Raw genomic sequence first — 106822 nt, 5'->3', positions numbered from 1 at the left:
AATACCAATACATACACAATACGTCACCAAAGTCAATATTGCTATAATTAATAATATGGAATATTCATTCCTATAAAATCATTTTATTTTAAATTTAAACAAAAATTAACTTGATTTTCAAAATATTATATAATATTAAGGCTCGGATTTAAATGCCCTATAAAAATATCAAAAAAATTGCCCTTTACAAAAATGTATTTATGACCTAAAAACTCAACAGAAAAATAGCCCCAAAAATGAATTTAAACATAAATTTACATTAAATAATTTTATTATATAAAAAAATTGTGTATTCATAAAATAAATAAATATAAAATTCAGCAAAAATAAATTATGTAATTACCTACGTTTATAAATATAAAAATGAGTAAAAACTTAAATTTGACAAAAATTACATTTTTATTTCACTATATGTATTACACATTTGTACTGCAAATAAATATAAATAAGTTATATAAATGTAATGTATTTTATTTCATTTAGCGTTATGATTGTATATTGTTATTTGTTATGGTCATTGGTCACTATTCAGGTTGACAATTTAAACACTTCACGGCATTGTAGAAGAAATGCCGCTAGGCACTAATTATTTTGTTCTTTTGATTTTGAAAATTTAAAAATGCATGTTATCATAAATTGTAATCGAGGTAATTAATATTTTTATTTTTTTTTTAGCTTTTTTATTTATACTTTATAATTTTTAATACTTTTTTTTTAAAAATAATTTTACTATTTAAAATATAATTTGTTTCATTAAAAACTCATATGGATATATTATATAATTAAATATTAATAAATAAATCATATTAGTAAAATACATATTTTAAATTTGTTTGCACATATTTATATTTTATATACATATTTTGGTTTCATAAATACATATAAATCCGAGCCCTAATTATAAGAAATTGATTGTAAGAAACGTCCTCAGTTATCATTCATCATGTCATAAGCAAAATTATTTAATAAATATAATATTACAGTTCATAAGTCAGTATATTTCTAATGCCATTTAAAAATGAAAATTCTTTAACATTTTTATTGACTCAACTTTCGATGTATCTCATATAGCTAGAAATAAATTAACGTCTTTAAGTGCAATCAAAATTATTTTTGCTTTTTCACCCATGCATTATTTGGCTTTATTTATTTATTTATTTTTTGTGTTTAATTATCAATTTATTATAATAGTTTTACACTAAGGCGGATGTATAGAGGTGTAAACACTTTGATTATAAATTGATTGAAAAAATATGTATACCAATTACCAGTTGTGATTTTCACTGGGAGCGCGGCCTAACCGATGAAGGCTCATAGTGTTCATATTCTTATATGAAAATACGATGCACAATCCTTGCAAAGCCATACAAATATAACATATCAATTAAAATTAAATAATGAATAACTTAATTAATAACTTAATTTTGATTAACATAAATCTATCTTTAATAATACAATTGTTGATAATTACCTACATTTTTTGGGTGAATAGTGATTTGTTTGTGGAGCAAACATAGACATGCTAATGCTATCTATTTGTATTATGATTATAAATTACAATTTATTGTAACCATTATCATATTATTAAATATTAATTAAAGTAATGGTTAATTTGTTATTTCTTTGATTTGCAGATTTGCTATCTCTGTTTGTTATGAATTTTTGTAAATACATAATATTTAAAATAGGTACTATTACTATGTACTATTTTCTCTATGGAAATATCTATCAAATGTATGTGTACAATAACAGTATTTACATCATGTTATCCTAGTGTACCAAATTTTTGCAGTATTGTTATTCATTCAAGTTCTTATACAACATACTATTTTTGTACAAATGTGGTTTGAAATTTTTTTTTTTTACTTATTTAGTATGCCTTTTAAGTGTTTTGTGTCTGGGTGTAATTCTGGGTTACCCAAACAAAATAAAATAAATAAACAGCAGGGAATAAAACTGCAGAAGACGTATGCTTAAAGTAAGAATAAATGCTAAAATGCATTATGTACCATACAAACTTTAGTATGTTTGAGCCTTCATCGGGTAGTCAGCACTCTCAGTGGTGTTACAAGTGGTATACTTTTTTCGGCCCGCTATCACAATGATACAACTGATACAAGATAGAAAGTGTTTACACCTCTATATATCCACCTTGTTTTATACATATTTAAGGTATCAATTGATAATATATTGTGTCATTGTCAATGTTATGTTTAAAGTTATTTTAAATGGATTTGGATATACTTTATTGTCACTACAAGATGTATCAATTAAATATTCCATAAAGTTAATCCATCCTTTATCAAAGTAGCTATAGAAAAGAATGTGTAAATTTAAGGTTTATTTTCATATTTCAAGTACTTTTTATTATTATTTACATTTATTACTTTAAAATTCAAACGCTAGTAATTATAGTAATTACTAAAACTTATTTTTTTTAAATGGATAAATATTTTGTCATTTCATAACCTTCTAGGATACCTATATACTCCAATGGCAATAAATCTTGTTTTTATTTTTTTAACCTACATTCTATGATAGATTTTTTAAATGATAAAATTGATTTAATTTTTTAAGAAATTCATTGTATGAATACATTGAAATTAATTATTTCTAAACTATTACATTATATAAAACAATAAAAAATGTATGAACGATTTTAAAAATGGAAATTATTCATAGTAATTAGAAAAATTGAATGTGCAATATTCATCCGGTTTGAGTGCCAATCAATTGCTCATCAATTTTTTTGCAGAATCTACTTTGCGTTTTTCAATTATGCAAAGGGAAGTTTTTAAACCATGTTATAATGCGCAATGCAAGTTGATTTTCATTGGAGAATACAAGACCATTTTTATTCTGTTAAACTGATTCATTTAGCTGAAACAAAAAAAAAAACATTTCTTAAAATCCTAAAAAAAAAATTGGTTACATTTATTGCAGAAAAGCTATAATTCTCTGTCAATGAAATATTTATTACCATTTAAAATTACATGCATAAACTGGTAAACCAATAAGTACTGTACATATGACCACTTGCATGGATAATCTTAAACTGCTCGAGGGAGTAAGTAAAAACCGACTGAAATTATTCAGAAAATATATTATACAATACAAAAAATAATTTATCTTAAAGTAATAATCCTTCAACTTTACCTAAAAAAAGTGGATATCCATTATTCTCAAGCCAAGGTGTAATAATTGAATTTTTTTTCCACTTCAATTTGAAAATCATATACTGATAGTGACATTTTAATGGGCCTTGCTAACCTCGCCCAGTGACAACAAATGAGTTTTGGATAAATACTATCATTTTCATCATATTCTAAAACATTTAATGTACATTAATATATTGCAATGACCTAATTATCTTTTAAGCTAAAATATTAAGATTTAAACACACACGTATAACAAAATATTCCACAATAATCATCCAGAACCACTTTTATAGATAGCAAAATAAATAAATTTATAATTGTTAAGAAAAACAATGGATTAAACTTAAACATAGTGATACGTTCAATTGATTATAAAAGGTCAGTGATATATGTAGATAATAGTGTGTATACTTTGAGGAGCTTTCAATAGAATTGAAAAATCTTCATCTGCAGGGTTCCAGCTAGTACTGGACACAAGAAGACTAGTTCGGTCAGATTCTAATAGCTCAGTAAAATTGTTTAAATAATTTTTATCTAGTAAACAATATTTTCTTGTTAATTTTATTGTTTTAAACTGTGGTCCTGGACAATCATATAAAGTAGCTCTGAAATAGGTACACAACATAAATAATTTGTTAACAAATTTAAAAATAAAAATACTGTAACTGATAAAAAAAACTTACTCAATAATCCATTTTTTACATAAGTCTTTATTCATTGCTTTGGTAACAGTGTAACACCATACATTACAATCAGCTAGTCTGCCAAAAATAGTCTGTAGAATAAGAAAAGTTTACCAGAGGTACATTAAAACTTAACCAAGGCAAGTATTGAGTATGTTTAATCATATTAGTCGATTTGCATTGATAAGTAGACACAATAAAACCAACAAACAGCAAATGTTGAAATACTGGTTTATTTTTAACTAGAACTATATCAGATTTGTGTTCTCTCAATAATAGTGTCAGCATTTGCAATACAACTTTGAACAGGAATTCTATCATCTGTGGAATACAAATAAAACTTATAGTAATATCATCTTAATCAAATACAGCCCACACGGCACACAAAAAATTACTATATGTATGACCAATGACCACTAGGGAGGTGGAAACAATGAAGGAGGTAAAATAAATCAATTGTTTGTAAGAAAAGTTATCAACTGAAATCTTATAAAAAATTGGGATATTTACAATAGTAATAGCCAACAAGCAGACATCACACAACATAGGTAAGGTAGATAATACTCACATTTGTTGAATGGAAACTGTTTTCGGACACTGATAATCGTAGCGTTCTCCTTCAGAGTTCAGGTAGTCCATTAAGGGGCTAAGTTAAGTATCTAACGATGTCAATATCAAAATTTAGGCGGATCAAGGATTGCGTGTTATAGTGCATCCTTAGGCTTCGGGCTATGTCTCCCAAGACTACCACGCAGATGTTCTTCTTTCTCATTTTCAATGTATTCAGCAACATTTTTAATGGTTATGACGGTCGCATGTGCGCGAACCCGACGGATATTCGAAAGGATTTCGAGACACCTGGAACCTTACTTCTTGAAATCGTGATCGTTGATAAATTTTGAGCCGAGAATTTGAACTTCAGCAGTGATCATGCGATCGCCAATCAGTTCGATCTTCGGTTATCACTTATCATTTCGTATCCACGCACGGAAACGATGTCGAAGTTATCGGCTGCATACTAGTTGCGGTCATGACGATTTTTGAGATAAACAGATATAAAAGTTGCGGTCACGCTAATTTAGGTAATATCTTAGTTGCGGTCATAGCTTATCATAGCTATATATAATGCACACGGCGTATATATGTGGGAACACCACTACTTATTTGTAAAGTTTATAAATAAAATAGATTAAATTGTATACTCCGATAGTTTCGAATATTGCTTTAATTGTGCCTACGTCTTTTGATACGGTAAAACATAAAAATGAATTCAAAAAATATGTTGAGTGAAAAATTAAAACCATTACGGGTCGTTAATAATTATAAATTTCGATTTTATCGTAAATTAGCGAATGACGTACAACGGTGGGTATGTTGTAAAAAACTCATAAAAGCTCATACATACCATTGTTTTTTTCGTTGTTGCCTAGTAAATGTCATAATACGTACAAGACTGTATTAGATCATCTCAAAAATAATTTTTGTGACTATATCCCAAATAGAGTTTTCAGTGACTTCGAACAGGCTATCCACACAGCAATTAAAGATGTATGGCCCACTACAAATTTGAAAGCATGCCGTTTTCACCTAGGGCAAGCATGGTTTCGCAAAATGCAGTCATTAGGTCTAGCAAAACCATATATGAAACCCGGTGAAATGTCCGAATATTTGAAACTTTTTTTCGGACTTCCGTTTCTACGACCAGATGAAGTTGACGATTGTTTTGTCACAGATATTATGGCTCTTCTTCCACCTAATAATTCAAAATTAACTGCATTTACAGACTATATTTTAGAAGTGTATGTAAGGGAAGATTCGAGATATCCACCGTCATTATGGGCTGAATGTTCGTCTTCCATAACACGAACAACCAATGCATGTGAAAGTTTTCATTCAAAGCTCTGCAATAGCATGTTTTACCACTCTCACCCTAATATTTTTATATTTATTGACGCTTTAAATGAAATTCAAACGAATGGCTATTTAAAAATGAATTGTACAAAAACCAGTCGTGTTAATAAAATTTCAATAGAAAAAGAGCATTTTTTAGCGCAACAAATACAATATTATAAAGAAGGTGAAATAAATCGGCTTGAATATCTAAAGTCGATTTCCTTTAAATTTATACCTACAAAATTTTAAAATTTTAAATTATTATTATTATTATACTATTATATATTATATTTTGATACAAGTTTACTACTATATACTATATTTTGACACAAGTTTACTACTATATACTATATTTTGACACAAGTTTAACTACGTAATTTAAACATAAGTATCAACATTTTTAACCATACCTACACAAAAAATAATAGTGTAGACAGTCCTAAGTCTGTTATCTTTTCAATATAAATGGGAAGGAAAATGTTGATAACATTTTTCTAATTAAATAATATTATATTATTTACTATACTTAGTTATTATTATTTGAGTGACCGCAACTAGTATGTAACCTTTTTCAGAGGTGACCGCAACTAGTATGTAACCTTTTTGAGGGGTGACCGCAACTAGTATGTAATTTTTGATTATGACCGCAACTAGTACACACCGAAGTTATCTCATGTTGTTATCACGAAAATTTACAGTTTATCATAGGTAATATATGTATAGGTACCTATAGCGTTTTAGAGAGTAGAGACCAACCACGACGCCTCATACTGACATACTGTCATACTTTAAGATCATATCATTGAGTAATGCGTACATATATTATATATTAATAATATTATACTAATATACTATGCACAAATAAATAATAATCAATGATAATTTACATTCTATATTATTATCTAAAGTTTCGGATTGTAAAAAGGAAAGTGAAGACAATAAATACAAATACGGGTGCAGCATCCTCTTATTCTCTTAACAGTCTTAACTTTTAACTTTTAAATACCTACACGGCTACATGGCTCCACCGTAAAATGATGGTTCATTACTCCGCAGATCTAAACTTTAAATAATATACTTATATAAGATATAGGGTATAAATTTAAAATTTTATTTTTATAAATCGAAATACATACTTCGAAAAATATTCAACAACGAAATTGAAAATATAAGTTGTTATTCAAAAGAGTAAAAGCTTAAAAAATGTTTGTTCATTGAAAATGAACCTAACAATAAAAATAGGAAAGATGTATTACATCATTTTTTTTCCAAAAATGTTGTATAGTCACAACTTACTTTTTTTATGAACATGGAATCAAAAATATATTCTACTAAATAATTAGAATGTTCACCACTAAAGAATCTATAAAAAAGCTGAAATGTTCAAAAATTCAATGACTACCTATCCAAAATACTATACTATTACTATAGGTACTTATAATAATATATTTTTGAGTGAAAAATTAAAAACTAATCAATAATATTATAAATGGGTAATAAGGAATAACTAATATTATACATCATATAGTTTTTGGCAATTGTATACGTTTCCAAAATCCCATCCTAACCCATATAATCTTTCTAAATTTTAAATATTTAGTATGGATTTATAGTAAAATAATTTAAGGAGACCATAGAAACGTTTCTTGTTTTTTCAGCCCTAAAAATTGGGTGATACTTATTATAGACATATAATGATAAATGAAAAATTTATAAGGAACCTCGTGTTACATTTTCAAGTATTTTTAACCAGCAATCATTTTCTTTTATATAGGCATTTATAGCAAAAAAACCTAATTTTTTTTTCAAATTTAGAACGTCTATAAATGGCTCAAAGCAATACAAAATATTTTGAAAATTATATCATGTATAGGAAATGTAGGAAATCATAATATAAATTATAAATACTTAGTGGAAATTTAAAGTTTCTACGATTACCTATTCGTTTTTGAGTTATATATATATAAAATAAACAAAATCGAATTTGTCGAATATTAATGTTACACAAGAATTCCCGTTTTTCAATTCGTTTTTGAAAATTTAATGTTTTCGGGAAAAAGTAATTCAACATACCGTAATATTAATAGTAAAATTAATTACTTTAACATACATTTGAATATATCATAAAATATGCGCTTAGATACTTAGTAATATAGACCGTCTTCGCTCAGAATCGTTTTTGTATGCAATGATGATTTATTATTATATTCAAATTTAACATTCACATTAGAGTGACTTACTCAATAACAAACAGAGCGGTTACCTACTTTCATTCTTTTTAATTTTAACTTTTGACGGGTTACTAGGTATAAATAGTCAATTGAAAAAGAACTAAGTTATTTCAACAGTCAATTAAACTAGTTAAGTGTTTCAGTTAATTAGAAAATATAAAGTTAATAGTTCAGTTAAAAGTTTTTTAAAAAAATTAACTTTTCAACAAGTTCGTGTTCCCAACCTTTACACTCTATACTGCTGCAGGTACCGCGGTAACCAATTACTCACCAAACAGGAGAGAATTATTATTCGTTTCCATGAAAACATATACTTACTGATATTATTGTTGTCATATTTCGAACACTTCACAGATTTCGAACAATCACTATATATGCTCGAAGTGAAAAGTTTTGTCGAATAATAAAATAGGTACATTAATATATTACTTAAAGGCGCACGCACATACACCTACTACTATATATACACATAGTATACCGAATATAGTTTATTTTAACTTTTCAGTTTTCCCTTTATATATATAATATTGTGTACCAGTATATGTCATTATATTACAATATTTAATTCTACAGGAAAACTTGTATAATTTCAAAGGGTTAGGAGGTGAGTATATACTTTTAGAATAAATTATTTGTTCATGACGCAAAAGTTTCACGTCATCGCGTCTATATCAGGTAGAAAAGGGTAGGTATAGGTACTTAATTTAGTTATTTAGTCATTATATATACAAACATTATAAAGTTTATTAAAGTATAAATACAACGATGTGACGCGGCGGTGAAGTAATTATTATTTCCGTTATTTCCGTTTGGTGTTTTACCGAAATCCGTTGCGTTTAATGGAGTCATAGATGGAACAATTCAGGAATATCCGTTGTCAATTCTTCCGTCGAATTTATATTAAATTCGATTTCGATGAGCCACGTGCGTGACTGGTAGGTACCTAGTATAATATAGGTACCGTATTTTATTATAATATATATTCTATACAAACAAATAATAATATCTATATACCTACTATACATTATTACAATCATATAATGTACCTATATTATATAATTGTTGGCTGGTAGACTATACGTATGGTTTATACATTATATGTGTATAATATAGATAGTAGATAATTATGATTCCAATTTCCCTAATGTATATATATACGAGTACATTAGAGTTTACAGGGAGAGGATAGTTGGATGAGTCGGTGGTTAGGTTTGTATCTGTTGTTATACTTAATAAAGTTTAATTATTTTTAAAACATGTGATAAAAAAATGAATAATAAAATCGTTTTGTTTTATAATTTATGTAAGTTACCTACCATACAACATTTTACATCAAGAGGACGTAACACTGCCACACTGGTATTTGTTGTCACCGTCTTACAAGCGCGTAACAAAGTAAATTTACGCTCAACAGATCACTTGTAACTTCGTTAGTTTAAAAATTGGAGTAAATTGGAGTGACCTATTATGAATCTTGGTGTTAACTGTTAAGAATATTATCTGTGTTTGTATGTGGGTTTTTTTACAATAGTTCAATTTTTTAGCAAGTTATTTATAATATATAATATAGTGTACATTAAAAACGAACACAGCTAATATTCTTACCACCAAGTATCATAATATATCGATTCACTCTAAATTTTAAATTAACGAAGCTCTATATAAGTGATCTGTTAAGCGAACATTTGCCATATTACGCGCTTGCAAGGAGACAACAAATGCCAATGTTACGTACTCTTAATGTGTACAAACTTTTCTTCTTTTATTAATTTCACTCATAACTTCTGGCGTCCAATACATTTTAAATAGGGAATAAAACACGTAGATAAGTATCATTTAATAAATTAAAATAATTTGAGTCTTTTCTGTAGTTTGTTCCATTAAAAAAAAAATTATATAAGAAATATACAAGATTATGATTTTTTAATTGTTCAAGTCGAATATTCAAACAAATTAAAATGGTTATAAATTGACTGCAAAAACAGATTTTTTTGAAATTTAATTGTTAAAAAAAAGTAATTTTGTTAACTTTTAGTTACTAATTATACACATTTTAACAATTATTTTTTAAACATTTCTTCAAAATGAAGTAAGTAAATATAAATTAAAATTACTTAAGTAATTTAATTACTGCGACTGAAACCTAACTTGTGGGTTAGGTATATAATATTTTATATTATCAAATTGAACAAATGTGAATGACACATTTCTATTGTTTTTAGCTAGGTGTTTTTCTTGGAATAAAGGTCGTTTGAAAGCAACTAAAAATTAGTATTAAAGAAAATTATCATAAAAAACAAACTTTATGAAATTCACAATAAATTAAGATGAGAACAATATTTTTATCATTTAAAAATTCATCTTCGTGAAAATTATGATTTTTGTAATGTTGCGATAGTCAAAATATATATAATTTCTAATATACTTTATTTATTGGTTTAAATTTTGACAGAAACATGAGATGGCATCTGTTATGACGTCAATAATAATATTATTACGCATGTGCGCATATAAACTTATAACTTTTACGAATTTTATTTTTACAAAATCATTTTTACCCGTATGCCCTTAATTTATTTAGCATTATTCCATGCAATATAAATTTGAATATGGTTTAGGTAAAAACCTTTAGGTAAGACCCCTACTGCAATGTCTTATTATTAGGATCGGTCTATAAAATATAATGATTAGTAGGATCAACTAAGAATAATTATATTTATATAAGTTAATAGGTGTTTTAATCGTTGAGATAGTGTATAGGTATAGGGTAAAAGAAAATAATAATTTTGCATTATTAAAAAAAATTATGAATCTTTTATAATTATGGATAATATACTTAATAAAAGAGAAATTATGGTATATATAACAGTTAACAATATTAATTTGTGAATACATTTTATGGTTAACAATTCGTAGAATATCTTCGTCCCGAACATTTTAACTAATCGCCAATATATAATATATAAAAAAAAGACATATTCTCTATGACAAATGTTAAAAAATCTTAAAATGACTAACAATTTATAAAATTCTGATCTAGTTATTTGCTTATTTTCTTGATTAAAAGTTAATCTACACAATAGTATAATACAATAAATAAATTGAATATTATTCATAATAATATTGTTTTGTTGTTATTTAATTTAATATGTTCTATTATATTGTACAGGTAAGCAGTGGCGGCTCGTGCCCCACTTAAAAAATTGAGAAGAAAGAAGAAAAATTTATATTAAATTGTTAAAATTAAAATTGAATAGGTATTTCTTAAATCATAGTATAGTTGGTATATTATCGAATATTATCAAAAAATTTTTTTTATCAAATACGGGTGCCCCTAGATACAATAAGTGCATACTATATTATACGCATTGGGCGGCGGGCACAACGGAGTTGTGCCCCGATGTCCCGATCAACAGTACTAGATATCCCCCACTTTTCGACACGAATTAATACGGCATTGCTGGCACAATCGGATTGCGCCCGAATTCTATTTTTATTACGATTTACAAGATTTTGTCGGTCGATTTGGAATTCAAAAATATAACTACTGCATAATATTATATTATAACTTATAATTATATTGTACTACATATTATAACGGCATAATAATTATATTTAATATTTATTTTTAAACCATAATTTTTTTTAATTATTTGTTGTGCAAGATACTTTATAAGCGAATATGTTTTAGTATCAAAATATCTTTGATACTAAAACATATTCGCTTGTTGATACCAACAAACTTATTTTATTTTATTTAAAAAATCATCAGGAATTGATGATAAATTCAATGTTGTCATAGTGGAAAAAGAAGGAAATATTTGTGCCCCACCTTCAATGAACCACACGAGCCGCCACTGCAGGTAAGTTTCATTCTTAGAGTATCTTAGGTTATAATTTATTAATACCTATTATAAATGTAACTCTAATAACTTCGGTGATATTGAATTGAGTCCATGCTGCTTTTATGTGTTTCAATTGAGTCCAGCTTATTATCTTAATATCTTTGAATTGAGTCCGTATAGATAAAATGTCATAACTACCTACACAGTAAAATTCACTTAAAATTAAATGTTTTTTTTTTCATTCGGGACATTCAAATATTTTTATTCTTGTGAGATATTCTTCTGGGAATACAGTTTGATATATATATATATAATTAAGAAGCAAAGCAAAAAGACCACGTAAAGAAACATTAGAAAAAGGAAAATTTTTATGGTAGCAGACAAACAAATATATAAATAAGCAAATTTGGAGATTTGTCATTTTAAAATCTGTATCATTTAAATTTTTACCAGTCACTATTTAATTATTAACATTGTTATATTACACATAACAATAATAATTATTAAAAACAATGTAAGCAATTAATATATATCAATAATAGGCTGAAGTGACTTAACTCAAACCATCTAACAATATTGGTCGGACTCAACTCCGATAACCCAAAAGTATTTGCGGGACTCAATTCAATGTCAGCCAATAATTTATATCACCAACACAAGTATTGTGCTTAATGGGGGAGATATTAATTGCAATTATTCGATTTCATAGCATGTGTATTATATTATTTTAATTATTAGGTATTACAATAACAATACTAAAATAAAAATATAGATAGTCACAGTTTTATTTTATAAACCTTTAAATCTTAAATTTTGACAAAATGACTTGAAGTAGATCATTGACTTTATGTCTACTAACTGTTAAGTACTTAAAAATGATGTATTATAGATGGAATTCAGAAAATTGGCTTCGCAAACGAATTTTTAGTATTTGGAGTGACCCAGACAAGTCAGATTCTGTAGGATCTGGTTAACTCCATCCTGCATCATGCCAAAGCCTAAAGCTCACCCACCAAAGAAACAAGGCAATTCTGCAGTATTTTATAATACAGTGAAACTTCCATATAACGAACTTCTATTTAACGAAATATTTTTAAGAACCTTTTTATGACCTACATTGTAATGATTACGTAATTCTATTTAACGAATTCCTCCATATTACGATTTTTTTGTTGTTGTTTATTTGACTTCGTTATAAATGTTATAATATATGGACGTTTCACTGTATATCTAAATATTATTTAAATACAAGTTTCAAACAAAAAAAAGGGTCCCCCGAAATTTTTTCGTGTTATATTATGTGGTTGTAAAATAACCTATATAACCATATAATATAATAAAATTAGAACACAATTTTTAGCTTAAAACCCCTCCTGAAATTAATTTCCAGTTACGGCCTTGGTTAGATATAAGTAGGAAGTCGGTATGGAATGTAATATTATCTCTTTTTACATATTATAGAGAAAAAAATAGAACCATTATAGAATATAAGGTATAATATATATATTATATATTTTTTATTGCAAACTTATACATAAAAAAACAGATTGACATACATTATTTGTAAATTAAATAATTATAATAATGAAAATATATACACACAAGACTCACGTAAAAATTAATCTATATAAGTGTATGTTCGCGGTGTCATGTATGGGCACACATCATTAAATGTTCAAGGTGGTCACCCATCCGGAATTTCTAGTTGAATATTGTTGGGTATATGTACATAAAGTACTATGCACGCATGGTAGCATATTATATTAAATGGGTATAATATATATTATCGAGTATACATGTTACACATACTCGTATTATATTGACGTATACGGTATACGCAAATATTAGTTCAATATTTTCAATACAATTTATTATTTAATAATAAAAATAATAAAACATTTAAAAAATATATACATATTAGATTATAACTTATATTTGCACTTTTCCAAAAAAACTTAAATGATAAGTGATTTGTAGTTTGTACAATGAAAAATAGTTTCCTTAATAATATAAACTATATCATTTCTACCGCAGTATTTTTAAATCAAAATAAATGTCTTTAATAAACTTAAAAAATGTAAAAACCCAAAAGTTAAAAATAATAACAACTACCTATAATATCAAAACTTATAAATTATTTAAATTTAAGTCCATTAAGATGAGTGTAAATTAAAAAAAAAATGTATCCTATTAAGGATTCGTATAAACATATAGGTATAGAATTATATTATGTTATTGGTTTAAACTATATAATACATATTATAACGATGCACGTATATTGTACAATATACATTAATTTATTTATTTGCAGTCTTGAAAATGTTTATTTTACACATAGACTCGTTAATAAGTATTTCTATATTAAAGGAATTTGTTTCTTACCAATATTTTACTCTTTTCTTTCATTTCATTAAATTAGGTTAAGTTGAAATACACCATCAACATTGACAACATTCGATCCTTCATAATATCATATCAATGATTTCTGCTGTGACAATCTTCTTTTTAGTGTACGATGTACGTATCTATATGGTCATATATTAAATTATATTACACGCTACAATAGTCCATAGTTATATAAATTTGATTTGTTGAAATACAAAGATAAAATGGCGTAATATAATGCAAATGATTATGAAATATTATTTTGTTTTCATTCAAAAGAGTAAAAAGCTTAGAAATTATAACGATAAAAATATTGAAAGATAAATTTTTTTCAAAAAATATTACTTTCTAATGACTTAAAATTATGTAAAAGAAATATTTTCAAAAATGTTTGTGTTTTCTGAAATAATGAATGTCTTATATTAAAAATATCAACACGTAAACAGTAATAAACACCTCCAATATCGTTAGGAGAATAATTGAGAATAATAAAAAAATACATTTACATTTACATTTTGGGTAAATAGTAATGTTTAGGTAATTTATTTTTTATTTACGCGAGTCAGAGAAAGTTCATGCGAGCGTTAAGAGGACGTCGCACCTGCATGTGTTGTCTCCGTCTTCACACATACGACATAGATAAAACGCGTTACAAAGTCTGAGTAGAACTCGCTCAATTTTGGTTCTAGAGTAAATATATCTATTATAAAATTAAAAGATAACAATATTTTGGAGGGCAATATGCTGAGTTTTTCCATTATTACCAATATAACGTTCATTATAATCGTTTAGAATTGGTGAAAATTTCGAAATGTTTAAATAACCTTTAACTTTTCAAAATTTTAATTTTTTTTTTTTAAACTCAGGACTACAATATTGTAATGATAATAATATCAGATCTGAATCTATACAATTATCCTAATAAATTAATAATGTATGGTACCTATACCTAAGAATAGTTAAAATAATAATAAGGATAATTTATTAGACGAAAAAAGTAACAGCCAAAACACTATTTATATCATATTAAAAAAGGTTTTAATATTTAGTTATTCTTTTTACCATATTTAATTTTGCTCGCTGACCGTGGGTTGCTGGCAGGGATTTGTAGTACTATTCCCTCATGATGAAAGTTGGACATACGATTAAATTTAAAAAAATCTTTTTTTGCATGCAGCAAATAAAATAAAAACCAACGGCTATTGTAAAAGTTGGCTATTGCCGTCTTTTGGTATATTATTATATTATATTATGTCTCTACTCTTTACATATTACACAACGTATTTTACATTGTTAATATATATATAAATATAAATATATTATATATAAGGAATTATTTAATAGTTGGTGATATATATCGTTACATTACAACCTTTTATACAATAATAATTTACGTTCACTACAATCGTTATTACGATATAAATTTTTAATATATCCTTAAAAAAACAATATTGTTTTATTAGTTATTTATATTTAAAGAAAAACAATTAAAATCTGTGTAAAATATGCTAAAATATGAATATGCCCTAAAAAATAAAATGTTAAATTTTTCAAAATAAAATTAAAATAATTCGTATAGTCCTGTAGATATCACTCAAAAGACGTAATTTTGCATATAAGAAAAAGCGTCCTAAGACACCAGAAAAAAGTAACTAAAAATCTTAACCATTAAGTATTATAATATAAATAGCTGTTAATTTTTTAGCTATGGTTTAAATTAAAATATTGTGGGTGGTGATGGTAGTAACCAGCAATAGTAGTCATAGTAAAGGGATATAATGCCATAAAGGTATCTAAATACCAACATATAAACAAGTCATTCTAGTTGATTAAAAGGGTATCCATAAATTCTGGGTGATGAGAAAACACGGCCAAACTAATTTTTCCAATTCACTCAGAACTTATACTGAGCATAGATATTATACTTTCTAGTTTCTTGCTAACCTCTACAAGTTTCATCTACTGGTTTTAGTCTTACAGGACGATTAGAGGTCTTTGCATTTGTATAATATTGTGATTATTTGAAATAAATGATGAAAACAGTATACCACCTCCAGTCTTTGATTTTTATAAAGCAAAACAAAAGTTACTCTTATATGCTTAACTAAAGGGATAACGGTATTCAGGTAGTTATATATATATATATCTATCTAATCGTGATTATTATTTATATTCATAGACTTTTATAATACGCATTGTATTATTAAATATTAATATTTATATATTAGAAAAATGATAAAAGTGCAATTAAATTCATTGAAATGATATTTCAATATATTATATATAAGTATATAACATAACCTGCTCTATTGTATTACAATTATAGGTGTCGAGTTTACCTCATCATTGAATTGATCACTGTATTGGAAAAGTTACATCTGAATTCAATGATAAGTCATTGAGCGCATACGAAAAATGATTCTTATATTGAGGATAACCTACATACAGTGTTTCTCTGCTTAAATCGTGTATTTTTCTTAGTATCTCAGATATCTGTATATCTAACAATTTAAATGTCGTTTTATTCACAACAATTTGTAAGAAAATTCTAATTGAGTGGCATAAGTTTCAATTTTTTTTCTTCAAAAATTCACATATTTAATACAATAGTTTGATTTTAAACTATTTTAAAATAAAAATATTAAAATTTAACGAAAATGGACTAAATTACATAAGACCTATATAATTATTTTTAATTTCTAATTTTGAATAATAATTTAAAAATGTTAGTAAGATGATGAAATTAATAACTAATTTATTTTTTTAATTTAAAATTGTTAAAACTTAGCTATTATTGATTGAAATACTCTTACCAAAAGTTACAAAAAAAAAAAAATCATAAGTATATTTTAAATAAATATATTTGTCATGGAGATACTTAGGGTAATACAGGTCTTCTGTGACATACTGTATATTTATGTTACTATTATAAACTTATAAATAATTATCTTGCTATTAGTAATGCTGCAGCAAATGTAAATAATATTGGAGTATAAATAATAAGCAAAGCTTGATATGAATATACAAAAACTGACAATACTCGTAGTAGGTGTATAATAATAATGCTCATCACATTTCTAATAATTGAGCATTTCTATTGTTTTTCACTTTTATTGATGTACCAATAATGCGTTAATGCGTATAAAGGATAAACAACTGAATATTAACCTACTTTACTGAAACTTTTAGTTTCAGTGTTTGTATTTGTAAAATAAACATGAATCGAATTACCAATTAATTATAATATGTATTTGACGTGAGTATAAACTTTTATAACACCTCATGAAAATATGAAAGTTGTTTTATGTTTGTTATTAATGTTTCCATCACATCGTAATATCAAACGGTTTAATTACAAATTTGTTCTGTAAAATGTAAATAGGTATTATCATCGGTGAGCACATCCCGTGGGCTGTGATGCTCAATTCATGGCAGTAAACTTGTCAAAATGGTTGTGGCAGTGCGATGATAAACTGAGTTCCGATTACAATGATTCATTATAACGATTTAGTACTATGGCCACCATGGCAGTCATTTTTCAAAATTGTTATTTGTTTCTTTTCTTTCAAATATTTGCATAATAATAATAATATAATCTCTGTATTAGATTAGACAAATACGTATCAATAAATAACAAATGTATATAATATTATTCAACAGTGTCTACACTATTGGGTAGGTAGATGTATTGATGCATATATTATTATTAGTACAATAATCGCAGTAAAAACACGAAAATAAATACCATTATCTTTACAGGTTGCGATATATATGATATGTAAACAAAATTTAAATTGTATATAAAGTCTGCGATATAAGAAGGACTACTTAAAAGATATGTATTGCCATTTGCCATTTATTTAATAATATGTATGATTGTACGGCTTGTACGGCTTGTACGAATTTCTAAGCTCCGGCAATGTTGCTTTGCATAGAAAACAAAGTATTAATTCCCACCAATCTACTGACTAAGATGCAATATATATGCAACAAGTATAAGGGTAACGCTTTGTTAATAAAAATAATTTGTTATTAATAAAGTGTTTCTACTAATGACTCGACAATGATAGAAGAAGTTGGTTCGAAAATTAAATTAAATTTATATTAAATCAAATTGTAGTTCCCTACCAGGTTCAATAAAACAAGGTTCAATAAAACAAATGGAATGGTTAAAAATAGGTCTAATGGTTTAAAATATATATAATATTTAGACTACTGTTTATTTTATTCAAACAATTTTTTTAAATTATAAAATATAAATAGGTATAATAATATAATTATTATTAATTTTCAAATAATCAACAAAATCTGGGGGTATGAGGGGGGATGATTTCTAATATCTTTTAAGTCTATTTATTATCAAGGACTACAGTATCCTTAGTAGATATTATTCAGTTAAATTACTTAGAAAATACTCGTTTAAATTTCGATTACAAATACATAAACATTTTCAAAAGGCATCATATTCTTAATAATTTCAATAATAAAGGGCGGATCTCATTAAAAAAAAAAACTTTGTATTAGGTTGCTCCTTAAATTGCATAAAAAATCTAAATATATTAAAATATGGTTCGTGGGCATACTTAAAAATTCCAAAAATCAGAATATTTTATTACATTTATTATTAAATGGGCAAATGAGCAATAAGCATGCTTAGTTATTATTTTTTTTATTATATAGTGAGTGTGTGTACAAGACTCGAAATTCTCGATTTTCTGTGTTCAGCGTCTTATTGCCAACGGCTTGTGGTGGTGGAGGGAGAGAGGGTTAATTTGACTTGCAAAGTTACAATAGAGACAACGGGATAAAGTTTTCCAGCCACCGGCGACCTTAAACTGTCCGGACGAGAATATATTTTGCACCCTGCTGTAACACATTCAATTGTGTTCGATTCCTTAGATTGGAGATATGGGTACCTTTAAATTATAATACACGTTGATCGATTTGATTGTGTGTATAGTGATTGGTAGATATATATTATATACATACAAATAATACTTTTTGTTTGTTTGCGCGATCGAATATACACATTTCCAGGCGACGCTATTATTATTATACGTTCGACTGATGCAGTAACAAAGGGCACGGGAAATCTTATAAAAGTTAAAAATAAACGAAAAGAATTTCCCAGAAAAATGCTTCATAACAATTATTTACCGTTTTTAAGCAGATTGTAAACATTGTTCGTTTTTCTTTATAGTTTTGCAACCCCACTATACACGCTTTCATTCGATGGTAAACAAAATTCTTTGAATCTTCGTAGAGAGATAAATTCACCACATTGACAGTCGACGCAGTAAATTGTTATTCGATTTGTCTGAAAATAATCATCACATAATATTCTCAAAACAAACATAATTTTATCACAATAAGGTCAACGTCAAACATTGCATTATTAATCTGTACGAATTTGCTATTTTATTTTCAATTAAATAAGCCCTTCTTTTAAACAAACAATATTATAAAGATTTAATTTTAAAGAGAAAATATTTATGTATTTTTTTCTTAGATAAAAGTTTTAATTAAATAACACAGCCAAATGTCTTCTTAATACAAATATACATAGAATTTACTTTGAACGATTTATTTAATAGCGTTCAGAACAAAATAAGTTGACGATTTCGTCTATTATCCAGACTATATATTGTTATATATGAAGTCAAATAGAAGTATAGAACTATAATATAAAATAAGGTAAAAAAAAAACTGATTATAATATTATATATAAATATATACATTTTTTTCTTTTAATGATTATAATAAAAAATAATAATAATTTTTTTAGTGACAACTATTTTCTTGCCAAGAAAGTTTTGCTACTTTATAGGAATTGTTGCAAATCAGATTAACAATGTTATTTTATTATTGTAATACTTTATAATACTATTATAATATACATTGGGTATAGTATTATTCGTGAATTAAGTTTCATTAAATATAACTATTTTAAACGATTAATGAATAGGTACTAAAACTAAAAACATATATTGTAAAAAATATTTAAAATAAGAATCCGCATATAGACAAGATGTGTAACTATCCAAATATAATTAAGGCGTTGAGGCTATATTTTGTAGTTTCGCTACAAATCTACAATACTATTTGTTTAAAAATAATTGTTGCCTTTCATATTTTTAAATTTTAATTGAGCTTGTATCTAAATTTCAATAATTAACGTTTAAATTTGAACTTCAACAAGTAAATTCAAATTTCATATATTTATCAACATATTTTAAATCTATCGACTCAAACCAACATACCATATATTTTTTATGTTGATACAAATACAGTTTTATGATAAACAAATATAGTAAATATAATATAATTATGAAACTATGTTCAGTAGGTATTGATATAAATTATACGTTTTAAAAATAAATTATAAAATTGAATATACCCTTATCTATGTACATAATATATACGAGATGCGTACGTTTAAATATGTTTATTATTAATAATCAAAAAATACAGACACAATTTAAGATGAAAAACTCACTAACTAATAAAAATGTATTATTTGTATAATAAATTATATTAATTTTAAAAGATAAAAGTTAGAATTATAAAAATTAATTTTATTTGAATTTGTTGCCTAATGAATTTTTAGAAAAATAGATTACATTTTTGTAACAAAAAATATAAATTTACAATTCAGCTCCGAATATTTTTTTAAAATATGATGCGAATTCTCTATATTCACATTAAGCAATTTAATACTATAATACTACATATATTATAATAATATTACACCAACTTGAAATGTCAATTAAAATAACAGTGGTTATTTATTGTTCTAAATGCAGAAAATTTTACATGTAAACTTGTAAGTTGTAAGCAGTTTTTCATCAACCTATGATGAGCACTGATTTATATTGGTGATAATAAACAAACCATTTTAGTATCATTATTATTCGTCACGCATTAATAATTTTCTTGGGAAAAATAGAAAATATTAAATATGTATTATTATAAGTTATAACATTTTGAGTTTTAGATTACAATTTAAAAAACTTATATAATTTATAGTTTATTCAGTAAATAATAATAATAAGAATACATCTCAATGATTGACATTCTATAGGTATCAATAGAACACTCACATATCATTACTATTTTAATATTATCTATACCCTGGTATGTGGTGAAAAAAATAGATAGGTACCAGATAATATATATTGATATCTGGTATATACCACATAATAATATCATATTGTGTAAGTAATAAATATATTGTTAAGTATATCAGGGGCGATAAAATGGTAGTGAGATGGATGGATATTTCGCGTGAACTTTTTTTCAATAAACATTATTGTAAAATTTATAAAATTATAATATCTTATTGATATTTTTGTAAAGAAAATAATGTGAATAATAATATATTTTTTTATAATCTGATAAATTATTAATATTTACTGACTGTGGTATAGTCATATAGATAAATACTGAACTTATTAAATGTGCTTTGGGCTAAGAAAAATATTTGTTTAAATAAAGTAAATATCAAATAAGTATTTCAAACATAAAATATTTGTATCATAAAGTACACAATATAACTTTTAGGTTTTTTTCTTTCTTTTACAGCTAAATTAAAAATGTACTTAGAAATTAGAATGTTTATTTATGTCTTTATTAATAGATATTCTAGAGTTATCTCAATGACTCAATGGCTTCAATTCATCATTATTAATTTCGGTAGATAGTCACTAAATACAAATGTTGCGTATATTAAATCATTTTAATTTTATGTTATTAATAATTGTATTAGTTGATCTATAATCCTTAAATAATTATGTTTTTTATGATTATAGTGTATGTTAAAAAATTAGCGTAGTTCCAACCAATGGCCAATGACAAATTCATTTGAACGTCACTGATCTATATTATTATTATTATGTATGATTATGAGCACGCGTGAATTACCTATATTATTTTCAAATAATTTTGTATGAACCGCGCACACGACAGGTTAGTTTGAAAGAGGAAAAAAAAATATCACAACACTACAACGCCTGTCTGTATGTACACAGTGTTCGCCTACCCTATCCTCCCCACCACCGCCACCACCCCCACTCACTAATAAGCACGGCGTTATCGCGGATGCGATGATCTATTTTTACACTCGCCTAAACTCCGTCCGTCCCTGCTGACGACGAGTCGTCCGTGTCCGCTCAGTCTCGCGCATTCGCTTTTCTTCGACTGTTACAACTGTTCCGTACCGACCACACAGTGGAGTAGGTACGGCGGTCATAGTTGGTTATTGTTAATTTTTTTTTTCATCAAATATTTTAATAATATTTTTTTCATTAACGCCGAGACAAAAATCCCGTTTTTTGGATTTTTTTTTTCCATCGAATAATAAATAATCCATTTCTAGCAAGAGATGGCTCATTTCCGAAAAACCAAAAAAGATCACAACAAAGCGTTCATCATTCTCAGAAAGGTAAGTGCGTTTTAATTAACTTGTGTTTGATACGATTTTTGTGCAATTATTTTTTCCTATTTCGATTAAACTACCCTAGGTACTGGCTAGGTATACCTACCGTAGTATTTTTTATATAACTCATAGAGTCAAAGTGTATTATTATTAATTAACGTGTATTATAGTCCGTATCGTTTATAAATTGTAATTTCTTCCATCGTCGGATAATAAAATCATAGTCTTGATTTCCGCTAGTATTGGCTTTTAAACTATTATCAACCAAGCTGTGCGAAGAATTCCAAGTTTATACAAGTTGAATGCATTTTTTCATATGTAAACACATAGGTATCCAATAAATTGTTTTCACTTTTTTTTTTAACAGAAACAATATTATATAATAATTAATATTATAGTACCTTTAATATAAATTAATATAGAATAATCTAAAAAACTATGAATATTGACAATATTATGTATTATTTTGATAATAATTTAATGTAACAATGTGTCAACTTAAATTTCTATTCAAAATAAAATATACCTATATTGGCTATATTACTATCAATTATTATAATTTTTAATATAATACAATTTACTAAGATTTAAAGTAAAAAAATATGAATGTCTAGTATACTATATGTATTTGTATAAATATTATATGGTATAATAAATTAATAAATATTAGTGAAAAATAATAGAAAATTCATGAAAAATATAAAGAAAATGCGTCTAGCGATTTTATTCTACAAAATAAATTAAAATTTACTACACTAATATTTAATTCTGAATCACTTTTATTATAATAGGTAAATATGTTAACATATTTTTTTCATTATTAATTATTAATCATTTCATTATCAATTATCATTTAGGTTATAAACGTATACATTATTATGATTCGGTATTTGGGTTATATTTAGAGTTATATAATGTGGATTTTTATTTTTTTGACGTTCCCTATAGCTGTTATTGGCTATGTATTTTGACAATACATAAAATATACTTAATATATACAGAAAATTTAACGTAAAAAATATGTATAAAAACAACTTTGTTTTTGTATCTTTATATGGAAGTATAAAATAAGTCACTTTTTCTAAAACCAAGGGAAAATGGGTATTTCAAATTATATTTTATAAATTTATAATTTTTATACCTAGAGTTTTATAACGTAAACTGATACTGTTCTATGTATATTAGTAATAAATGTGGCGTTTTCCTGACAAATTAACCATATTTTCACAGAATGTTAAAAATTCAAATTTTGATGCAATCAATCCTACATCTCCAAAAAAATCAGTCAAACCTTAAAAATATAATGAACTTACTTATATTTCTTAAAAAATCTGAACTTTATAATTTGATACAAATTTAATGAAATAATTATAAATGTACTATATACTATAATGGCCTAGCCGCTGATGTATCTAAGATCAATAAGAAAAAAAATATATATTTCTTAACAAAAATACCACCGTATGTAGTCTTCTCAGTCCTTTCACATCAATACAAAACCTATTCTGCACAACCATGAAATGCATTTAAATTATGTTACATTGTATACAAGTACGATATATATACACACTTATATCACAAAAAAATGACGTCTAGATGACTTTCATGAATCTAAATGATTATATGTCTTAGGTACTTTATTATTTTACTTCCCAACAACGGATGATTAAAGCCAATTTTATAATAAATGTTAAGACCCCTTGCAACCTCTATAATTGAATGTTTTCGTTATTGTATTTTTTCATCCTATGTTTCGTAGCTTTCGATCAAATTTAATGGTACACTTAGGTTAATAATAATATATAAATATAAAACATGTCTGAAAGTATGAAAAAAACTAACAGAAAAGTGTATTCCCATCAATAAACTTAAATACATTATTTCATAATCTATCTTAATACATTATTCTATCAAAAGCCATTCAAATATTAAAGTAATTATGATTACCTGTCAACCGAAAAGACATACCTAATTTTATGTATACTCTCCTTGAAATATTTTAAAATTTAATATCTTGAAAACTTCGGCCATAAATTATTATAAATAATAATGAACAATCATATAAAATCTAGATCGATGATATTATTTAAATTGAATATATATATTATATACATATAATTTCCAATATATTTTTTAGCGTAAAGAAATTTTAATTCTATAAAATATTTTCCATTGCCATTTTCCAACAAACTTTAATAAACGCTAAAGAATTGTGCATGTATTTTGGCAGTATTCTATGCCTTGTAATTACATAATACCTAATTATATTATATTGTAGACTGTGATTGTTGATGCTTGTAAACATTTACCTTTAAATAAACTACAAAGTTCGAAGTATGAAAAAATGCACTTTTAACATTTTTACAATAAATAATAGTAAAGCCGAACTATTTATCTGAGTTCAAAAAAAAAGAATTTATTTTTATCAAGAATATTTTTGTGTGAATTTAACGGAAAATATTTCTAAAAAGAATGAACGTTTATTCTTCAATATAATTTAAAAACGACTTCAGCGCCACTGGCAAATTGGTATACATAACAAAAAAAAAAACCAATTTTTACAAAATGTTATTTACCTTTAGGCTTTAATAACTTTTATCATTTTTTCCTTGATAAATGCGTATAATGATAAAATAATAAAATACCAATAAAAAAAAACTTAATTATTTAAAACAAATTTAGTCACAAATCATTTTTAAACAGATAGTAAATTTTAAAACCTCAATAAATTTTCTTAATTCAATATCTTCAAGTTTGTGTTAACATTTAGTAATATATATATATATATATATATTAGCAAATTTTAATAGATTATAAATTTCAAAAAAAAAAAAAATCAATTTTTTGTTTATTAGTACCTAATAATTGTAATAATATATATTTTATGTTACCCTTTGTATTAATTATCCTTTAGAACATTGAAAAGTAAGTAAAAATTGCATTTGTTAATAATATAATGACATCGATATACTTGCATTATAAAAGCATTAAATATAATATTTTCCAATATGTAGATTGTGCACATGGAAACATAATAGGTACGTGGGTGATGACTTTTTTTTATAAAAAACTTCTCTTTTTATCTAATACTATTACATTTCTGGAACATTCTTTGGAATATGTTTTTCTTTGGATTGCTTATAAAACGTATTATATTGCCTATAATAATGTATATTATAATATACTTAAAATGCTGGGGTTTCGATGCACTAAAAAGTAAAAAGCAATAAAAGAATATTCTAAATAAATTCCAATAAAAATATTATAGTCTATTAAAGATACAGAGTTCAAAATTAAACTCTAACTTTATGTGCTATCTAATAGAATATCTGATATTCGATTATGAATTATGATCAAAATTAAAATTTTAGAAACTGTATTACGTAGATCTATAAATAAAAAAGTATTATATACAATAGTATATTATATATTATATATAAGTCATCAATCATGCGGATGTAGTTCAATATAACATTTAAGAATAGGTTTTATGTCCAAATTAACGAAATATATTATTTTAATACCATACGAGTACATTCGAACAATTTATTAACTATTAATCTATTGTTAGTATTAAATTATACTAACAAATTAGTCTTACAATTGTAACTGATATTTATATATTTTTTTTAAATTATAATAAAAAGAGCTAAGACTTTTAAATTTTCACCTCCTAAAAATACAAACTAAATTCAATTTTCTATAAAAAAAAACCTTTATCGAAGTTAATAATGATCAGAGAATTTTTTTCTTTAAGTACTTTACCACAAAAATAAAAAATAAAAATGCCACAAATACAACCAGTATTGCAATCAATTCCACTTATTCGAACAAATCTGTAAATCACTTGGACTAAACCCACAGGATATATAAAACTTAATTTTATTCTTAAAAAAAAAACAGAACTGTATAATTTAATTTAAAAAAAATATATAAATAAAACCTAGCCTTACACAAAATCTTTATACTCGTACAGTCGTACTAATGGCCTAGATGTCAATGTATTTAATGATCAACAAAAAATAAAATAAAATATAAATTGTAAAATTTATACATTCATTGTTTACTCAAAATCTAAAAATACATATAATTTTAGTATAATTGTATACACATTTCTGTCTTATAAATTATATTTATACTAATACTAATTACTAAATAATATATTAATATGTACTACATAATATTCATGTCATTAATTCGTATTTGTACATTATGTTTTTAATTGTGTAGCGTGATTTACTCCAAAAATGTCTATTAAATATATTTTCTTCTCGATTTTCCATATAATTATTGCTATGTTACATTTTATAATTTTCAATCATAAACTGTATTAATTGTATTCGTCAACTATAATACTACTTACTTATTTTTATTCTAAACATTTGTACTCCGTGAGATCCGGCTTATTTATTTCCCTTTTGAACCATATAAAATGTTCTACATTATTTTTCTTAAATTTGTTGTTCTAGTCTACTACAAATATTTTATTGTGCTTTAACGTTATTTTTTTTCGTTTCCAATAGTAGCAACACTATTACATCCAGTTTAATCATGATATAGTGTATTATTACTGTTATACGTGCATCATATAATGATGTTTACATAGTATATGACGTATAATATTTTGTAATATCGAGAGTTATATTACTATTCTAACACACGGATGTATTAAATGTATTAAATATAACATATATTTACTATTTAGTTCTGCAGGTAGTAAATACGTTAATATTACTTTATATAGTTTACTTACTTGTCTACTGTACTCGCAATTACTTAAACCTAATTTTTTTGAGTGATTTATTTTTAATAAACATTATGCTTGGTTCCGTGTTTGATATTACATCACTTTACGATTTAAAATTTGTTAAAATGTAAATGCAACATCAATAACAACACATACAAGTACAATTTACTGAATATTAAATAATAACTAACAGTAGGTATAACATAATATAAATATACGTATTATATGCACCTATGTAAGTATAAAATATAATAATTGTAGTGATGTTTAAGTATTATACTTTTAATTTATTACTGACAACAGGTATCTACATAATCGATATATACGCTTTATGTGTTGAGTACACAGACAATGCACATTGTATAATATTTAATTTATTTTCACGCTAAATAATGTTCGTTAAATTAACTATATAAAGCTTAAATATTCTCACGTTCCTTCTTAGTTTATTTTTTAATAGGTACAACAAGTTGTCAGCGTCTTGTTAGTAATGTTAAGACTTTAAACGTAACTAATAACAGTATAATATTATATTATTATAATAATATGAGGTATTTTGTTCGCAATTCTTCGTGAATTCTCTGCATATTTCAAAATCAAAGTCTGTCTGTGTTGTAAGAATTTCCTTTCTCAGTCATTTTTAATTTTCATTATTTTAACTATCTTTATATTTAACTTTTCAAAGGTCTTCAGTTGTATTTAATAGTAAATATATAATATATAAAAGACTATTTTTAGTATTTTTGTTTGTTCAAATTTGAATTAATTGACTTTCTTACATAATCGAGAATATCATGTTTTAATGAAAAAATCAGTTTCAAAATTACAAAATTTATTCTTTTGATCTCTGAATGATAGAATACAAATACAAACTATATAGTACATTAATATTTAATACATACATATTATTTAATAATGATAAAAATATTTTATTTTTGATGAATTGTCTAAAAAAACATAACTTAATATTAAATTGCTTGATTTTATAATTCCCAATTAGATAGAAACACATCGCATACTATTAAGAATAGATACTAGATAGCTTATAATATTTTACGTAACATAGTTTTTTTTATTTACAAAAGTACTATATCTATTCACTGAGTAGTTTATTCTATAGAAAAATATACCCCATAAAAAGTTTGGTATATCTAAAGAAAATATTTGATTTTTTTTAGAAAGTTTTTTATTTTTACCACACATATCATTTTATGAAGACATAATTTTTGTGACGTTTCTGATAGAGACAATGATTGATTTGATAACTTGTTTGACACAATATATAGTAGGTGATTAAACTTTATAATGTTGTACACACAGAGTAATTCAAAATAAATAAAAATATAACTTTCCATTTGTAAGTCAAACGTCGATAATGTATTAAGACACTAAGGGAAACAAATATGTGAATTTCAACCAAATCATCAACATTATATAGAGGAAGTTATAAAATCAATAAATTAAAAAGTGGTATGTAGTATAACATAAAATATATTAAAATATTATGTTACGTATCTATAGGTTCCTACGCGTATAAATGTTTAATTCTTAGTTCTTACACTTTGATGTGTTCATGGTAGGTATAAATAGTAAAATGTTAAATAGTTATATACACATAAGTACATAACTTACAAGTTAATGACTCGTCGTGAATCCTTAGAGATAAAAAATAATATACTAATACTATCACAAAGGGTGCACCGTAAAAAGTATTTGGTTAAAATTTACACAGAATTTTATATAAACATGATTCACTTGTGTGTAAAATACAATATATAAATACTGAGAGTGTATGAACATTGAAATATATTTTTTTTATACGTTTTGTATTATTATTACCTAATTAGCTATACTTTCAAAAATCCCATATGTTTTTGGTATTAACGAATCATTAATAATTAAAACAATTATTAGTTAACTGAAAAAGTGAAAAATGTTTCGAATCTTTTTGTTAAATTTGTTCATGTCTTCATGACGTAATATTAATATTATATAGCATTTTAAATTTATCATAAACATACTAGAATCTGGGCGTAGATTAATCGAACACCGCGCCCATGTAGTACGTTATTATATATATATCCATCGTAAATATATGAACAAAAAATAAATCATTGTGAAGTATATATGTCTCAATAATTTGTTGTCATCGATATATCCATTACATATTTATTACTACTTAATAATTAATTACAACATTAACAAATCGGAACTTCAAGCTATATATAATAGTCATCGTGCGTAACTTGATATTTCATCCTCTTGTTCCATTAACTTTTTTATTATTAGCCGTTTTTACTTTTTAATTTTTATAATGGCAAGTGTTACCGTCACATGTCGAAACCTAGACAGGGGCGAACTTAACCCATCTTTAAAAAAGGAGACGACGAGATCTTTACTGAAATTCTTAGCCTATATATACACCTGCTAGTCTAAGCTCAAATTATAGAACTAAACAGTGTTGACAGGTAAAAATTAAAATTGTATAAAATGTCCCTACTTTAAAAAGTTCCATATTTAAATAAATACATTTTGTAACAGTCTAAATTTAGTGTTGTCTTCTAGTATTTTACCAATGAAATAACTTCTCAAAAACCAATATTTGAATTGTTGTGGCGTCTACAACTGGTTCACTCGAGTAACTTGTCTCTATAGGTGAAATTATTTTAGTTAGAAAATATTTTTTTTTTTAAAAGAGTTGTTTTCTTTTAAAAACGCCATTATTATTTTTTTAATACAATTAAAAAACGTGACAATTTTATATCATTATATTGTTAATATCATATTTTCCGTGATCATTCAACGACAAACAAGTTACACAAAAGACATCATGATTCAAATATAAATCATTTACACCAACCGTGATAATAACTCGATTTTTTTTTTAATATTGATATTTTTTTTGCAATATTAACATTTATTATATAACCATCCCCCTTTGCACAAATGTTATGTTATTTTTTTACATTATTGTTAAAAATAGCAAAAACAGTGTATATATGAATAAATATCCTGTAAGTGATAGCAGTCAATAATAATAATATAATGATTATAATGGATTTAATAATGTGTAGGTAAGCGACTCACATGCAGAGCTTTAATTTTGTTAAAAAATAAACAGTAATTAATTTTGTTTATTATACTAATAATTCTTACATAGTGGTAATTCTATATAAATATGATAGATAATGATATAAGCTTTTATATATTGCTTAATTATAACAGTTTACAAAACAAAGGTATTTATTATTTAACGAATTAAATGGTAATAATTGCCTTATTTAAACTTAAATATCCCATACGTTTGATACATCAACAATCATGTATTATAATGTAATAAGTATAGTATAATACTATTTAATAAGTATATGCCACAGCATTACTTGTTTGTTTGCTTACGTATTAAATTCCCACTTGTTGTCTATTTCGACTAAGTTAGGCGAATTTAAGTTATTTCGTTACGTCTTACGTATATTTTGATTCTAAGCACTCTTACAATGGTTATTGAACCTATACAATAAGTTGGTATTGTACCCGTGCACTGTGTTTTTCGTTGAACAAAATTACGTTTCTAATAGGATGTATATGGTAATAATATAATGTAATAATGTTATACATATTTGAAAACCTCCAGTTCCAATAACTGTACAATTTTATTGCTATAATTATTGCATTTAATAGTATTTTGGCACGTGTGAAATAATTAAAACGATGGTTGTAATTATGCATTGCATTTCTCACCCCTACGTAGTATAATTTAATAATTAAACATGCCACAAATATTTATCAGAACCTAGCGAATAATTGTTCATTTTCGCCACTGTAGTGATTGTTGTGCATTTGTGTTTATAAATAATTTATTATATATTATGTAAATCGATTCAGGACGTACAAACATTTATATGTATTGAAATTAGCAAATGTATCGCATAAACACAATTGGTGTAGTTTTCCATAGTAGTTAAGTTTTTTTCAAAATTCCCTTTTGAAATTAAAATACTTTCACTATTATACATCAAAAACAATAACTCACTAATAGATTTAAAAACAACTATTCGTCAATGATAAATTAGGTATAATAAGCTAGGTAAACATTTCAATAACATATATAAGTGTATCAATATCAAATATGATTAACAATTAATTTAATTACACTTATTGGTGTTTCATTCGTAAAAAAAACCGTTTACCCGACAACAACAGTGACGTTTATGATAGACCATTCATAAAAGTGGCATTTACAGAAGAAATCTGTAGCCTTGGAAATCTTAAATATACTTATTATATATTATTCAAAATTGTAAATCAAATTATTTTATTGAAATGATGGACTATCGTTTATCCTGTGACCAGTTCATACCATATGTATAATATTATTAGGATATTTGAAAATATTGAGTGCCTACTCAAATGCTATAATTAAACTATAGTAATTTATATCAATAAATTAACTTTTTCATATTTCTACCATATCAATTTATTTTACTACGATTAAGCAATAACTTAAATTCATTTTTGCTGTAATCATCGAACTTATTATAATAATATATTCAAGAATTTAAAATGAGCATAAATACCTTAAATTTAGTCGAAATAAATTTAATACAAGATTCCATTAAATTTCATTGAACATATAAAATTATAATTTATGTAATAGTGAAACGTTTCAATTTTCTACGAATAATACTTAATAATAAAACAACAAAATTAAAATCGTTATTTTGCGCGTCAACATCCAATTTCATCCAAGCTTAAACTTCAGACATTCATAAAAAATATTTGTGGAATTACGCTCTTATTTTTTTTTTTTTATTATTCCAGTATTAACGACCTATGAGGAATCTTGAATTAAATTTTCAAGCTTTTTTACTGTGCATCCATTTTTTTACTAACATTTATAGAAAAATCAATAATGTCAAATGTCTATATATACATATATAGCTATTTATAAATAGCTCGAAAATATATTTTGAAAATTATACCTTGTATGTATGATGGAAATACAAAATAAGTGTTTGTAATTCAAAGATATTTTGTTGAGAATTTAAAGTATTTACGGGTTTTTAATTTTGATTTAGGTATTATACAAAATAAAAAATCGATTAGGTATGATAAAGACAAGAATAAAAAGTTACTTAATGTAAAAAATCCTGTTTATCACATATTTTATTTTTTTATTTTTGACGTTTGAGTTGTTTAATTAAGAACTATGTAAATGTAGTATTTTTTTGTATTGATTTTACCTTGTCAGAAGTAAAATGTATTATTTTAAGTCTAGCTTTTTCAATTCATTAATACACTTTATTTAGTACATAGATACTGCAATTATGTATGTAAGATACTTCCAAGCGGAACAATAATAAAGTAATGGTTTTACAATATTAGGGTTTTATCTGTGACAGAAACAATGATTCAATCTTTATACTACTATACATCAAAAAACCTTTTCCAAAATTAATTTTTTGGATTTATATAATGTACTGATACGCTATTTTTAAATAATAAAAAAAAAAATTTCAAAATTCGATGTTCTATCTACGATTTTAGTAAAGTAAGATAACAATTAAAACAAATCTTTTACTAAAATGTATTATATTAATATAAGAGGCTAGGTACCTATGTTATATTTTAACACTATTATAACTAAACTTGAAAATATAATATATTAACAAAGAAAAAAGCGCTCACAAAATGTTACAGGATGAGTGGAAGGGGGGCAAAGGGATCTTTTAAGAAAAAATGAAAGGTATATAGGACATAAAGGTATTACCTATTAGGTTCACTGCTATACAGTTGTATATTGTGTCGAATACTCAAGTGTTTCTCGTTATTTTATTATGTTAAATCTGAATTCAGTATAAATCATTATATACGAAAAACAACTCTGAGCAATGACGGTCTGTCAGCTTAAATTAGACACTACGTATAAAACTATAAAAATTATAGGAGATTTAATTAAAAAATAAAGAACTAAGAGATGAACTACCTATATACAAAAATATGTAGGTATAATATTGACGTGCTCAAGAATTTGGTATGGGGTGTACAATGAAGAAAATGGCCACTTTGTCTTAAATAGGCATTAATAAATCTAATCTGACACTTTCACAATAAAAAAATTACAAGATATTAATGCAAAACATAAGTTTCTTAAAACTCATATTGGTTTGTATCTATCTTTATACTTACCGGTGTTTCATAAAAATATTTTCAACAAATAGATTATTATTAAAAAAGTATAGGTATATATTTTATTATATTTTCGTAGATATATTTTAATAATAAATTATAATGCACCTACATTAGAATATTAAATAAAATCATTACATAACTCACCTTAAAATCAAATTTTTAATAACAAATAGTTATTTTGGAAAGAAGTGATTTTCAGTTTTTAGGAGGACTGAGGAAATGCCGAGTTTTGAAAATACGTTTTTCGATGGGAAGGGATTTTCCAAGAATTTCGCAAGTGGTCGTACAAATGCGTACAAATTCCGTTCTAAATATTCGCGCAAAAAAATGTTGATAAAAATTAGTTTTTTATGGGAGGACTGTAGAAGCGTTTCTACAGCCCCCACACTATTTTAGCTATTCCTTTGAAAATAAATCCCTACAAATTCTGATTTTCATCGTAAAAATTCCATACTTAATATTATGGGGAAGGGGGGAGATGGAGAAACATACGTTACTGAGCCCTACGGTAAGAATACTGCAGCAGTCAGCTACAATGCTTATATAATACCCAAGCTATAAAACACATTGGTATAAACGTATATAATATGTGACATCACAGCCACATTTAAACTCTATATAATTGATGAAGAATTCGAGAATGTATTATCTTATACACTGCAGCTGCAGGCTTCTCGAATGAACACTTTATTAAGCACATACCTACCTGCCCATATATATATATATATATACATAAATACAGTATATTAATACCTAATCCTATTATACGGAGGGCTTCTAAACTTTATAAACACATAGAATACATAATGTACTTTAACACCGACGGATCATTACCCATCATACTATATAATACTATACATTAAATATACGTACTATATATACTATGCGTATGTTGTTCGAGTATCGTCATATTTATATGACACCTATATAGCTCTATAATATTATCGTTTCTACCATAGTATCATGATTCGTTCTTCGACAGTTTGACACGATTTAATTAATTAATAATAAATTACACACTTAATAGACATCGGTACATTATTATACTATTATGTTATCTCCGACTTCATATTTTAGCTATTAACCCTATGAGTTATTTTTATAACCATATACCGTCCCGATTATCGATGACATTTTTCTGTTACTATATGGTTTATTTATGAATATGAAAAAAAAATCAGAAAAAAAATGTATAAACACAGTTTTTCTTAAAGATATTTTAAGTTAAAATTTCGACGAAATTATATATTTAAATGATGAATAATGGTTTTAGTTATTATATTGTAATTTGAAAATATTATTCGTGTAGAATACTTGTAACTTTGTACATTATTATTATTTATTCACACAATGACATTTTCAAATGCAATGTTTTCATCAAAAATTAATTCAAACTTCCATATTATTACTTAATAAAATAAATCATTTTAATAACAATACAAATATCATATAATGTTTTGATCTTTTGTAAATTATAATAATAATATTTTTTATTCACAAATATGTAGTAGATATTATGTTTACTTTTTTAATTTTAATATATCATTTAAAATAAAGCTAACAGTTAACATCAGACATAATAGCAGATCATACTATAATTTTTATAATATAAATTAAATTTTTAAGCAATTACACTTCTAATTATAGTACAATCATTATTTTATATAATGTACCTATAGGTACATTTTTCCGAATATCTAATATCCCTAATATCCTTAATATAATATTATATTCAATATTATAAAATATTTAACCTACCACGTATATTTGAAAAATACAAAATTAAAAAAAATTTTTTGTATTAAATGGATTAACAATTTATTTTACAAACTATTTAAAAGATATTATAGGTATTTTACTAGATACATTCATGTTTACCTCTGAATATAATAGTTACAAGATACGATTGTAAGGCGTATTGTATAGGCAATAAAAAGATTTCTTATGTGCAGTAATGTAGTTATAGATGGGACACGTCTTCCACTTGCACGCACACATCAACGATTTGATAATATGTTACATATTTCTTTGCTAAATTGATCAATTTTCATTCCATTTTTCCAATTTATCCGATGATATAATTTTTATAATTTTACAAGTTAAATTTTGATTTATTTATGTCCCAGTTTGTTTAAAAATCATTAGTAGAATCTAATATCTATCTAAGGAAGACAAAACAATAATCCAAGCATTTTTTTTTCAAAATCCATATTATCGCTTAATTTGATTGATCAGTTTATTAGAATAAGAATTGGTATTTTTTAACATGAAAAACGGTCCGATTCAAATCCTTAATCCTTATCTATTATAGCTAGTGGTAAAACAGTTACACAATTACATAATAATGTTATAATAAACTGTACTGCAGCGCGTGATAAATATAAATCGAATAGAAAATAGAAATACCTACACGCGGCACTCGTCTATTGTACGTTACGTCTGAGACGGTCTAGCGTGGCATCGTGGAGAAGGCCGCATAGCGTTATTTATATTTAAATGGGCTCGCGGAATTTTATTCTAAAGCGGCGTTCAGATGCAGAAAAGTGAAGGTACAGATCTTATGGCTGTGCGATGTGAGATTCATTGACAGCTTTATGGATATTAACTCACATATAGACAAATATTCATGTACAAAGTTAGTACTATCCAGATCGAATAAGCAAAAGTTTAGGTATACCCATAAATATATAAATATTTTAACGACATAATAGTAAAACCCACACAGCAAAATAATATTCAAGCTTAAGAATAATGATTTTAAAAATAAAAATAAATTGTTGTTTATTCAATGAATTAGAAACTTTATTAAAAAGCTTTAAAACATCGGGTCAAAACGATATCTATGCCTTTCACTCAGGCTACTGTCCCTTTTCCTCGCCCTTCCAGATTATTGCTATGGATCCATTGGTCCCTCTTAAAAATATACCCAATATATATTATTTATATTTGTCTTACACAAATAATATAGTTAAGCAAATCAAATTAAATTTGAATATTTGCAATGTAATAACAATCTTTAGTTTTGCAGTTCGTTTTATTTATTTTACAGTCCATTCTACATTTGATTTTTTTTTTTGGCTAAGTCTGAATTTTTTCTGGTTGTTGTATAATATAGGCGTTTGCCTGTTTTGCCTACCGTTTAATTCCACCCCCCCCCCCAAGTTATTCGCTCGAACGTTGGTTGTTATATACATTATATTATATTTATATACGTATATAGGTACCTATATTACATATTATACTAAATGGGGAGGGTAAACGTTCGACCGCGTTTTTGGTTATATAATAATAATAATAATGTTAGGTACACGCGATGTTTGTACACACAATAATAATAATAATAATAAAAACACGTCGTCGGCGGAAGAAACGACTGGTGCATGATAATGTAAGCGCGTACAGCGCGGTGGCGGCGGCGACGACTAATAAGCGGAAAAGGCGGACGGGAAAACGTTTTACGCCGACAGGCGGGCGAGGACCGCTGACGTAGAGAGGGGGGGTAGGCTAGCGAACTTACGGCGGTCTCGCGCCGGCGTCGGGTCCGCTCGCGATGACGACGACCGAACACGAAAAGCTCGCGGTGTCGGCGGCGGCCGACGACGCCGACGAGAGCTTTGCCCGGCAGATGGCGTCGCACCGGTCCCGCTCGACGGGCGGGACGGCGACGGGCGCTCTGCCCCAACGGCGGCAGCGACGAGACGACGGCGGTGACGAAGACGCGCGCACCGCGCCCGGCTATTTCTGTTTTATTGATTTAATAGGGTTTCATTAATATATTTTTCAACGGGCCCCCTCGCGCGCGCACTCTCGTCGCACCGGTCGTTTACGTTCGCCGTTTCCACACGCATTTTCGGCACCCCGCGGACCCGTCACGCGCGCGCCCGGCCGTCCGCCGTCCGCCGCCGCCACCACTGACGCCACCGTCGCCCGACGACGACGACGACGCCGCCGCCGCCGCCGCGCGCAATACAATATTCGCGCATATGACTGCCGACGTGATACCGTATATACGATAATAGTATTATACACCGTCGTATCGTATATACGTATACATAGGTGTGTGTGTGTGTGTGTTTTGTATATATTTATTTATAATATATATGCGCGCGTATACATTATTATTGTTTTTATAATATTATTATTATATATAGATTATTATTATTGTTCGTCCGTTAATACAGCGAATACATAATATACGCGTGTACATGTTCGAGTGTATATATATATGGTATACATTCGAGGCGCTCACCAGGCTATCGCCGCTGGATGTATTATTATTGTTATTGCGACCACCGGCATCGCGTAGGTAGTACGGCATCGCGCGCACGTTATCGTCGTCGATTTTAAATGATATAATAATATTATATTCATAATATTATATATTATTATTATTATCGAATCGCAATCGTATTATAATTATAATAATATTATTGTTATAACATCGCGACGCGTCTGCAATTACGATCTACACACACACACACACATAGACACGGATTTCCGGGTATACATTATCACGGTGTCGGTATAGTTATCATCGTCGCCTATCAAAACTGCACGGCAACGAGTCAGAACTGCAGTGCACACGAAGTCAATCCATCCGGCCAGTCAAAGCCTGTGATATTATCGTTATTATTGTTATTGTTATTATTGTTGTCTCATACTAACAAAAAAAAAAACCGTCGAGCTGTTGTACAAAACATACAAGAGTTCTACGTCCGCGCCAATCTGTAGTCAACGCCACCGCCGCCGCCCCATCCGCATCCGTTTCCGGCTTCGAAGAAGCTCATTGCCGACCGACCGCTAAAAGACGCTCGGCCGCGTTGGCGTATGCTCTCGATATAGAAACGGGTACGTCAAGGAAAGTTCCCGATCGCCGCAGCGAGGTAAGTGACCCGCGTATAGCAGTATAGAGAGTTAAACTCGTAGAAGTACTCAGGTACACTAACTATATAGGTAGGTAGGTACACTTTTTGGTCAACAGTTTTGTCATGCCTATAAGTTGTAGGCACAGACATAGTTGTCCGATATATTTTTAAGGCGTTTTACATTTTTAGTGGGTCTGCCTGTATTATGTCGCGGTTATTGTTTTATACGTGAAGAACTTTGTATTAGTAAACGATTTTACCGCACGACAATCGAGTTGGAATATTTCGACTTCACGGTGGTAACCTGCAGTGGTATCGGTTGGTCGATAACACGAATTGACCATCTAGGAAGTATCGTTACACACGGTGATTGAGAACCCCCTCCCCCCTTTACTTTTATCGTGTAAAATATATTATAACTCGGTGTGGCACACCCTGCTGCTACAAAAATGGTATTAAAATACCTACCCACCAAAAAGACGCATTCAAATTTTACGTTTGGACTTGTGTCAGATAGTACTGTGTGATACATCCTGTATATTAATTATATACCGCGGCGGTCAGCGGTCGCGATCGTCTTTGCACTACACGCTCGCTAGCTCTGATTATATTATGCTACACACTGCCCGACATTGTGCGGGGATTTATCCGCAACCTTTCCCGTTGAACTTGGGAGCTTTCCTATAAATATTATTATCGTTTTGTTAAAACTATTCGGTTATTATCAACACGCGACCGAGGTGACGACCTCCCAGCAGCCACCCTCTATATTGCCCCACACTCGCATCCGACATTACTTCCGTTCCAACCCTCATCCTGACTTCCTATGTCAGATTTTTACTTACAACGCTTTTCGTCACAATATAGGTATATGTTAGGTTAAGTTTATTTTTAACTTTTTACATCATAATGTTTTATATTGTTTTGAAATATTTAAATTTAAATATGGAAAATGTCTTACAAATTTAGGTTATTTAAAATAGTAAATACGTTAACGCCAAATCAACGTTAATATATTATCAATATTTTTGTTTTGTTGTTGTTTTTGATTTTCAATAACTCAGGTTAAAAGTATTTAGCCCTCACCCTCCCCCCCACCATAAAAAATCCTGGCTACGCCTCTGAGTACTATAATATACTTACCAGCGCACCACAATCTCAAGTTTGCTGTGTTGCTATTGCGCATTTCTACCCGTTTTCGTATGTATTTTTAATTTATTAAGCCCATATGAAAATAGGTGGTTAGCAATATTTTAGAATTTAATATAAAAATAATAAAACATTGTATATAGGTAATGTCCAGTAAGCACGCCATTGTATATGTCGTGTGTGTATTATATTATAGGCGTAATACGTATGTGTAATGATGATGATATGGTAACATGGTGTCATTGGTATCATATTATCATATTTTATCATAGGTGAGCGAAGTATTGCTGTTACACTCATATTTTTAGATCGCCGTGTATTCGACGATTTTCCAACTATTATTTTGTTCTATTTATTTTTATTTACTTAAGAAAACATAAATACTATATTTATTCATAAATAATATTGTGTTGTTCTTATACGAATGATTTGTTAATGAAACCATTTTTCCCTTGTTTATTTATACAGTTCGATAAATAATAGAATTTAAAAAAATAAATGTGAAAATACGCGTTTTATTTTTATTTTTACAAAGGAATAAGATGGTTTAAAATTTCTTTAGCACTCAGTTGTGCTAAACTATCTTGATTTTTTTTTTTATTATTTTATTTATATGTTTTCTTATAATATTTGTAAATATACAATCGAAAGTGACGTTCAGGGAGTTAAAAAACAATTATTCGAGAATTATTACTTGTATATTTCTTGCAATGGCTAACGTATAAAAAGCCGATTGGTACATTTCTGTGGTTGTTTCAAATTTTTATACAGACATACAATATTATACAACACACAGACACAGACACAGACACACACACACACACACACACACACACACACACACACACACACACACATACATATACACATACAAATATATTATATATTATCTGCTTATTGCGTATATAATATCATGTACGTGCGGTTACTGTGGTATTTAGAATATATAATATACTAGCTGATCTCGCACGGCGTTGCCCGTGACAAATTAAATAATACTATAGTGGATAATTTATACCTACTATATGTTTTAAATTTAAGCTATATATTTAAAACATAGTCGTTTGGGAATTTTGACCAAGTATAAAATATAAGTTTAAAATTATATCCAATTCCAATAACTATTTTATTTTCTGGAATCAATGGCAATCATATACAAACAAATAAATATTCGTTTTTTTGTGAGTTTCTCTTTAAAATGCAAAATTTAAAAATGTTGTTTTAATGTGCACTTCTTCAAACACAGGATTACCACTATATATACTAAATTTCAGAATTTTAGAACCATAAGTGTGAAAGTCTTGGTTGTGGATCATATACATAATATAGACAAACATTAACTTTTATTAGTATACAGATAGATATTATAGTAATGCTCATTTCGCATAACCGTAGGTACATACCTACGTTGTGTATCGTGTGTGTATAGGTGGACATTAAAAAGTTTATTATTTTCTTACATTTTAACTTCACTACCTACAGATATCATATAAACTTAAAATCATGCATGTATGCAGAAATCTATAACCGTAGTTAAGACTTATTAATTATTTTACTAGGTATGTTAAACGCAGTATAATTGGTTTAACTATACAAATAAATATCATACATTGATTTAATAATTTAAATAACACTAACGTGTAATTATTTGCTAAACCACTACAGATAGTTTGTAATATAAAGGAATAGCATAAAATAGTATATGGGATGAATTTTGAACAAAATATTATACGAGTTGACTGCCACAAGCCCGCCGGCGCGGTGACCCAAGTGTTGTGTTCTAACTTTAAGCCACTTGGATCGCCCGCTTCTCAAACGTTTATATTAAATTAATTTTATTTTTTTCACACGGTGCTGTGTAGAGATTATATTTGAAAATTTTTAGTATGGTGTACACTGTGGAGGAGATAAAATACTACGAATTTAAAAAGCTTAAAATCTTAACTAATTGTTTTAACATTATAATTAACGTTGTAGTTTACTAAAATGTATATACAATTATGTACCAACCCATTTTTTTAAAATTCATTAAAAAATTTACTATCTGAAAAGCATAAACTATAATTAAAAATTGTAGACTTATTTCTATATGAATTAAATAAGCTAAATTTTTAATCTTGATTATCCCTACCTTCTCTCGATCATAAGTAACAAAATTTGTCCATATTCCGCCGCCGTGCTTACATTTTATAGTGATGACTTCTGACTTCATATTATATTTTTATATAGTGTAATGATCAACACGATTTTCGGCGTATTGGTATGTTGAAACTTTTCGACTGCAAATTATTAATCAACATCATTTTTATATATCATAATATTATTAAAATTGTATACAGATTATCATCCATTAATAAAATAATAAATATAACGAAACACTATAAAATTATAGGTTTCATATATAATAATAATATTATACGACGTTTTTATGATGCGAAAATTGATTTTTGACTACCTACTTGCTGTATGCACATATATACTATACACATGATATTATTATATAGAAGCTTTATGGACAAAGCAAAATGTGCCCAAACACGTGATTTGAATCAACGCCGCATTATTTTATATAATCTGTCGGTGCCTCGTGACCTTATTATGCGTAATAATATTGTTTTTATCGGCCCCCGGGGGCTTTATATTTTATGGAGAATGGTAAACTCCTACGTAAGTAGGATAATCTCCAACATTGACATAGTGTTAACTCTTACACGATATATTGTTTGCTCCTACGTATTCAAACTTGTATTAAATGAAAGAAAGTTTAAAAACAATACAATTTTTGAAGACAAACATATTATTTTTTTTAATATCTGTCTTATAATAATTATGAAACATATTATTAAAAATTATTTAAAAATCAATTTAGTTATTTATAAATAAATAAAAACTAAATAAATGGGCTAGTATTAGATTAAAGGTGAAATAAATTCCAGTTTTTCCTATTTATTTGTTGAAGAATAAAGCATTTTTACTACTCAAAAGGTGATAATATACGTAAAAAAGTACATCATTGTTAAATCAATACATTTATCGCTCATTTATATACTAATATTTATACTTGGTGAAAATTGCAAGTCGTTGTGGTTATTCGTTTTAAAATTATTTATAAAATCAACGACTCAAATAAATAATTATGTTTACTATTATATTATTTAAAATTTATTAAATTTTTAATGTTTTTAAAATCTCTTCAAAAGTGAATATTATTTAATAAGAGTTATATTTTTATCCATCAAAGGCAGAGAATTTTGAGCCATTCCAAACTTGTGAAAGTCAAGTATAAAAAGGTCTGTGTAGAAGATTAAACCATTATTTTTTGATCAAGTAAAAAGGTCTGTGTGTGAGATTACACTATCTTTTATTTTCAGGTAAAAAGGTTATTCGTGTAAAAGTTTACATTTTGCCTTATTTATGGAGTGTTGGCAAGGCGATGACGACGAGGTACCCTTAATGATATTTTGGTGTCAGTAGTTCTTAATTTTTTATTTATTTATGGCATATTATAGGCATCTATACTGCAGTAGTGTTATTGGAGATAAAGCGTATAATACGCATGTAGTTTTCATTTTCCGTTTAATAAAAAGTTTAATAAAAATACATCGACAACAATAAATCCGCACACATGTCACAAAACGTTATATTATATAATTTGTGTTGTATAATAGCAAAATTTTTCAAGTATAATAAACAGACTGGTATCTGGAGTGACGCGAAATAAAGTTGCATACTCCTTTGTTTAGATATTTGTGCATTCAACTCTAATTTTTAAACTTTAATACGTATATACCGATACAGTCATACACTATTCACAAAGTGTATTATTTTAATATATAAAATAAAATTTGTAGGTTACTATTTTATATGTTAAATAAATTAAGTAACTAAATAAAGTTAAATATTGAGTATATTTATGACTTGCTTTATTAGATACTGGGCATTTATTCGTATGCAATGGTTTATCATTGAACTCCATATTAAACATTCATTATAAGTAATTCATTTGTCTACTCATTGACAACACACACTATAGGTACCTACTATCTATTCTACTTACTACTTATCTATAGGTACTATATAGATCGACTTTTCTAGTTTTTTTTTTTTTTGTGCATAGTCGAACGATCGGCTACTATTGCTGGCGGGCGCACACGCATTATACCATAATGAAATATTTTTTCAATTTCTGTCAAATTGGACTCGCGTCAAATAAAATGATATAGGTCAACATACAATATTTTCATATACTTCAAGCTATATATCGTGTGATTATTATTAGTTAAACAAAATATCGAGATATTTATATTAGTATGGCTGTTTATGAACTGTTCAAGAATGCTTTTGCCGAACAATGAAAATTGCAACTATATATAAATATATGGTAGTACTTGTGTACTGTGCATTAATATTTAACTAATGTGAATTGATGGCATTATATGGCTATAAACTAAAAAAACTATATTAAAAGACAAATCGAATTAATGCGTCATATAGTTATTTTAGCCATCGATCGGTTCCATAAATACGAGTAGTTCAACCGCATTCGAGCGTACGAGGATAAACGGTGTTAATTGGATTATTAGATGTATTGTGACAAGATTAAACTATAAAAACATTGGTACAGAATATAAACCTATAAAGGGCATTTTTTTTTTAACACAAATCGAGCAATTAATCTCGTCCGGATGTAATATAATACAAATTTATTATTTTTTTATTTTTAATTCTTAAGAGGCATCTATGTATTGTACACGTTATTTGATTCATAACAAATAAAAACGCTCTGTGTAATTACCAGTGGTTTAAAGTTATTGTAGTTGGACTATTTGTTATAATATGTCCATTCTATTTTATATTTAATATGAATCAATGAAGCCTGTTTGACCCAAATGGACCGAAACTCAATGTGAAAACAACAAAGTTTAGTTGTAATGATTCACATCTTGTCACATTAAATTTTATCTTATATATAGTAGCAAATCGATGGTTGTCATACTACATATGACAACTGCAGTCTGTAGCTGTTCTGTATATACTATGTCACTATGCGTTATATTATTATGATAATATTCATATGAAATACGTTAATACGTGTATATACGAATATTTCACAATGGTGATAAATGTACTCTCAGCTTCAATAAATTGCATTATAAAAAGAATAACAATAAATTGATAGATTTTTTTTTTGACGGCTATGTTATCATAAATAATATGTCCACGGATATGAGTAAAATCCAGATTTTATATGCACTAAAAAACCTATAAACATGCATTTATGTATCAAAAATTTAAAAATGCATATCAATTTGCTCTTATCTAAAATGTATGCATTAGCCATTCATATACAAATTGTTTTCGGTAATTTCATCTATAAAAATCAAAGAAACTTAATAATAATAAAAAAAAAACGGTTTGGTCTGTTTTATATTAAAATCTATAGTGTATTAATAAATTAGAACCATTGCTACAACATTTAGACATTTTTAACTCGAATCACGAAACTATGTTAACGGTTGGCTGAAATGGCTTATACTGTTATGTACGGCAGGTTACTGGGCGTACAAATATAAGACTAAAAAATGTATAATTAATAAATTACTAGTAATAGAGTAATTATTATATAAAGAAAATCGGTTTAAATTATTGTTATCGGCGATGGCAATGTGAATAATACGATAAACGTTAAAATATGTAGTATAATCGATACGATATTACGGTAATAATAAGTATAAGCTAATTTTGTTGTTATATTTCAAATAGGTTTATGCCAATGACAGTATATATTATGGTCATGTTGAATACACTAGTCCTCGCTTGATCATCGAACTACTGAAGTTAGCAATGTCGGCCGTCGGGCGTAGTTAATATACTTAAATGGGTGACCGCTTAGGAACATTACGTGCCGTTGGCATAGTTTAAAAAAAGTAACTTTACGCGGAACACATATTTCAAATTTTCAAACAGAGAGTGCTTTTAATACATATATGAATAACAGTAAACCACGGTTATTTTAATACAATTTTTCATGTACATAAAAATAATATTATAACCGAAAATAAATAAACGCCACTTAAAATGTTATTCGTACCTATGGGCGGGCACTACGTTTTCAGTCGTCGAAAATAATAAGCCACTTTAACGAGAAAATACGTTTCATATATAAATTGTTATACGTCAAGCTAAGTGTCTTGCAAAGTAAATAATAACAAATACGGTTTCAGTATATTATTATCATTTTTCGTGATGTTTTTCTCTGCGCACAATATTATAACAATGATATAGTATATGCCTATTATATAATATTATGTATAGAATGTCACCCATTTTCATTTTTTCTACCGAAAAGTGCGTAGAGTGCAGGTCAAATAATAAATGGCTGGCATAGATAATATTATAAATTATAAGCGTATGCTAACAAATGATATCAAGAATCGTATATTATATACATAATATTATTTAATAATAGTATAGGCACTCTGTATATCGTGATTCGTGACCCACAGGGTGAATATTTTATTGTAAAACATGTGGTATCTATTATATATAGTACGAAGAACAGTTTATATTTTTTTTAAATTTTAAAACTATGGAAAAATCTATAAAATAATGCGTTCTCAAATGTTATTTTCGCGTATTTCTCGAAGTATTTGTCTGCCGGTTGCCGATATAAAACTATCACTTTGTTTACACTGCGCACCATCTACGGGCCACGATATTTTAGGATGTGTCCTTTTATTGATATTTTTTTTTTCTTTCGGATCAATACTCGAAAAAGAATAATACAACACCATTACAGGCGTATTGCGTATATATTATTTTAGATTGTAAATTTAACGCGAATTGTTCATGTCGGAATGGTAGCTCATTTTTAACATTTCTTTGTGGTTTTTGAGAAAATCTAGCCCACATCCATCTACAAACATTATTTTATTTTTTAACCTTGACTATTTTTGCAAAAAGGTAAGGTAAAAGTAATGTGTTAAATTCTAAAAAATATCAGTTTTACATTCTAGTATGCAATAATTTAAGACTTGACAATTATAGCACAAAGAATTTTAGTTTTTTGTTGTAATTCAAAAAGTATAATACTTGAAAATCTCTACCGTTAATTAAATATTTTGTTCTCTATACATACACTCAGTAACATTTTCAATAAATTTATACCAATTATAAACCATTGCATAATACTTGTTCTACGATAATTTGGTATTGATTCAGTTACCTAATAATATTTTATATATGATATAAATACTTAATAATAAATTGATAAAGTAATAAATAATGATTAATTTAACATGCCGTATCACTTAATAATAATAATAATAAAATATGTTACTTTAATAGCAATAGAAATATTTAATAAAATAGTATACTTAGTATAATATGGCCTAAGTCCGACGGCCTCTGCTTAAAGAATCGGATTAATTTGTATCTATCACTGAATCCAAATTTGATTACAGTAGTCTACAATAATTATAATGAATTCATATTGGACACATGCTGTACAGCAGAGGATTCTTATTTGCTTATTTTTTTATTTTTATTTTATTATCTTTTCGGGGACGATTATTTTATTTATTCATAATCGTTTTTGATTCTATTGTATTGGCAATATAAACATCTATAAGATGTACATAGTATATTCAAGTCGGTCCTTTTAAATTTTTAAATATAAACATTAATTTTCTCGAAAGTATTATTAAAATTTTTGGAAATATTTTTTATCGTTACTTTGTTAAAGTTTTTTTCTACTTTTATAATGACAGTATACATTTTATATTTTAAAGAATATTTTTCCGAGAATATAAATGTATAAAAAATTTAATTTTAAACTTTAAAGGAGCAGTTAATACTTATAAGTTATTTATTTATAAGTTAGAAGATATAATTAACTACTCGTTAACTTCGATTTTTATCTATTAAATATTCTGCTTCGAAATCTGATATAAAAACTGTCAACCTTACTGTCATCCAAAAAAGTTTAAGACTTTAAAAATTATGATGACAAAAAAACTCTTCAAAAATATTACTTTGTAATGACTTTAGTTTATGTAAAAATAAATATTTTTAAAAAGCTAATACTTTTTGAGAAAATGCATGAAAATACCTTTAAAAGAATCACTTATCACCTTGTACTATATGTATATATATTTAATACGACATATAATATAATAACAATTAATAAACTCAAGGAGGATGTGTGCCACTATAAATACGTTTTCCGGTCATAGTTTTGACACGCCGTACGGCTCCGTCCAGCACTGAGCCTTGGATCGTCACAAATATTTCAATTATAACGTTATAATAGTAAAAAAAAAAATGTCCAGTATTTAGTTTATAAATCACAGATATAAAAAAAAAACATGAATTTCATCGAAATTCGAAATTTAAACGTTTGTACAATAATATTATGAGTAGTTATGACTATGTATTTTTGGTACTTTTTTTAATTGATAAATTTAAAATTTATGATAGGTATACCTTATATTTTGTTATCATGTATTTTGATCCAGCCCGAAGTTTTTTTTATCGACATTTATAAAAAGAAAACCTATAAAGAAAAATTGAATATTACACTATACGTATGTATAAAATATTTAGTGAACATTTCGAATATCTACTGCAGTTATTCGTTTTTGAGTTACATTAAATCGATTTTATCAAAAACTATTCTTGCTTAAAATTTCCCGTTTCCCTTGATTTTTTATTTGTTTTTTCAAATTTTTGTGGAAAACACAGGAAATTTTGACCTCTGAAAAGTATCAACTAGATCTAATTTGAGATCACCCTCAATTCAGAAATCACCTTCAAAGTTGAAGATCAAAGCATTTTCAACTACTTATCGTGTAATACAGACACTAAAAAATAAAAAAAAATAATAAAAATTCTAAAATCAATATTATATTCATCGCTTCGCTCAGAATCTAAAATACATCATCCGTATATAGGTTTTTTGTTCGACACGACGGCGCCGTCAAAAGCACACAATATACGAAATCCAATACGACTGAATACACATGCGAAACATTTTCAATTGGTTTCTCGGCCACTAACAATATATTATTATTATTATTATTGCGAGAGAGAAGGGACACCGAGAGCGTGTTCGGATCGTATTTCGGGTCGGATAAATCAACTGTATAGTCGTCGTTTGTATAATATATAATATCACAAAGTAAATCGTGGCGGGCGTGGCGCCTGCAATTATAAAAACCAATTCGGCAGCGTATTATAGCCGCGTTGTTATTATAATGTTATTATTTATTATTTTATAATATTGTTTCCGACATTTCCCGACAAAAGGCCTGCTGCGGCGCGTGGCTCCCGCCACTCTTTATAATTGTATTATGTCGCTCAATGACATTATTGGCAAACACACACATACACACATACACACAAAGGATGTACAGGGTGATTATTTTATTGTAAATACGCAATCAATATCTTAGGAAATACAAAGGATTCGATTTATTTTTTTTAAATTGAATAACAAACACTGATAATTAAGGCTGGGAAGTTCATCATTTTTTTTTTTTAGAATGTACAGCCTTTTCTGACTAAAAATATATTTCAATAACAAATCAAGTTAAATAACTAATTTTTATTTTGCATTTTTCAACATTTCTTGTAATTTCAGTTCGTTTTATATTATTTTCCGATAACCAAGGGAAAAATTACGAATTTGTAAACCTCTGATTAATAAGTATTATTATACTTCCACGTGGAACTATAGTTAAAAATATTTCTTTATTTAAACCCCACTCAGGTATATAATAGTACTGCAATAATAATTTAAGTTATGGTACCTATAATACACATATCAAATTTCAATCAAATAGTATGTAGGTATTTAAAAGTCACATCAAAACAATTTTTCCTTAGTATGTATACTGAGTGATTCATTTATCAAATAACACTCATTATTTTAAAATCCACTAATGTTTTTGAAAAAATAGCATACAATTTTTAATTTCATGTTATATGAAGTAAAATGTTTTTCGGAGTATACATGATATTATGATAATTTAAATTCGGACGAATATTTTATAAGTATTTAAAATTTTAGTATTTATATTATAAAACCAACTAGGTTTCCAATTATATATTACAAAATTACAGGCAAAATTATAAAACTGAATAATGTGTTAAATTATATTTTTATTTCATACTTATCACTGATTTTAACAATGTAATTTATATACATCTGGGAATATTACATATTTATTTATTTTAAATGGATAAAATAATAATTTGAATAATAAATATAATACTATTATACTATTATTTAGTTCAAATATCGTGTGCCCAAGAGATTCATATCTTTAACTTTTCCACTATAGTTGCACCACTGTAACCATCCAATTTAACATTTGCACAACTATTTGACCATTAATACAATTTAATGAAAATTAACAACGTGAATTTTTAAATGATTAAAAGCTATTTATTCTTTATATATACATATATACCTCTGATTTTTTCATATTATAAGCGCTGTGAAACCAAAACTTTTATTTTGAGTTTAGGTCAACCGCAAAAATATTTGATATTATAAACATATTTAATGATAAAGTTCTTGAATTAATACGTAATAAATTTAAAAAAAATATTTATCGATGAAAAAAAAGATAATATTTTTATGTACCTTTAGTAAATATATTACATATTCAATATTTAATATTACGTTAAAAACATAATATTTTTTTCCAGTAACAGTTCTCCAAATAGGTAATGGATTAATTTCCATAATATTGAGTTCTATACAACTAACTTTGGCAGACTTTAGAAGTTCAGACATAATATTCTAATTTTTAAAAAAAGTTCTATAATATTATATTCTACTACTATATTATGATTTTATTAAAAATTAAAAAAGTTTTATAAAATCAAAAAATTATAATTTTATTTAGATATTTATAAGTTTATTACATGAGATACTTTTTTAAGCTATAGACAAATTAAATATTAAATTTTCTTTAGTTTTTTTTTTTATAATAGTCATTAAAAAATTTATGAATAGGTTAAAATGCTTGAAAATATATCAAAATTATAAATATATAAAAATAATTTACAGAAAAGCCAAATCAATTTTTATAATAGATACTTGAATTTTTTTCAAAATATTTATATATTTTTTCATTATATGTTAAAATTTTCAAAATTATTTAACTTTTTTTGAGCTATTTATAAGCATGTCATTTTTATTTTTATAAATGTCATAAAATGTATTTGCTGGATCAAGATTTTTAAAAATTTAATATAAGTTATCTTCGTATATGTATAAAAATATTAAAAATAAATAGGAACTTATATTTTTTATGTGCATTCGAATTTAGAAATTAGAATTTTTACGAATTCGTCAAAAAATCAAAAATAACTACTATACTTTGTAGTTAAAAATTTGCATAAACTTTTGTTTTTATGTATCTATTTTGAAAATTGAATAGAAGATTCCTTATAAGTATTTCATACTGAAACCATAAAATCTAATAAATATACATATACGAATATACAGGCAATTATTTTTTATAGATATTTTATATTTGGACGACATTACTTAATAAAAAATAAATAATAATGTTAATTACTTTGTTATAATTTAAATATATTATTCGTGGAAACGTATAATGCTTACGTATATTATATTACTATGAATTGTATTATACCTATGCGATTACATTTTTAATTTATTTTAAAATGTTATCTATTTATACGAGTAATATGAATTTATTTTTTGCTTTTATACGGTATTTACAGAAAGATAAAATTAAATTCCGAATTATAAAATGTTTTACAATATAGTATACAATTATATATTATTATAATAGTTAATTAATAATATTATCCAAGAAAAAAATTATATCAACCTACCGGAATTCTAAAAGTAAAATAAATTGCTTTATTAGCTACATCGAAACAAAACATATCACAACATAATAATTACACTAACAGTGATATTTAGGCTGATAGACCGTTTCCGCTGAGAATCTTTTTTTTTCTATATATCCAGTGATGTTATATATCATCATTGTATATATAATATCGTTGAATTCAAATTTAACAAACCCACTCGATACCTATTGAAAACAGAGAGTGATACTTACCTACCTTTTTAGTTTTAATTTATAAAATGGTTTTTCTTTAGAACTATGTTTTATTGAACATTACATAACTATTAGAGAGCTATTATTATAGAACTCAATTACACTATATAGAACCCCCCCACAATTTTCCAAAATGTTATTTGAAATGTAGAAAGAAAGACATCAATAATTTAAAATATATATAAATAAATGTTCAGCACACTATATATATTTTATTTTATGACTTTTATTAACAATTACATGTTTTATATTTTTATGACCATTAAAACATATATCATACATATAAAAAAAAAATGAATAATTTGTCTGTCGTGAGCATTGCGAGTATCGCACGCATACGATTTTAAATTAATTTCCTTCTAGTTCACACGCACAAACACTGCATAAAATACTACATTATGATACACACCTCGAAATGTGCGATTTAAAAAATGTAGATACAATGTTGATCGGTTGTCCAATATAAGTACATAATATCATACGCAGTGTTGTGTATTATTTAGAATTTAGATCATTGTTTTTATGTATAAATAATTATATAATATTATGCAATGGTTTTTCTTTTTTTTTCTCAATTACCTATAGTGTAAATACTGATTTTGCTCGGTTCGGCTGTTAGAAAAATGTTCTATGTGAACTTTTCGTTTAATTTCTACGTGCACAGGTATACAAGGCGGTGTACAAATTATTAAATGCATATTTAATACATATTAATGCGTAAACGTATAAGCGGCGCGTATCTACAAAGTTTGTAAATCTCAAGTCGTTTATAATATGGATGTACCGCACTAAATATATGTATATATAAAGTAAGTGGATATAAGTTTAACGACTTTAATGTTTAATGTTTAATTTTAATATACATATATATTTATATATATATAGTACGTTATTTAGGAGTCGTTATATCCGTGCAACGTGGGGGTACTCATATAGGTTATTGTTCCATTTGATCCTTGTTACTTAGGTATTTAGGATTTCTGAACTTTCTAGACACAACGAAACACACTGTTATATTATTATTATTATATAATGCACGGTGTACAGATTATCGGATCAAACGTATATGCGACGTGGTGCGTGAAACGGCTTTGTGTAATATGCAAAACGGTCCGTTTAGAGCTGGTGAGTACCTATATTGTATTAGAGAGGGTCGACCACGCTTCTTGTGATCGCCGATTATATAATATAGCACGCTTACGGCAAGACCAATTTGTGGTTTGACGGTGCGCGTTCGATACATAATTAATATTGGTATATGAATGCATATTATTATCAATGTTCGGCACTCAAGGTCTTCATTCATCGTTCAATCCAAAAGTAATTGTAATTACCACGTTAAATTGAAAATCAAATGAAATTCCATATTGTATACCTATATTTTATTTGCCAAACAAGAATACGTGGATTTTGATTTGAACTTGAAATAGCCATTATATTATGTAATGCATATTGTAATGGTTTATTAAATTCAAATAGGAGAAAATTAAATTGAAATTAAATTGTTACAACTTTTTACATATAGAATTCATTCGCTATATAATGAAAACCATTAGTATGTTTAAACGATAAATTGTAGTTTTCATTATTTTAACGAATAGGAAAACCATATAGTAATTAATAAAAATAAATATTTTTATATTATTGTTACAAACTTGTCTAAAACTCTTTAATATTATTTTATGAATTATACCAAATTATCTGCTAAGAAAACATAAATATAAATAATAAAATCGTATTTGATTTTGATCTCAAACTCTTAAAATTTTACTTTTGCTACCACAATATTAAAATAATCTCGGAGCTTTGAAACTAAAATTAAACTAAGATTAAAAAAAAATTGGTGGATTCTGGGGCTCCCATACAATATCATAGTATTTTTTAAATACTCGGGCGCCACTGTCTCTAAACTTCAATAGTAAGAATTCAAATCAATTCAAATGTTAAAAAGAAACTTTTATTTATCATACATTTACTGCAAAGTATGACGCATTTCAAGTATCTGCGGAGTACTAACGTAATGTCTAGTAAAATTAAAAATTAAAAATGGATTTATAAATAATTATATTTTAATTGTAAGGTTACCTAACAATAATAATATAAATAAAACGTATTTAAAATATTTTTAATGTGTTTAAACATTTGGCATATATTTTATAACAAAGTTTGTTAACTTACAATATCTGTATGGGTAATACACTAATACAATAGTTTTGTTGCTCGTTTCGGTGATTATGATTTATGTATAAACTACAAATTCTTTACTTTTTAGTATTTTTTTTTCGATGACATTTCTTATGAAGTGTTCTATTTATTTTTTACTCAACAAAACTTTGAATAAGATATTTGACCTTTTCCAAGTTTAGCACTTAGTTTTGGATAGGCAAAATGGTTTTAAATATATATTTGAATACCTACATGTATATGCCTTAAATATTTAGCATTGGATCAATAATGTATTGAATTTATATGACATATAACTAACTATATGTCTATATCCAATAAAGTAAATTCATAGAAACTCATTGTTAACTAAATATCATTATCTAATTAAATGTTTTATACTTATATAATATATTGATACGTCTTATAATTAATAATGATTAATTTTTTTTTTATAATTGTACCTAGTGCAGTTACCATGACACAAGGAAAAATTAAATTTAATAATATTATGAAATCAAAATCTCAACATTTAAATGCGTTTGTAATTATTTTTTAATAGGTAGTTTAAATTACAGAAAATACTTATATTTTAAGTAGGATTTATTAAAAATATAATGTTACATCAAATAATTAGTATAAGTGTATATACCGTTAGCTGTTTATGATATAATTTAACATATCACATAATACAGTTATAGACTTTATATAGACTATTACTCATTTACATAATAAAATCAAAACAACTGACATTTAAAAATTAAACGTGTTTGCAAAAAAATATGTATTTAATGTTACTGTAATTAGAATATGGAAAAATAATAATAAGTTTTTCATAATTTTAGGACACCCACATAATATATTATTATATAAATTACTCTAATTATATGCATTTAAATTGTATATAATATTTTTAATAAATTATTATTAGTTAACTAACGATCTTGTCTTATGTGATTATAGGGATCTGAAGATTCAGACGTTATAACAAATACAGCGGACCTGTCTCTGGGCATTGAAAAAGAAGCGCTGCGGCGCGAAAATGAGCACAGAGCTCGTTCACAACTACTTAACAGTCGTGTAAGTAAAAGTAAAACAAATTAAGTAATTTTTTTTATTTAAACAACATTAATTAATTCATTTTTAGAAATAGTAATACCATTGATACGATCAAATAATATTTTTAAACTGTTTACAAATCTGAAATAAATAAATTTCTTTAAAAATGTCGTTTACTATGATTTAGTTTTAAAATATTACTACCTAAAACTATTAAAAATAATAAGTCATATTTTAGTTATCAACTCTTATACGAGTATTCTAATGGTCTAAAATCCATTTAGACTATATTTTTTTATAAATTGTGATCAGTAGAAATATTTTGATATGTGCATTATAATTAAGAGTCACGTAAAATGATTATTTAAGGTTTCTGGACCCTATACTGTAGATAAGGCCTAACCATATCCCTGATTAGTAATATATGTTAGGTGATTATTCACAATACACACAACTTTATTTTATAATTCGATATTTAAAAATTGTTTATAATAATATGCAAACATTTTTTTTTATTAAAAAATTAATGTAAAATGTTTTACAAATATTTTATTACAATATTATTTTAACAGTATTGAAACGGTTGTGCATGAAATACGGATATATTTCTTATAATTATTTTTACGCGACGGTATTAAAAATATACATTTATAATTTTCAGACAAAACCGGTGGCGTTTGCCGTTCGCACAAATGTCGCATTTGACGGTAAAAAAGACGATGACTCACCGATACAAGGCTGTGCGATCACATTTGATATTAAAGATTTTTTGCATATCAAGGTACAGTAGTGTAGTGTTTAGTGTTTCTAATAAAATAAATATCGTGGTAGTATTTTGTTTCCATTAGTTTTTATATTTATTTTTTGTTTTGTAATTATTATTTTTCTAGATATATAATATAATTAAATTGTTCGCAATACATGTAGTAGTTCACTGTAAAAACATTTTTACAAGATGATAATTCGTAATGCATTTTTATAATTACAACATGTTAGACTGGCAGGAAATTGAAGAAAGTCATATGGACCAGCTAGTCAGCGTGTTTTAAGTTGTCTGTTTTGTTTTTTTATTTAGCTTAGTCCATACATTACTTGGCACGATTTATAGATTTTTTTTATGTAACATCATATTAAATAAGTAGACATTAGTTTTCAAAGTACAATAATCTTTTATTTTTAATACTTGTTTAATGCGTATTGTAGTTCTAGTTTTTTAAGGAGATCCCATATTACCATCACTGCCAATTTTGGAGATAAATAGTCCTACTCGTATTTCAACATACTGACTTGAATTTTAATTCATTAATAATAATAGATTTTATTTTTTTGTTAAATCAGTTTTTAATCCCTCAAGCAATATTTCTAATATTTAATTCTTAAATAGAAAAAATCTCGTGTATTTTTAGAAATTTCAATGGAAAAAAATAGTTTTAAATTTTTTTTTTATGATTTTTGTCTTGAAGAATTCAAAATAAATGCTATAATAAATTAAAATATGTTTTCAAAATTATTATCAAAGTAAAATTAAAATCAGTACGTTGAAACACGCTTTGTATTTTGCTTTATAAAACGGTAGTGTAAATTTGCCTTAACCAAGTTTGTTATCTTAGACATATATAGTTGAATACAAAATTTTGAATTTAGTTAATAATTGTATATATTAAAACCCAAGTTAAGTAGGGTTACAGGCAATATATTTTGTAAGATTAATTACAAAAAGTTAGTTTTAGATTAAAATAAATTATTTAAAATTTTAAATTATCTAAAAAATAAGGTATTGTAATATTGATGTGTACACGGTAGTTATTGTAATATTAGTAATTACTAATTACTTACCTTTTTTCTTATTGAATCATCTATTTTCTTTACATTGATTATACATTGCAATCATAATGTTAAAATTAAAGCATACCTACATATTTTGCTATTTATCTTTTTAAAATTTGAATCAATATATCTGTATTTTCTTATTATATATAACTTAATGGTAGAATTGTTCAAAGTTCAGTTTTTATTTTTTGTTTCGAATTGTATCATATTATATTATACGAAGGCTTTTAAAAGTGTGCAATTAATTACTAGTTAGTTTTGAATAAAGAACAAAATAATCTAAACATCCGATACAATAATTTAAAGCCGCTTAAAACTCAATTTATATCTTAAATGTCTTAAAAAATAACGCAAAATGTTTTATTTTTCAGAAAACTATAATTATGAAAAATGTATATAAACGACCAAAAAGGGATTGTAGACTCTTAGCCTTGTAAAACTACTTTTACACAAAAGGTTTCTTAGCTATCATCCTTAAACAAAAAAACGAAATTCGTCTTTGTGATTTTATGATACTATATAGTCTACACTGTATATATTTATGTCTTGTAAACAAAATTGTATGACGTTTTTGAGTGTCCTCAATATGATTTTCACTACTTGTACATTCACCTTAGAGCACTCTTAAAATGTCCACTTGCAAAAATATTCTGAAACAGCCTACATAATGATATAATCATCCACATATTTTTTTATTTGTTATTGATCCTATGTAAAGGTTTAGAATGAATAGAGACTAAACAACAATACAAATAACACATAATGATATTATAATATTATAGTGGTGCATGGTGCATACTACTTACGCCCCAAATTAATAAAAACAGACAAGTTCCTGTCATATTTATTGACAGGTTATTTATGTAAGTATTATTTATTTTATTTTTCTCGTATATATATACGATATATATAATTCTCGCACAGATAATTTTATAAATTCGTATCATTACCGCTATACCAATATTATTTAACACCTGATATATAAAAATACAGATCAAACAAATCAAAAAAATGTTTCATCAAAAAAATGTAAAAAGTACTGAAAAACAGTTGGTATTAAACAAAACCGAAATATTAATCTATAAAAAAAAATTAAAACTTTTTAATTTCTTATTGAACTAGAAAATTCATGTCTCATAAGAAATTATTCTAAATTAAGTTCTTTTTTGTACCTAAGCTTATTTACATAATATTTATGAAAGACTGAACTATAGTTGAATTTAAAAACTTTGAACTTTATATTTATTAATAAATTATAACATGAAAAAAAAAAATGAATTGATGAATTTCAAAATAGTTTAATGCTAGCTGGATATAATTTAAGTTAACTTTAAAAGTAATTTCAAGTTTTAATTTATAAAATGCCCATTTAATAAAAGATAATAAAAAATTCTATTAAAAGTGCATAAATGATAAAATGTTTTCAAAAATGAATGATCCGTTAAAGAACTTAATTGTATTATACTCACTGTAGAATTTAAAATTTTTTTTGATTAATTCAAAAAATAAATATTATATAGATAATTATAATTGTATGTATAATTTATTTTTCTTATATGTTAAGCCTTTAAAAATGTAATGGCTTATTAAATTAAATTTGTCTACTCTTCTTAATAGTAAAAATAGGTACACTTAAAACCAATAAAATATATTCAACGTTGTGAAATGAGTTTTTATATCAGTGCACAATGTAGTAAATCACATGTTAGTATGTTACTGCACTACGTGTTAAAATATTTAATACTTCTGAAATCGTTGTAACTATATGGTGGACATAAATACAGGACAACAAATAGTTTACAGTTGTTAGTAAAATATAAATATATATTTAAATTTGCATATTATAATATCACAAACAATAGGTCACGGAAGAGTGTACCGTCTTAAAATGTATATAACATTTTTAACCTAAATATTTTAGCCAGCAATTACAGATTTGTAAAAACCATTACAATTTTTAATTGGAAAATTGGCGATTATATTATTGTATTATGATTATTATTATTCGTTTTTTTTTTTAATCTTTACAGGAAAAATATGACAATAACTGGTGGATAGGCCGACTGGTTAAAGAGGGCTCTGATGTGGGTTTTATACCATCCCCCGCCAAACTCGAACTCCTGCGTCAGATGAACCCATCACGAAGCTCAAAAAATCATTCTTCCAAAAACTCGTCATCATCAAACTTAGGTGGTGTAAAATTTATATAATGTTTACCGTTAAGAAGGTCAGAATAGGGTTGATTACAGGGGTCCTCTTCGCAGGATATAATGATGATATCCTGAATTGTTAAAATGACAAATTATCATAATACTTTTGATTTAAATTAAATTTCTTAACATTTGTGTCGTATGTTTTATGTGTAACACAAACAGTCATAATATTATTCAATTATATTTTTCAAAGTGTTTCTACGAAAATATAAGAAAGGAATATTTTAGTGCAGTTAAATAAAAAAAGATTGAGCATAAAATATAGAGAGAATAATTTTAGTTGTACGAAAAACAAATTATCACGCGAACAAGTGATTAATAATTTTGACACATAAAATAATTTAATGTACGTCAATTTATTTTGGTTTAAGATTCTGAGCAGAGCAACAATTATATTGATTTTATAATGGTTTGTGTATATTTTTAACATTTACTTCAATCTTCAACTTTTATGGTGCTAACTGCTAACAAATAGTTGATATTAAGAAAGTTAAAAATAAAAAAACCCTAATGTATTTTCTTATAATTAAGAATGACTAAAATTGTATTATTATTATAATATTTTTTTATTTTTGTTGATAAGTACCTATTTTCTTTTACAATCAAAAAACACCACTAATAATTACAAAGTTCCATATTAGTTGTTTTTACAACCAACTAATAAAGTTAATAATAAGTTTAAAATAAAATATTGAACTAATACAAAATTATTTTTTACAAGAAATTTTTAATTTTATTAAAATTCAATAATATCGTTAACAATTTCTAATAAAAATTCATAAAATCTTGAATTATAATATTTCAGAGTAAAAAAATGTAATGCAAGGTTCTTCATAAATTGTCCTTAAAGTAATATAAAAATATCTAAAATATATAATTCACGTTCTTTCGTGTATATTTAAACGAAAAATAACTATATTTCATGAATCGATTTTAGTTATTTTGTCCGTTGTTCAAAAATATTAATCGTATAAACTTGAAGCATTAAGTTATGCCGTTACATTCGACTCATTCGATTATATTTACGTATATTTATATTATATAATGGTATGTATAATTGTTTCCAATACACAATACAAATTCAAAAATATTTAAATACATTTGAAGTTTTTATACTAAGAAACTATTCATATTATTCCAAGAACGTAGACACAAATTATATGAAATGTTTGTTTAGTAAGTTTGCCACACACCTCCTTCGTCGTTTAAACCAAGTGCCTGTTACCTATATCTAATCCTATCCAGTTAAAGAATAATTGGTTAGCTATTCCCACTACGTGAACCGATATCGAGAACCTGGTTGTTGAACCGATATAAATAAAGTTTTCTAAGTTATACTTTACATAATCCTATTAACTTATGACACGCTTTCATTATAAATTAACGCAATCGAAAATGATATGGAAACACATACAAAAATGTATTTAATATTTAAAACAATATATTAACTAGTACTCTATCACCTGAGTGACCCTGTTCTTTAATTACTATGATTTATCTATAAGGTAGATTATTATACCTATAGTAAAATAAATTAAAATATTATGTTAGAAAATATAGAGATAATTGCAGCTAGTCTTAACTTAGCAATTCAAAACTTAATTTTCGGCTATACGTTACGTATACGTAATATATACACAACTATTGTCTATTTATCATTTCTATGTTATGTTTACCTAAGCAAATGCACTGAATGTTACATAAACGACAAGTTAGTAATCTGAAATTTGATACAGATTCAACGTAACGAGTTAAAAAAAATTCTAATGATAATGTATGATAAACTCTCCTTAGGAATAGATGCTAATATATAAATTTCTGTTTCAGTCAGAATCTTTTTTATTTGTACCTTGAACAGTTTATCATTTAATTTTAATTTGACCCATCCATTACTACAGTACTACAGTGACTACTAAACACTTGAAACTCATTGTCAATACTGTAAAGCAAAAACTAGTTTCCTGTTTTTTATTAATCATAATTGATAAATATTTTTAAAATAATCAATTACAAAATATTTGTCTATATAATACCTATTATATTTACGTAATAATACTTCTTGTGTTAATAAAAAATTATTATAAAAATAAAATAAAAATAATTTCATAAGCCCGATTACCGCGATCATATATCAAGTAACATTAAAAGAAAATCTGTTGTAAATCATTTAAAATCCTTATTAATAATATTTATTCTACTTGCTTTTATTGTAAATAGCAAATGATCAACCTATTACTCTATGTTTTTCGGCCTCAGTCTTAGTCGTTGTAAATTAATAAATGTACTAATAAACTGTGTCAGTTTATCATAGAAAGAAAAAATATTGAATGGTATATTTATAGGAGCGTTTACATTTAATATTTAAGCGACGATTAAGATTCACTAAACTTTATATCTATAATTTAACATACGCAACATGTATAAAAATGAATAACACTTTCGTATTATTTAAATGAGTTAAAAAATTCAAATAAATTCTGGCTTATGAGGAGCTTTAGTACGATGTTTTTTTTTATTTAATGTAAATAGTTTTAAAATAATATACATTTTTGAAACTCGCCAGTCCACAATATTCTTCTATATTCGTATATTAATGTGCATAGATAAATGTTAGTGATAAAGATCACATTGATATTATTTTATTAGGCTAAATCGTAGGTAGACATTACATCATAGAACCAATTTCTTTTTCAACAAATTTATAATTTGTTAAGCGCATATAACAAAATTGAAATACTACGCTGGAATAAATATACTTACTTTATAATGTGTGCTGACTTAAGAATAAAGCTTATATTACGTTTATAAATAAGTGTAAATAGGTAGTATCTACCGTCAAAACTCAAAAGTAAGATAAATATCAAACGCGTTTTACAATGATAATCCCACTTCAGAGTTAGGATACAAAAACCTAAAATCGCCGAAAGCAAATTTCCCTGGAAAGATGGCATACATATATATAATTATCAGTAGGTACTTATAAGCATAAGCGAATAAAATGCGAATTATTCTCGTGTTGCAGATTAGTCGAATTAAATTCCTATTTACTTACTCAGAGTTTAATTAAAATATTAAACTTCAAACTGTTCAATTGATAACCGTCTTATACTATACACCGGATCTGAATGTTAAACGTTTAGTTGAAGTGCCTACTACGTGTTAATAACGTAATTAAACCGTATCCATTACAATGCATTCCGTTGAAAAAAAGTTTAATTTAAAGGAGACACACTCGGAGTACTCGTTACTGCCGTATACATAATAGTTCTGCTGTGTTTCGAGTGTAACTCGTCATTGAGTTACATAGGTCACTTTAATAATGGATATGTTGGATTTAAGTTTAATGATAAATCGTTTATAATGTTTATATATTATGAAAAATTATTCTGAGAGGAGACTGCATGCTTCTATTTCTAAGGAAATATCTTAAATATCCGTAGATACAGTAAATACTACACGCCAGTGTTTAATAAATTAAACTATGTTTTAATTTGTATGAAATACTGACACAATATTAGTACCTATATTACAAATCTTACTTGATTTTTGATCTTTCTATATTTTAGCAGGTATTTCAATTATTTTATTTTTAATTTAAATGCAATTTTTATATTATTGAATAGAATATTAATAATTAACACAATATACGCGTATTGTATTTAGTTGTAACTTATAATGTCATTAATTATATTTTTTAATTTTTATAAAATATTTTCAATTAAGAAACTTAGGGCTAGCATCTGCTGTACAGTGAAAATGGGCAAATGGCGATCTATATGTATCATTTTTATCTGGCTCTTACTACATTTTCAATTTTAGCACTACAAATCTTAAAAATAAAAATGTTCTCATCAACATTTATCTTTTTTATAAATTAGTAATTACGTTGTTTGTAGAATGTACATATTAATTCTTATATGATAATGATCTATACAAAATATCTTAAATTACAAAATATCTGAGTATGAATCACCTATAGTGTATAAGTGTTAGGTAGGTATTTATTTTAATATACCAGCTTTAACGTATCCGTCATGTCGACGTGTCGTGCTATCATAGTGTTATTATTTACGTGTTTTATAGTACTTAAAAATATCCATAAAACATTTTTTTCACTTTTTGTGCACTTGTAAAAAAAATTAATACTTTGAGTATCCTTGCTGTATGGCATAAATTATAAGTTTCGAGGTACCTGGCCATTGGGCAATTTGAATTCAATGATAAATCACGGTTTGAAAAAAAAGATTCTGACAAAAGTTGATCGCCCAATACAAAGATCTTATATTTCCATTATTATTTTCTTAATTTGGTATAGATTGAACTAATTTTTTCCAAAATCATTGTAGATGCTTATAAAATAATGTATATGGATAATGTTGTTGTGATTAATAACTTAAAATTAGTTGAAATAAAAAATAAGTGGAATAAGGTTTTTAAAATGGCACTGTGTGAATAAAACAATAATATTTAAATATACACTATACGACTAACTGATATATAGGTAGTTTAATATTTCTATGATTTTTTTAAATTATAATCAAATAAATTTCAACTATATATTTTTGATATTTTTAACTTATATAAGAATAATGACTATTGATTAATAAGGAATCTTGCGTTATATTACCAAGATTTTTGAACCAGAAACAAATATTTAACCATCATAAATTTAAAGTAACTAAAAAAGTAGTGGATAACATTTTTAACCATGTCAAAAAATTCTATGTGTAAAATATTTGATGAAAGTTTCTTTTAATTTAATGGTTATTTGTTTTTAAATTACAATACAAAATTATTTTTTTCAAAATTTGCAGGTGTCGCATTTAATATTTCTGATTTTTGAAGATATTTTTGTTAGTTTTACTGAACCATGAAGTAGTGCTACAAATTACCAATTAGTGAATTAGATCAAGTTTATTACTTTATTAGTATAATATAACTTTCACCACTATCATTGTAGAATTTAAAAAAAAATTTCTCAGTCCAAAGCGTAACAATAAATACAACCACACACACACACATTTTTTAATTTTTAAAACACAAATCATTATGACACCAATATATACATTAAATTCACTAAAAATCATTTTTAACTTCAAATAACTATTAATTGTTTTTCTGTTAGCTGAATTAGTCTAAATTACTAAAACTATAGTACCTATTTATATAAGTATTATTAATTACTAAAAATATTTTCTATTTAGTGTATAATATCATTATTTTTATATTTATGCGGCCATATGCATAATTTTTAATTGATGAACTAATTTTGCATAGACATTCTTAAAATTTAAGAAAATAATTACAAAAACTTTTATCAATTTTGAAAAACATAATAATGAATAATGATTATGAGGATGTTATTGTTGCATAATATGTTGTCTCCGTCTTACTAACGCATAACATAGCAAATTTTACGTTCTAAGTAATCCATTTTACTTTGTAATTTTTTTATTTCACAGTTAAATAACTTTTAGTTAAATTTTAATTTTAATATATTCAGATTTCTATAAAGTATTTTATTTTAATTTTAAAACAACTTAAAAGCATTTTATAATTATAAATATTTTTAAAATTTAAAATACCCATAACTTTATTCAAAATTAAAATATCAAGAATAACCTCCACGGTGCCCGGTATTATACTAACTAGTTAAATGTATAATAAATTAATTGACCCTATAATATATAAAAAAAACAGAATTAAATCGATTATTCTGAATGTTACTATTTAATATTTACTATGTTGTGAGTTTGTAAGACGGAAACCACACATGTGGTTATAAAATCCTCTTAAAATAATTGAATAGTCATATCACTCATATCTAACACCAACAACATATAATATTAGAGTGTGTGGAATAAAATGATTTATAAACAGATAAATATTTTAGATACACGAGTAGATTCATTAAAAATTATGTTTACCATTATTAAAAGTTAAACTATTAAATGTATCAAATTATTATTATTTTAATTTCTAATAATATTTAGTTAGTATAGATAATGCAATTTAAATTAACTATTGTTTATATCAATATTTCAATTAATAGCTGAAGATGATGATCCTATTGGAAGTGGTCGTATATCTGCCAGAACCACATTAACCGCTCCTACAGCCAAAGACAAACGCAAAATTTTCTTTAAAAAACAGGAGACCACTCCACCTTACGATGTCGTGCCATCAATGAGACCAGTTGTGCTTGTCGGACCATCTCTAAAAGGATATGAGGTGACCGACATGATGCAAAAAGCTCTATTCGACTTTTTAAAACATCGTTTTGAAGGAAGGTACGTTGTTATGGTTTGCTATTATATAGCTAAAGGAAAATATTTAACGAAGTCGGTGTTTTATTGATCCTCTTTCCTGTGTCTCGAAATGGAAAAATCAGTTGATCTCATAGTTGGCTATTTTTTTTCAGAATAATTATTACACGTGTAATGGCCGATATATCTTTGGCTAAACGATCTCTTCTCAATAACCCCTCAAAAAGAACAATCATAGAAAGTAAACCTGGTTCAAACTCAAGAACGAATATAATGGCTGACGTACAACAAGAAATAGAACGGATTTTCGAACTCGCGCGAACATTACAGGTAAAATTTTATTTATTAAAATTACAAATATTTACATAAATGTCTTGAATACTAATTTAATTTATATAGCTTGTCGTTTTGGATTGTGATACTATCAATCATCCATCGCAATTAGCAAAAACTTCTTTGGCGCCAACCATAGTTTACTTAAAAGTCTCGTCACCTAAAGTAAGTGTCTTAAATGTATTTGACTACTTAAACACATAACACGATTAACAAACTATGGATTAACAAAAATAGTCTTAATTTAATAGCTCGATAAATTTTAATAAATTGTGAGTTTATATAATTTTCATAATTCTGTACGATCGTATTTTATTCATAATTATTTTTGATTATTGAGTAAAAATATAGGTACACTATGACTATTAAATCAAAACAATATTTTCACATAATTTCATTATATGTGTCTAACTATGGACAAAAACTGTATAACAAATTTTAAAGGGATAACTTATAAAATATATTATGTATTACTCAAAGTGCTTTTCGTGTATATACCTACCCTAATTAACAAAAGTACCTATTACAAATAAAATTAATAAAATAATTTTCACCAAGCTGTATATAAATAAATCAACTATTAGTAAACACGAATACAAAAAATGTCCACGTGTAAAAATACTAAAAAGTTGTTGAGGTTTGTAAATTAAATAAATAATAATAATATTGTCGTTCTGTACATGGACATTTCAGACCTAATCATAAACTTACTAATATATTTAACAAATTATTAAATTATTAATGTTAAAATTGAAGGTTGAGTATAGATTGATGTCTGATGATACTACTTTATAATTATTATAATTAATACTGTAACATAAAAATAACATAAATATAATATAAAATATGTAACATTGGTACAATTGGGCTGCATCATGGACTAAATACACAGTATGCTTTGTGCCCGAGTGTATTTAGATAAAATGTAAAGCCCTATTTATATGCCATTATTTATGTCATATACACCCATACCTACATACAGCGATGAATTATAGAAAAACGTGTATTATACGCTAAGTCGACATTAACTATCGTTTAAAAGTAATTTTGTTAGCTAGCTTTTAAAGTTAACTAGTTAACCATTCGCTAATGAACTTATAAGACTTAATAACACTACAATTAACCATTGTACTTAATAAGTTTGTTTTCAGTTAATTTAAAAAATAATAAGTACATGTTAAATCAATAATATATTTATACAAAGCTAAAAGTAATCAAATAAATAATTTTTGATACAATAATTCGACAGTAAAATATTAAATTGTGATAAGTCGCGTAAATACGTTACAATGTAAAAATAAAAATCATATTATTCAGAGCACTCGTCAGACCGGGGCCCTTCGTGTCCTTAGCCCGCCTTAGGCTAAAAACGGAATTGAATTTACATTTACCATTGTATACACTGCATGCTACAGGTGCTCCAGCGATTGATCAAGTCCCGAGGCAAGTCTCAGACCCGACACCTAAACGTGCAGATGGTAGCGTCCGAGAAGTTGGCCCAGTGTCCGCCAGAAATGTTTGACGTGATACTGGACGAGAACCAGCTAGATGAAGCGTGCGAACACATATCCGAATACTTGGAAGCGTATTGGCGCGCGACCCACCCGCCCGTCACGCCCGACCCCAACGAACAGCAGCTGTTGACCAGGCCGATCAGGAGCTCGCCGAGCATGGACATGCCCATCATGTCGTCGATGATGAACAACTACCAGCCGTCAGGTGAGTCGCAACTGTCGTACTCGTTGGTGTCGAGCATCAACGTGTTCGCTAGTCCCATCATCCGGCTGCAATGATGTATTATATATTTATATCGATATAAATATATTATTATTTCATTGTTCAATTATATTGTCGAATAATTATTGTCATTTGCGTCTGGGTAATATTACGCGTAGGTAATGACCGGGGTAGATTTTATAGCACTTTAAATCGTATAAATATGATAAAATTTGCAACAAAAAATACCTGCAGAAACTATTTATTAACTACACTCTACAGTGACTAATATTATTTTTTATGTTTTAAATATTATAACTTCTTAATAGTTATTTATTACATAAAAATAGCATAATATTTATTTATAAAAAGCACAAAGTAGAGACACAAATTTCGAACTAGTATATATTAACATAATAAAACGGTGTGCTATAAGTTCGTGATATGCGGAAATTTGTGTATAGGACAACGCACTGACTCAAAATTTTAAAACAAAATATATTTTATTTTTTCTCTATAAGTTAAATTGTGGTTTACAATATGATTTGTTAACATGATTATTTAAACACACGTTGATTATACATTATTAAGTCATAAGATGTAATTATCTTTGATTTAAAAGCTATTCTCAAAAATATCATAAAAATCTAAACATTTTCAAAGAAAATCTTAAATTCCGATTTTTTCTACCATGAAACAAATTTTAAGCTTACTCTGCTATTTTTCAAGCATCTTATAAGAAAATATTCGAAATCGCTATAAAATCTTAACCCTGGTAATGACCATCTCGAACAATACATTATTACGTGAACAGTGTACGTTACGATTAGAAAAAATTGTAAATGTTACATATATTTAAAATGTACCCATATTATTTCGCTTTATTAAATTATATTATCGTATTATTGTATGTATGGTTTGGCTTTATTTTAATGTAAAGGGGAAAATACCACCCGATACGATTCAATAACGACAATATTCAACTACTGCAACGTCGTTAACCCCTAATAGATAAAAAAAAACTAACACCGTGCGTGTATTATTACGCAAGTCTGGGCAGTATAATGAATAAATTTGTTTAGTTGAGTAAAATAAATAAATATTAAATTATAAATTTAATTATAAACATAAATTAATGTACAATTAGGAAGTGGACAACATTCGTATCACTTCCGAGTTGCTGTAGAAATGATAAATATCGTCTATCTCTATCAGACTAGAATGTTATTATATTAAAAATTAACTTCTATTTATCACGTTAAATTTAACTTATAGACTTGTTAATGTCCAGCCTTGTAATATTACGCGTTTGCGTGTACTTACGTACGTTTTATAATGCAGGATATGTAGAGGTTAATTGGTTTAACTTGAGACATTCATTATCTTTTTCGGTTAATCTATATATTTTTATATGGTTTAAAGTATTTCAAGTTACCACATAAATATATGATGATGCGTGCAGTGCACTACTCTTCTCATAATCTCATGTCTGTTGCTAATAAATAAGAAACAATAAGACATTTAATTTTAATATGTGGCTTAAAAAAAAAAAAAAAATACTAAACTAAAAAAACTAAAACTCACTATATGGTTGACTTACTAAAGGAAAAGTCATAAGTTGATACCTATTTAAAAATTAAAATTATATATGTATAAAAAAATGTATTTTAACATACAATTTTCCAAAGTGTAATATTGAATATCTTAAATTAAAAAAAAAATGCATTTTATAATATTTGAATATAATTTGTAATTTCCATGATATGTATATACCTAACATTATTATATTATTATATTATATTACTGCAAGAGTAGCGCTTTTAACGAATAAGGTCATAGCTTTTAAATAATATTAAAATATCTTATATTATTGACTCCTTTTCTCCGTATCTTGTAAAAAAGTCCATCCATCAAACAATCGTTCCGGAAAAATAACGTATAAGAGATATTATCCAGGTTAATATTATAGAGTTAACAAGCTTTTACACAATCTAAGATGACAATGTTTTCGAGATGCTGCACGTTTATCAATTTTGTAAAATATTCGTGACTAATATTCTTTAGAAGTATATTAAGTATAATATTGTGTATAAAAAATTCAAATTATGAAATTATTTCAAAGATATTCTCCTCTTATAATTTGGTAATAGATATTTAAATTCTATAATGCCACGATTTCGATTTTGCATAGTATAATTTTTCTATATTGCTCATTAGATTGCAGTAGACAAGTCCTCATAACCAGTGTTATGATTTTGTGAAGTGTATAATTATTAGGTGAAACTGAGTTGATAGATACAATAATATAGAATAGAGATTAAAAAATAGTATTTAAATATACTCTCTCTATCATATTTATACTCAAATAATATCTACTCGAGTACTTTTTAAAAGTCATTTTTACAACACTCACTGCTCTTAACACAATAAACCAACTACTGCAGCAGATCTCTTCATAAGCATCTAAGTGCATAACCGTGCGTGCTTTTTCGTGTTTTGTTTTACATATTATTATATAATTATTACCATCAAGAGTAACGCGCGTCGCACAATATAATGCAATTTATTGTAAAAAGAAACAAACAACTCTGTAACGAAGATCGTATAATATATTATTACGAAATCATATTTTTACGTTGTCATTAATACGGACGTGTAAACATCATCGTGTTGTGAAGAAGCAAAATGCTATATTATATGACTATATTCGGTATTACGCTATGAGCTATACAATCATTTCAAAGGGGTGTAATCGACAGGTACGTGTTCGATTGAAATGAATCCAAATATTGAATGTTGCAACACGTTCGTACAAAATCCGGACTATTTATACACTATCATGTCAACAACGATAATAATATTAAAAATAATAATTGACTCTTTCAGCATTTTCCTCCAAAACCTTTTCGCTTTATTTAGATCGTTGTCGCTTGTATAGAGTATAATAAGTCTCTTTTTTCCACACTTGTTCTATAATATATACTACTAACAATTTTCTGTTTTATCGTTTTATGTTGATTTTGTTTTTTTTTAACAAAAAAACTTATACTATAATACTTAAACCATTACAACTTTAAAACAATTGTTTTTGATACCTTTTCACTTCTGATGATATATTATAATGTTCGTTATATTTTTCTTAGACTTGCGATTATTTAAAATCTTATAATTTTGTAAAACATTTTATTTTTCTTTAACTTAAACTTTCAATATATTTGTATTGATTTAAAAATGATGGCTAAAATATCGAGACACCTAACTATAGTGTGGAATTTATTTGATACAAATTCAAAGTAGTTACTTGTATATCGTATTTTAGATTCTAAATCTTCAATGATACAAATTGTTAGTTATAAATGTATAACTCATATAGCCGAACTGTGACTAGCGTTTATAATATTGCAACCGAAACATCCCGCGTACTATACACATCTATTGTTGTATAGCATTCGCTAATATTTGGTATTTTAAAAAACCTTACCTTTTTCATTTCAAGCTACTGTACCCGAGCCCAAAGTCGAAGCAAATATTTTGTTCTCAACAAAAGTCCAACTAAGAATATAAAAATCCGAACTCGTCTCCAACAATAATACGTCCGCAACGCGATTCGAGATCATTTAATCGTAAACAAAATACTTGCACGGTTAGAGGTTTTTTCGCATGCTTTTATCTCTGTACTGTTGATGTATCCCTTAATCGTTATGAATCCACTAACGTAGGTATTTTTCATAATACGCTCACACGAGCATTCGGTGAGTGACGGAAAAGTGTGTTCCATTATTGTCATCGTCGCAGCATGCTGGTACAGCGCAGTCGGTCCGCTAACTTGGTGTCTATACTATTTCAACTTATTTTTTTTATTGGACACTGTATGAGGACCGGTTCTCGTGAATGTTTACTTGCACAGTTATTAATATTATACATTATGTTTTTCGAAACCTAAGCCTTCCCGTCCTTGTAAATCCGGACTTGATGATATGATAATAATAATATATGTATCTCTTAATATTCGTTTATTAACAAACGGTTTTCGCCGTGGAATTGTGTTTGCAGACTACCAATCGATGGATCGCATGCCACCGCGTCTCGAGCGCATGCGCACCACCGAGTACGACGACTACGAGCTCAGCGATCACGACAGCATGGTGTACGTACCGCCGGCCATCGGGTACCAGTCGAAACAACCTCAACAGCAACAGCATCACAAGCACCAGCAGCAGCAGCAACAGCAACAGCAGCATCATCATCATCAACAGCAGCAGCAGCAGCAGCATCACCATCAGCAGCAACAGCATCACTATCAGCAGCAACAGCAGCAGCAGCAGCACCACTCGCAGCAGCAGCACCACTCGCAGCAGCACTATCAACAACAGAAACAGCATCAACATCAGCAGCATCAGCAGCATCAGCAACATCAGCAACAGCAGCAGCAGCCGCAACACTATCAACAGCAACAGCAGCAACCGCCCATGCGACGGCAGCACAGCGTGTCGTTCGAACGGGGCCAGTCGCAACGCGGACAGCCGCGCCCGGGCAGTAGCTCGCACAACGTGCACCACCAGCTGTCGTACCAGCTCAGCTCGCAGACCGACATGCTGACGCACAGCCCGCCGGAGAACTCGTCCGACCATCTCATGTCGTACATGTCGCCCACACTCAGATCGTCGTCGTCCACGTGGCGCGGCAACGTAAACATTTAGTACAAACAGACGGAATTTTAATGACAGCGCGCTCGACTTCGTTTTTTAGGTGACCGACTGCGATCGTCAGATGTATAACGATAATAATGTGCAATAACGATATTGTAGTGATAACGGCGGTGCGATTGGATACTCTCTCTCTCTCTCTCTCTCTCTCTGTTGGTTGTGTTTCGTGTTGGAACACGGCGGCGGTGTTGTTGCATTAATAATTATTGTTATATTGTCGTTGCGATCGTCGTTCGTCGCCGCAGACTCGTCGGCGTGACTGTCATTAATATTGCCGTAAACAAAACAAATGTCATGTAAAACACCCCGTTAGGAGGGTATCTTTGCGATATTATATAATATACATACCTGTCTTAGCATTAGTCAACACGTCCCGTAGATGATAAAGGAACGGACGCATATAGGGCCACGAGACACGTGTAAATAATTGGATAGGACGTGTCCACATATATAATATCATCATCGTTAGTATAATCGCGAGAACGGCGGCGATGTCCCGGCAATAATATTATGACGTGTCTCGGACGGAGAAAAAATAGCTTCGTAAGCGTTCGAAACCTGCGAAAATCGGCGGGTCCGTGTCTCATTCGTTAATTCGTTCGTCCGCGTGGATAAGACAAGCCTACGAAACCGTGGGGTCGCCGCCTTTTTCGTGCCAGAGCAGATGAACGGTTCTTGTCTTTTGTATCCAAGACGAGTCCTTTTAAAAACAAGCTCCGTATTTTGTGATAATACCACAAACACGTGACGGTCATGGGGACTGGACCAAAAACCATGAAACGATAGCAAACCGAGGCATACCTTTACTGTTCAATATTTTTCAACTCTCTCGCGAGATCGACCTACCCCTCCCTGCCCCTTACACGTGATGAAGTTTATTCTACGACGATACCTTCCGTTTATTCTGCGCCAAAAGCGACCTCCTCAGTATTGGAAATGTCCTGTTCGCGTGTATTTATATCGTCGTCTTGTGGATACAACCCTAAAAGCTCATCATCATTCAATTCTCGTGTAATAAACACGGATAATAAACAAATTTGTATATTATCCACTGTATACGGGGGCGATGAGCTGTGATCATGTCCTTTATACACTCCTTTATTATTTGCGGGAGACAACACGCTGCGCTGGTATACACCCACGCGTAGACTTATTCGTGACAAATAATCATGTAAAAAATATGTGCAAGTCTATGCGGAGGTGTATACTTTGCACGATATAGTTAATAATAATATGATATATAATATGTGTAAATATATTATTATTATGATTTAGTAAATACGTCATTAATATTATATATATTGAACTTCAATTGCCTTAATTGGACCAACATTATACTGAGTGCTTATTATAATTATTTATAATCGTATTTCGTATATTATTAACTTTATGACGAATAAATCTGGTTATGTTTAACAATTTGAATACCTAGTTATAATAAGTTTAAACGTGTAGCGTATAATTATCAATAGAAATATTATTACTATTATTATTAAATTTAATTGCTATTTTTTATCCGATAAGTTAACGCCCGCCACTGGGCTATAATACTAATGTAGAAAAAATAAAACCCTAATCATCATGAAACTCTCAAAATGTATTGTAAGGTAGCGTTTATTATACTCTTGTAAAACATGACGTTTAATGTTTTCAATAGTTTGTATAGGATTCTTAGTATAGGTATACGGCTAATATACATAACGGGTAATAACTAATATTTAAGGATAATAATAATTGTTTTTCATAATGCTTGCCCTCGTTTAATCAATTAAACGTGATAAAATTATCGACATTTAACCTAATCGCCTTTGTGTGTTTCTCTTTTTGTTTGTGTTTATTTTATTATAATACTGCTTTTTTTAATATACAGTTTTCTTTTAAATTTAGATATTTAATTTAATTGTTTTATTTTTATCGTTGTTAAATTATTTCACTAGATTTATTTATTTGTGTTGTTTTCTTTTTTAAATCCGTACACAGTGTTAAAAAACAACGGTTTTCAGCCTATATTCAAAACTGTTGTTTTTCGAAAATGTTTCCAAAATTATTATAACACACACTGTAAACAGGGTCTTTCCGAATTTCACGTTATAGAAAAACAACGGGTAATGCTTACGTAATAGAGCATTATGCAATCCCCTCAATTTTTGTAACATGAAATTTGGAAATCACTGTGTATAAAGTATAAATATAATTTAATTACTTTTACTGTGAATTAGATTGCTTTTTGTTTTCTATAATATATAATAATTAATTAACGGTCCTATAATTTCCTCTCAACGTTTTAATATCCTATAGAGAGATGGAAATTAAACGTTAATTGTGTATATTATATATATTATATATTATCATCCGGTTTTATTTACTTATATTATTATGAACTATTATATTGTAATAGAAATTTATCTTATTATACCATTTATTTAAATTTTCATTTTTTTTTTCTAATATTTTAATCGGACAATTGGAAGTAATTAATAATGATTTCTATTAAGTCAATTTTAAAATAAAATTAAACAAAAATTAATTATAATAATAAAAAATAGGTATAATAGACATCTACTGTTATTGTAACTCTTGAGAAGACTTCCCGCTTTAAATAGATCAATTTTTTTTCTTTCATTGGTGGTCCACACGTATAATACTTACTTTTAACGCTTATTAATATACATTTATTTTGTTTACCGTATACAAAATATTATTGTCGTGGTCGTTGTGTGTAATTTGTATGGTTTCGTTTGTTATATTAATTTCATCTTCGTTTGACTTCCATGATAATATCTAAACATCATTACTTTTTACATATTATCATAATATCCAAAGTTACTTGTAACTTATTATAGTGATTAATAATTATACCAACTATCGCATACCAATATACCATCGTTTCATCCATATATTATGATTCCGAATGTTGTACCCGATCGACCACAGACACTTTTAAAAATTTTAAAGATATTATTCTTCGTATCTCTAAGAACAGAAGTAACATTTTTTTTTAAAACATTTTCTCAAATACCTATTATAGGACATCGTGATTTGAAGATTAGTAACTCGACTGCAACGTATGCCTACCACTGTGTATGCATTTTTATAATTCGATTTACTATTGCATTTTTAAATAAAAAAAAATAATAAATTTTACTCAATACCCACAAACAATGACTTGTACACGTGACAAAACGCAGATAATACAAATGTAATTTTTTGTATACTTTTTACACAAAATATTAAATAATGTTACTATTTTAAATTTTTCTAAACGCTTTGCTTTTTAATAATATCTATAATATATGAATACAAAATTCGATGACCATACAATGCGTAACGACACATAACTTTTAAACGATTTAATACGCCTACTGACGATTTCACATTTTAATAAATTACAATATGGGATCAAAAGAAGGGACGCCTAGCCATCCTGTAGCTATATATCGTATTGCGACGATATTATAAGCATTCGATCTACTCCGTATCCGGTGCCGAGTGGAACGGATGTTTTTTTACATTATTATATTATTGCCGATTTGGCCGTTCTATACACGTCAAAAATGTTATTATATTAGTCGCATCGACTCATAAATAATTCCGATACGTTTGAAATTAACTATATATATATTGCACCACTCGTAGTTTTATTATAATTGCATATTATTATTATTATTATTACTATTATTATTATTATTATTATTATTATTATTATTATTATTGTAGTGACTAAATTGACACATGCTTGCCTATGTATAATGGTTTTGTTGATACATTGTTGCGCTATGAGAGTTCCTTTCGAGTTTATAATATATTATTATTAATTTTTAAACACCTTTTGTACACGAATAATTATATTATTGTATAAATAATTTATTTATCGATCAACATCAAAGATCATATAATATTATATACGTTAAACAAAAATAAATAATTACGAGGAATATACTCGTGTATAAGTTTACTCGATTCCTTCAATTATTTAACTGTGACTTTTTTTTCGAAATACGTATCGTTTTCTGTATTATTATGTAGTTATTATGTGTTTGATATTTTTCCTTATTATTATTATTATTATTGTTATTTTATGGATCGCGAGTACCGATTGATGAATGTGTCAAAATATGATCGTCGTGATTATTATTATGTGTATGTTTTGTAGTGGCTGACATAATTAATTATATAATATTATGTTCATCGTCGTGTCATTATACTTGTATAACATATTATTATAGTGTTTTAGTGTGTGGATATTGAACTTCGATTGTTCGACATAGTTGGCATAACATTCATGTATCATATAATATGAAGAATACATAAATATATATACGACGCGAGTTCGTTATTCATTTCCTTTTTTTTTGTGCTTTTGTCTTCTATTTCGTTTTCTGTTTTATTTATTTAGTTATTTGTATCCACTGTATGAATCTCGTGCCGAAAACTAGGTAACCTACTTTTTCGATGATAATTATATTATATATTATAGTAAAAAATATAACCACTGCAGATTTATAATCCATAGTATATTAATTAATAATTATAGATAAGGAACTCTGAATAAAACGAATATCTACAAAATAATTATAGATCGTTTGTTATGATACTGATTGAAAAATTGTTTTTAATTTGAAATAATAAACTCAGAGTACCTATTACTTTTTGTGTTTTTGTGTAGACTCTGGTCCTCTGGTACTCAAAAATTGTGTTAAAAGGTTTTGGTTGGGTTCCGATTATTAAAAAATACATGTAACATAATGTCAAATAAGGTTCTCTTTAAAACCGATATTAAACGGTTCCAAAACCGTTTTTATTTTTTAGTTGAACTTAAATTATCTATTTATACGTAAACAAAATAAATAAGTAAATACGATTTCCCTAGGAATAAACGACCAGAGAAAAATTATAACAATATTATTTTTCAAGATACTCTTTTCGTGTTACACCCGAAAAAATTATCACGAAATTAAAAATAACTAACAATTGTTGTACTTACCGATAATTTCCATATAAAAATATTTTAATTCTGTTACTAACTTTCTAAGGATTTTTGGGTCCCTGTAATCCCTGGAAGATAATTATATCTAATTATTATACACAATACCTATATGTTTACATTATATACGTGTCGATTTACCAACTGAGAAAATGGTGACTCAAGATTTATTTTACGACATGAATTCCTATATTGTGTAGTGTAGACCTTCCTATATTTCTGTGTACCGCAGACAATTTGAGTATATATATATATAATATATTTGATTATAACATAATAATATATACAAATAATACATATATTATAATATAACCTACACGTTTCCGTTTCTATTATTATTATTTTTTTTTTTTTTAAAGCATCAACAACTCTAGGGTCATTACTCATTAGCCTATAAAGTTGTACATGGGTTTATGTTATACCTATTGTTTTTCATATAGCTAATAATAAATACGATTTTAAGATTTTAAGAGTAGGTATACGTACATATTCACATTTGAATTATTAATTTACAAAAGGTTTATAAGTCTAATGGAGTTGTGGAGTTGTACAAATTATAAATAGCACCTGTGTTAGTTTCCTCGAACGCTTCCTCCGTGTTGGTTGGGTGGCGTTGATGTCTCGTTCTTTATCGTAACCATATAGGACAGTGATGACTGATGAGGAATTTTGATAACAGATTGGCTGTTTTTCTTGATTGAAAATATGAAAAATCGATTTATAGCTAATTCTATAGCTCTGCGGTGGTAGCAATATCTAATATATGTGGACTGTAACAATCGAGGGTCGCCATTTTTTAACTGTTTTTTTTAAATATTTTTAAATTTATTGTATGTTATGCAATCTCATTGGGATTGCTACTGCTAGGTGGAGATTCTACAGTTTACTATTTTTATAAGCTCTTTGTACGGTAGTGGCTTTATTATTATTATCAATCCGCTTTCGATATTATACGCAAATCACGAATTGTTTCCTGTTTTTTCTTTTATTGGACTTACTTATTTAGTCTTATCGTTTTTTAATTGTACGTGCCGGAGATCATCCATAGGTATTAGGTGGTCTGCGATTGCGTTAGTTTTTCATTGATATAATAACATCGTTATTCATTACCGCGCGTGCCACAATATTTATACGCCCTGCAACTGTTTGTTTTTTATTTGAGATTTTTTTTTAAATATTATATACGATGTTTACGAATGAAGAGTTTTACAGCAAAACATTTTATTTGTGTCTTGTGCATTCTCTATAATATACAAGATCATGCTCAAAACGAAGGTAGATATGGTCTGTAGTAAAAAATAATAATTAATAAAAAAAAATAAAAACATTGTCCGAAACACGTAAACTTTAGTTTTTACTTTTTGTGAGACTTTTGACATTCCTAAAAATACGCTATTAAAGGATATTGTCTGCATATTATATTATATTGATTATAAAAAGGTATTTAATACATTATTATTAGGTATTTGATTATTACCTACTATTGTGTATTTCCACTATTAAAAATTAAAGTCGACTTTATTATTATTTTATTATTATTACTATTATTAATATTAATGACTAATGTAAACGAATGTATGAAATTATGTCATCTTATTTTATTTATTCCAGTAAAAATACACTATATAATTATTTTCCGCGATTTTATTATGTAAAGTCAAGTGTAAAGTTATAATATATACATTATACATAAGATAAGTAATTTGTACAAATGTCTTACGGTCATTTTTTATGTACTTGTCTTGAACATTATATACTTTTTGCTTATGAATGATGGACGAACATATTTTATGTAAAAATGTATGCCAAACTATATCACAACCTGAAAAAAATATCCTTCAACAATAATTTAAATACATATTGTACAATTAGATAAATTGTATGATGTATTGACGTATATTACATTATAACAAATTGGCAAACGATACACAATATTTTAATGTTATGCGAAATTAAATTGAAAAAAAAATCTTTTCGTATATACTATATACGTGAATAAAAATATAGTCTAAAAACGTTTACTTGTTAGTTATTATAGTTATTTATCGGGCCGACTCTTGTTAATCTAAGTATACATACCTACAGTATGCATTATACAATGTCGTACCTAGAGGTGGCATTAGGTGGATTTCCATCCTTCCCTATATATACTGAGAACTTTTTAGTGTAATTAATGTTAAACCTTAAACTTATGATGTGTTCATAATCATATAAAATAGTTTAAAATATTATAATGTAATTATTTATAATTACATTTATTGAAGACAATAAATTATCAGTTACACATTTTTAGATTCTGAACGGAGCGATGATTGTATTGGTTTTACAATGATTTTCGTGTTTTTTCCTTGGCTCTGTCATTACGTTTCAGAATACAAAAATAGTTTTAATCTTTTGAACTATTTAATATTTATAGAGATTTCTAGTTATTTGATTCTAAGTTAAAGTAATACAATATTCCACATAAGCTGTTTAAACCGCAATAATATAAAAAATATCAATAATACATAATCACATTAGGTACTTTTTAAATAAATAGTTTAAGTTCAAACTTCAAAGTATCTCATAACACTTGTAAGTAACAAAAAAATTCATAATATTTTTAATTTAAATATCCAAAGTTTGAAAATGTATTACAAGATTTCTCATAAGTTGTTCTAATATACTGGAATTTTAATTATATTTATTATAATATAATACATACAATTATTTCGGATAAAATTAATTCAACTTATTGAAAAATAAGTTAATTATAATAGCTAATATAAATCAATTATTGAATATTCTATTAAGGACTAACCTACTGCTCCACTAGAAACCATTTTTCGTTAGCAATTATTTTTCATTGAATAAATTATAATAAAACACATTCATTATTTCATTGCAGTGATCTATTTACTTAACGATAAAGTGCATTCCTACCATACAGCAGAGTGACTTTTCCAGTTATGTATTTTTTTCTATTGTATACAATTTATATAAAAATTATATTAATATTATTATTAACGTTTATATTATGTACAAAAAAAGGCAATAGAGTAAAATTACAATATATAATTACTGTATTGTATATTACTATTTTCATATTTAATGGATTTCGAAGCGCGATGTTTGTAAGGAGTTATGTACAGGCAAAAGGCAATAATAAGATTTTTGCGTGGTGAATGTGTATGTGTGTAGTTAATAATTATTTAAAGGCTCGGGATGTGAATGCACTTAAAAGTTACCAAATATGCATTAAAATTTAAGTCATTTAATTTGCTCATTTGCACGAAAAAAAAAAAGATAAATAAATAAAATATATGGTTTAATATCACGAGTTAATTATCTGTAGGTATGTATAGTACCTATTTAGTATTCGTACTAATTTCGTGGTTTGCTGAAGAACGTAAACCATTGATAGTATACAATGCACATCGGATAATAATTTATTTTTCATAATAATATGAGCGCTCGGTACGGGCAGTGCGCTCTACGCGGAGTGTGGACGAACGCTAGCCGACCAATTGTGACTATGGTGCCGTCACCAGAGCGCGGTGTTGAATCTAAAAAGAAGGACTTGCACTCTACCCCGTGATCACTGAGACCAATACGCTATGTATATATACAACCGAACTGTTAGACAATAAATGCGAGAACGCCCGCAGTAGTCGACGTCAGTTCAGCCGCACGGCAGACCTGTTCTTTACAGTGTAAAACCCAACGTATATTGCGCGTGTTTGTATATTAAAATTCTATAATTTCACACAACATAATACATCATTGCTCCATTGTGCGTCGTCTCGGCTTAACACCCCGAGCCCCGACACAGGAGTGAGTAGTTTAGACGTCCTCGACTAATTGCAATCATACCCGGCCTCGCCTCGAAATTTTTATGCCGAATTTCGGTGCATTTTTTTCCACCCCCTTATATGGCCATTTCCGATCGACCGGCAACGGAGTAGTAATAATTATAAATTCAATTATAATCGGTTGTTTCAAATCCGCGAATCGTTCGATACACAATATTACAATTTTTTCCGTGTTCAATAAATGTACGTTTATCGTTTGGTCCCACTGAGGTCATGCGTTTTTAACGGAGGACATTCCAATAATTTAGTTCTAATAATAGTAAATAGAAGATATTGATATGCGGTGAATATCAAGAATATATCGTTGACTCTTACTGTTCTTAGTTTTTTAATTAATAATTTTGCGTATGCTTTAACTAGTAATAATATTATAATAACTGAAATTGTATGTTTAGTTTTTTATAATTTATTTTAATATCTATACAATATTTTTAAGATATTTATTAAATGATATCTATTATACTACAATTGTATTTATATTTTACATAATATATCCATTAAACATATCATACTAATATCCAACTATGTAGGTTTAAATGTATGTACCTATTATAGGATGGCAGTCATACAAATAATTAATTATTAATATATATTAAAGAAACTAACCATTGCTATTATAATAAAATTGACAGATTTAATTTCACCAAATACAGAATAATACAAAATATAAATAAGTAAATCACACTATATGCACCAGCCGCCAGTTTCTTACCACTCTCACTCTCAGGATCATCTGACACAGTTATTACATAAAAATAAGACAATAGAATAGAATAGATAATACAGAACAAACGGTCGTGGCTTAATGCAATATTGCCAGTAAGTACAGAAGTAGTTTATTAGTAATAATAATAATAAGTCGGGACATTTTACTACAAGATATACTGAAGGTGTATTATGTAATATCAAAGTTTAAATGTTTAAAAACTTATTTATAGAAATAAACAAATTATGTATCTTAAGAATAACTGAAATACACTACTACCACCTATATAATATATTTGTATTTAATATTTTTGAAATATTACAAAAATTGTTTCTATATTTATATAGGTACCTACCTGATATTTTTAAGATATTTAAAAAAATATATATATACTACAATTAATTATGCATACGTATTATTATAATATTGAAATATACATATACATCTAAACATCTTAATGTGATGTTATGGACTTATGGTAAATATGATTCTGACCGAGCAATTATGAACATCAATTCTCATTTTTTAATATAAGACATATATCTTATTAATTTATTAGATAAAATAAATGATAACAATAATCGAAAACGCACCATGTTTATTGGTATTTTTCATATATTCTTCGGTAAAATGAACGATTTTGTGTTTAAAGTCTAAATAATATAGTATAAAGAATTTAATAATACGAATAATCAAATCGATACCATAATAAAGAGAATATTGTATATTTTCTATATATATTCAAGAATTATGACTGAATACAAATAATTATTGTATTAAGTTATCAGTTGTAACTAGGGTTCTTGTTGCACTTAAGATTATTGAAATATGCAGTCAAAATTATCAAAATGTGCTTAAAAATATGCAGCTAATTTTTTATTTTGTTTTTGAAAACGCACGAAAGCATATTATAATTATGTTATTAAAATTAAAAAAATAGGTAGGTAGTAGGTAATTAGGTAAGTAGATAACCGTGAATCATGATTAATGAACGACCGTACTGCTTTTCATTTCGTTGTACAATTTAGAATCTAGATAGTAGATGTCATTTGGTTTTACTAAAACTATACAATTGTCGATAAAAAGGTTGATTCTTAAGTGACAAAGAAACTATCGTAAAAAGACGTAGCACGTACGAGTCAAATATGACAGACTACGGCCTTAATTTATTTGATAAAATATTTTTGAATGTTTTTCAAATAAGAATTTTTCTAACAATTTTACGTAGGTACATACAAATTTTTAAAAAAACTACAAAATATGTACAAATATGCTAAAAATTGCTCAAATATGCACTTTTCCAAAAATATGCAAATTTATACTAAGTATTTAGTTTTGCCATTTTATAAAACAAATTTATAATTCACCTACAATAATCTACTACCACAAAAAAAAACATGCAAATGCATAACAGATCCGGAACCCTACTTATAAACTTATAACTGATGTTGCTAAAATATCAATGGTAAAATGTGTAAATAATTTTAGCATCTTTTAGATAATATAAGTTATTTCAAATTTGAGATTTATATGTACCAACTAAAATGGTATGTAAAAGTGATAAAATACTAACGGATATTAAATATAAATTATTAACTGGTATATATAAATTAAATAATTTTTCCAAAAATTAAAATAGAGTTGGGTAGGTTCACGATTTGGTTAGGTAAAATAGTACTATCCATAAAGCTTATTATAATTTATAAAAAATTACTGTGACTTTTCAGTAAATTTATTTTTAGTGATCCAAATAAAAAAAATGTATGAATTTATGATAAATCTTTTTTTAAATTTTCAAATCTTAGATATAAAATGAAAACATTTTATGAATAATTAATTAAAAATTAATTTGAAAATTTTCAAGATCTTACGAATTTCGGTAAAACTATAGATTTTTAAACACAAACAAAAAAATATTTTTAGCCTCTAAATTTTTGATATTTTTTAATTGGTAAGTGAACAACTTATGAGAAATCTTGTGTTAAATTTTCAAACATTTTTATACCCACTTAAAAGTTTTTATCGGTATTTATAAGAAAAAAAACTTTAAAAAAAAATAGAATTTCAAAAACTACTATTAATAACGTTAAAATATTTTTAGAATTAAACTTGTGTAATAAAAAATGCTAACATAGATATTTCGTGAAAATTTCGAGTATCTAATGCAAAATTGATTTTGTCAAATACTGGTTATGTGTAAAAATCCCATTTTTCTCTAATTTTTTGTTTTTCTCATTTATTTTGAAAAATATTAAGTATAAATTTATTCTTTAGTTCTTTTAAGTACAAACTAGTAAATTCTATCAGAAATCACCCTCGAAGTTAAATAACGAACATTCGAACCATTTTTTAACTAATTATCGTGTGTACTGTGAGATACATACACACAAAAATACACTTCATTGTAAAATTAATTAAAACCCATAACAGATGGTGCTCAATTATATCACTGTGTTGAAGGATTTTCTATCGAAGTTTTCAAAACTGGTAGTAAAATACTTAATTGTAATATTTGATTAAAATACTTAATGTTTGAAGAATTTAAAATATTTTTATTGAATTTAATATAGTCATATAGATAGATATATAAATGTAAAATGGCAAAATCACATTAACAAATTGTATTTTAATCATCTTTAATTCATAATTTGGATATATTTTTTGTTTCATTACCTAGCTATATATTTTAAGTTTTTAACAACATTTAATCAAATCTTATTTGGTGGAATCATTTATATTATTTTATACCTGCTTTATTTTTACATCTTTGCTAGAAAATATTATTATAATAAATATTAAATAATATATTCTTTTGTTTTTTTTTTTATTAAAGAACTTTATTCCAAGTACAAACACAACATTTTACACGAGTACTTTTATTTTAATTATTGTAAGAGTATTTTAAACCATCGTGTTTACTTAAATAATAATATAAATTCTACTGTTCAAAACAATGCATGTCGCATGATGCGGACTGCAGGACATCTCTTAAACAGCAGAATTTATATTATTAATTTGGTAAACATGATGGTTTAAAACACTCATACAATACATTATGATGAAAACTATTATAGATTATTAGTGATGTTTGTATTTGCGTTCACGAATAATTTTGCCGTAGTTCATGATGTAGAACACTAACATCATGCCGACAAGACTATGAATTAACGGAGCAGCTGTTGTACGTTTCGGTTGTACATATTGGTGTGACCATCTCCAATAAGCGCGCGAAAATAATCCAGCGATCGCTTTTGGCGATTTATCGCGGCACCTCAACCAATCCGTAACCTCGCACAGTTTCAGTTGCGAAAACGGCGTGACGGGCGTCCCGTAAAAACGGGCCGGATCATACGGTCCGTGCACTTTAGGATTGTATCCGGCAGGATAGCCACCGATGTCGTCGATCTTGTATAATGATCCTGCAGGACGATCTTGAAAATTCTTCACCGCAGTCTTGACTAGATATAGATGATAAAAACAGCGATGCCGATTATTGTTCACGGTATTGAACTACGCGCGTATTATCAATTTAATAATATTATATCGTGTATAGAACTTACTCTGGCAATAGATCCTTTGAATGCGATTCATCGAAATAAAAAGGTATTCGATTTCGGATTAAGAAATATAGAGTATCTATTCTTAACCTTCTTATTATTCAAATATTAAATGTGTCAAACTAAACAGTTGAATAAATAAGTGAATTGATTACTAGCAAATGAAATACAAATTATAATATTGTATTTCGTTGTTATAGATACGCGTAAATGCTCAACAGCCAAGGAAAACAATGTGGCGACTCTATGTCCCACAGTACTTGGTCACCGATTGTCGCATCGCTGAACGGCGATTTGTGCGTCATCGGTGTTTCAGTTTTTCAAATGTTTTGTGTTATTTTCTTTCTTTTATAATACCTGATTTGCCGCAACAATAATGATAAATACTGCATATCGACGAGTCTGATCCATTTTAAATTTTAATTGGCCATATAATAATTATTTAAATCAATTAATTTTTTTTATTATTCGTTTTACGTACTAATGTATCTTATATTATAGTATAGCATCAATATAAATCAATTTTTTTATATTAATAATAAATTATACATATACCTATATTTAAATAGACTGATGTTTTGAATTAAAGGTTATTTATAAAACGATATATATGTATATCAATATTTGTTATATATTAGAGTAACAATACAAATCATTTAAAAATTAGAACTCACAATAGCTAAAAGTATTATATATTGTTAAACATGTTTTTTATTTTAGCGGACCTATTTTCAGATAAAATTTAAATAAATATACAATAAATCAAAAGTACTGAAAAATAATTAATAAAAACTTTAAATATCATAAACATTTATATTATCTTAGGCTTTCATTTGTAGGCAGTAGGCACTAATTTTGATTACATCAATACGAAAAAAAATATGATTTATGAAATATTTTTTGATTATTAATTGATTTTTGTATAATATTTATTTTGTAATGACTATCATGTTAATATTACTTGAAGATGGCCTCTCAAGACTAAACTTATTGTTATGATTATTAAATCTAAATTGTAGACTATTGTGAAATGTGAATTCTCATTTAGAAAATTATTTTAATTTATGTTTTAATTATTTATGTTTCAAATAAATTAATCCAACGAAAAAAAACTTTAATTTTTAATATTATGTTCGAAACCCGAATGATTTTCCAAAAATGTATACCGTGAATAATAGTGAAGCCAAATTTGTTATACTCGCATATATTAATTTTTTTTTATTTATGATATAATATAATATACATAATAATACAAAATATACATTGGTGTGTCATGTGTGTGCAAAATATGTATTATTAAATAAACGTCAATGAAAAATTATTTGTCGTTAGAAAATTTTTCCGCAAACTATATTATGACATAATAATATATTATAATAGAACCCATAATATGCAGGGATGAGCTATATATATCATTTCAAATATATGAAAATATTGAATATAAACTGAATTTAAAAGAAAAATATATTTATTTTAAGTTTGTAAGATTTTTATTTAAAAAATCGTATAGACTATGATAAGTACATTTTATGTATTAAAATTACGTACCTATATAAATTAAAAACATATTTGTTTTCTTAAAAGAATGAAAGTAAAAGTTGGTCTCCGAATTAAAAAATATGTTTGAAATTAAAATAAGTATTTTCAAATTCTAAAAACTAATTTTAAAAATAATGGTGACGGTTTGGTCAAAGTTTGAATGAAATAAGGGGAAGACTACTTCCCACACGTAGGTAAACAACATATAAAATGTTAAATCGACAAAATAAAAAAAAAGAATAATAAAAATAAAACCATTTGTGTGACCATTATACTTGTGTACTTTGCTTGATACTTTTTACCAAAAGAAAACAACTAATTAATATTTATGTAATGCGTTTTTGACATGTGATGTGTGCACGCACAAGAGTATTCCACCATTTCTTTTACACAGTCACTGAGACAAATAATCACTTATGAGTTATGAATTTATGATCATTGATCACTACCTAGTTACTACGTACTTATTTGTACGATCCACACGCACGCGCATAGAAAATTGCCTATATTAAACTATTTAAACTCCATAAAAACGGTTATTCGAATTAATCAGAACTCATAACACCCCTACGAACTCTTAAAAAATCAAACACCTGAAAACCCATTATCCAAATATTTTTTTTTCCAAAACACTTGAATTAACCAAAACAAAGACATCAGAAAATATTCTGATTACCCGAAACTCAAATAATTTTGTGTTTTTAGATGTTTAATATTAACAATACTATTAATTGGAATAATGTACAATCAATTATAAGTAAATATTATAAATATTTTCTTAATATAACTTGAAAATAAAATCCAAGTATATCATATTTTATGATTTAATTCTAATTAAACTGAATTGCATAATATTAAATTATTTCTTATATAATTATAATTTATATTCTTTATTAAAATAAAATAAAACCAAATATAGCATTAGAAAACACAGACGTAGAGTCTCATCAAATTTATCGTGTTAAAACATGCACAATAAACGATTTAAAATTATATACGTTTTGTTTATTTATTTTATAATAAATGTTTTTTTTTGATCGGTATAAGAATAAACTATAACTGAAGGAATTCATATTAATGCGTTTTTTTAATGCTTAGAATAGTAATTATCATACTAATACTAATTGTATAGTTACTAATGGAAATCTTTATAGAAAAACCACTAGGTACATTACAAATTATATTTTAATCATCTTCAATTGGCGATTTCAATATATTGTTTTCCCATTAGTTACATATTTTAATAATTTTTGAACAAAGTTACTCAAATAGAATCTTTTATATGATTGTAATATTTTTTATAAACAAAATTAATATTTATATTGAGTTAATTTATCATTTCATTAAAAATGCGTGATATCAATTAAATGAATTTTTGAAATTTTTTTATCAATATTTTACTCTTATAAAATATACCCGAGATAACTTCTGTTTATTACACTTATGATCTATCCTGTACAAAATCTGTATACTATAATGCAGAAAAAATATACAAAGAATAAACTAAATCGATTTTATGGATTAAAGATGATTATAATACAATTTGTAATGGTTACTCCATACGAATAGTTATAATAATACATATATTATTATATCCAAAAAATATTTCACCGTTTATAAAACGTTGTGGTTATGTATTTTTAAGTTTTTCTTTTAATTCTTTTTAAACATCTAATTGGAATTCAATTTAAAAGTTTGTTTACTTACGAATAACGATTTTATTAAAAATGTATTTATTTATTATGAAAACAATCAAAAAACGTTTTATAAAAGTTTGAATTTCAACATTTTTGAAGATATCTGCTTCTATGGACTATGTTATTTAATATAGACATCTTTTCGTATGTACAGCACTAAATACAAACGAGTCAGTTGAACGGCTATGTTGTGATCCCAATTACAGTACCTATAATGTTTATTTGTTGTGTGCCTATAAATTCGGTATTTTGTTTTTTTAATTACCTATTGCTTATTTAATATGAAAGAGTGTTAAAAATACTAAAAGATAAACCACATTGTGTCCTCTCGTTTTCGAGCCTATATATTAAAAAAAATATGGGTCAATTTTTAAGGAGGTGTTATTGCGTTTAAAGTGCATTTTTTTATCATTTTTCTGTACCATTTTTTGATATAGTTTTTAACGTATTGAAATCCGGGCTCTTAGTCTACATTATTAGTTATTACTATATACCTACGTGATATTATAGACTTGCGTGGATTCGTATACATAGGCGTGCGTGCGGATGATATGCAACAGTAATCGACAAACGCTTAAAAACCGGTAAAAACGCGTTCCACCGTTGGATATACTCTATGGCCGTTTAATTCCATTATACACGATTCTCGTTGTTCGCATCCACGGCACCACGACATAGACATACAATAATATTTAGTATAATATACTAATAACGAAACAATAACGAATATCGTATACTCGGGTGTTTGGTGACAATAAGGTGACACGTGTTGGCACAGTTGTTGTCGTCTGTCCCGTTCTGCACTTCGACTCGCACCGCGCTCGCTCGTGCCGCGCCAACGGGGTGAAGGGGGTGGCCCGTCGATTGGGCGGCGGCGGCGGCGGAGGCGTGTGTGTGTGTATGTGTCGTATACGTTTAATATAATAATAATAATAATAATAATAATATGTGTAATATGGTTTTTTGTCGTTTTTTTTTTTCAATTATTTAAACAAGTGTAGATCCGTGTAATTAAAACGTTTTTTATTTTTTTTTTTAACACCGCTCTATGTGTTTGCGTCTATATTGCACAAGTCGTGTCTGACGAGTATTGCCGCGGTATGTACGTGGTAGGTACACATTATAATATTAGTACGGTTTTAGTTCCCGGACTATTCGAGTGCTACCATTAAAAAGCCATCAACCGTTTTCTGTCCATAATAGTATAGGCACCACTGCCTACCACCATTCGTATATAGGCGTAGCAGTCAAGTGGCCTCAGTCGGGCGAAGAACTGTCTTACCGCTTCCCGATTAAAAGGAAACCAAAAGACAAATATCATGAGCGAAACGTCGCCCAGAGGAAATGAAGGGGACACGAGATCCGTTATACAGGTGAGCGTATTATTTTTTAACTAATTCGAATTAAGTATATATAGGCGTAGTACAATTTGACAGTCGTCCGGTTTTTCGATCATATGTTAATATTTTAATATTGTGTAATTGCACGTGTGATTATATAGCCAGTCAAAAATTCGACACAGTTGTAGTAGGCGATGATTGATTGGATATCAAATATTTTACATTTTTATAATATTTTATGCAGCTATAATTAATACATCGTGATAGCGCGTAGCTCTCTGTATCTACGATAATACTATATATACGTTGGACTGAAAGCAACAAGACTGTAATATTATTATATATCTTTATTAATCGTATTTTTATGAAGCATACATAGTACATACGCATACATTACGTATAAAGTATTTACTTGTCGCGATATATAATGATAAAAGTAAACGTAAAACGCTGTGACTTGTTTATTAGAGAAAAATATATTCATGTACAACCGTTCAAACAAAAAGATACTAAAAATTAAAATTTTAAAATAATAATTTAATTATAATTAAATTATAATAATAATATATAATTTTAATAATAATTAAATTAATGATTTTCCTATGCTAATAAAATTATCGTTATTTTATAAACTTTCGTATAGGACTTTACGGAAATCAAACATTTGAGAACCATTGCAGTTTAGCCAGTATAGTGGCTATTATATGTAGTAAAGTTAATATACGTATGCGTTTTATCAGCGGAAATCGGCAATCGCTATATAGAATGCAAATACTATACAGTAACTATTTTCAGACATTAATTTATTATGTGTATAATTATTACCAATTTCAAACATTGTTCGAAATTATATTGCTTCATTTTCGAGGTATATAATATAACCTAATATATTCCTGCAATGTATTACAAACGTGTTCGCATTTCATGCACGGGTCTATAATATATGTATATTCGGCATTTTAGAGTTAAAGTTGGTGTTATAACGTGAAATATCTAAGTACTTTATACAGTATACACTAATCAAATTAAGGCAATAAACCATATACCCAATTTATAATTCAACTAGATATTTTATTGATAATTGTTCATTTGTATTGTGTATACAATACTATACTGTTTTATAAAATAACGACTACTTCCTACACATTTATGGGTATTATGTATTACGAGTATACATATTTTTAATCATCTTGAAATAATATATGTAGAACTTACAGTATTTCACGTGTAAAATTAAATAAACCAGTAGCGTAACTGGGGGTTGCAATGAAATTTGGGACCTTCAAAAAATAAAAAATAAATTATAAAGTAAATTCAAGTTTCATGTTTTCCAAGAACAAAATATAATGTAATGGTATACCACTATACTGTAGATATTTATGTTTTGTTTATACGTGCGTGTATTTATTTTTGTCTAAATTTGCATTTTATCTAAAATATAATATGTGAAAAACATTTCAAATATAAAATTTATTTTTATTCCTGAATGTAATAAATATTTTTTTTAATTAAATTAATAATTTTATATCTATACTTTAAAAATTCTCGATTAAGGATTATATACTATACTAGTTATTAATTTAAACACTAACTAAAGCAGTAAAGCAGTACATACTTATGTTATATAAAAAATATTGGATTTCGTAATTTAACATAAAAAAAATCTAAAAATGTTATTTTGCAATTTTATGGAAATAAGTAAAAATAATATTTTTTAAAATAATGAGAGTAGATTATACTATATATATTATATGATATACCACCATCAAAAATATAATAATAAACACAAATAAGATTTTGAGGACCTATGAATATTTTTTAAAGTCCTAAACATACCTACAATCATAATATCAACTAACTACAAAAATTGTATAAACTTTGAGATTTTATATAGGATATACTTGACTTTTATAATTACCTATATATTGTTTTCCGTCAGACTTTTTATCCAAATATCTTAAATATAAGTAGTACGCCACGACCACAGAAATATAAACACTAAGAAATATTAAAAATATGTAATTTAAATATATCGTCTATAAATTATAATACGGCTATACTAATACTTAATAATTTATATCATTTATCAAATATTTATTTTATTGTATGAATTACTTAAATAAATTCAGGATAATAATTAATAAGCATTAAATTATTAAGTTGTGCTAATATGGCGTACGGGTAAAGTACATCATAATATAATAAAAGGCAATTAAATATTTAAATGTACCCTAAATGACACCCCTGTTATACTTATACTTTATTAACACTTATATAACACTTATGCTTACTGTACAATAGACTATAGACTCTATAGTACTAGTTGCGGTCAATCAATTAAAAAGTTACCTATTAATTGCGATCACTGTTTGCGCTTTTATTACTCAATATTGGGATAAAAGCACAAAAATATATAAATATTTCTTAAATGTATAGTATTTTTATATTTCAAAAACAACAGTGATCGACTTCAGTTAACAAACTACGGTGGCGGTCAATAATCATTTAAGATTACTATACAGTATATTATCTAGTATAAACTTACATAAAATGGTATTTAATAGCTCTAAAGTCAACTCCAATATAAAAGCATGGAACTTGTACATACTAACAAAATGTCCAGATTGGATTACTTATTCAGCTCAAATTTCAAATTAAATTTTTTAGGTACTCATTATAATATCATACTACTAATATATAATTTCAATTCTAAATTTTTAACTCATTTTATTATCAATGTAAAAGCTCAGTCTTTGCTGTGACCGCAACTTAGGCATTACTTACAATTGTTACGACCGCAACTGCTATATGTGCTTATCTCAAAAATCATCCATGACCGCAACTAGTATGCAGCCGATACAATATTTTGATAGGCATAGGACATCGGTTATCTGTAGCTGTTTCATTATATAGTTCCACGTTACGGAAAATGAAAAAATTAACACAATTATAGTGCTAAATACTACTACATACATATTTCTTTAATTTTTTAGGTGCAATAGATATACTAATACCAGTAATACCTATAGATATAATTATAAAAACTATCAGATATTGTATTTCTGTCGTATAATAGATTTTAATCAATTTCTTGCAATCCTTTTAGTTGTTGTAAATTGTATAGATATTAAGTACTTTATTACGCAAGAACATAATAATAAAGTATTTTTTCGAATACTTTTTTACAAATCGTCTAATTGTCAGAAAATATATTGTAAAATTAATTTGCGATGTATTAATTAGATTTATTTGCTTTCAATCAAAACAGGACAGCCAGTTATTATAAATAATAATAATCAAAAAAATGATAGTAAAAACAATAAACAATTAATAGAAAAAATAAAGTACCAAAAAAAGAGCATTAAATCTATAAATATAAATAGCAAAAGTCTTCATTGCCTGAACTCATCTTTCTAAAAAATAGTTTTTTCCTTGAATGATCAGTATAACAGATGATAATGTAAAAACTCAAATAAATTAAATAATTTTTTTCTAACTAAGATAGATTAGGCAGATTGGCTCTAATTGTTTTTTATTGGATAATGAAATAACATTTAATTGTTAGAATACAGGAAAGTCGAGATAGAATATGATCTTTTATCAATATATTGAAGATATAATATGTCATTAGAGCGCTGTTCACTTTTCAGCATATTTTAGTGGCGTATTAATAAGGATTGATATCTTCTTTGAATAAGATAAAGTTAGTTTTGGTTACTAGTATGTCACCAGAGTATCAAAATTATGCTAGAAGTTATTTTAAAATTTAAATACATAAAGCCTAAAAAACATAATAATGAATTTTGACTAATAAGTAGGTAATAATGTTTAAATAATAAATATTATAATATTATATTTGTAGTGAATTGTGTATTTTGTTTTTGTTTTAGCAAAACAATATCTAACCTCTTAGATTAAGTTATATATAATTATGCCAAATATTTTGTGTTTATAATGTTATTCAGTTAGATACGTATAGTAGGTAACACAGTTTTAAGTCGATTTGTAGTAGTGATTGAGACATAGCCCACACGGTGGTCGACATTTAATTAAAACCAATCAATTAGGTATCTTAATTTTAAGTTGTAACTTTAGAATAGATAACTCAAAATTGAACTACTTTTTTGATACAAAAAATTTTAACTATAGGCAGACTTGGGAGAATGGGAAAATGTATAAACTTACAAAACAAAAATTACAAATCGTATTATATCATTAATTTTTAAATAGACATTCATTATTCACTATAATAATAATATATAATATTTGTATTTTATATACATTTTTCAAAACAACTAAAAAAAAAAACTGAGTTATTTAACAGAAAGTACTTAAACAACTATAAAGTTATTATTATTTAATTTTTTTGTATAATTAAACATACGTCATACGATTTTAAAGTAATTGTGTAATATTGTATTATTGTGAACACGAAATAATTGCTAAATAATTAGGTCGATTATAAATTAATTTTTTTAATTAATTAATTAAAATATAGTTAATTAAGGGTTACTAGATGATGATAGGTAAAAATTGATAGCTGGTAGAATCGATAGGTTATATTGGAACGGTACATATGTAGTGACAAATCGATGATGGGCGGGCTTTGGATAAAAGCGAACTCTTGTTAAAAAAAAATCCTAAATACGACACTGATGTGATTTTTATTATTTCAATTCAGGAAAACGTCACTCGGATCGTGTACGTGAACAAACCGCACGCGGAAACAACGACAGCGGCGGTATCGGCGATCACCACGTCCTCCGCGCACTACGACCAAAGCTCGTCGGACTCGACCACTATTTGCACTCTTAACAACGTGCTGCCGCCAATGGGTTATGACTACCAACACCATCCACCGTTAGCCAGCCTCCAGATCGGCGGATCTGTGGTTCCACCGCCACCACCCGTGTACGGCACGTCTCCCGACGAACACCAGTATTCACCCACAGTGGCGAGCGTCGGCAGCGGCACCAATTGTTACATGCAGACCGAGATCAAATCCAGCTCAAGAGTCCGGTCGTACGAATCCGAAAGAGGTAGGTATTAATAATAAAATTATATCAAATAATATTAACACATCCAATGATGTATCTTCCTGTATCCTGCAAGTTCAAATTGATCCGTTCATTTAAGATTCTCTATTTCTCCTTTTATAATAGCCTATTCTAGACTAGAAGATCTGATCTTGGGGGCACTATTTGTTTTAATTACCATCTTGATTATTATAATATTCATACTTACATTTCCACTAATCTACGATCCAACGCCTATTTGGTACGGTGTATTGCTTAAAAATTATTTCAAAGGAAAAACTCTCAGACCTCACAGAATTGTCGGATTTTGATAACTGTTTTTTTTTTTTATCTGAAAGAAAAAGGACTTTCTACAGCCTGCATTCAACTCCTATATTTTAATTGTAGGCGACTTTAACTACTAAGTTCTACAACGTCTTTAATTATTACCTACTTTTATAATCATTAGCTATTCTACAAAGTACAAAGATATTATTGTAAATATCAAATGATAATATTATAACTTTATGTGTTTGTGCCTTGGTCAATATTGTCTTTTCATCTTTATTAAATGAATATCAGTTTTATGGGAGTGAAAAATGAAGATGATTTATTGAGGAGATACGAAACAGACTATTTTTCATTCTTTTAAATTAATTAAAATATAATACTTTTAGGTTTTTTAGAAGGTTAAAATTATATTAACATATATTAACATTTATTGAACATAAAAATTCGGACTGTAGTCATATTATATATTTTATAAACAGTAAACCGATTATTAAGATTCAATATTGTAAAAGTATTTAATAGTTTTCTAGAATTAGAAATTCGATTATTTTATTAGAAATTCATAACATTCTTGTCGTTCTCACAGATAGTATACTAGATTATTTTCTAACTATATTAACTATATCTATCTAATGTATACGATCATACGAATAGGTACTAACAGTATCTTCTATAAGCGAAGTAGAATTTAATAATGGGGTTCTATTAATCTTTAACTTATGCTTTTATATTTGCCGATTTTTGAATTCAATATTATTTTTTATATTTTTACATTTTAAATTCTGAGCGGAGCTATGAATGTATTGATTTTACAATAGTGTATTTATTGCAGAGCAGTTACCCACTTCCCCATTTTTTTAAATTAAAATTTTAATAAATTAATACAAATGTAACAATTTTAACTACTTTCATTGCCCACTGAATATTATGAGTTGGTAATACACTGTATATAAATCATACACTGTGCTTCTTATTCAATTTTATATTATAATGTACCTATGTATACTCATTTATTGTTGTTATATTTAAATACCTTCGAAATATAATGTATTGCATACGTAATTAGTTTTTTTTTTTACGGATCAATTTATACTATTTTAATTTTTAAAAGTGGTAGACAAGTTATATTTAAGCACCAACTATTATTTTGCATATTGTGTATACGTAATTAATTTTTACACGGATAATTTAATAACTATAGACAATTAACAGAGCTCAGAAGTTATAGTACTAAAAAGGTACATTTTTAACTATTAATATTTAATATAGACTTAAAAACATCAAAATTAGTACTAAAAATTGGTAAATATGCACAATAAAATTGTCGACCTAATTTTTTATAATATTTTTTATAGAATATGGTAGTATATGTATCTCGTCAGTCGTCCGAATCTGGAGCGTAAATACAACGAACTTGATAATTGCAGTACAATATAACTGACATTATTAATAGCCATATTATTCGGAATAAATTAATTGTTCTATATGTTCATTGTTCGGCGATAATAACAATCGATGACGTACCTATTTACCTATACTATTTGAAAATTAAAGTACGGGCATATGTAAATTAGTGTGTGCTAACTTTTTAGGGTTGAAGTTTGCTCTACATAAAACTAAATAAAGGAGCATTATGTAATATGCGCCATCTTATACCTTCAAAAGTTGTAATTTGTGCCATTATTCACCTTATTCAAATTGTAATTAACGCCACTTTTAAATGATAAAAGATTTTTTTTATATAAATAAATATTGTATTTTTAATCATTGATCAATCAAGTTCATTTTAAGTCACATTTCTAAAAAATTATTAAAAAGTATTAAAGAAGTACAATTTCTGTTAATAATAAAAAGAAACAAAAAAATCAGTTATATTATAATTATAAATAAATGTATATATAAGTATAAAATAACTAAACATTTTTTTTAAAGATTAACATATTGTATTTTTATTTTTTAATTATTGATCAATCAAATTCATTATTATAATTATATTTCTAGAAAACTATTAAAAATTATATTTAAAAAAAATATTGAATAAGTACAATTACAGTTATTAAAAAAAACAGTCATATCATAATTATAAATATACAATAAGTATACTTAAATTCCAACAATTGAAGTTAAAAGTGTGACGCAGATCACATATTCCATTTCGTTTTCTGCCGTGTCACAAATTACCAAAATTAATTTTTAGATATGACACAAAATACATGTTATATTTTGGCACAAATTATATATACGTACTTAAATGTATCTATTGGTGGCGCAAATAACCATCTCCCCGAAATACATATTTAATATGTTTAATGTTAACGTTTGCATATTTGTATACTTTATTGGAGTTGTATTATTTACTGCCCTTATTATATACAAAATATGCTTTTACGAGTTATACGAGTAAATAGCACTAGAAACTGTAAATATAAATAAATTAGCAATATAAAATTTCTTATATAAGAAATAATAAGAAATATATATATATATAGAATACTTAAAATAATTTCTACAACATCGGAAAAGTGTAAAATAAATTTGTATCTTACTTTAGATGCTCGATGACTTACAACAACAAATAAGCATTTGCTATAATTTCCTTATTAATTAATAATTATATAACCCATCTTAAAATGTTGTTCGCAGACTATAAAAAATCCGCTTGTGACAGAGAACGGACCAGAATGCGAGACATGAACAAGGCTTTCGATCTTCTGAGAAACCGTTTGCCTAAGAGTAAACCTCCCGGAAAGAAACTCTCTAAAATCGAGTCGTTGAGGTAAGTGTATATATTAATTTATTATAATTATTAATAAATATTGTCAAGGTCTACATTGTCGTACCTAATACTTAACTAACATTAGAGCCCACCACTGAATTTGTACGTATCTTCATCCAGGGATGGTCAAAATCCTTGAAAATCAGTATCACGATACTAGGTTACTTACGATACTTGATATATTAAAATAATAAAATAAGTCGCTGGTTTTTCAAAATATATATATATTTAGGTATATGAGTATATTTTAAATATTCAATATAGACAACAATCTATAGATATATATTATATACTATAATATAGTCATAATAGTCATATTAATATAGTAATTATTATTACTGCAGACTTTCTTCTATGAAACAATAAATAATCATTATTTTTATATACATTTTTAGATAGGTGGTCAGTGGTCAATATAAATAATAATACACTAGTCACTAATACACTAATAGTAACCGTTTAAAATTCAACTTTTATTTACTTTAAAACGTTTTTTGATACGAAATTCTCAGATTATATTTTTTTCTAAGCTATAAAATATGAATATATTACCAACTAAAGTCATATTAAAGATTTTTTTAACATTTTCTCAGTTATTATCTAGGTAATAAAAAAAAATTATTGGGTCAAAACTTTAATACAATAGGTAATAGGTAAACCAAATAAATTCTCCTTATAATTGTATAAAAATATTTTTTTTAAACATAGACATATGTATAAACATAGAAATTTTTAATTTTTAAAATATTTTGAGACTTTTTGAACTATTATTATAAACGTTGACATTTTCGAGCATTGAAAAATTATCACCCGGTTAAAAAGTTTGAAAATTTAATTTAATTTAAGGTTCTATATTGTTACTATTTCATTTTGGAACAAAAAAATGTAGTAAATATATTAACATTTAAACGATTACGATTTTAGTTATTTTGTTGTAATTGAAAAAAATGTTTGTGGGAATTTGAAACTTTTACGTACATGATTATATTTTATGTTATGACATTTTCATAACATTTAGATTTTTCCGTGTTCTGATTATAGTTTATAACTTTATAAGTATTATTATTATTCATAAAATACATTTTATTGAGTTCACGTCATACGTGTTTTTAATACAATAATTTTAACATAACACTTCTCATTCGATAATATAAAATATATTATGATACTAATAAATAATAGGACCATAAAAAATTCAATTTTTCGTATCAAAACATAATATTTAATAACTCACACATAGTGGTAATTATTTCTCCGCGTGCATGGTCATATTGGCACTATACATGGCTCTTCTTGTAGGATCGCCCTCCAAAAACCACTACTTACTGGGACTATATATTATGGATCTATATCTATTATCCATCTATACAATAGCATGAAGTATATATATTATACATCAATAGACTATAATCACCTATTATGTAGTAAAAATAAAAAATACACAATGACTTATTTATTTGTATAATACAGGATGGCCATACGGTACATAAGACATTTACAAGCGATCTTGGAATATGGACCAGAGTACGAGACAAAACTGTACACTGTGCCGTCTTGTACTCAATACTTACCTCCACCGACGTACTACGGTTACCAGCCACAGTATGGTCAATGTTGGAACGCTGCAACCGACTATCCTCCAAACGTTAACAACCAATATTAGTTAACAATCACATTCCCAAGTTATTTTTACCATCTTACATATAAATTATTTGAACATGGCCTATAAAATAATATTACAGATAGGTACTACTATATAATAATATATAATATGTATATGAATACCAACATTTATCGTACTATGTATAATAATATTATATTCCCTACGATTTGTTTTAAGTCATTGATTTTCTTCCTATTTCTTAATAATTTTTTTTTACTTTAATATTTTTAGACTACCTAATAATATAACTATACTAAAAATACTAAATTATCTATTTATCGAAATTGAAATTGTATTAACTTAGTTATTTATTTAAACTTTTAAGTAGATATTATATTTGTTTCAATAAATATGACGTATTTTAAAGAAAAAAAATGTTTTATTATTAATTAAATATATTTGTGGCCTAGCCTAATTCTAATATATGTATATATGCAATTTTTAACTGGGTGGTACTAATTATCAAATTGACGGTTATTCGGGTGAAACACTATTGAGGACGCTTCGCGTTTTTCGCAACACAACTATTGCGGAGTGCCACTATGTGACAAAAGATATTGTTTTGTACCCAAAAAATCACACGATTTCAGACACATTTTGATGTAATGTTGCCAAGTTATACGACTAATTCGTGTATTGTTAAGTATTCGAATACTTGTGTTTAAATACTTTGTTTATATTTTAAATACTTTTCGAACAATATATTTTTAAAATACTTAAAAGTACATTTTATTTGTATTTTTATTTTAGAATACTAAGTACTTTTTTTTGTCCTAGTGTTTTACTCCAAATTCCAATTACCAATATTTAAAAAATGTTGGACCACCCCGAAATTTTTTTCAATTACAACCTTGTGACAAATACTGTATAAATAATTATCTAATAAATTATACCTATTTAATAACTCAAACATTTATAAATAAGTTTAAATATCCATATATTTTCAAATAATGTTAATTATATACTAATTATTAATAAAAACAAATAGTTCAATCTAACATTAATTATTGAACTAAAAAAAAAGTATTTATTTAAGTATTTTGCATACTTTTATAAAGTATTTGTATTTATATTCAAATACATTTAAAAGTATGTATTTGAATACGTATTTCAAATACAAATGACACCAAGTATTTAAATACGTATTTTGAATACATTATTAAAAAGCATTCTTAACAAGACTGCGACTCAGTCTAATGAGCACATCGATTTTCAATTTTATGATCGGCTTATCGTCAATATGTCTCAACTCTCAAGTGAACAACAACTACACCACGATTTAAGTCTTAATATATCAAATGTTATGAACTACAACATAGAGAACAATCTGCTGATTTAAAAAGTAAGCTATTATTTTTTTTAAATATAATTTAGTAACAAAAACTTAATGTCGTATATATTATTTAATTAGGAGAATTACGTGTTACTAAGATAGAAGCATTCGAAAAAAATATCCACACTTAAATAATGTTTCAAATTTATTTAAAAACAAATGTTGTACAGACGAGCTAGAAAGTAACGAAATTATTATATAATATTAATTATAATTTAATATCGATGAAACTTATTGAACTTATTGTGTTGAAAACAAATTAATTTTACTGTGATTAATTTAAAAAAATGAAGATAAGTGATATTTCAAAATTAAATACATTTAAAACTTTCACATAACGATATCTCTGCTTTGGGAGACATTACGATGAGAATGACAACTGTATTAAGTGTAAGACATTTTTATATATTTTTTATTATTACTATTATTATTGTATATTTGAAATATTTAAAATAATTCATAAATAATACTAAATCGTTTTGTTATTTTAATTGTTTTGAATATTTTGTTTAATTTTAAAAATTTGTAACGGATCACATTTGGCCCGTGAGCTTGTAGGTTGGGCGCCACTGCTCACTGGTTTAAGATATACATGTTAAGTATTTAACGATGGATAACACAGTCGTATTAATAATACTGGAAAATAAATATAGTGATATACTGATATAACGTATTATTTTAATAATCGTGTTAGAAAAATTATGATTTTGAGTTTATGGTTTTTATACTTTTATTTTCGTTGCTATAGTTATTATTAGGTACACAAACGCTTTAAAAATTGTTTCGATTTTTTTTCTAGTTCTCTACTTTTTTGTAAAAATGTGTTTTTGTTTCGATTTTGGACCCTTATTAAAATGTTTTTGTGTAATAATAATTGTAACTTTCATTTCTATGTGCTATTATGCTAATTATTCAATCGAAAAATCATATAATGGTTCACTAACGAAGTCAAAGGATGAATACGTATCAAGTGAAGAAAAAACAAACAAATTAAATGATACAGTGGACCAGAAAGATATTATCAACATCGGAATTATTCCTTCAGACCGCACCGGCGATAATAGTAGAGAATTCGTATGTTTTTTCCCGTTGTTCTTAATGTCTTCGTTTTTGTTCCTGTTTTGCAATATATGTCCCGAGTATTTTTTCCGGAAGAGAATTAAAATTAACAAATACCGGTATATAAACGTCGAAAAAAAATGTGGCTGTAATTATGTATACGAAGCAGCAATTGAACCATAATAAAAGTTAAAATTTAATTATTATTTTTGTCATTGTACAAACAGCCGTTTCGATTTCACAGTTCCATTTAATACTAGAATTTAATTTTTAGTGAAAGTTTCTATACATATATAGACTCTTGATAACGTATTAATAATAAAGAACAAAATATGAAACATGACGCACGTGTCTATGATAATTATATTATGCTATAAGATATTACTTTGTTAGTAATGGCATTTCAACCTACCATTATTTGATTCACTAATGCACACTTCGGTGGCCTATTTGATAAAATGCGATTACTTGTGGGATTAAATAATTAAATATGTTATATTATAACTAGTATTGAAGCATGTTTAAACTCCTGTCTCCTAGTGCCGGATCACACTATGCGTTTATCACTTCAACATCCGAAAACAACGATCCATGGAAAAATTAATGTTGTCATTACAATAATATAATTTATCGCTATAATAAAAATCGCAGTTAAAATTCAACAGTAAAAAGTTGTTGGAATAACAATATTTTTGTTAATATAACTAATTCATGAACTTAAATAGTTTCAACAATATAGTTGTTCGTTTGATAAATAATTCTTGTTGACCCTATGATAACAAGAATTTTGTCAATTCAACTTTATTTCAACTTGAACACCTGCTTATTTTTTAATCCGTGCTGGAAGATCGATACATTTCACAATATAAATGGTCTTAACTTAACACTACTTTATTTACATTGACGTGGAAAAATACGTGGAAAATTAATAATATAAACATTTTGGAAAATACTGAAAACGAAAGAATATTTACCATATAGTGATAAATTTGAAAAAAATTGATCACCTATAAACAAAACATAAATATAGGTGACTTGATCGTATAAAGATGATGAATATGCCACACAGGTAAGTGACAGAACGGACGAACGGTATCTAATAGTGGTAATAGAGCAGTTACAAAAGTAGAGTTCAAGAGAATTGTTGTATGATTATGATTATTAATAAATGAGAAAAGAGGAGTACAATAATATTTCCAACCGGAAGCAGAATGTTACCGCCGATAACATCAAAAATTAACGGTTATCACACCTCCCCGCTAAACTAATTGTGATTTTACAGCAAGGCAACGATCTATTTTATGTTCATCGCCGGCAATACATACATAATGTATTTGATATGTAATTAATCAATTAAAATAATTTGTTTAATATTATATAATTGCGTTTTGTTAATTATGTAATGTCTTTAATCATTGATTTTCAATCGTGTGTGTACCTTTTATATTTTATTGTGTGTCACATCATCATCTGCACTCTGCGGTATCTTTTTGATAGCCAACTTCCAGCAAGTGAATATATTTTTCTAACCTTTCTCGCGTATAAATTTGTGAATTATTATTTTCATTGTTGTGGTTTATTATCATACTATAGCACGACCACTCTTCTTAATTGTTTATGGAAAAAAATCACAATATAAAAAGTGCTAAAACAATATTTGGTAAAAAAAAAATTGTATTATTATATTTTAGTTGTACACTAATCACGTTAAGTACAATGTCCGGAAAATATAGGTATTTGTGTGAAAATTTTATCAACACTTTATCTTAATTTAACTAACAACAATACAAAAACAAAATAACAAAATTTGGCATTTACGATAAACAAATAGTATATCTATTGGAAATAAATGCAATCGTGATTTAACCTATCTCCGACTAGTATTTATTTGTTTGTAGAAATGAAAACCTAAAAACCGTTAAAGCAATTAATATAATGAAAACTGTATTTCTAAATATAATATTTTGAATTTACACTAAATGTATTATATAATAATATTAATATATTCATTAAAAAATAATAAAATTACCTGAATTTAAAAAAAAAATAGAATACCAAAAAAATGTTTTTTTTTTAATGCAATTTAGGTAGGTACATGAAACGAATTGTATCCTTGAAAATCATTACCTTAGTGACTAGTACACCCAAAATATAATGCACTTCGCATTCAAATACGGACCCTAATGACGACTAAGCACAAACTATTCACTTATTTTTATCGTAACATGGGTTTATATGTAAATATGTAATATTCATATATATGTATAATATATATAACACAGCTAAAATTTAACTACAATTATTATTGAGTTAATATTTAGTTGAATTAGCATTAATTTCTGTCGTACGTATTTATCTCTATTTTTTTATAATAATATATTATTACTATATAACTGTATATTTTTTTGTATGTCATAGACGATGCTTTCCTAGCTTAAAATATTTTTAAACTCAATAAAATTCAATAATATTTATAATATGTCTAGTACAATAAAGCTATTATTAGTGAGTAAACACAAAAAAAAATATTCAATTAAATTCTAGGTATTTAGGATTATTAATCAAAAATGTGAGTGTTACATTTAAAAAATATTATTTGTACGAAATACTGATCTGTCATGTTTATTCTTTTTTTTGTAATAGTTACACCTCCAACACTGAATATACTCTCTCTACAGATGCACTACTAGGTAGTGGAGTGTTGTACTTCACAAATACCTGAAAAAAAAATACAAATGTTTTTGTAATATTATTACTAATAAATAATAATAGACAATAGTATTAGAAGTTTCCAATTAATAATCTCACTCTTTTGATAGTGGGTAAGTTATGCAAACATTCTAATGTCTTTGTAGAAGAAGTGCCCAGAAACCATCAATAAAGAAATAAAAAAATTTAAAATTTAAATTGTCTATAAATAAACCTCATACCTTATTATAAGTATAGCGTGGATTTCTATGCAATTGCATTTTATTTTATTTTTTAATATTTTGGAGTTTTGTCAGTAATCTTTATGAATCATAATAGTTTGAAGTTACTGCCAAATTATTTTTGCATATTTAATGATTACTACATATTTTTGCATGTTTTTGCATGTTTTTGCATGTTTTTACAAAATTCAAAATGTATTACATTGAATTAAAGTAAAATTTTTAAAAAAAAGTATAAAATAAAATTGTATCAAGTTCTAAATTAAAAAAGTTCTAGATATAATTTGATTTTCATATAGTTGCTTCAAATAATCCCCAACCACTTGGATTGACGTCGGACGATCGTTCTCATCTGTATTTAAAACTATGTTGATAGAAAACGTCATAGCTTCACTGAAGAAAAATTAGAAACGCATATGTTTATTCATTTTAATAATAAATAAAATATAAAAAATAAATAAATTTTTTAATTTATAATACCTTTTTTACAGTATTTAAAATATATAAGTACTATTATTATTTATTAATATTTCTATTAATATTGTAAAAATTTGTCATATAAATAATTAAAATTGTCTTGAATATGTATTGCATATTTCTACGATTTTGACTACATATTATATAGCAATATGGCATTTATTGATACTTTTAGTGCATAAAAATCCGCACTCTACTTATATAAGTCGTTATTATAACTATTTACGCACGACTTTTCAAATAAATATTTGAAGTTCAAATTTCGTTAACATTTTATTACCTATTATTTATACAATTATACGATGTTAGTTATTTCGTTATAATTCAAAAACATCATTTACAACCTCACGGGGACAATAATTTTTCTTAAATTAACTCAATATTCAATATAATTATAATACAATATCATAAACCAGTACGAACCAGACACGCCGTCCAGCACAAAATAATTGAGTAGGCTCGTTTTGTTCTGTAATGTACTAATGTTTACAGAAACCAAATTATATTTACAATTTTGGCGTCCTAGGTGCAAAAATATATTGGCGTCTTTTTCTCCTCTTAAAAAAACTTAATCTTAAAAATTTAACTTCTAGCGCGGTGTCCCTTTAAGAGGCTTACAATTTAGCGCCTAGGGAAGTTGCCCAGCCCTAAATATGTCTCTAAGTGTGTGTGTTTATAACTATTGGGGAAATTGGTCCTATCACATGGGACATAGGTATGATAATAACATTCAATAATAAATATGAATAATAACATTTTTATTTGTAATACAAAAACCAAATATTCAAATAAAAATTGGGCAGGCCCGGGCCTAGTCGGCCTATCTCGTAAACACGTCACTGTCATAAACATGTTCTATGATCATGCCCAGCCATCACTGTCAACATTATGCCGAGCCTCCGGGAAAATGTAAGCAAATTGATCAGCTGTTTGACTGTCTCTTTTATTATGTTATATGAGAATATTATATAAATATGGTATTGGAACTATTATAATAAATGCAATATTTTCGGCAAAATAAATCAACCTACGGTAATAGCCAATATGGTAAACGGACAGTTTGTACTATCTATTGTTTAAGTGCATATCGCGGACACTTTGTACGGTGATAAAAAATTGATAGAAATCGATCGTGGACACTTAGTACGGTGATAATAAATTGGTAAAATTCGATCGCGGACGTTTTGTACGGTATGTAAACGATGGTGTTTTTATTTTGCATGTGTTTGCATATTTTGGATAAAATGCATATTATTGCATTTATTGAATAAAATGAATATTATTGCGAAAAACGCATGTTTAGTATATTTTGTAATTAATATTTATAATTTAATACTAATATTACGTATTTTATTCTAGCCCCGCTGATTAAAATATAAAACTTGGTTTTTTTTGGTCAAACATAAATTTTCAAATTTTTCAAACATAAAATTAAAAATACTTCCACTATTGAATGTGAATTATAAATTGTATTTCTAAATTATAATTAGGTATAATAATAATCTTAATATGATTAAGACAAACAGCCAATCACTGATGTATTTCAATAAATAAATATTTTTTTTTTAACTATATTTTGGTGTTTATCTTATAACAATTTAAATGCATATTTTTGTATAGGTATTTTGC

At 26.6% G+C, this 106822-nt stretch overlaps 3 protein-coding genes and 1 pseudogene across 3 annotated transcripts; 2 read left to right on the top strand and 2 right to left on the bottom strand.

Moving 5' to 3' along the window:
* Positions 1–3130: 3130 nt before the first annotated feature.
* LOC132925148 (chitobiosyldiphosphodolichol beta-mannosyltransferase-like) lies at positions 3131–4480 on the bottom strand (annotated as a pseudogene).
* A 17886-nt stretch (positions 4481–22366) lies between these two features.
* Positions 22367–76298, top strand: LOC132928048 (voltage-dependent L-type calcium channel subunit beta-1-like). The gene is made up of 9 exons (XM_060992610.1): positions 22367–22635; positions 54816–54932; positions 55573–55692; positions 58772–58931; positions 65007–65244; positions 65376–65550; positions 65620–65718; positions 66969–67272; positions 71323–76298. Exons 1-9 carry the CDS (start codon positions 22576–22578, stop codon positions 71967–71969), a joined length of 1920 nt encoding a protein of 639 aa, XP_060848593.1. The 5' UTR covers positions 22367–22575; the 3' UTR covers positions 71970–76298.
* Positions 76299–84332: 8034 nt separating this feature from the next.
* LOC132928050 (putative ATP synthase subunit f, mitochondrial) lies at positions 84333–89045 on the bottom strand. Its single transcript, XM_060992612.1, has 2 exons — positions 88808–89045; positions 84333–84974 (listed from the first exon to the last, which is right to left on the bottom strand). The coding sequence occupies exons 1-2, from the start codon at positions 88839–88841 to the stop codon at positions 84595–84597; spliced, it is 414 nt and encodes a 137-aa protein (XP_060848595.1). The 5' UTR covers positions 88842–89045; the 3' UTR covers positions 84333–84594.
* Positions 89046–89365: 320 nt separating this feature from the next.
* Positions 89366–100119, top strand: LOC132928049 (twist-related protein 2). Its single transcript, XM_060992611.1, has 4 exons — positions 89366–89682; positions 94331–94688; positions 97599–97731; positions 99202–100119. The coding sequence occupies exons 1-4, from the start codon at positions 89629–89631 to the stop codon at positions 99392–99394; spliced, it is 738 nt and encodes a 245-aa protein (XP_060848594.1). The 5' UTR covers positions 89366–89628; the 3' UTR covers positions 99395–100119.
* The last annotated feature ends 6703 nt before the right edge of the window (positions 100120–106822 follow it).

This window comes from Rhopalosiphum padi, chromosome 3, assembly GCF_020882245.1.
Source record: "Rhopalosiphum padi isolate XX-2018 chromosome 3, ASM2088224v1, whole genome shotgun sequence".
Taxonomy (NCBI): domain Eukaryota; kingdom Metazoa; phylum Arthropoda; class Insecta; order Hemiptera; family Aphididae; genus Rhopalosiphum; species Rhopalosiphum padi.
This window is presented reverse-complemented; position numbering and strand designations above follow the sequence as displayed.

Coding starts and splice junctions, on each gene's coding strand:
- LOC132928048 (XM_060992610.1), top strand. CDS start 22,576: ATGGCTCATTTCCGAAAAACCAAAAAAGATCACAACAAAGCGTTCATC. Junction 65,245..65,375: donor AAACATCGTTTTGAAGGAAG/GTACGTTGTTAT, acceptor ATTTTTTTTCAG/AATAATTATTACACGTGTAA. Junction 65,719..66,968: donor TAAAAGTCTCGTCACCTAAA/GTAAGTGTCTTA, acceptor TGCATGCTACAG/GTGCTCCAGCGATTGATCAA.
- LOC132928050 (XM_060992612.1), bottom strand. CDS start 88,841: ATGTATACGAATCCACGCAAGTCTATAATATCAC. Junction 84,975..88,807: donor ACGCAAGTCTATAATATCAC/GTAGGTATATAG, acceptor ATCTATATCTAG/TCAAGACTGCGGTGAAGAAT.
- LOC132928049 (XM_060992611.1), top strand. CDS start 89,629: ATGAGCGAAACGTCGCCCAGAGGAAATGAAGGGGACACGAGATCCGTT. Junction 89,683..94,330: donor ACACGAGATCCGTTATACAG/GTGAGCGTATTA, acceptor ATTTCAATTCAG/GAAAACGTCACTCGGATCGT. Junction 94,689..97,598: donor GTCGTACGAATCCGAAAGAG/GTAGGTATTAAT, acceptor TGTTGTTCGCAG/ACTATAAAAAATCCGCTTGT.